This window comes from Cololabis saira, chromosome 1, assembly GCF_033807715.1.
Source record: "Cololabis saira isolate AMF1-May2022 chromosome 1, fColSai1.1, whole genome shotgun sequence".
NCBI lineage: Eukaryota > Metazoa > Chordata > Actinopteri > Beloniformes > Belonidae > Cololabis > Cololabis saira.
In genome coordinates, this window is record NC_084587.1 from 42,544,780 (window position 1) to 42,688,958 (window position 144,179).

Sequence of the window (144,179 nt, forward strand, 5' to 3'; positions counted from 1 at the left end):
GGAGGCTGGACAGACCGGGCAGACCCAAACGGATTGTGAGGGTCTGTTGGGAACGTCCTCTGTCAGGGACATCTTCAACTCCCACCTCAGGATTTCTAGGCGCAGCCAGGGGCCGGAGGGGTTCCGGTTTGGGAACCTCAGGATTTCATCTCTGCTTTTTGCAGATGATGTTGTCCTGTTGGCTTCATCGGACCGGGACCTTCAGCATGTGCTGGGGCGGTTTGCGGCCGAGTGCGACGCGGCAGGGATGAGAATCAGCACCTCCAAGACCGAGGCCATGGTTCTCCACCGGGAAAGGGTGGCGTGCCTTCTCCGGCCCCGCCCCTCCGCCTTTACTTTATTATAATTATAATATAATAATAATTTCATTATCATGATTACTGTTCAGATTAAAAAACAATTAAAGTTGCAAGCAGCGATGAACGGGCCCTCGCACCCTTGTGCACCTTCAGGCGTGCTGCAGTGGAGGCGCTTGTATGACTTGCATGTAGATTCTTCAGGCCTGGACATTTAGCGGATGACACCAGCCACGACTCTCTATATCAAACCATTCAAAACTTATGGCAGAAAGTAGGAACTATCACATATCGACCAATCAGATGAAGGGGCGAAGCTAATTTGCACCAATTATGTTCAAGGACTCAAAACCATGTCCGATGACACCACCCACGAGTCTTTATGTCAAACCATTCAAAAGTTATTGCAGAAAATAGAAACTATCAAATATGGACCAATCAGATTAAGTGGGAGCGTGCTTTTTGGTGCCTATTGTCGTCACGGTAACGCTTTTGACTGAGAAAAGTAATGCGCATCGTCGCAGGACCGAGACGCACATTTTGATGTATAACAAACCTGGGTGCAAATTACGGTTCGGACCGCATAAATGGCATAAATTGTGCCAAATTTACATTATTAATTCAAAATGGCTGACTTCCTGTTCGGTTTCGGCCATGGCGCCAAGAGAGACTTTTTTTCTTTTCTGCGACATGATACAGGTGTGTACCAATTTTCGTGCATGTACGTCAAACTGTATTGTGGGGCTTCAGGCACAAAGTTTTCTAGGGGGCGCTGTTGAGCCATTAGGCCACGCCCATTAATGCAAACCATTAAATATCAAATTTTTCGCCAGGCCTGGCTTGTGTGCAAACTTTCGTCAGAAGAAAAAAAAATCTTACAGATACAATAGGGCCTTCCCACTGTCAGTGCTCGGACCCTAATGAAATAAAATGATGAAAAAAGAGGTAAAATAATAAATAGCACAAGTTGTTAAAAAAAGGGCAGTAGAGTACAGCAGGTGAGTATTTAATTTAGGAGTACGCTTCAGTAAACAGTAATGTTTTTAGGCCTGATTTAAAGGAGCTGACAGTTTGTGGTACTGAAGAAACATATGTTAAATAGGCTCAACCTTTCACGCATTCGTAGGTTTTTGTTTTTGTTTTTTTTGTTTTTTTATTTTTTTATTTTGGATCCCCATTAGCGGACGCAAAACGCCAACTAGTCTTCCTGGGGTCCATGAAAATTGAAATACATTCATATAAAAGCACAATTATACATATATATACTTCCTTTAGTACTTTACATTTTAAATGTATGAATACATAAGTAATTACAATTACATCACTCCATTACCCCCCCCAAATCCCAGCTACAATTACACCAGCTACATCACTGTAGTGGTAATCATCACAACCTGCAGCTACATTGAGCTGTATTGCACACAAAAGGGGCAGGTCAGCCTGCATATGAGAAGTTTCAGATTGGATCTGCCCTCACAACACCTGCCCCTTTTGTGTGCAAACCTGAAGCGTGCAATCGTATGGCCATCTCCTGCATCAGGGTCCATGACAGAATGGACTAGCCAGCATGGACCCAGCAGGAGAGACGTTTGCCTTTTGGCATACGAACTATCAATGAACTTACAGTGGCGGGTTGGCAGGAGGATGAAGAGGAAGAGATGTCATCTTTCTGGGTAATATGCCTGGCTTTCGGTGGGCCCGAGAGCGTTCAAGCCTGGTATGGGCAGAAATGGAGACAATTTTGGCTGTAGTGACACAACCCCTGTTCCCCCTGGGTGGTTCCGGACACACCTCCACCATGTCCCCCACCCCACGCTACCCCCCAGCTCGTCTCCGTTTTCCCTTCCTGCGCCAGAGCCGTTGCCGGGGCCCGTGCCTGGGCCCCTGCCCAGGACTGCCCACGCCCAAACAGGCGCCCAGGATTCTGCATTCACCAAGGACTCTGCCCATGTCACAGTAGAAACCCAGGCCTCTGCTACAGCCAGGACCTTTGCCCAGGCCCGAGCTGAGAGCTCTCCCCAAGCCCAAGGCCAGGACTTGGTCCCAAGGCCGACCCCCTGAACGCTCTCTCCTGTCTGCCCGGCCCAGAGCCCAGGCCCCCTGAACTCTGTCTGTGTTTTGGTCTGGGCCCGCCTCCGGTCCTCATTCGCCCACACTTTTCTGTTTTGTTTTTTTTGGAACATCTGGAAGCTGTTCGTTAAGGGGGGGTTTGAGGTAAAAAACTGCTCCTCTGATCATCATGATTTTTTTTTGTGATTAATTTTCCTCGATACTGAATGATTATAGATTCACTTGGATTGATGGAAACAATATGTTCATGTTCACTGTAAACTTGTTTTTATCTGAACTATTTTGAACATTTTTGTCAGAAATATTATGTTATAGTTGAACTTCAATGTTTTTTAGTCTTTTTTGCTGCTTTTTAGGGATGTCCCGAACAGGTTTTTTTGGACTTGATCCAATTCCGAGTCATCTGATTTTGAGTATCTGTCGACATCAAGTCCCGATCCGATACTTTCATAACACATTAAAATAATAAACAAATGCAAAATAAACAGATCCAGGTTGTCCCCTATTTTTATTTTATTCACCATATTTAAATGATCATTTAGCACTTAAACAGAGAAGTTCTCTTCGAGGTAGTGCAACTATTGTGCAACTATTAACTAGTAGAAATAGTGCAAATTTAAACATGAATTTGAATGAAATAAAAACAGCAGCTCAACCAGTTTTCAATCACCGTTGTAACTTAACTTTTATTTATTTGCCTCCGCTGTAACACTGCTGTGCGCATATTACCTCAAACAACTTTATCGAACTCGCTTTACGTGATACAGTCCACAGTCCGCACCCCCATCTCACCCACAGCATTCTGAATATTAACAGCGTTGTTCAATTGTCTAGTTATGTGGACCCATTGCTTGTTGATACACCGGTTATTTAGCATTTTTTCCATAATCTGTTTGATGCACTGATCAAAATAATGAGAATAATCTATATTTACGATCCCTGATTGGGATGCAACGTTTGATTTCGAACAAGTCTGAAACAAATTGATCGGACCCGATTTCCGATCACGTGATTGGATCGGTACACCCCTACTGCTTTTATTTGTATTTTTTTTAAAGCAGCACAAAGGAACTCAGCAGGTCCCCCTACAGGTGTCGAGGTGAAGTTGCTTTTACAACACTGACTTGTTTTGTTTCTTGTTCAGGAATTATCTTGTTTTTTCTCTTTCATTGTTACTTTCTTGAGTCTCTTAGTTGTCTTTGTCACTCTGTGAGGTAGTTTTGCTGTTGGTTTTTGAAATAAAGCTGTAAAGCGTTGATTGGGATGGAAGTCTAAAGGTGATTTGGGTAATTTTTGTCAACAGGAGGGAGAAGAGACTACATGACACTTCCTAAAACCTAATAAAACATGGAAAATAAGCTTTTTTGTGCTGCTTTAAAGGAACTTTTGATGAATGTGACACCATGTGATCTAATAAGTGTAACAGCTGTCTGCACATCAATGAGAGGATGCCACCAACAAAACAACCTGTAAAACAAGACGCATTTGAATAACATGGTCAGAAATGTGCTTGTTTTAATTTATCTTCAGTAATAAAGTTTTTATAACTGGTAACCAAAACAGAACCCTTCATCCTCTCAGATCTGCAAGTGGATCATGCAGCTGGAATCCACTTTTAAGCCAAAATGTGAAACAGTTCATTTTGTTAAAATATGCTCCGTTCATTTACTTGCAATTGACCCATTAGTAAGACATGCCCCTCAAACACAGACGGGCCAATGGCTGTTGAATATCAGTTCCACAGGGACCAGAACTCAGACATCTGTGCATTTCAGTTCCACAGAAAACCACTGGAAGATCCTGAACTGTTTTTGTCGAGTTTAAGCCAAATAAATGTATAATTGCTTTGTCTGGGGAACTTGTAAAACTGATTCCAATACTGACAATGGACTTCATTTTATTCTGTGTCCTAAGTCCAAACTAAATAGATTTCAGTTTTAATTCAGGAATACTTAATATTAATCCCCTAAGGGAAATCAATTATTGTAGGAGTATTCATGATTTCAGTCTTGTCCAAGATTCATGGTAGAGGTTTACTGCTGGGCAGGAAAGATCTCCTGTAGTGTGAAGAGGATACCCAGGGTTGTCCCTGAGCTTCTTCATTGTATGAAGTATCCTCCTTCACACAATCATCTACTGAAGGTCCAGAACAGTACCCGTAACAGAACCAGCCTTCTTTATCAGTTAGTTCAGTTTCTTTAAGTCTCTGGTTCTGATGCTGTTCCCCAACAGATGACTCCAGGTGTGATTCAACTCTCCACAACAGACTTAAAGAAGATATTCAACATCAGGACCTAAGCTTCCTCAAGAAGTAAAGTCTGCTCTGTCCTTTCTTATAATAGCCTCAGTTTTGTACCTCAGCCGAGTGTGTTGTCCAGGTGAACACAGAGGTATTTATGCCCCTCCACCACCTCCAATTCTTCTCCCGTGATGGAAAAACTATCCAACTTAACCCTGGCTATCCTAAAATCCACAATCATCTCCTTTGTCCTGTTCACATTCAAGATGAGAGGATTGTTCCCATAACATGCCACAAAACTGACCCCCAGTTGGGTCTAATGTCTATTACTGATTCACCCCACAACTGCAGAGTAATCTGAGTATTTCTGTAGATGACAGGACTTGTACTGGAAGTCTGACGCACAGTGGTGGACAGTAACGGAGTAAATTTACTTGAGTACTGTACTTAAGTACATATCCAGAAGATTTGTACTTTACTTGAGTATTAGATTTCTTTGGTAGTTATTACTCTTACTTGAATACATTTTCAAGACAACTATTTTTGGTTTTACTCGAGTAAATTTCTAGGAAGGCTGAAAAGTACTCGTTACTTTCAGGTCTGCTCTTTTTTCTTCTTTTCTTTCTTCCTTCTTCTGACCTATCACAGTGCACGCTCTCCACTGGGATGTACGTAAAGCGGAAATACGTCAAGCCTCCTCAAAACGATACCGCCAAAGTAGCCTGCGTTTGTCAAGACAGAGCCGCAACAAGTCAAGACAGAGCCGCAACAATGGCTACGCCTGCGTCAGGAGAAGAAAGACAATCCGCTGAGTCGTCTGAGTCTGATAATGAACCGGACTCGGAGCAGGGACTTTCACAAAATCCTTGGCCGTATCTTAACTCAATGTTTGAGTTCGACCGAGTAAAAAACGAGGGCACAGTTTTTTGTAAAGCAGTGGTCTTTGAGGGGGATCCAGACTTAGTTGGATGGTGCAGGTTCATTTGGTTTCAGTTCATGATTGTTAATAAACTCTGCATCATCTGCTCTTATGATCCCATTCATTTGATTTGTTTTTGGTGTTTCTGCAGGTTTTATATAACATTGTGGTTCTAAAAGCAGCACATCAGTGCAGCTGGTTTCAAAGAGTTAATTCTCAGAAACAAGAGTTAAAAGATCCTTCAATTAATTTAGAAAAAATATAGTAATTTACTGATGTGGAAATTTACTCTTACTCTTACTTTTACTTAAAGTAAATTTAAAAGCATTTACTTTTGGATACTTAAGTACCTTTAAAAGCAAGTACTTTTCTGCTCTTACTCGAGTAATATTTTGACTGAGCTACTTTTACTTGTAACGGAGTAAATTTTGACCAGTAGTATTTGTACTCTTACTCAAGTCCTGGGGTAGAGTACTCTGTCCACCTCTGCTGACGCGTACAGCGTGAAGAAGAGTGGTGAGAGTACAGTTCCCTGTGGTGCCCCAGTGCTGATGACCAGACACAACCATTTAGTCTCACAAACTGCTGTTAGTCTGTTAGTCAGATTATCAGTAATCTACACAATTGTGGAGGTTTCCTCCTGTATCTTCTTGAGTTTGTTACGTAGTAATGCAAGCTGGGTGGTGTTTAATATACCAGAGAAATCAAAGAACGTGATCCTCACAGTACTGCTGGTTTGTCCAGAATGAAGCAGGTGTATGATGTTGTTTTCAACTCCAACCCTACAATGATAAGCAAACTGCAGTGGTTCCTGGAAGGTGCTTGTTTGCTCATTCAGGTGGACCAATACAAGTCTCTCCAGGACTTTCATGATATGAGATGTTAGGGTTACAGGGGCCTCATTTAAAATGGACTGCGTAGGATTCATACTAAAAGTGCACGTACGCTCAAAAGCCGAAAATGCCAGGCGCAAAAAAAAATCCGGATCAATAAAACCATGTGCACGCAGATTTGCACGCAACGTTCCTTTATGAATCACAGACCTGCGCAGCTGAATCCGCCTCTAATCCCGCCCTCTACACGCCCATAAATGCATATGGGATGAGCCTACTGAGCATGCGTAGTGGCTTCCTCCAGCCTGTTTGGCGTCAGAATGAATTAGAAGCATGGATCTATTAGATTAGAAGTAGCAGCCACCGTCACACTGACTTTCACGGAGACAGAGATGTTGTAGATGATGAGGAGGACAGGAAAACCACATTATTTGGTGGTCACAGTAAAAGTTAGAATAAGTATATAAATAGTATACAATAAAATAAAGCGAGTGAGTGGCAGCACGCCGTTGCTGCGCTAAACGCCGTGAGTTCCCCAGCGCAACAGGGGGACACACGTCCCCCCGTCTTTTCAAAATCTTGTTTTTTTCCCCCTTACTTTTTACACGGTAGGCTCAGCCTTAAATTGCAAATTATCAAGACACTGTATGAAAGCGATACGAGAACGGCCCCGCAGCCCCGCTTCACCCCCCCGCTCCCCCTCCTCCTCCCCCCGTCTCCCCTCAGAGCTGCTCAGGGCGGGTTTATGGTTCTGCGTCACCAACGCAGACCCTACGGCGTAGGTGCGCGTCGTCGCGTACCTTACGCCGTAGGCTCTGCGTCGTTTTAACGCGGGACCCTAATTTAGGCACCATACACCTGCACGTAAAGGTTTCACGCGCGCGTAAAACTCATATGAAAAAAAATCTGAGTCCCTTTAGGGGCTCCGTGGGGCTCCCTAAAAGCAGCCCCTCATTTGTTCTGTCCTAAAGTGGGTGAAGAAGAGGCTGCAGCAGCAGCTCCAGCAGCAGCAGAGTCCTGACTGACTGAGCTTCACACAGAGGAACACGATCAGCGCTATTTTATTTTATTATTTTATTATTTTAAGTCTGATATATGTTGTGAAGTGTGATGACATTATTGTTGTAGTATGACATGAATCTGGCTTCATTTCACCACCTCAATCCCTGCGTCGCCAGTTCCCCGTGTCTTAAGTAAATTCTTACGGGAGGGTCCGAGTTGCCGTAAAGATAAGCAGATTTTTCGGTTAGTTTTTTCTTTTTAGATCCGAGGATTTGCGTAGAAGGTGGCTTCCGCAACTTTCAGGCGCTTTTTCTGCGCAAGCAAGCTTTATAGATGAGGCCCCAGGTCATTAGGGGAAGATGGATGAGATCTTGATGGTGCTGGAATAGGGCAGGCTGTCTTCCAAAGCACTGGAACCTTCTCCTGGCTCAGGCTGAGGTTTAAGAGGTGCTGCAGAATCCCATATAGCTGGTCCAAACAGGCTTTCAAGACTCTGGGGGTGATGCCATCTGGACCTGAGGCTTTGTTTCCGTTCAGTTTCTTCAGGTGACTCTTCATCTGACTGCTGGAGACAGGCATATGGGAGAGGGAGGTGAAGGGGTCCCAGCATCTCCTAATTCTGGGATGCTGACGATGTATCATATCTTCAGATCCAATGTTAGACAGATAAGAGCAGGTCCAAAGATCTCAGAAACCAAATTAACTTAACTGAAGGAAGTGAATGTAATCTTACCCTGCGCTGCTTCAACCGTGTTGATCCTGGATGTTGTCATCTGTAACCATGACAACACTAGGATGAGGTTTCTGTAAACAGAATTGTTACCAAATTATAATGTAGCTGTCATAATCACAACAGTATTACCAGCAGTGTGTAGAAGATGTTAAGGATCTCAGAAGAGTCTTTGTCCCATCTTTGTAACCTGAGCAAGATTGTATGTGAACCAGGTAAAGTAATCTGTGACCTAAATCCCAAGGTACTTGATGTTATTCACTGTTTCCACTTGATCACCTCCCATTAAGAGAGGAGAATAGGAGCGCAGCTGTTTCCTGCCGTAGTCTTCCACAGTGGTCTTTAACCCTGCTCCACGGGGCAAACTGTCCTTCATGTTTTAGATGTTTCCCTGCTTCAACACACCCTGATAGAAATGCTGATTTCATTAACAAACTTGGCAACTTAGCAAAATTCTGCCAATAGGCCTTCCTAACTGCACCCCCAAAATGTTCAACAGTTGCAATCCCTCCACTGGCTGACTAAAATATAGATAAGGGTACTATTAGTTCAGCTCCATCAAATTGGCTGCGTTTTTCTTACTTTTATACATTTCGAATATAGGTGATTATTTATATTATTATCTAATTATCATTTATTTAGCACCATTGTCATAATATTTCATGAGTTTTATTTAGATTTATTTGGATTTTCATATCCATGTGTGAAGTTTTCAGACACTTTTTGACATTCATTTAGTTTCGAAATCTGTCTGTATCTAAATTTCTGATGTTAAATAAATTTTAATGAAAAAATTAAAATACAAATGTATAAAACTAGTGAGCAGATGAAACACAGTTGAAGGACAACTATCTCACTCTGGTGGTGAGTCTGCATCACTGCAGCCAACCACCGCTGCACTGTTGGTCTCCCGCATCATCAAAACCCTCCGTCCTCCTGTAACTGAGTTTTTTTTTTTTTTTTAATGTGTTTATTCATTTTCTTCATAAACAACATACAAAAGACAGGATCAGACAAAATAGCAATACCATACAACAAACAAGTGGAAGCTGCACAAGGGGAAGAAAAAATAAATACAAGTAATTAATACTGTTTTTTACACAAATGCTCTCATCAGTATAGCAGAAACATTTACATTAATATAGTCAAGAAATGGTTTCCATGTTCTTTGGAAGGCATTAGATTTGGAGTACAGAAGACAAGCGAGAAGGTCCAGAGGTGTGTATTCCATTATTGTCCTGTGCCATCCCGACACTGAGGGGCCTTATACGTGATCCAAAATGGCACAAAATGTCAGGAGATTGTATAGTCTTTTCTGATATATATCAGTAACACGATCCTGTGTTTGTTTTTAAACGTGAGATCTCATACAAACATATACACACACACACACACACACACACACACACACACACACACACACACACACACACACACACACACACACACACACACACACCAAGGACGGATTATCATGACCACGGGCCCTGGACACAAACTCGCTATGGGCCCCTACCTACAATAATATCCTACGTGCACGGTACATGCCCTCCCCAATCCCTCTTGGTGTTTGGTCACACAATGGCGCAGAGAATCCACAATCACACCGTGTGATTGTGGATGGCGGAGCACGCACGCACGCACGCACGCACACACACACACACACACACACACACACACACACACACACACACACACACACACACACACACACCGGCCTGACAGCTGTCAATCACACGGCGCTGAAAACTCAGATAGCCTCAGTTCCATCTTTGATACAGTTTAAATACAAAAAAAAAAACATTACACAATCTATTTAGATAGATATAGACACAGCGGTCTATAACATAATTTCTGAGCTCTATAACAGAGAATAGACTTGGCGGTCTAGTTGACAACAACACAAAGCTCATTCAAATAGGCAGGTGGTCAAGAATACCACAACATTCTGGTAAAGAAATTATTTATGAAGGTTCCACTGACTCACCAATGGTAGTTGAATCTTCCATAAAACTTTGTACATGCTTAGTCCTCTTTTAAAGTTTAGCGCTCATCTCCTTCATGGCCGCAAATTTGCCGAGTCGGCAAATTGTCTCTAACTGTTAAGGCTGATTTATGGTTCCGCGTTAAACCAACGCAGCGCCTACGGCGTAGGATACGCGGCAATGCGCGGAGGCTCTGCGTCGATTTAACGCGGAACCATAAGTCAAAAAAAGCTTTCCAGCCAATCAACGTTGGCTCATGGCCCTGATGCGTTCAGGACAGTTGTAAAGTAAGAATTAGTCTATACTGACCGCACAATGCACATTTTATCGTAATTATAGCCTACAATTTATGATTATATATGAACGTATCACACAAAACGGGGCCCTATCATTGGGCCCTATGAGCTTGTAAATTTATTTTAATTTACACATAAAGAAAAAACAAAATGTTTGAAAGCCGAGGGCCCCCATTGGCTCCAGGGCCCTGGGCACACGCCCACTTTGCCCATGCGGTAATCCGTCTATGCACACACACACACACACACACACACACACACACACACACACACGCACAATGGCTGAGCACTGAGGATCAGGTGAGGAAACGGTATCAGGTATCATCCACACCAGGAGGTCTCATAACCCCAACCACAAGGGTTTCCTCCACAGAGACCATCCCGGCCCAGACGGATAGAGGAGTCCAAACTCAGCGGTAAAGCCGCGGTGCAGAGCTCCACCACCATCCAGGCCAGAACTTCCCCCAGGACGACCCCCTACAGGCCAGAGTCACTCCCAGCATGGAGGCTCCCCATGAGGAAACTCTGGAGATAAAAGCTACAAGAAAGCAGGATAAGATAGGCTATGAGGTTAAAATACACACTAAAAGAGTATAAAAGTATAATGTAAAATCCTAAAAGTAGGTCGAGAAAGCAAGACCTGCTAAAACAAACACAAGAACAACTTAAAACCATAAGACCATAAGACCTGGGTTAAAAAAACAAGACCAGCTAGTTAAAACAAGGGGATACAAGTAAGACTAAAAGGAATCAGCTAAAAGCCAATTTAAAAAGGTGAGTCTTGAGCTTTTAAAAGCATCACCAGTCTCTGCGGCCCTGAGGTTTTCCGGCAGGCTGTTCCACAGACGTAGGCCGTAATAGTGAAATGATGCCTCACCCTGGGTTATGGTTCTAACTTTGAGAATGATTAAAAGGCCGGTGCTGGAGAACCTCAGGGTCCGCCAGGGTTTATAGGAGAAAAGCAGATCTGACAGATAAGAAGGACCAAGACAGTTAAGAGATTTAAAAACTAATAAGAGAATCTTAAAATCGATCCTGAAGCACACGGGGAGCCAATGCAGTGATTCTAAAACGGGTGTGATGTGAGCCTGCCTTCTGGTCTTCATCAGCACACGTGCAGCTGAGTTTTGCAGTAATTGGAGACTAGAAATTCTCTTTTTATGAAGACCAGAAAGCAGGGCACACAGTTGAAGGACAACTATCTCACTCTGGCGGTGAGTCTGCGTCACTGCAGCCAACCACCGCTGCGCTGTTGGTCTGAAGCTTCAAGGCCGAAAAGGTTTTTTTATTTTTTTTATTTTTTTATTATAGTATTACAAATGAAAAATATGAATAGTTATTACGTTATGTAAAATTAGGTACCAACAGATAACCACACCTGCACATGTAAATCTGTCCCTTTTTGCAGTGACAATGTTTATATTCTCCTTATTTATTCTTTCTTCAATCTTTTTGTGTATATTATTCTATCACTAAAATCTACCATGCTAGATAAAATAAAGTATCTATCTATCTATCTATCTACAGAGTAAATTATATGTTCTATGATTTAAATGTAAATAAAAAGTGCAATTTGTTTCTTCTTTCTTGTCAATCAACAATCATAAACATAAACAGGTTGATTCTCAGCATTTACATGTTGTCTTGATCATCAATGCTTTTTGTAAATGAACAAAGTTTCTTTTTTTTTATTTCTTCTGAAACATAATTTTAATGAGTGGTCAGTGTTGTGAGTGTATATTTCCCTCTAGTGGCTACAGCACGCAACTGCATTAGTTCGGGGGTCCCGAGGACCCTGGACCCCCCTGTCCTGCATGTTTTAGATGTTGCCCTGCATCATCACACCTGATTCTAATGAATGCTCGTCATCAGCTTGTCATCCAGGTCTGGACAAGTGTGTTAATGACAGTCCTTTGTATCACGGTGTGCTGAAGCAGGGTAGCATCTAAAACATGCAGGACAGGGGGTCCTGAGGACCAGGGTTGAAGACCCCTGATTTAAGGTGTCCAGAGATGGTGTCGATTCTAATCGTGTATGTGTTTTGTATTTTCCTGATTTCCTTTCAATACTGACTCTTCAGTGAGCGTGATACCGGTACAACAGCGCCTCTGTGTGCTGGCTCGGAGCAACTACAGCAGTAGACGGAGTTTAAAAACAAATTCAGAGCTTTCAGACGAGGAAAACGCGGATTTGACCGCAACAGCGAGTTGTTTTTCTGTCTCCAGTAACTCTTCCAGCTACAGTTTGATGAATGACTCACATCCTCTTCCGCCAACTTTTATGCTTCAACACGGAAACCGAAACCAGTTTGATACAGACTCTGATCGCAGAAAGCAACTAAGAAGAGATTGTTACACAAAGAGGTTAGTCTACTTTAATCTGTCATGATTAACGTAAAAGGGCGGAAATTAAATCGTTTCAACGCAAAAGTATCTGTCAAAACGCTCACAGCTGAAGTTATGAACCAAGAGACTGAAAAACTGTTAGATAAAACGCATCAATGTTTCCCCGTTCCCAGCTCTCGGTGGGCGAGGGGCAAGGCCAAATTATATTTTATAATATTTGAAGCCAGTGTTTAAATATATTATTATAGCCAGTATTTAAATATATTTTATAATATATATTTTCACTGCCCTTTGTCCTAAACACATTCTGACTATTTATGTTGCTAGAAAACATCCTGAACTAATAGTAAATGTGCAAATTGTATTGATAGATCATTTTAGCCTGCTGGAGGGGAGGAAATGTAAAAACTGTCTGACATTGCCTCACTCTCCCCTACAAGTTTAGATTGTAATCTGTGGTTTGAGCTGTCTTCAATAGTGTGGCCTCGCCGAGCGAAGTCCGAGTAAACTGGTAAAATCAGACTCCCCCGAAAAGAGAAATCCGACCATAAACTGGTTAGATTCATGTTAAATGTGTGGGTTCCTATTTTCTTCAAAACGCCCACGTCATGTGACCAAATTACACCTCAACTCAGCCGGTAGTTCTGTTACATGATCCAACGAATGTGCAGCCTTTCAGTACATTCGAGCCTTTTCTTTGATCTTGATATGAACTTTTTTGTTGAATACGTTTTTCTTCAATAGTTTCTACATCATTTCAACTTGTTATTCCATGAGCCAAATTATGTTTAAAAAACGAGAGAGAAAGAGAAAGAGAGAGAGAGAGAGACCTTTTTGAAACTGTTCTCTATTTCTGATAACATTTTAACAGGATTCTTTTTATTTAAGCCAGTTTTCATGTTCTTACTATTTTTTTAACTCCCAATAAAATATATACATAAAATATACAATATATACATAAATAAACAATGTATAATACAACAGTTAATTTCCTTTCAGGGATTAATGAAGTATTTTGAATTGAAGTGAATAGAAAACAACATAGTATAGAACCACAAGTTAAAAGATACAAAAAATGAAGTGAAACAAACGCATGTAAATGGCTCCGTTATTTTTTAATTGAGCTTTTAAAATCAAAGTGAATTGTAAAATTTCCCGAGCAAATTTCTGGAAATGTTGATATGTTGTACTGCCCATTTGTCCTCTCTTGCTGCTTGTGTTTGGGGTTGTTAAGGTTCTGTGTGAGCTGGTTCTGCTTGTGTTTGGGGTTGTTAAGGTTCTGTGTGAGCTGGTTCTGCTTGTGTTTGGGGTTGTTAAGGTTCTGTGTGAGCTGGTTATGGTTGTGTTCAGGGTGGTTAATAATGGCCATTAAACCACAAACCCTGCTCTGCAGTGTTGTTCATTAATAACCCTGAACCACCATTTACCACTCTGAACACAACCAGAACCACCTCTGACAGAAGCAGAACTGTTGGTAACACACACTTTAATTTTACATTAAAGGAGACCTATTATGGCATTTAGGGCCCGATTTACTAAGATCCTAAATAAAGAGTACTAAATTGCGTGTGCACTGAAAAAGTTTGCGTGTGCTGTTTGCGTGTGGTTTGCGGGTGATCAACTAAGATTGCGTGCGCAATTGATAACAGGTGCAAACCTCAGTATTTAAATGAGGTGTTGCGTGTCTTAAGGTTTGCGAGCGCAAACTCTGCGCCATGGAGAGTGGATGGAATGCACAGTCACAAGTCACAAGCGCAAAATGAAATTTGACGAGTTGGAGTTAGAGATATTAGTGGAAGAGGCAAATAAACACATTCATGAACTACAGCAAAGAAATTTAAACATTACCAAAAGAAACGCAATATCGGAGAAAACCTGCGATAGAATAAATGCAGTTGGTAAGACAAAAAACGGAAAAACGTCTGGTTTTTCATATTTCAATTTTAGGCACAGATCAAAAATACGAAATAGAAAAACGGGCCACAGGACCGAATTTGATTTTAATATTGAATTGGTCGGGTTTGCGTGACCCGGCGGTGCTCGGCATGATCTGGAGAAAAAGACATCAGACACAGAGCTGGAGAGCGCTTTGATTCATCTATTTATGAGTTAAGTTTTTATTCAGATGTCCACAGTATATTGCAAATATTATATATTATATAGCAAACACTGACAGTAAATGTGTGACAGACGGGACCATCATATGGCCGAAAGAAGAGAAGTGTTCAGAACAGCGCACAGAGCGCACACTAAAGGCTGATTTATGGTTCCGCGTCACTCCAACGCAGAACCGACGGCGTAGGGTACGCGGCGACGCACACTGTACCGCGACCCTACGCCATCGGCTACGCCGTCGATTTAACGCGGAACCATAATTCAGGCGAAGCTGCAGTCTCTGCGCTGATCCTGACACAGCGGGTCGGAGCGGATTTGGTCATGATGTTTAACCTGTGTTTTGTGATTAATAAGCACGGGTTTTAATTAAATGTAATTTACGAAGGATGATTTCACGTTCAATAAGATAAATAATCAATAAAATACAAAGTTTGGCACAAAGGCTTGGCCTGCTTGTGGGCGAGTGGAGGGGGGCACAATAAGAGAAGGTGGCAAGATATAAGGCGAAGAACTAAAGAAAAAGTGGCCTTTAATAAAACTTGTGCAACCATTTTTAAAATAGCATGCAGCAGAATAAAGACTCTCTCTCTGCGTATTCTTTGATTTTGGATGTCGCCTCCTTGCCACAATAACGGCAGCAGCAGATTAGCACCTTCCTTTCGAACGTATTAAATACAGACGCAATCACAATACGCGCAATTACTTTCAGGCTTGGTAAATCTCATTGCGCGTGGTAAATGGAGAAATTTGCATCTTCCCCTCCCAGTATTTAGCGCGTTCTGGTGGGTACGCCCCATATTGATTATTCATCAGGGCAAAAGTACTAAATGAATAGCGTGTGTTATTTTGCGCACGCTATTCTTTGCACGCTGTTAGTAGATCAGCTTGCACCTTGGTTTGCGGGTGCTGTCAAGTTTGCACACGTTTTTACACACGCTAACCTTTAGTAAATCAGGCCCTTAGTGGATATTTTAAAAAGGCCTTGAATGTCTTAGGGATTCTGAGGGGGCGGGGCTATGATAATGAGGCTCTGCGCTGATTGGCTGCCTGAATGATGTGTAGGAGGGGAGGACAAAGCCTCTGGGCTGAAGAGCAGCGGCTGCGTAAACTATTAAAGCATGTGTGATGCGATCGAACTTCAGTGACAAAATAAATGCCATTGCTTTATTTTCTATTGGATTGTCCTAACTGGCCGCGAGTTTAACGGTTTCAGTGTGGACAGAGAGCGTCCGATGTCACGCAGCTCGACGTGATAGTCGGACACTCGCATGACACGGTGTAAACGGATCTTAAGCCTGAATTACGGTTCTGCGTTAAATCGACACGTACCCTACGCCGTAGGCTCTGCGTTGGTGTAACGCGGAACCATAAATCAGCCTTTAGTTACCTGAAGAGGGAACGGATCATCTCGTCTTCACACAGGAAGATTTAATTGAATTCTAAACAGGTACAACACAGTTATTTACTCCGATTCCTCATCATTTCATTTCTTATGTTACAAGACAAATGAATCATGTTAACTGTAAAGAAATCACAACACTGAAGGTTCACAAATGGCAACTTTATTGTTAAAAAAAATAAGATAACATAAGTTGTATATAAATAACATGTATGCACTATTGCTGGCTCAATGAAGGGTCGTGCGTCTTCTGAAGGTGTTGTTGAACAGATTCAGGTGCTAGGAAGATCTGAAACCATAAACAAAAGAAAAATGTATTACGGTACTAATAGAGCTCCGTAACACGGAGTAACACCAGAGCTAGGCTAAATACTTAGCCCATGCAAAGATCATACTTAGACAAATATAAAATAACATAAAAAATTAACGTCACTTACCGCTGACTCGTGTGCAGTTGCCGGGTCCGTACTGTTGGTACTGATCCTTTTATGAGGGTAAGTGTCGATGCAAAACCTAATTTCTACTGTCCCTCGCTGTGGAAACAGCCAGCGATACACTCCGGATCCAAACAATGGTGGAAGCTCCGGCCGGCGGAGTTAGTTGGGGGTGTGGTTTCACGCAGGTGGAGGAGACCGAGGCGTGGTTTGCATTTTGGTGATGTAACGAAAATGCACAAATCTGAACGGCTCGTAAAAGTCACATGACACTGGAAGGATCCTCCGGGCGGGGTGAACAGACACTTCAGAATTTGGTTGCTTTCCTCCTTCTCTGAGTTGTCAGGGTGAGGGGAGACCACTTTAAAGCAAGAAAAAACAGGTTTTTCATAATAGGTCCCCTTTAAGTGAAATTATCTATATTTGATATGGCCCCCTCTGGCCAGCCGAGGCGCCAGATGTGTTGGGGAGGATCTGGCCGGAATAACGTGATCCTTCCACACGCTACGTCCTGGTCTGGTGAAAAGAAGCGGCCTGCTCACTCCTCAGGATAAGAAGGAGACCTGAGCTCAGTGCAGGCCCTCCCGGGGTTGGTAGAGGGAACAATGCCCAGGACTGTCACTTAGGTAGGAGCACTGGTTGATAAAATCAGGATAAAAATATTTATGAAAAAAAAAAAACAGACTTTTTCACCGCTTTATGGCATCTATCATCGCCACAATAACACTTTTGACTGAGAAAAGTAATGCCCATCGAGGCACAATGATGTACGTGTGCCATGCGTTGCTGCACGTTGCGGTTCGAGTAGCATTAACGAACAAAAAAGTGTGCAGAATAATCAGAAGAACAAAAGGGAACCCAATCTTTATGCCATACACCCGCTGGGTCATTTTGCATTGTAATTTTTAAAAAAAATGTTGGGGGGGAGGGGGGTTTCTTCTTTCTTTTTGGCTTGTGAAAGGGCCATTTTTCTGAATCGCACTATGGGCTTACCACTACTGGCATGCCCAAAATTATAAACTTCAACGCCAGTTGATGTATTGGAAAGACGTTTGATTGTACATACTATATTAGAGATTTTTATTGTTTTGAAAGCAACTAAATTAATTTTTTGATGATAAGTGGAAATGTTTCAGTGATAAATAGAACTATGTTGCTTGTTGGGTGTTAATTTATGTTTTGACAAAACGTTTAAGAAGGAAAGAAGCAATATAATTAGAAAATCTTGTTTTGTGTTGTGTTTTAGGTACTACTTGTAAAAAAGATGATTTGGTTGCCACATTAGTAGTTGCTGCAGGTAACATTTCTTAATTGGTTTCTCTTTTTGTAGGTTTTGACGTTCACCTCCCACGGACACTGCTGAGACAACCAAACTTGATAAGGACAGAGCTACAGATAGAAGTGCGGAGTATGGTGATGGATTTGGAGACATGGCAGACAATATAGTCATGGAGAATATCAAACAAAAGCTTAAAGCACATCTGTTGGAGAAGTCAGCATGGATATACGAAGGTTTATCCCAGAGTCGGAGTGAGCTCAGGAATGTCTACACAAAACTGCTCATCACACAACAGGCTGAGCAGCATGGTTGCCTGTCACATGAGAGTCTACATCACTTTCTGCACCATGACAAGGAGTCACCAGATTTAACACCAGACTATCAGGAGATAACCAGCCTGGATATCTTCAAACCAGGACAAAACATCTCTCTACAAGAACCTCTTAAAACAAAGACCATCAAGAGAGTGGTGACAAAAGGGATCGCTGGCATTGGGAAGACATTTGCCATCCAAAACTTCTCTCTAAATTGGGCAGAAGGAAAATCCAACCAGCACATTGAGTTAATGTTTGTGCTCCCTTTCAGAGAGCTAAACATGATCAAAGAGGGTACGTACAGTCTTCTGCAGCTGCTTCTCCACTTCTACCCTGAACTGAACCATTTGAAAGATGCAGGACAACTCAACAGCGTGCAAGTGCTATTCATCTTTGACGGTTTGGATGAAAGCAGATTTCCACTGGACTTCGATCGATGCAGGAAAATGAACGACGTACACCAGAAATCAAAAGTGGAGGTGTTGCTGATCAACCTAATCAAAGGGAATCTGCTCCCCAATGCTCTGCTCTGGGTAACTTCTCGACCTGCTGCAGTCAGTCAGATTCCTTCTTCATACATTGACCGGATGACAGAAGTGCAAGGGTTCACCGACCAGGAGAAAGAAAACTACTTCAGAAAGAGATTCAGCAATGCTGCTCAGGCCCAAGAAGTCCTGACTTGTCTCAGTGGGATGATCGGCTTCTATTTCATGGGCCACATCCCAGTCTTCTGTTGGATAGTGGCCGAGGTATTCAGGACAGGATGGAGTGACCAAAGATGCCGAAGGATCACAACAATGACAGAGCTGTACATCCATTACTTGTTTACTCAAATGCAAAGAACAACACATAAATATCTGACCCAAAGCTCAGAAACAAAGGCAGAAAAGAATCCATCTAAGACCCAGAATGCAGCCATGCTTCTGAATTTGTCCAAGTTAGCCTTCGAACAGCTGCAGAAAGGAAACATCATCTTCTACGAAGAGGACCTCAGAGAGTGTGGGATTGATGTTGGTGAAGCCTCTTTATTTTGTGGATTTTGCTCAGAAATCTTGAAGGAAGAATGTGGTCTGTACCAGAAGAAGATGTTCAGCTTCGTGCATTTAAGTTTCCAAGAATTTCTGGCAGCTCTCTACGTGTTTCACTGCTGTGAGAAAAGAACGAAAAAGAACATCAGCGCTCTCAAATCTTTCCTTGGGATTGACTCCACAGATATGAGTTTGATGGACCTGCAGAAGAAGGTTGTTGACAAAGCCTTGGAGAGTGAGAAGGGTCAACTAGACCTGTTCCTCCGTTTCTTTCTTGGACTTTCAGTGAGATCAAATCAAGTGATGCTGGAAGAAGTTTTCCCACAGACAAAGAGCAAGTCAGATACAACTGAAGAGATGAGGGAGTACCTGAGAAAGTTTCATGCTGGAAACCTCCCAGCAGAGAGGTGCATGAATCTTTTATTATGCAAGTTTGAGCTCAAACAAGACAGGTTTCAGGATGACATCAGGATGTACCTGAATTCAGGGGTGATCCTTTCCCCCATTGACTGTTCAGTTGTGGCCACCCTGCTGCAGGTTTCTGGGGAAGTGGTCCAAGAACTCGATCTCTCAAAATGCTTCACACCATTTCCGGGGAGGGAGAAACTGATGCTCCAGATTAAACACTGCAAGAAGGCTGTGTAAGTACAAGAACATTTCTGGTTTGAAACAAAGGATTAATTCAGGCATAATCTGGCAGGAAGTAGATGTTTTTAATCTGTAATTCACCCTGCATGTAAAATTATTAGATACATCATGTTCCTCAAGTACAATTTGTTGAGCAAACTACATTGTTTTAAAGAGGCAGACGCTTTGGGTTACAGCTAAACACAATATTGGAAACAAATTCTTGTATAGTCTGATTAGCATACAACGGTTTCTTAGTTTAAGTGCTAGATTTTCCTTGAAGAAATACAACTTTTAGATGGAGCAAAAATGTTGTTCAAGCAGTGTTTCCCAACCTGGCTCACATAGGTGGAAACCACTCAGGGTTAGGGCCACCTTTGTCTGCTCTCATTAATATCAAAATTACTTTAATTCATTATGTCACTCACCACCTGTCAAACCTCGTTTAAATATGCTTTTCTTTTGTTTATACAGACTCGACAGTGAACACACCACTGATGATAAGATACTCCAGATTCTGCTGTCCATCCTGCAGTCAGCAGAGTCTTTCTTGCGAGAGCTGAGTCTGGTGGGTTTAACTGGTGACAGTTGTCCTGATCATATTCTCTTCACCGTGCTGGGAGGTCCTACCTGTAAACTGGAGACACTGAGGTCTGTTTCTAAGAGTTTTACCTTTGAAATTGCACAATTTGAAAGTTACTTACAAACATTGAACCCACTGAATCCAAATAAATATGGATCATTGCATGCTTGGTTCTGCCTCTTTTTGGTATGTTTTTGTACAGATTGTCGGGGTTGTCTCTAGATTTCAGGAAATGTCACGCGTTGGCCTCCGTTCTGCAGGCAAAGCAATCAAACCTGACAGCACTGGACTTGAGTAGCTGCATTTACAATTATGGAAAGGATTACAGCGGCTATTCAGAAGAGCTCAAAGAGAATAAGAAGTATGAGGATATCAACGACGAGTTGACACTGCTCACCGTGATTCCCACGGGCTTAATAGGTCCTCTCAGCAAAATAAAGGAATTCAGGTAACTGTATTAAGCAGTAGCACTGGCTTCAGCTCTTGCTGTGTTTTTATGTAACTTGTAGTCATTTTCTCCTGATTGCAGCATGACTGGTTGTCTCCTGAGGAGCAAATGCTGTCAGGTGTTCGCCTCAGTTCTCAGTTCAAACACACATTTGAGAATGCTCGACCTCAGTCGCAACCAACTGCAGGATGTAGGAGTGCAGTTGCTGTCTGTTGGACTGGGGAGTTCAAAATGTCAGCTTGAGACGCTCAGGTACCAATATACTTCCTGGCAGCTCAAGGTTGTATCAGTACAGTCACTGTAAAATGTGTTTGTTTAAGTAACAGTGGATTTGTGTGCAGGCTGTCTTGTTGTGGGGTCACAGAGGAAGGCTGTGCTTCTCTGGCCTCAGCTCTGAAGTCCAACCCCTTCCACCTGAGAGAACTGGACCTCAGCTACAACCATCCAGGAGAGTCTGGAGTGAAGCTGCTCTTCGAGAGACTGGAAGACCCAAACTGTAGGTTGGAAAAACTCTGGTTAGTACTGCATCAAACTTTCATGTTGAAGTTTTTATTTACCAACACAGGAATCACAATTGGACCATTTCTTAGGCAAAATATACCAACGAGATTTAACTGCTTTCTAAAGTTATAATGTTTAAAGTTATTTTTTCTTCTCAAATTTGAATATATCGTCAAAGTCAGTAAACAGCTCCAGAGCTGTGTGTTCAAACTGAACAACTGTGTGCACAGATGGAAGAAATCCACACAGCACCTCTCCAGTCTCTTAAACAAATGATATATGTGAATTGATATGTTTGTAAGGCAATGTTTCCCAATCCTGGTCCTCAGGACAATGTTTACCATTTGCTTGTATTAATGCTTCATGGGGGTGTGAGATACCACACGATCAGCCCAATGTGGACTTGGAGTTAAATAAAGGAGATGCAATTTTCAGCTCAGGAGGATATAGTTGGTTCTTTATTTTTCCAGTTCTCAATAATGCATTTTAAAGGAGGAAAGGAGACCCTTTCTCCTTGCACAACAGGACTCCCCGTGATCAGCGAGCATCCCTATTTTATGGGCCCACCCAAACTGAATCATACCCCAAGACAGTGACAAGACATATTACTGAAACACATCCTAAAGTTCTTGTGGGGGAGAAGTGGACATGTTCACTCTCTTACAGGGGGTGATAACAGCTGCTGGTTAGAACAAAACAATGTCCTTCCAAGAAATAACCAGACCAATATGTCTCTTTAAAAGTGAAATTGTTAGAATGAAAGTGGTTTTTGAAAATACAAAAATTAAAGAAATAAACTAAATTTTACATTTCTCATTTGTCCAATGCTAACTAGCTGCGGTCACAACGTGCATATAATGATCACAACGTGCATAAATTTAAAAGACTACGTCTATCAGGAATCTCTAGGCTATCCTCATATATATGTGTATGATACTGTATGTGGATCTTGGGTGGCAGTGTTGTGCAACTCAGGTAGCTTGGCTGTCCAGTTATCGAAGGCTAATGATAATTCTATTAAAGAATTATTAATAATTAATAAAGTGGACTATTTATCATATTGTATTATCAAAATGATAATAATTCTCGTCGGGGCACCACCCCGGGGCCTTAATCCGGGGACGGATGATAACTAAACAGCAGAAAATCAGTCTCATATGATTTGAATTATCCTGCATAACAGCAAATCCTACTATCACTTACAGGATAACAGGAGTATTACAGGAGTGATATCCGAACACTAGGCTCTGCTTAAGCAATCAGTTTGTGACCAAATCTTGCATGAAATAACAACAACCACTCATTAAAAATCAATCAGGATTTATTTACATACAGGTGTCAAAAGATGATAACGCAACACCCCAAATAAACCTGATGGCAGAACTTATTATAAAACAATTAACTAACTAGAAAAACAACAATCAATAAAAATGAAATGACAGTTAAATGCATGGAATGGAAAAAGAAATCAAAGCAGTAATAAAAATGATATCACGAACATGTACGGTTTAAAACATGGCTGCGGTGTTTAAAGAAGCCGGGCTCCTGTGGTATTTTAAAGATGGCGGAACTGTAACCACGCCACGTGCAATTAGAACGGGTGGTGATCCCGGTGTTTAAACCGTGATCAACTGGCGAAACGGCGCTTTAAAACATGAATGACTAGCAGAAAGTAGTGACTACAAATTAATGACAACAGTCATGATAATGATGCTGATGTAATCTCAGCTCTGAACACATATTTAGCTCTGTAACACTCCCAGTTAAATTCATACACCCAGGTCTCAAAACCTCACGCCTCCTCGGGTCTCCGAGTGCCGATCAGGGGTTCCTGCCGGGTCTTTGGTCGGAGTCCGATCCAAGAGTCCTCCCGCCTCTCCCGCTCCTCCTCCTGACCCTGGAATCACGAGAGGACGGGGGCTACAGCGTGAAGCAGCCGGCGCTCCCCCCCCAGTCCGGAGGCTATCACGTCGTCTCGGGTGCGCGCGGGGCCGGTCCACTTCTTCAGAGTGCGGGTGCCCGTCGGGCTGAGTGAGCGTGTGGCCCCGGACGGGGCGGCGGGATGCGTCTCTGCGCGGGGCAGGCTGGCCACAGGTCCTTTCAGAGAACCTCAGACGGAGAGAGAAGTTAGGAAAGAGGAAACGGGGTCTCACCCTGGGCCGGGGCCGAGCTTCGAAGCGGCTTCCCCCCCCTTTCCAGCTCCCAGGGACCGGGGACACGTGAAGCAGGAGTCGGAGCTCCGGATGAAAAGTTGAGACCGAGTTAATGGGAGCGGCTCCGCGGCTTCAACGGGCTGCAGGTCCAACGGAGCGGCCCGATCCGATGGGGGGGCCTTACACCTCCCCCCAGCCGGGGGGAGAAAGGAAGATGGGACCTTGGCCCGGAGCCAAACGTCCTGCTGCTCAGGAAGAGAGGTTGATCGGAAAAGAGAGAGGAAAAGGAGAGAGAGGGATTCAGCGCCGCTGTCTGCGCCGCGGGTCCTCGCTGATCCTCCGGCCAGACCACGCTGCAGACCTCTCCTCTTATCCCCCCCTTTGGGGGGGGGGAGGCCGTGGTCCCTTTGGCCCGGAGCCAGAAAGACGTGTTGACCCGCCAGTTGAATGAAGGAAAAAAAAAAATGGAGGAGCAGCGCGGCGTTTTGATCCTACGCGCGCTGCGGTGACGTCATCGGTGCCTCATTGCGATTGGATGCGCGCCGCTTGTAAGCGCCACCCCCCCCACGCAAGGCATGCTGGGGGTTGTAGTTCATGGCCAGGCGGCCATTTTTGGAGGCACATTACAGCCGATTTTCAGCTGAGCAGTTTCAAAGTTGAATATACACATTCACAAAGTGTTCATACATTTTATAAGTTCAGAGTTCACATGAGCATATGGGCGCGCACAACATCCCCCCTCTGGCTGTGAGCGAGGGAATGAAAGGGTCCGTTGTCGCAGCTCAAACGGTCAGTCCATGTGGTCATGAAACTCTGCTTGAGGGCGTGAGGCTGGCCTGGTTAGTCCACTAGGCGAGCAATGTACAAAAATACGAAAAGAAAAACATATTCAAAGCAATGACATCATTAATTTACCTAACACAGTGATGTCACTCTTAAAGTGCGGTAGATGAAAGATAAAAGGAGGGGTTAGTTAGGTTTCAGTATGTACACTGTACCTAAAAACAAAAGCTAACAATTTAACCACTCTTCGATTAATTGCTAGGCGACAAAAACACACAAATTAACTTATGTCGGCTGTGGAAGCCTGGAAATTGTGTGTAGGCGTGAATTTTCTTTAACGCCCCAAGGTATCCTACCCCCCTTTCCAGGTGTGGAGCGGACTTCCACTTCTGGGTCAGAAAAAATGCGAGGGGGCCGCTGCATAAAAGGTAATGCAGCTGTTCAGTGTTCTTTGGCTAAAAAGGTAAAACGTGGGACCCCCCCCTGTGCTCTGAGGTACGGCGTCTGCGCCTTGGCTGTTCTTCTCTGGTTTACTTTAAGAAAACGCTGAGCTACTTCTTCAGCGTCAGTAACAGTGAAACTGGGAAGGGCCGCAGCTCCTTTCGGGTAATTAATTTATTGGCTTACTCACGGTGGCGTCTGACCAGGGGGCTCAGGGGGATGAGATGACCGGGCTCGCCACTTTTTGGGTCCAGCCTAAGAACAGACTTGCCTGTCGGTCCATCTCCATCAGCCTGTCCACCTCTGCTGGTTCTCCGTCCACTGCGATGAGCTCTCTGCCATTAATAAAACCACACCACAGTTCACGATCCAGACCCCAGCGCTTCGCTTGGGATTCTGGCAAGAGATTACACTTATTAACGAAGTCAGCTCACGTTATCACCCAGATTAGAATAAATTAAACCGATAACAAACCCTGAGAGACTGGGGTATTGGTTATAACCTTAGAAGCAAGAACCAACTGAAAGGAATTAATAAAGTGAATTAAAAAGGAGGAATCTTTAAATAACAACTTTAAATTAAAGATTCAACTTAATAAAACACAGTAGAGATTAATCTGAGAAGATTAATAACTCACATGGGGTAATCAGCAAAAGTTCAATTAATAGAATTAAAGAACTTGAAGTCAACCATTACCTTCAGTTAAGTATGGTTGCAAAAGGGGATTAATCAGAGATTAATAAAATAGTGATCCACCAATAAAAGTTCAGATTAATAAAATCAGGAATTTACAGCGAGCCAACCATTAGTTTCCATGGAACCTGGTTGCAAGAGGAAATTACTCAAACAGATTAACAAAAATTGAGTGGTAGAAAAAGTTCAGGTTAATACAATTAACAGAACTTAAAGCAAACCCAACCATTACCTTCAGTGAAGCAGTAGCATCAGTTTCAGTGAAGTAAGGTTGCAGAGGAAATCAATCACAAGATTAATAATCGTGTGATGAAAAATAAAAGTTCAAATTAATAAAATTAAAGAACTTAAAGCAATCACCATTAGTGAAGCGAGGTTGCCATTAGAACGGGGAGGTTTTAAAATAACCGTAGGAATCAGATAATGAGAGGGGAAGAAAAATAAAAATATTTTCTTTCCCGATCAAAATTAATGTTCTGTTATTTCATACAAACTTGGTCACAAATATTGCTTCTTTGAGAACCTCACGCAGGGGCTCCATTATGTTGTGCAACTCAGGTAGCTTGGCTGTCCAGTTATCGAAGGCTAATGATAATTCTATTAAAGAATTATTAATAATTAATAAAGTGGACTATTTATCAAATTGTATTATCAAAATGATAATAATTCTCGTCGGGGCACCACCCCGGGGCCTTAATCCGGGGACGGATGATAACTAAACAGCAGAAAATCAGTCTCATATGATTTGAATTATCCTGCATAACAGCAAATCCTACTATCACTTACAGGATAACAGTTGAAGGAGTGATATCCGAACACTAGGCTCTGCTTAAGCAATCAGTTTGTGACCAAATTAGCATGAAATAACAACAACCACTCATTAAAAATCAATCAGGATTTATTTACATACAGGTGTCAAAAGATGATAACGCAACACCCCAAATAAACCTGATGGCAGAACTTATTATAAAACAATTAACTAACTAGAAAAACAACAATCAATAAAAATGAAATGACAGTTAAATGCATGGAATGGAAAAAGAAATCAAAGCAGTAATAAAAATGATATCACGAACATGTACGGTTTAAAACATGGCTGCGGTGTTTAAAGAAGCCGGGCTCCTGTGGTATTTTAAAGATGGCGGAACTGTAACCACGCCACGTGCAATTAGAACGGGTGGTGATCCCGGTGTTTAAACCGTGATCAACTGGCGAAACGGCGCTTTAAAACATGAATGACTAGCAGAAAGTAGTGACTACAAATTAATGACAACAGTCATGATAATGATGCTGATGTAATCTCAGCTCTGAACACAGATTTAGCTCTGTAACACTCCCAGTTAAACTCATACACCCAGGTCTCAAAACCTCACGCCTCCTCGGGTCTCCGGGTGCCGATCAGGGGTTCCTGCCGGGTCTTTGGTCGGAGTCCGATCCAAGAGTCCTCCCGCCTCTCCCGCTCCCCCTCCTGACTCTGGATTCACGAGAGGACGACGGGGCTACAGCGTGAAGCAGCCGGCGCTCCCCCCCCCGGTCCGGAGGCTATCACGTCGTCTCGGGTGCGCGCGGGGCCGGTCCACTTCTTCAGAGTGCGGGTGCCCGTCGGGCTGAGCGCGTGGCTGCGGGACGGGGCGGTGGGATGTGTCTCGGTTCTGCGCAGGGCAGGCTGGCCACAGGTCCTTTCAGGTGAACTCAAGAGCAGAGAGAGAGAAGTTAGGAAAGAGGAACGGGTCTCACCCTGGGCCGGGGCCGAGCTTTGAAGCGGCTTCCCCCCCCTTTCCAGCTCCCAGGGACCGGGGACACGTGAAGCAGGAGTCGGAGCTCCGGATGAAAAGTTGAGACCGAGTTAATGGGAGCGGCTCCGCGGCTTCAACGGTCTGCAGGTCCAACGGAGCGGCCCGATCCGATGGGGGGGCTTACACCTCCCCCCAGCCGGGGGGAGAAAGGAAGATGGGACCTTGGCCCGGAGCCAAAAGTCCCGCTGTTCAGGAAGAGAGGTTGATCGGAAGAGAGAGAGAAAAAGGAGAGAGAGGGATTCTGCGTCGCGGGTCCTCGCTGATCCTCCGGCCAGACCACGCTGCAGACCTCTCCTCTTATCCCCCCCTTTGGGGGGGGGGAAGGCCGTGGTCCCTTTGGCCCGGAGCCAGAAAGACGTGTTGACCCGCCAGTTGAATGAAGGAAAAAGAGAGAAGTAAAAAGGGGAGAGAGGGATGCAGCGCCGTGGATCCTCGCTGATCCTCCGGCCGGACCACGCTGCAGACCTCTCCTCTTATCCCCCCCTTTGGGGGGGGGAAAGGTCGTGGTCCCTTTGGCCCGGAGCCAAAAAGACGTGCTGACCCGCCAGCTGAATGAAGGAAAAAGAGACAGAATAGAGGAGCAGCGCTGCGTTTTGATCCTACGCGCGATGTGGTGACATCGGTGCCTCATTGCGATTGGATGCGCGCCGCTTGTAGGCGCCACCCCCCCCACGCAAGGCATGCTGGGGGTTGTAGTTCATGGCCAGGCAGCCATTTTTGGAGGCACATTACAGCCGATTTTCAGCTGAGCAGTTTCAAAGTTGAATATACACATTCACAAAGTGTTCATACATTTTATAAGTTCAGAGTTCACATGAGCATATGGGCGAGCACAACAGCAGCAAACACTTCAGGGTGTCGGTCAGGACACTTGTTATGGTCCAGGTGAGTTGAATGATCACAGAGTCCAGGAATAAAGTTTCATCTCTTTATGAGGTCTGTGCTTTCATTACAACTCGTGCATTTGTGTGTGTGGTTACTGAAACATAAACATAACAATACTGGTTAATTAGAAAATAAGTAAATATTAAACATAAACATACCCTGAGCTGGAAATATCTCTAACATCATAACTAAAAGTACAGCTCTAGATGAGTTATTAAATTAAAGCCAGCATTAATCAGCTATCTCTGAATTAGCATTAAAATATGCAGTATATGTAAAATAAACGATATTACTGATAAAATAACATTCAGTAAGTCATTAGTAAACATAACTAAGGGTAAACAACATAACTTACAGCTCTATGGACGCACACACTGCAGAGAACATTCAGCCGACGTTTGCTCTGAGCTGATCACCATGTGCTCTGAGCTGAACGACATTGTGGTGCGTTCAAGGACCTGAAAACTGTGGGAATTTCCATGTGCAGCATAAGCTTTAGTACAATATGTAAAAAACAAAACTGGCCTATAGGCTTCTGGCCTGTTGTTGCTCTTACCTGTATTTGTATGGGTATTTATATATAAAAATAAAAACAATTGGGGTGGAGTGACTGGGCCTAGAAGCTATTTCATCTTAAAAGTAGACTCTTATGAGATCTCCTCTTATTCACATTCATATTTTTTTTTTGCTTTTTACGCTTGCAGCTCCCTCATGCATGAAAACATTGACACTGTTATCCAGCAGGTTGAAGAAAAATAGGTATGGTATAGTACAGGGGTTCTTAACCTTTCTGACCTCGAGGCCCAATTTTTTCAGTACAGAGCGGCCCAGGGCCCAAGTAAAAACCTTGTCAAATAAAATGATCATCACGGACTTTTATGAAACATATCAATGTTAACATGCACATGTCAAGCTTGATTTATACGAGGACAAATCAATCAGTTCAGGCTTATTAATAAAAAAAGATCAATAATTCGATTTTACTTAAATAAAAAAGGAAGGACTAAGAATAAAAAATATATATACATATAAATCAATCAATGGATGGCAGTAGAGCGGGTCGTCCAATGATCGGAAGGTCAGCAGTTCGAATCCCGCTACGTCCCAGTTGCTGTCGTAGTGTCCTTGGGCAAGACACCTTACCCACCTTGCCCCGTGTGAATGTGTTTGAATGTTTGGTGGTGGTCTGAAGGGCCGACTGACACTTCTGTCAGTCTGCAGGTCAGCTGTGGCTACAAACGTAGCTACCACCACCGGTGAGAATGTGTAGGAATGAATAATGGTCTCTGTAAAAAGCGCTCTGGGTGTCTTGAAGGGTGTTATATAAAACAAAGCCATTATTATTAATAAAAAGTAAAATAAATACATTCAAAATAATGTTTTTAAATTAAATAAACTGTAAATAAAATTGAAATAAAGTGCAAATGAAACTATATTTCATAGCAGATCCAGAAGAATCTTTATTTTCTTTCATATACATATTAAAAAAAAATACAATTTCCTTTTTATCTGCAGCTCTTAATGGGACACTTGGGCCTCTGAGACACAATCAGGTCCAGTCTGGGTGGAATGGGGGAAAGGCTCACTCTCAGAGTAGCATGCAGCGTTGCTCTGAGTCTGTTTCGGGCTTTGGGCTTAGTTGTGGCCACGATGGAGAATATAAAAATAAAGGATCACGCCGCGCTCGCTCTCCCCGTTGCTGGGCGCAGACCAAGTAATCAATCCCTGATACTGGCAGATCCAAGCCGACTCTGAGCGCAGACCAAGTAAACGATCCCTTATCTTGGCGGATTTAAACCTATTTTGTGCAAAACAAAGGATTTTCTCCGTAAATACAGGCCTTAATAGTACACGTGCAGCTAGATGAGTGTCCGAGGTAAATGGAACCTGCCGCGGCATTATTCTCCTCTTTTATAGAGCTCCCCCGCTTCTTCCTCATGGTTCCCTCCTCCACCGGTTGGCAGTCAGTAACAACTGACTAACGCATTAGCGCCACCACATGGTCGGGATGCAGTCCCGCGGCCCCCGCGGCCCAAACCTACAAAACAGAATTTTTTTCGCGGCCCACTAGGGGGCGCTCGCGGCCCAAGTGTGGGCCGCGGCCCTATGGTTAAGAATCACTGGTATAGTATGTTATACTACTGTGTTGGACTGAACCGTAACATATTTATGTGGTTGTTACGTTTGTAATGCGTCCAACACTGACTAGTTCGGGTTCCAGGTATCCATCCCTAGCTGTAAAAGAAGGACTCTTAGGGCTCAATGTTTTATATGGATGTGGGTATTTTGATGACTGTTCTGACGGTGTGCTCCTCCATCTCAGTGTGGACCATAATGAAGAACACTGGGCCACCCCAAAGCTTCTGGAAAAGTGTAAGTGGAACCTTTCAACAGAACTTTAACTGAATTAACTGAACTCAGTGTAACTTTGGTATTTTCATTCGTAGATGCTTGTGATCTTAAGTTTGATTTCAACACTGTGAACGAACACCTCCTCCTGTCTGAGTGCAACAGAAAGGTGAGCTCCACCCAACAGAAGCAGCCGTACCCTGATTGTCCAGAGAGGTTTGACGAGTTCCCTCAGGTGCTTTGTAGAGACGGGCTGACTGGCCGCTGCTACTGGGAGGTGGAGTGGACCGGAGATGTCACTGTTGCTGTAACTTACAAGAAGATGAAGAGAAAGGGGTTGGAATCGGATATCCAGAGCTGTGATGATACTTGGTGCTTCACAAACATTTCAACATATGGATTTTGGTTCTGGCACGGACGACCGCGTGTTTTCATCCCGATCCCGTACATTGACATCCATGCTTTCCTAACCAAACCCAAGAGATTGGGTGTGTTCCTTGACTGGCCAGCTGGCATTCTGTCTGTCTATTGGCTGTCAGGTGACACACAAACTTTGCTTCATACTTTCCACTCCACCTTCACCGAGCCGGTGTACCCAGCATTCATAATTTATGGGGAATCTGATCTGACCCTGCTCACCGTCACCATGGAAACAGATGCTGTGAGTATTTCTGACCATTCTGCATCACCTGTGCTGCAGTCAGGTGTCGCTGGGAAACTCATTTTACTTGTCCTTTCCTGGCAGCAGCAGGCTCGTTCCAGCTTCACACCTGAAGTCAGCAGAGAAGGAGTTGGTGTTTTGTACAGGTAGGATACGCAAGCAGCCGCTCTCCAGGAAACACTGTCAAACATCGCTGAATTTTGAAGTTTAAAACAGAGCAGTTATCTAAAATGTGTGACAGAAGCAGGAACATTTGTGTACATGTTTTCTCCTGCAAAGTCTGGGACTTGGACTGCTTTTCCAGCGTGAGAATGCTCAGTCTTCCTAATTCCTTTAACCACATCTGTTGCTAGGACTGAATTCGGTGAAGCCGGGAGATATCAGAAGTTACTCACAGTCCATAAATGAAAACAAAGACTCTCCCTTTAAACGATTCTGTGTTTAGCTTCAGGTTCCCGGGCTCGGGTTTGTTCCAGTGCTCTCTGACCGGTCTGGTGTTCAAGGTTACCCACGAAGGTCAAGTGACATACAGGAGTCTGATCTGGGACGAAACGCTCCTCCAACCGGCGCGCAAGCTACCCGGAGGACCACTGTTCAGCATAGAGTGTCCTCAGGACTGCATTGGAGAGCTGCACCTCCCACACTGTGAACCTGAACCCGGTATGAAGCCCACTTTGAGGGAGCTCAACCAACAGGAAGCAGTATTTAAGGACTCTCACATTGAAATCTGTATCCGTGTTTTACAGCTTTGGTATCTCAGTGTCTCTCTGTCGTCCACATCACTGACGATGGCATGCACATCGTTCAGCCACTGGACATCACAGACACCCACGTGGTTGTGGACGTCCTGCATCTCTCCAGCTTTGGCATCGTGTGGGATCTCATCAATCGGTTCACAAACTTCATGTCGCAGCCGATCCTTGGCCAAACCCTGCTGTTTCTCAGATGCATTTCCTCCCAGCGCTACATCCTCAGTGTGATTCTGCTACCGGGCAACGTGCCTCTGCAAGATGTAAAACTTTATCACCTCTGAGTCTGGACGTAGTCCATCTGTGTATGTAGTTGACATGTAACCCCTGAGAGAGATTGCTGTGTTTAGAGGTCCTCTCATGGATCGCTTTGATCCTTATTCTTAACAGTTGACTGATAAAAGTACACCATCGTTCAAGTTTCAGTGTTCACATACAGCATGATTGAATAGATGTCTACTCAGGCCTCTAACAGGTATTAAATTAAGAGAAATACCATCTCTGATGAGCAGCAGGAAGTCCTTTGCAGTTTCACGGGACAGATAAACGAAAAATAAATAATTTTGCTCCAGTTTTTGCTAGAGGACGTATATGAAATCATCTGACGTAGGGCGTTAATGTCTTCTTCATAAAAATCTGTGTTTGATGTTGAAACCTAAAGCAACTATATAACTAATGGTGTTCTGGTTTGACTGAAGGTGAAAGATCAGCATTCAAACTCCGAGTTCATCCAGGCTCCATCATTCTGTCACCTCCACAAAGACCAAACATACAGCCTCCAAACTGAGCCGGCTACCTTCAACATACAGCCCAAAGTCAGTACGAGACTCTGCTTCCGCTGTCAGAGAAATGAGCATCAACACATTCACCAGTCACATCCGTGTGTTTCAATTTCAGATGACGCCGTTTTTTGGAAACTATGGACCAAATTACCACGCAACATTTGAGATAATGATGCAGAAGAATACGGAGAAGCTGACCGTGATCGTACAGGATCATGAGAGAACCGTCTGGGAGTACACAATCTACCTGCCAGGTAGGAACATAGTCGACGTAGAACTCTGGTGATGTTTTATTTTAGGAATACCCCATCTTCTCTGTCTTGCACTTCCTCCCAGCTCAGTCTGTTGTTCTGTGAAAACGACAGAAACTGGATATATTTTAAAAATGAAATGCATATTTTAATTATTCTCATGCTTTTTATCTCAGGTAACATTCATCCCAATCCAGGCCTGGTTATTGTTAAATACTCTGTTCATAATGTATCGTTTAATGATTTCTCTGATCGTATGTCTATGGGCTTCCTACACATTAACATCCGTAACCTGTTATCAAAACTGGACTTAATTAAATCTTGGGTTCACACCACCCGTTTCAAATGCTATCAGTCCACTGAATAGGAATTTATCATGTGTAATCAGAGCCTTGAATGGTGTGAGTAGATGGGATACTGTCTACCCGGTAGATTTGTGTCATTATTCTTTGGGTTGATAATGGCTTTCCCAGCTACTGCTATTGAAAACGAAACTTAGGCTCAGTAGTAGTTTTGTCACCATTCTACGCTCAACTACACATTTCAGACCTAACCTTAACCTAACCCTCACCCTAAACCTAACCTTAAAGGAGCCGTCTGTAAGAAATGTCCAAAACTGGTACTGCAGTCACTTTCAAAATATTGTTGAGCGGCGTGTACCCTCCCCCTCCTCCCCCCGACCAGAGGTTGCCAGGTAGGCTGCAGAATGCAGCAGGAACGTAGGCTGCCATGGCTGCGATAATTAGAGCCGAGCTGGCAACCCGGATGCCGAAACAATACTGACTTGGTGATTGGGAGATAGGTGGAGGGTGGAGCTTCAGAAACAATACTGACTTGGTGATTGGGAGATAGGTGGAGGGTGGAGCTTCAGAAACAATACTGACTTGGTGATTGGGAGATAGGTGGAGGGTGGAGCTTCAGAAACAATACTGACTTGGTGATTGGGAGATAGGTGGAGGGTGGAGCTTCAGAAACAATACTGACTTGGTGATTGGGAGATAGGTGGAGGGTGGAGCTTCAGAAACAATACTGACTTGGTGATTGGGAGATAGGTGGAGGGTGGAGCTTCAGAAACAATACTGACTTGGTGATTGGGAGATAGGTGGAGGGTGGAGCTTCAGAAACAATACTGACTTGGTGATTGGGAGATAGGTGGAGGGTGGAGCTTCAGAAACAATACTGACTTGGTGATTGGGAGATGGGTGGAGGGTGGAGCTTCAGAAACAATACTGACTTGGTGATTGGGAGATAGGTGGAGGGTGGAGCTTCAGAAACAATACTGACTTGGTGATTGGGAGATAGGTGGAGGGTGGAGCTTCAGGCCAAAACAAAAAATGACAACATAAACATCAGTTGAGGGCTGCAACTCCTCTTTTTAAACTGGAATATCCTGGCTTGAGTGCTGTTGTCAGTGACATAAGTATTTGAAATGAACATGATTTTTAAATGTCTGTTGACATATCGGGGTCATTTTATGATTCGTTTTATTATTGCTCTTACATACAGCTCCTTTAACCTAAACTCTGAACCCGAATTCTAACCAGTGACAAAAACGGAAGCTTTTCTCCATGATATTGCTGCAGTGAAGTGGGACAGAATTATCTCCTTCACTACTATGGAGACAGCCTGGTCTTACTGCAAGTCAACCTTTAGCCAGATTATCAATAAATATGCCCCAGTCAGAAAATCCAGAATCAAGGACTGATTCAGTCCCTGGTTTTGTCTTGATTTGGCTACACTAATCACCAGAAAAACAGCTTGTGGAAAAAAGACGGTTCTTCCCAAACTCCTACTGATTGGCTATCCTTTCGGCAATGTAGAAAAAAAATGCACTAAGCCTGTCAGAAAAAAACAAAATCCCTAATTTCCTAGACAAATTTGCATCCTGTGGTTCTGATGCTAAGAGGTTTTGGAAAATACTTCTGATAAACTCAATCCTATTCATCGATATCATGTGACGTCACACAGTACTCGCAGCGCCATCTTGAGGACCGACTTCCAACATGCCGTCTATCTGTTGTGCCGTGGGATGCGACAACAATAAGTCTAAAAAAACGGGATTGAACTTTTATAATGTCCCCAAAAACACTGAGCGTCGAGAGAAATGGTTTGATGCTATCAGGAGGAACCACTGGACTCCTACAGAGCACTCCAGACTTTGCAGTGAGCACTTTGTTTCGGGTAAATAACCAGGCTCGCCACCCATCCCTTGAAATACAGAATTGTTACGGGAATTAAAAGTTGCGTTCCGTATTGAACCAACAAGGAACGCAGTTTATTCTGTATTTCACAATTGTCCCATGCACGTCTGTCACACACAGGAACAACGAACTAACAGTAATAAACAAAATAAAGGAGAGGATATATTAAAGACAGCAACATGTGTTGGTTCGCTCTGTTATTTATTAATGTCATGTCATTTCATTCGTTTCAGTAAATTCAACTAAGGTGAAAACAAATATATTAGATATATTATTTCCCACTGCATGCAAAGTGATATATTCCAAGCCTTTATTTATTATATTTTTGATGATTATGGCTCACAGTTTATGAAAAGCCCAAATAAAAAATCTCAAAAAATTAGAATATTTTATAAAATCATTAAACAATTCAATCATCAAAATGATAACAGATAAAGACTTAATATATCTTGCTTTGCATGTAATGAGACTATGTAATATATTAGTTTCACCTTGTAAGTCTAATTATTGAAATAAATTAACTTTTACACCATATTCTAAATTTTCTAATTTCACAGCCTGATGTGAAGTAGGGGTAAGCTTCGGTATTTTTAAAAGCTTTGAGAGCTTCGCCGGTGTATGGAGAAGGATTGTGGACCAGGTAGATATATATGTCCGCAAACGACAAATCTGGCAGGTTTTTGGCAGACTGGAGTGGAGTCAGTAATTGATTAGATATTATATACGGATCGAAACCTAAAGTGTCAATTTTCTGTAGATACCGTTGCTGTTCTTCGGGAGTTAAATGAGTTATTAGGTGAGACGTCATATTGGCTGCGCGACGTGAAGGTCCCCGGCGTTTTATAATAGATCCATGGTCCCCGGTCGGTCCTCAAGATGGCGCTGACAACAAAAAATGTTACGTGACTGAAACCCATGAATTGTCAAGGTTGACATTCCCCCCTGCCTTCAGTTTCTGTCTTGCCCCGCCTGTGTCCCATCTGCCCTGATTGTGTCTGCACCTGTGTCTCGTCATGTCTCGTTATCCCCTCAGTATATTTTGTCTTGTCATTCCTTGGTTCCCTGTCGGTCCGTACTGTTCTCTCCTCCATGTCTCCTCGTAGTTTTTGTCCTGATCCTGGTTTTTGTCAATCCTGCTCTGCAGCACTTTGCTTTTGCCTTTTTGGATTAAAACCCTTGTTTTTGAGAACTCCTGCCTCCAGCCTCCCTCTGTCTCCTGCACTTGGGTCCTTAACAAACCAAACCATGACACCTATGTTTCTAAAGGTTGCTGCTCCTCTCATTGCTGTCCCCATCTCAAGGCTGTTCAATATATCTCTGGAGCTGTCTGATTTCCCTCAAGACTGGAAGTCATCCCACTCTTTAAGGGTGGCTCTGGCTCTGATCCCAATTGCTACAGTCCTATTTCCATCTTGCCGTGTTTGGCAAAGATCTTAGAGAAATTGATGCATAAACAGCTAAGCCACTTCATGGCCTCAAATAACATCCTGTCCGATGTGCAGTGTGTATGATATTGTCACCTCATTAGACTACAACAAGTTCTGCATCGTTGCTTTCATTGATCTCACTAAAGCGTTTGATTCTGTCAACCACTCCATACTCCTGGAGAGGCTCCATAGCATTGTCCTGTAACTGCACTCTTGTGAATGGTTTGACAGCTACTTAAAAAACAAGTCCAGCAAGTAAAAAACTGAAAACATTCTATCTGACGCTCTCACCATCACTAAAGGAGTGCCCCAAGGATCTGTACTAGGCCAAATGCTATTCTCCATTTACGTCAATGATTTAGACAAGAACGCTGGCAAATCCAAAATTCTCCTATACGCCGATGATACCATCATGTTCTCTCAGGGCCCTTCTCTCCACTCCACGGTATCTAAACTACACTTCAGTCTCACCTCGATTGAGCAGTATTTTCATAGCCTTCATCTCCTTCTCATTACTAAGAAAACTAAATGTATCATTTTCGACCAGAAACATGTTCCCAGCATTGCTCCAAAAATCCTCTGTGCTGATGGGTTTGAACTTGAGTTTATGATCTGCTATAAATACCTCGGCCTCTGGTTGGACTCGTCACTCTCGTTCACTACCCATATAAAGCACCTGCAGTCAAAAGTCAAAGCTCGTCTGAGCTTCTTGTATCAGAACAAGGTTTCTTTCACCCATATTGCCAAACACATACTCGTCAAAATGACCATCCTGCCCATATTTGACTATGGCAACATCATCTACACAGGATGGCACCACAATCCACCCTCAGCAAACTGGACACTCCAACATTCAGCCAACCGTTTTACTACAGGTGCTCCATTCACATCCCACCACTGCAACCTGTATGAACTGGACATCCCTCCACACCAGACGTCTCCATCACTGGTTTCAATTCATCTACAAATACATACTTGACTTAACACCTTCTTATCTTTCTTCCCTTCTGCACATCTCTCACTCCGTTTTCAACCTACGATCTAGCAAATTTGCTGTCCCCAAAGTCCTTACCAGCTTCAGACGTAGTGCCTTTCGTTTTGCTGCAGCCGATGATTGGAACAATAAAATAATTTAATAATTGTGTGTTTATTGGTAAGCACCAACATAAACTTGCTTTTAAACCGGCTGGGCCACTTTTATTGAGTGGAAAGACCACGACTCACAGCTGCTGATGCAGAGCACATTATGATAAACCAAAAGCAGCATTCTTACTTCCTTAGAGATGTTTCCACAGCTTTTATGAAACAAAATAATAAAGCAGCACTGTTGAAGACTCACACACTGGTTCTTGAACCAAGAACCAGAAACTAGCTGTGATTCTTCTAGTTGTCTTCTGTCTCTGATTGTTGGATCTGCTCTCTGTCTGCAGTTTCCCCCTCACCTTCTCCTCAAGGACAGACCCGGCTTTGTTTGGGGAGCAACGAGGCGGCGGTTGAGAAGCTCCAGAACATCAGGGTGAAGTTCATTGAAAAGGTGTCCGATCCTGTTCTGGACAAACTGCTGGACGAACTTCAGCACTGCAGAGTGATGACTGATGCTGAGGCGGAGGCTTCCAGAGCCAGAAACAGAGCTGACAAAGCTCGAGATGTCATCGACCTGGTGAGAAAGAAGGGAGCAGTAGCTAGTTCCAAAATGATCAGCATCTTAACTGCAAATGACCCACACCTGTGCAAGGAGATCAGGTTGACTTAATGAGCATCTAAAAGATCTGATGTTTTTCATGTTAAACCAAATTTGTCTCTCTTTTATATTTTTAGCCGGGGGACTGCCAATGGAAACTAGCTCTGTAGCTAAAATTGGGTGCATTTGCATTTTTAATTCTAAATGTATATGAATGTACACTGTCCCTTCCCAAATAAACTGAATTGAATTGAATTGAATTAGTGCAACATTTTATTCATTCTTATTTTAATGTGTGTATGGAGTAATTCAGGTGAAATTGGAACATGTAACTGGTGCTGTCAAGTTTAAAATGTGTTGAAAAATGTGCCAAAAGTCACACAAGGTTGTGTCTGAAGCTGAAAGAAATATTGATTACAGGAGGAGTTTTTTATCTGCTGAGGGGTCATAATATTGACAGTCACATAAGCCTTTGTAAAAGAATAACTGATCAGTGAAGCCTGTTTTTCTTCGACTGCGCAGCGTCACATTGAAAATATGAAGACACAGGTCTGAGGAACCGGCTGGAACACGCCTACCTTATTTCAGTCACAGTTAACTATTTTTACTTGCTTTTCTCATTTTAACCTACAATCCAATATCCATGATGTAAAACAAGTGTGGGAAGAGCTGAAATGAGGATCCCGTCACACAACCCGCTGCTTACATAGTTACTGTATACTAGACCTTTCATGTTCAGTTGGAGAAGCTGAGCAGGATTGACTGCAGGTCAAACCCTTGAAAGGATCCTGAACTGGTCCAAAGTGGTCCTGCGCTCCTCAAGCTGATCCATGCTGGACGATCTGTGGAGCTGCTGGTGAACGTTTATGACAGTTCAATGTTCAATGTTGTTTCAGAGGAGACATTAACATTTTTGTGGCGACAGTTAGTTCCCACGAGATTCCTGATCCTTGCTGAGCAACGTCCTCGGCCCCTTCCAGACCAACCCACAGCCTTTAGGTGGTCTGTTTTTGCAGTTAATACCACAAAACACATCATATTGAACATATCAGTCACAACAATCCTTAAAACTGTTATTCATAGCTCAGAATTTTACCTATTGAATAACAGTAAACTATTGGCCATCAATCAGAGGACCACGCTCCAAATTCTACCTAAAGGCGGTGCTTTATTTATTTATTTTCCTGATGTGGTACAGGTACATTTGTTATGAATGAAATCTGGCTGGAAACCAAAACCCTTCTTTGATCAAAGCAGTGAACGTGTCTATTTCTGCGGTAAAAGTTTTACATTTTAACATGAACACGATGTAGATTTGCAGTTGGGTCCAGACTAGAGGTCAGTCAAGGAACTGCAACTTCTCTCAGTTTTTGTGTCTGCTTTAACTGGAATTTGGGGTGTTGACTTTGCACCAGCTTTATTCCAACCCAGTCTCACATCAAAATGTGAAATAGCAACAATTATCCACAGTAAAAAACGTATTAGTTTCACAATAAGGCCTCTCAAATTGTGACATGTTCACGTTTGTTTCCCCGATTATTTTCTATTGGCCTCCCAAAAAGTCACGTGACTGCCCGCAGCAGCCTTCCTTGTCTTTCTCAGTGGAAAATGCATTATCTTAAGATAGTTATGACATGTAAAAGCGTTTTAATCATATTTCTAGCAAGAAATATACATTGAAATTTCATAATATTCATTCAGTTGCTGTATATGATGGTTTGTTAGTTATTATGATCAATCTTTCAGGTCTTGGGATAAAATTGTTACAGTTTTAGGTTTTCTGTCGTTGCTATGCTGGTTGTTAAATGCGCAGCTATGGATGAAACCAAGTGGCTTGTATGCTATTTGAATTATTCTTTACATTATGTACTTATATGAGCTCTTAAGATATTTGTGTTATTTTGTGTAACTTTTGATGATATTATTACAATATAGAACAAAATAAAAGTGATTTTAGTGCCCATGGGATTACACATTTATTCTTCTTGAATTTCAGCACCCCCATGTTTTTGTGAGACAACCCGGAAATTATTGCTCGATTCAAAAAAGCATGTTTAAAAAAAATTATTATTATACCTTTTGTTTGATAAGACAATCAACAAATTAATTAATTTTATGGTGCTGGCAGCGTAAATGCAACCTATAAAGTAAAGGCCTGTGATATAAATATACTACACTTTTTTCTTTTTTATACATATACTACACCCATAACTACACTGACAGTCCCATTATCCAACGTCAATGTAATGATGATGTAATGAATTGAGCAGCTTGTTAGCGGACTCAAGGCAAAAAAGGAACCCTGTATTAAAATATTGTTATTTTTGCTGTTACTACAGACATGTCTATTAGTCAACAGTTGATTAATAATACATTGTATTAATAAGTATATTTATAATTATATATGTATGTATATACTATTACAAAATAAATTCACCTAGGTGTCATGCCACCAGAAAACCCAAACAACCTACGTAAAAGAAGCCAGAAGATTATTTATTCACCACTTTAAATACACAATATGCTGCTGAACACTTTACAGACTGTGTGTGTGTGTGTGTGTGTGTGTGTGTGTGTGTGTTCAATACATGGACATGAGGTAAAAGTAACACTATCATGCACAGCAAATACATAAAACAATGAAACAATGAAAACTGCTGATAAGTTATTAATTAAACACGTAAACAAAAATGTAACACTTTATTTAACACAACATAATGCTGAACACTTTACTGTGTGTGTGTGTGTGTGTGTGTGTGTGTGTGTGTGTGTGTGTGTGTGTGTGTGTGTGTTATTTTGTCTTAGTGTTCTCCTTTTCCACCCACTGCAGAGGACATGTCTTTCAACTGTAATAAAATATAAAAAAAAATGTTTTGGTAATATCAGTCATGAATTCAAAACAGCCAACATTTTAACAGCCAAATCGACAATGCACTGAATCCCTTTATTATAAATTATGTAAATAAATCAAATTATGAGTGTTTGTCATTTAGCCCACTCCTAGGTTAAAGGTTTAATTCCTTGCTAAATACTAGTGGGAGGATTTCAGGTGACCCACATGGCTTCTGTTGGAATGTTAGAAACCAAGGGCTTTATCAATGACTACAGCAATCACTCTGCTCTATTAGTTCATTGTTAAAATATAAATGGAAAAATATATATTTTTTTATTTGGTTTGAATTATAGCTTATATACATAATGACCATTGTTGAATGGACAGAAGTTAAGCATGTTACAACTGTTTATTATTATTATTATTATTATTATTATTATTATTACTAAACAACTATAGTAACTGACATCATTCTATGTCATTAAAGGTTATCAAATGGCTGTTTCACCATTAAAAAAATAAACTAGCAAGGCAGAGCTAATAATCTGATGGCTGAAAACCTCTTCAACTTCCTCAAAAAAGCTTCAACAAAGTTACATTTTCATGTAGGCTAAATTCTTAATTGCATCAACATGTGTGTTCATTCCTTCCCTTCGCTGATGTTCAATCCTACAAGACCTGCCTGGACCTGCAAAGTGCGGTGAATCTTCGGCAACGCCCCACTATGCAATGCCAAGCCTCGGAAAAAAAGGAAGAAAAAAAAAAGGAAGAACTACAATTCTGGTGCTGATTTTTAGCTACCCGGGTGTGGCTGTAGGCCAGGGGTGGCCAACCAGTCAGAGGCTTAGAGCCACAATTGGTTACTGTGTTACTGCAAAAAGCCACATCGTTCGCATGCACACATCAACTGCCCCATCCCTCACTCCCTGCTCTCTCTGAGACATAAAAATACCATTATAAAACGGAAAGGTGAATCTGATTGGTTGTTAACATTGGTATAATGAGCATATTATTTTTCATTCCAATGTATACAGTATAGTGTTTAATATCGTAATTATATATTTTTTACTTTTTTTTACCCTTTCCCTGCATGTGTGTGTTGAGTGTACTGCTGCTGCAAAAACTGAATTTCCCCATTGCATTGCATGCTGAGCAACACCACTGCTATTGCAGAGGCCTGGGCTCGGCTCGACCACAAGTTTGACCTGATGTACGCCAAGCAGGCCTTTGTTCACTGGTACGTGGGTGAGGGGATGGAGGAGTGGGAGTTCTCTGGGAGGACATGGCAGCCCTGGAGAAGGATTATGAGGAGGTTGGAACTGATAGCTTGTGTGAGGAGGAGGATGAGGAATATTGAGTATGCATTCCCTGTATAGGTGACTTTTTGTTTTGTTGAATTTCATAATAAAGTGTTTGTTGGCTTAAATACTGCTTGTTTTTTACTCTACTATATTTGTGGGAATTCACAAGCCTTTGAACATAAAATTAATTTTTCTTTGAGCTATAACCAAAACTCTCCACTCCTAAATGCTCAACAGCAGGTGTTGCACTTTAACCACAACTCACCTGTCTTGCATTTATACAGAGGTTTCCTTCTCACGGGGAAGAAATACAAGAGCTCTTACATTTTACAGTAACTTTTTTTTAGATCCTGTACACTTAAATACAAGTTCTCTACATGTACTTAGAACCATATCCATTTGTATGACTATATGAATTGGGAATATCTGCTTAAATGTGGTACTATGGTTAACAAATGTGAGTCCTATAGCATTAAGGGGGAAAAAAAGCAAATGATTTAAACAGTAATTCTAACATAGTGTTTATAACTAGTTACTGCCAGCAGCCCAGAGGTCGCAGGCCCCCCATCTCCCCCAATGCTGCACCACTGACCCAACCAGAAGCCCGGGGCAGGTTCTGGAGACACGGACCACGACGAAGCTGCACCGCACCCCCAAAGCCCATTGCGCCCCCATCTACTGCAACAACGCTGCCAAGAGCAACTGACCCCACGAATTCCCACCCCATGCAGCCCGCCAGCAGCACTACCACTCCTGTCACCCATCTGCTGCCAATCCGACAAAGGAAGGGGCATGACTTTTTATTCATCTTTACAGATCTTCTCAAAAAAACAGAGCCAGTGGGTTTGACAAATGGTGGCTGAACCAATTTACCTGGCTCAGGAATACTGAGGAAGGTATGGTCTGTTATTTATGCCAAAAGCACTGTGACCCCATGCAGCAGGCACTCTCACTATGTCTATCAAAATAAATACAAAAATACATCCATCCATCCATCCATCGCCCGCCGCTTATCCGTTACCGGGTCGCGGGGGCAGCAGCCTCAACAGGGATGCCCAGACTTCCCTCACCCCAGACACTTCCTCCAGCTCCTCCGAGGGGAGTCCGAGGCGTTCCCAGGCCAGCCGAGAGACATAGTCTCTCTCCAGCGTGTCCTGGGTCTTCCCCGGGGACTCCTCCCGGTGGGACATGCCTGGAACACCTCCGTAGGGAGGCGTCCAGGAGGCATCCGGTACAGATGCCCAAGCCACCTCAGCTGACTACAAAAATACTTAAAGCATTAATTGTTTTGTTTACGGTGAAGACACCTGAACTGAAGGAGAGGCACTTGGATATCTGTTGTAAGGTGACCATGGGCCTTGGACTCCAAGGAGCATGAGGAGCTTCTACAGATGGAAAATTAGGAGGCTGAAATATTCTCTGTCTGGTTGCGAGATTTGTCAGTAAATGTCTGAAACCCTACAAAAACTCAAAATCTTACCAAGACATGGCCGCCGGAGCATAACAGTCCTCCCTGTCTCCTCCCTCAAATAGACCAATTTGAATATGATGAGGATAAAAATTCATGCAAAGCCGCTCTCCTCATTGCAGTCAGTATTGTCTATAATAAATGTTTCAGCTGACCACTTGTACTCATATTCTGCATATCAAATAGATTGTTGTATGTTATAATTACTCTCAGGACTGATTCAACATTAACAGTATGAGCTTATTATTGATCCTTAAAGCAACACAAACTGATACTTCCCCACTGCAGAAATAAAAACAAATTGTGCCAGCGTCAGGCAGGCCAAGCGAGCTGCAGCTCGGGCCGTCCTGGAGGCAAAAACTCGGGTCTGGGAGGAGTTCGGGGAGGCCATGAAAGAAGACTTTCGGGCGGCCTCGAGGAAATTCTGGCGGACCGTTCGGCGCCTCAGAAGGGGGAAGCAGTACTCTGCTGGCACCGTTTACGGTGTGTGTGGGGAGCTGTTGACCTCGACTGGGGACATCGTCGGACGGTGGAAGGAATACTTCGAGGTTCTCCTCAACCCGACTGACATGTCTTCCACTGAGGAAGCAGAGAGTGGGGACTCTGGGGCGTGCTCATCCATCACCCAAGCTGAGGTCACTGAAGTGGTTCATAAGCTCCTCAGTGGCAGGGCACCGGGGGTGGATGAGATTCGCCCTGAGTACCTCAAGTCTCTGGATGTCGTAGGGCTGTCTTGGTTGACACGCCTCTGCAACATTGCCTGTAGGAAGGGGATAGTGCCGCTGGAGTGGCAAACCGGGGTGGTGGTTCCTCTTTTTAAAAAGGGGGACCGGAGAGTGTGCTCCAAGTATAGGGGGATCCCACTTCTCAGCCTCCCCGGGAAAGTCTACGCCAGGGTACTGGAGAGGAGATTACGGCCGATAGTTGAACCTCGGATTCAGGAGAAACAATGTGGTTTTCGTCCCGGTCATGGAACAGTGGACCAGCTCTACACCCTCCGCAGGGTCGTCGAGGGTTCATGGGAATTTGCCCAACCAGTCTACATGTGCTTTGTGGATCTGGAGAAGGCATTTGACCGTGTCCCTCGTGCCATTCTGTAGGGGGTGCTCGGTGAGTATGGAGTCCGGGGCCCTCTATTAAGGGCTGTCCGGTCTTTATATGATCGGAGCAGGAGTCTGGTTCGCATTGCCGGCAGTAAGTCAGACTTGTTCCCGGTGCATGTTGGACTCCGGCAGGGCTGACCTTTGTCACCGGTCCTGTTCATAATTTTATGGACAGGATTTCTAGGCGCAGCCAGGGGCCGGAGGGGATCCGGTTTGGGAACCACAGGATTTCGTCTCTGCTTTTTGCGGATGACGTTGTCCTGTTGGCTTCATCGGACCGGGACCTTCAGCATATGCTGGGGCGGTTTGAAGCCGAGTGCGATGCGGGAGGGATGAGAATCAGCACCTCCAAGACCGAGGCCATGGTTCTCCACCGGGAAAGGGTGGCGTGCCTTCTCCGGGTGGGTGGAGAAGTCCTGCCTCAGGTGGAGGAGTTCAAGTATCTCGGGGTCTTGTTCACGAGTGAGGGAACGATGGAGCGTGAGATTGACAGATGGATCGGTGCAGCGTCCGCAGTTATGCGGTCGATGTACCGGACCGTCGTGGTGAAGAAGGAGCTGAGTCGAAAGGCGAAGCTCTCGATTTACCGGTCAATCTACGCACCTACCCTCACCTATGGTCATGAACTTTGGGTAGTGACCGAAAGGACAAGATCGCGGATACAAGCGGCCATGATGAGTTTCCTCCGCAGGGTGGCTGTACGCTCCCTTAGAGATAGGGTGAGGAGTTTGGTCACCCGGGAGGAGCTCGGAGTCGAGCCGCTGCTCCTTCACATTGAGAGGAGTCAGCTGAGGTGGCTTGGGCATCTGTACCGGATGCCTCCTGGACACCTCCCTAGGGAGGTGTTCCAGGCATATCCCTCCTCCCTAGGGAGGTGTTCCAGGCATGTCCCTCCTCCCTAGGGAGGTGTTCCAGGCATGTCCCTCCTCCCTAGGGAGGTGTTCCAGGCATGTCCCACCGGGGGGAGACCCCGGGGAAGACCCAGGACACGCTGGAGAGACTATGTCTCTCGGCTGGCCTGGGAACGCCTCGGACTCCCCTCGGAGGAGCTGGAGGAAGAGCTGGAGGAAGTGTCTGGGGTGAAGGAAGTCTGGGCATCTCTGCTGAGGCTGCTGCCCCCGCGACCCGGTAACGGATAAGCGGCGGACGATGGATGGATGGATGTGCCAGGGTAAAAAATAAATAGTCACAGCAAATGTGAGTGTTGAAGCGGCAGGAGGAGAGACCAGCCTCCATCACCGGGAGGAGAGACTGGTAAAGGTCCCAGCCTCCATCATCAGTGAAAAACTTTCTGGAGTCCTGCAGCATCTGCAGCCGACTCAATATAAAAAAGTAGCCTAAACATTCACTAACAACTTTATTAATATGTTGCTGAGTCACATCAGCTTGTACTGACATGTTAGTTTTATTTCAAAAAGACAACTTTAGAGAACCGGTTAATTCATGTTTGTCTGTTTAGACACGGAACATGAACATTACAAAATACAAAGTAACCTGACCTGACAGAGAAGGAAGGAAATAGTACGGACCAGCAGGAAGCAAGGGAAAGAAAAGACAAGATACACACAGAATGGTTGACGAGACACAGGTTTAGACGATCAGGTCAGATGGGAACAAGGGAAGTCAAGACGTAACTGAAACACAAAGACACAGGTTTCAAAATAAAACAGGCACTAAATACCAAAACAGTGACAGATCTGGCTTTCATCTCGACTAGTCATCCCATACGGTCATTCCTATCCATTTATAGGAAATGAAGCTGTATTCTCTTATCCCTTTATTTCATTTTAAAAATACGTTAAAATAAGTTTTAGTCACTAACTGTACTTGTAGATAGTAATTGTCTTGACAGGTCGCCAGGGTTGTGCCACAAATGGGGTGCTGGTTCAGTTATTAAAGAGTTATTAATAATTGTCTTACGATAATTATTAATAATTAATACAAAATATTACTTATCAAAATGAATTATCAAAATGAATAAATCAAAACGGGGCACCACCTGACTTATCAGGAAAATAATAACTTAACAGCAAAATCAGTCTCAAGGTAACTGTTATTACCTACGTGCCAGTCTGTTGCAAGGGGTGGCGTTAGAATAACAGTGAAGGAAGGAGTCTGAGCACAGACCTTTGCAACCAGCCTCTGTGACAAATATGTATAAAATAAACACAAACAACTTCTCTCATTCAAATTAATCAGAATGTATTTACACAAGTGTTAAAAGATAATGAAACAACACTTGGGATAAATTTGGACGGCTAAACTACACATTAACAACAACTAACTAAAAATTAACACAAACTTCAGATTATATACGTGTGAGTGTGTGTGTGTCACGATGGCTGTTAATACACCTAGTGAGGCAAAAGAGAGTCTCGCGTGATTCAAAATGGTGGACGAGATTTCGTCTCATCCAGTGAAAAACAAACTTGGAGGATTCATGGCCAAGATAAGAGTGTGTGTGTGTGTGTGTGTGTGGGGGGGGGGGGGGGTTAGTAGGAGAGGATGAGAGGAGAAAAGTAAAACCCAAGACACTAGAATAACTTCTCACTACCAGAAGACCTAGTTCTTCTGATGTTTCCCACACAGAGACGCACCAATGTGAAACTAACTTCACATGTGTGCTCTGGTCATTCAACTGGGAAATGAGGAAGGACTTTGTTTTCTGTTGTGGAAGAGCATGTCATCAAGATCCAGCAACGTGGATGCAACAGTAGACAAACGATAAAACAAACAAACACACTTAAACTAATAAACACAGTTGTGACGGGATCAGCGGCCCAGCTCACAACGCAAAACTAAACTAGTTAAATGTGTTAACTATGTTTCTCTGTCCAGGCACAAAACAGCCTCTTACGTGGATCTTTGTAGTTGAAGAAAACGGTGGCCGGTCAGTGTTCCTTGGTGAACAGCTGGATGGTTACGCTCCGTAGGTGATCCTGATAAAGAGCGTCTCTCTCTCTCCTGCTCTCCTCATCTCAGTGTGGATGAGGGGAATGCAGCATGGGCACAGCAGCTGGGCCTCCTTCAGCTCCAGATCGGTCCAAAGGCGTTCACATCGAGGCATGCAAGGGTCCCTCGTTCGGCTCATCTGGGGCTCGGAACATTCGTGGGTCACTTGTTGCAGCGCTGCAGACTCTGGTTGCCATTCCATGGCAACGAGACGCTTCTTCAGGCACGATAATGGAAGGGAAGGCCGGCCCATAGCTAAAAAAAATGCTAAAAAAGGAGCTGTGGCCTTTTCATAGCTCACAGAGAACTCCATCGGACTGTGGACATGTCCGAGGTAGAAGAGATCATAGGAACAAGAGAGGAGGAAAAGAGAAAAAGAGAAAGAGAAAGAGGGAGGGGGGAGCCTGCCCTTTATAGCTGGGTCCAGGCTGCCATAAATCAGCAAGTGGCCCGTCCTGCGTTTTGAGGTCTATGCCCAATGAGAGGGCTATTCCTTATCACTGAAGGACCGTAAATTCAAATCCTTCTCGGGCTTTGAATCATTATGGAGGTTCCTTTGTTTCAACCATGCGGTCGGCTGTAAGAAAATCAAGGCTGGTCTCAGAGTGAGGCCTCAGAGCTGGGCCTTAAAGTTAAAATTAAGGCATCCCATGTTCACATAGGACTGTGGCCAAACAGTGTATTTGCATAATGTATCAGTATTGAATCAGTATCGCCGATACCAGCCCAACTTTTACTCGATATCAGATTGTAAAGGAAATCGGTGGTATCGAACATCACTACCAAATTTAGCGTCGCACTTACACCACATTTTCACGCAGCTGGAGAAATCATTTCCAGGACACTCCTTCATCGTTAAAATGTTTCCTTCTAGTTAAAACGCCAGGAGGTTGCAGATAGAAAGATCAACAATGGAGCGCAGTGGTGCGATTTCTCCTCCAGAGGGAGACACTACACACAACTCACCCACCTTTTCTTTTGGTAATTTTCTCTGGTCAAGGAGTTTTAAGTTGTTGATGATCATCAAGGACTGTAAAACTCTGTAAATATCCCAGACTTTTATATCAGGTTGTGTTGGAGCAGGGAAACATCTAATACAGTGTTTCCCAACAACCATGGCCCTGGCAGCACACCCTCCTGCATGATTTAGATCAGGGATGGGCAACGTCGGTCCTTGAGGGCTGCAGTTCTGCATGATGTAGTTGTTCCCTTGCTCCAGCACACCTGGTTCAAACACCTGCGGCTGTATGCAAACATCTGTTGTGAGGTTCAGCTGCATGTCCCTACTGATTAAATATTTAATCAATGGAAATGCTGCAGCTGGTAAAACAAGAAGAGGAAGCTAACTGAATAAATAACCAGGGAGCATAGTTGGTGCTGCAGGTTTTAGACGTTTCCCTGCTCTAACACACCCCGTCTGATAGACATTCTGTAATGAACATGCTTGTACAGACATGACATGCTAATGATTAACATTTCAAGTGTTCAACTAGAGAATTGTGCATTTGATGATGGAAGCAGTTTGTTTCAGCGCTGTTTCCCCCCCAGTTTCTCTCCAAATACAAATAAATGTCATCTTAAAGGAAACAGAGCAACTCTGTCCCCAAACAACAGCCTACATTAAATCTTAGTTGCAGTCTTATCCTCACTGGACTGACATTTTAAAATCCTTGTATTTGTTTTTAACGGTCTCGCCCCACCCCCTCCCCTTCCTGGTCCCTCCGATCAGCGTACCAGCTGACCTGGACGTACCGAGGACTAGGCGGAGGCTCGGGGGGGGGATAGGGCGTTTGCTGTAGTATACAACAGCCCCCAAACTGTGGAATGCTTTACCAGTAAACATCCGGCAGTCTTCGTCCTCGGCCATTTATCATCTCCTAAGACTTTAACCCAGTATGAGATGTTGACTTTAACTTGTATTAATTTCTTTTAATGTATTTTATCTTAAACATACTTATTTATTTCATTCTTAATTTCTATCTTTGTGTTTTTTATTTTATGTTTTTCAATTTGTGTCTTTTAGTGATGTAAAGTGTATTTTATGTTCAGCACTTTGGTCATTGCTTGCTGTTTTAAAATGCTCTAGAGCAACTGGAGTCTGGTGGGGGCCTCCTGCTGGTGGGGGGACCCCCCCTCCTGCTCGCTTCCCTGGCGCCCCGGTCTGACCTCACCCCTCATTGCAATACATAAATTATTATTTCTAACTCTAATAATTATTCATGGCATTATCATGATATATTATTTCACAGTGTATTATTATATTAAGTTATGAAATCTCATGGGATGTTTAACTATAGTATTATTATATTGTTATATATTATAGTATGGTGATATCATTTGGTCATAATATTTTATAAAAATTATGTTATATTAGGATATTACTATATTATTATGCTATATGTATATTATATCGTGCTACACCACACTATATGATAATTATTTATTTGTTTAACTTATTTACTCTCGAATTAATATTCTCAATTTATGTATCTACTTTCATCATCTCATTTTAAAAAAAAAAAGAAATAAAGCTGGCTTGCGTGCCAGCTTGTTTATGGTTTTATTTACCGTAAACGTCCTGCAGCTGAAGAGCGGTGTGGCCGGTTCAGCAGCTGTTAAGGAAGCTGACAACACAAGCTGCTTTATGTGTAACACAAAGGGGAAGCAGCTGCTACAAAGAATTTTCTTTTCTTTTCTTCTTTTTGAGTGTTAGTTTGTAAAGAGCAGATGTTGAAAAACCAGTAAGATATGGACACCAAAACACAAACCTTTCAGAGCTGGGACTTTTCCAAAAAGCAGGTTTCATCCATGATTTGGTGTCAGATGTAAACCTGGCAGGATGGTCACTGCCACACGAGGATTTCCATTTCAGCCTTCTGAAGATTAAAATTGTAACAATAACAATCCAACCTGAACATGCTTCTGCTTTAGAGGACAGTCTTCCAACTTCAAATTACGTTTTCATATTTGTATGTGGTAATTGCATATAAGAGCATCCTCATGGCAATGACGTTCGATCCTGGAGCCCACAGCTCCGGGCTGAGGTGGTGCAGGTTCAGAACGCCTCAAGTTCCCAGTTTATCTCAGTTTGTAAAACCGCTTTCTTCAATGAAGAAAAGGAGAGTCTGAAAGACGACTGTACGAAGACTTCAGCGGGATCTCACACGAAGACTGAACAGGGCTTTTTTAACTAATTGCTTTTGTTTCTGATAAAACTGCCTCTGGACGCCACTGGAGAGAAATGAGAACATAAACAAATCAAACTTCTCTAGGTACAGCAAAGAGTGAGTCATACAAACGACCTCCTTCAAGGTCTGTCTGGTTTTGACTCTTTTATACCTCAAATCAAATCAAACTTTATTTGTATATTTCATGCATAAAAATGCAACACAAAGAGCTTTACATAAAACAATATAAAACTTATTAACGCCCTGCCCCCCCACCCCCTCCCCCCACACACACAGGCAGACACAAGCACACCACAATTCACCCAAGTTACACACACACAGACACACACACAGACACACACATACACACACATCTATATAAATATGGGTGCGAACATGGCTGAGCACAGAGGATCCAGGTGAGGAAATGGTATCAGGTATCATCCACGCCAGGAGGTCTCATAACCCGCAACCACAAGGGTTTCCTCCACAGAGACCATCCCGGCCCGGACGGATAGAGGAGTCCACACCACAGCGGTGAAGCCGTGGTGCAGAGCTCCACCACCATCCAGGCCAGAACCACCCCCAGGACGACCCCCTGCAGGCCAGAGTCACTCCCAGCATGGAGGCTCCCCATGAGGAAACACTGGAGATAAAAGCTACAAGAAAGCATGATAAGATAGGCTATGAGGTTAAAATACACGCTAAAAGAGTTTAAGTATAACATAAAATCGTAAAAGGAGGTCTAAAAAGCAAGATATTAGAAACTGAGAGAATAAAACAATAGAATGTATAAAATAGACCATAAATAACGACTAAAACGTTTAAATATAACATTGAGATAAAACAGAATAACAGGGTAGGATAGGGACAGGAGTGAGCATAGAGAATTATAAAAAGTTAAATGAGTCAGTTAAAAGCCTGATTAAAAAGACGGCCCTGAGGTTCTCCGGGAGGCTGTTCCACAATCAGGGGCCATAATAACTGAATGTCGCCTTCCTGTGTGTTCTGGTTCTAAACTCAGTTGTTTTGTCATGTACACACAAATCGGGACAAATCGGGACTCTTGGTTCCAAGCTGTGATGCAGTGTCTCCGATAATGTGCAGCTCAGCAATGACAAGGGTGTTAAACATTATTTTACTCAGTGCAACGTGGTTCACTGAGTCTGAATATAAGTGAAGACTGAGCTCATGAAAACCAGTAAGGACAGTAGCAACAGTGATCCTTCCAGCAGACCCCCGCAGACACACCTTACAAGGGCATCAAACCCACTCTCGGACTGCTGCTGCACGGCCCCCAAAGACTGAGATGAAGGACAAACATCTTCATCAGCTGGGAGGACAAACGGTAGTTAAATGTGCTGGGACTTCATGAAGTTGAGGAAAGTTCCTCATAAAGCAGTCTTCAGAAACATGAAACAACACAAGAATAACAGTGAAATAGTTGTTTGCAATATGTAATAATGAAATGTTTACATGACAGACAGCGTCCACAGTAACGTTTCGTTGGACTGAGTCATTTATGGTGTGAACCTGCCGCTTGCACTCAACCGTCGTCAGCAGATTACGTGAGATTCATGTGATGTACTTCCAGTTTATCGTAGACCGTAATGTTGCAATGATCAACGGCCTCCACATCCTGAAAAACAACAAGAAGTCAGCTGGTGATGACGCGTTGGCAAGTGAAGCAGGAATAACACAAACAGGTGACCGGCTTAGACACACAGAATTGTGTTGTCAAGAATGAGGAAAAAAACGTGGAAATACACAAAAAGAAAATCAATAAACAATTAAAGCTGCAAGCAGCGATGAACGGGACCTCGCGCGTGCAATTTCCACCAATTGAGGTCAAGGACTCAAAACCAAGTCTGATGACACCACCCACGACTCTCTATGTCAAACCATTCAAAAGTTATGGCAGAATTACATATCAGCCAATCAGCTACTAGTATCACTTCCTGTTTAGCTTTGAAGTTTGACGTGACGCCACGGCCATACCATTTCATGAAAACTCACGATTTTGATAACTTTTCATCATTAACGTCTTTTGTGTCTCCTGAGCAAATTTTATGTTGAACGGACGATCCTGCTAGGAGGAGTTTGTTAAAGTATGACGCGTGAAAATGGCAGAAATTGCGCCAAAATGAGTCAATTAATTCAAAATGGCCGACTTCCTGTTCGGTTTCGGCCATGGCGCCAAGAGACTTTTCTTTAAGTTGCGACATGATACAGGTGTGTACCGATTTTCGTGCATGTACGTCAAACCGTATTGTGGGGCTCGAGGCACAAAGTTTTCTAGGGGGCGCTGTTGAGCCGTTAGGCCACGCCCCTTTTTGACACTATTAGAATACGTAATTTTTCAATAGCGCAATAGTCTCTTGGCCAACACCAGGAAAGCCCCAGAAAAAAAGCAAACAGGGCGGTTGACTTTGTGGGAGGATACAGTAGATGAGCAAACAGTCCTATAACTGTTGGATCAAACAGGATCCTTGTTACCACGGGTGCACACAAGCCGGTACTCCAGGGCCCATCTACTGCATGTTTGAGATGTTTCTCTGCTTCAACACACCTGATAGACGTGACCGTGTCACTAACAGAGTGATGTGGACCTGGATGACATGCTGATGAGGGCCAGTCATTGGGATCAGGTGTGTTGCAGTAGGGAAACATCAAACTGCTCTGGAGGACCAGCCTTGTTGACCCCCGATCTAAAGGCTTCTGTGCAACCCTGCCTGTCATCTCAGAGGCAGCTGAACGCTGACTAACCTGACTGCGACTGTTGCTGTGTTGTATGACGCTGTACTCGAGCGCCGAGTCCTCGCACTCTGAACCTGCAAAGATAGATGGCGGAGACGTTTACTGTGACATTTCTGGTAATAAAACGTTGTACAACATACTTCTGGTGAGCTTCTAGGATGCAACTAATGAAAAAATGTAGACATGATAAAGCATCACTGAAAATACAAGTAATTTTGGTGAATCCTTTTGATATTTCAGCCGGGGAAGCACCGAGCTTCTGCTGAAGTGAATATAAACATGTACAGTATTTAAGAGATTCATTCTCACATCTAAAATATATTAACTCAGTAATAACAGCAATATTTGGGTCATGAAATAGGGTCGGGCTTCAAATACGTACAAAGAGAAATGGTTTACATGTGCTTCTTATGTAAAATGTAAGTTTAATGAATTCCACCAACTAAGAAACACAACATTTATCTACAGTGCAGCGTGGTGGTCTGGGGGTTGGCACTGCAAGGGTTTCCACCAGCAGGAGTTCAGCACACTTTTACTGGTCCTGGGTCATCAGCCTCACAGCAACAACTGAACCGAGTCCCTATCTTTGGGTACGTCAGTGTTTTGGGTGAGGGGTAGGCGACCCTGGACCTCGGGACCCCCAGTCCTGCATGTTTTAGCTGTTTCCCTGCTTCAGCACACCCTGACACAAGTGATCCGGAGGTCTGTGTCACCAACAGACCTGTGAAGAGCTGGAGGTCTATCAGATGACGGCCGTTAGTTAGAATCAGGCTGTTAAAGTAGGGAACCGCCTAAAACATGTGAGACACCAGACCTGGAAGACCAGAATAGAGGGTAAAACATGCAGGATAGTAGCTCTCGAGAGGACCTAGGTTGGAGACCCCTGATGTGAACAGGGTGATGTGAAGCGATTTAGTCAGCAGATACACTTGATAACCTGCATTGCTTTTTTTTCTCCTGTGTTTCTCTAGGAAGCAGCTTGTGGCACAATGTGATGCAGGACATCCCCCTAGTTACAGCGGATCACTTCGCAGATGCTTTTATCCAAAGCTAATCAGTGTTTTGCTTCCTGCTTGTCCTGGACAGGCTCCAGTACGTGCAGAATTCAGCTGCCAGGGTTCTCACCCACACCAAGCCCTGGCAGCATATCACCCCCACCCTCATCCACCTCCACTGGCTACCTGTTAAGTTCCGCATTCGGTACAAACTCCTCCTACTCACCTACAAATCCCTTCACACTCTGGCCCCCCAGTACCTGTCTGACCTCCTTCATCACCACACTCCCTCCCGGAACCTGCGGTCTTCAGACGCTGGTCTGCTCTCCATCCCCCGGACCAGACTGAAGACCTTTGGGGACAGAGCCTTCAGTGTTGCTGCCCCCACCCTCTGGAACTCTCTCCCTGCTGTAATCCGTGACTCCCCTTCTCTGGACAGTTTCAAAGCACAACTCAAAACCCACCTTTTCACCCTGGCTTTTACCCATTAGTGCCCCCCCCCCCCCCCTGTCGTTTTGTCCCGATGGTGTTTTGTTTTGTTTGTTCTTCCTTGGTTTGCCTATGATCTGTAAAGCGACCTTGGGTTCCTTGAAAGGCGCTATATAAATGCAAGTTATTATTATTATTATTATTATTATCAAAAAAGAAAGAAAGAGAATTGTTTGACACAGTTACAACTGGGTGGTGAGGATGAAAGTGACTCATGGTCTATGTTTGGATGTATTTAAAAAAAAAAAGCCTTTGGTTGGCTGCTGAGAGGCCAAATATGGATATAATTCACTGATGTATTCAACTGATAAAAAACAACACCAACCCTAAAAACAGACTAAAAGAGAATAAGGTTTTTGTGAAAATACTGCTGTGCAACATACCGCTTTACCGACCATCCTGACTGGAGCAGCATAGTTACCACTGACTGAAGTGTTTAATAAGATGATGTGGTCTGGCAGGCACCACAGACACCAAAATTTCATGTTCATTATCATGTGCCCTTTCTCAAGCAAACAAGTCTAAAGATGGCATGTTTTTGTATCTGGGTATATTGTGGAGTAGGGATCCGGAAAGTACCTGACATTTAATAAGCAGTGACGTTCATTGCAGCCAGTTTCCCCCTCAGCTCTGATAACACTGTTTGCTACTATAATATATGGAAAGTCCCTTCTGAATAAAGCGTAGCGTGAGAATGGAGCTACTTAAATACCCTGACAACCCACTCAGTCAAGGAAGTCGTGTGGGTGACTGGACTAAACTAAATAATCAGGGCTGGACACCCTTAGCAACAGTAAAGCAAGGCCTCACATCAGTCTGGAGCGGCTGTGTCTTCGGTTCCTGAATATTGCTTTTTTCTCCTGGGTTCCTCTAGGCATCAGCTGCTAGCAATTCCCACTTGTCCCCCCTGAGGGAGTCATCCTGCTTCCACCTCCAGCAACGTCAACTCCAACCGGACCCCAACCGAACCTCAACCGACCTCTCAACACTTTTCAGGTTCCCATCATGACCCACTGCAGTTCTGAAGCCTCCTTGTTGCCTGGGGGGGGGGGGGGGGGGGGGGTTTCCACTCATAAGAGTATAGTTCAGATAAAGGAACCCCCCCTCATCAGCAATTCTGATGAATTTTCATCCGACCGTATTTCAATCGGAGCCTTTACCTCATCCTCACCCCACGCCTGACTGCAACCCACGATGCCCTCCACTTCCTGCGTTTTGGTTCACTTAAAGCAAACCTCTGTTTAAAGCCGGGTCGGAGTTCGCTTCTTTGATCTGCATCAAAGTTTCCTTGCGTCCAGAGTTGGCTAAAGTTGTTTTAACATTTATTCTTGTGAGTCCCTCCTCAAACACAGCATCCCGGTCTGTTTTAAGGCATCACAAAGGAAATGTTTTCTATCTTTAGCTCGTTGGGTCCTACAATCAGAGTGAATTTTACTTTTATAACGTTGTTAAATACTACTCTTGTTTCGCTCTTTTATTTAGTCTTCGTTCTTTAGTGTGTCTTATTCATTCATCCTCATTTTGTGTGTAGGCTATATCTTTGTCATTTCATTTTCTTTTCTTTTTTTTTTTTTTTTTTCCCTTGTCTGCACACATATTAATGATTGATACCATGACGGTAGAAACCAAAAGCATATATAAGTGCATTATTACTATAATTAATATATATACATATATATACGCATACATATACGTACACATACATACATATACACATACAAACCCAGTGTTTTTTTTTTTTGGGGGGGGGGGGGTGACGACATCCACTGCCAATCCAGGAAGCAGGAACACACGGAAACACACGTCAAGCACTGGAAATCTGCAACAAAAAACCACAAACAAAACACGAAACCGGCACGGAGCCAACCAAAACAACAACAGCAATCAACCTAAATCTTGAGATCTGATCGCAGTCTGAGCTAAGCTACCGTTACCGCTACCTAACCCCAAAAACTAGAGAGCCAGCATGCAGGTGAACAAGCCAGTGTGTATGTCTATGTGTGTGTGTGTGTGTGTATGTATATGATCATGCGTGTGTGTGTGTGTGTGTGTGTGTGTGTGTGTGTGTGTGTGTGTGTGTATATGTTTGTGTGGCTGTGTATGTTTGTGTATATGCATGTGACTAAGTGGCTGTGTGTGTGTGTGTGTGTGTGTGTGTGTGTGTGTGTGTGTGTGTGTGTGTGTGTGTGTGTGTGTGTGTGTGTGTGTAGTAAACCAAACAAAGCTCTACCTGAAGTGTATCTATAGTGGGGGAGGGGGGGGAGCAACCCCGCCACCCGCAAGATCAGAGGCCGACACGGAAGAGCCCGGAACCCAGGCCACCGGCAACCCCACAGAGGGGAGAAGCAGGAGGGAGGCAACCCACCGCCTGCGAGGCCCCCCCCCCCCCTCCGGCGGCGGCCGAGGGGGTCCCGGGCGGGGCCCCCACGGCGCGGGAAGAAGCAGCCAGGGATCCCGCGGCGGCGGACCGCGACCCAGGCAATCCCCGGCCACCCGGTCCGGGCCGCACACGCGGCCAGGAGGCCCTCACCCTTCAGGCCAACGACCCCCACCCGGCAGGGGGCCAGCCTGCCCGGAGAGACAGAGCCGCCCCGGCCGCCGACGCGGGCAGGCGCACCCGCCCCCCACGAAAGTGGCCCTCCAAGACCAGAGGGGCGCCCCGCCGCAGAGGCAGCGGGGGGGACCGGAGACGGGCCCGGAGAGAGGGAACCCCCCAACAGGGCGACACCCGTGCAGGCCCGACAACGGAGGGCCCCAGACCCAGGCATCCCATTCATTCATCCATTCAACTATCCGAGATCTATACTAATAATAATATGATATACTATACATAATAATATAAACATAATACTAATAATACTAATAATACTAATAATAATAATAATAATAATAATAACCATCTTTGTATAATATAATATTGATAAATTATTAAGTTTTGATGTCCTGCCAATGGAGGCCCAAATCCTCCATGGCAGGACCCTTCCATACCGCATTCTCACCGACACAGACACACAATCACGCACCGTTTCCCCCTCCCCGGGGGGGTCCAGCACCGCCAGAAGGCACCCCAGGCCACAGGGCGAGCCCCGCCGGGCCCGGGTATCCCGACCCACCTATCCCAGGCCGGTGGGGGAACGTGGGTGATGTGGGACCCCCTCCCGCCCCTGGTGTTGAGTGCATGTGATTAATGCCATAAAAACCCTCCCGAACTACGTGTCCCTGTCAAATGTATTTATTAAGTGTTGAATGTGCAGTGTCTATTTTGCTGTTAAAACCGTGAGGCGGGGAGTGCCGGGCCACGCGGGACAATGCCCCCCACGACCCGGACCCCCCGCCCTTCGCCTATGTGGGTATGAATCGTGTAGGGGGGGAAGGAGGGGGAGCGGAGGCCGAACCCAGGAGGCAGGACCAGCAAAGCCGGCCCTGAAAAGACACCCGCGCCCCCCCACCGGCCATCCAGTAGACGGGGGCCGGCCCTCCGAGCCGGGCCAGGGCCCCAACGTACCTCCACGGGCGCCCCCGGCACCGCCGGAGCCCCCAGACGGAGGGGGAAACGGTCCAACATCCTCCCATTCATACTGACAACATAAGACATAGACACCTGGGAATGGTGCCGCCCCGCCGCCGCGCCCGCCCGTGCACCCCCCGGTCAGGGGAGGCCCGATCCCTGGGCCCGGCCCCACCCCCCCCGAGGCCACCCCGGCGGACACCCCAAGGGTCACGGAGTCTCCACATCCGCAGGGGCACTCGGCCCCCGCCCAGCGACGGAGGACCAAGGCAGCAATGCCCCCCCAGCGCAGACAGCCACCCCCCACCCAGGCAGGGCCGGGCCCTCCGAGTGGGACCCCCACGTCCACAGCCACAGCCCCCCGCCCGAGCCCCCCAAGCCACCCCCCCCCCACTGCCATGAGGTAACCCCCCCCACAGGCCCCCAAGGCCCCCACCGGCCAGGGACAGGGCCCCACGGCCCCCCCCACTGCCCCCCAGGGGCCACCAGAGGCCGGCGCCCCAGACCCCCCAAGCCGACCCCCAACCCCAAGGTCATTTCATTTTCAAGACACATGTTGCTGATATGATCAGGAAGAGTCCAAAGTTGTTTTAGCTGCTTTTGCTGATCGCAGGGACAGGAGAGAGACCACAGGAGCATCCTGAAAGTAAGCACTATTCCTTCAAATGAAATTGACACAAATTTAAAACCTGAAACCACCCTCAAACAACAACTAAAGATAAAGCACCCAAACAGAAACTGGGCAGCTTTGTGTCACTTATCCATGACGGAGAAAACGAAACATCTTCACGGATACGTAAGGCCAACTCAGGTCAAGACTCAGCAGTTTCACCTGAATCTAGAGAACACATCTAGGTGGTTGGAAAAAGGAGTGTAAGATGTATATTAAATATGAAAATCTAAAATAAAACAGAAGACTGTCCAACATTTCAGTTCATGTACTTTCCTGCCATCAATCATGTAACCATTGAAATCATCCACGTGTTTGTTAGACCCCATCCCGACTCGACTAGTCAAAAATGTTTTTTTCTCTTGATGGTACGGCAATACTGGACCAGATCAACTAAAACTAAACCTAAACTTAGGTTATGTACCACAAGTTTTTAAAGTTGCAGTAATTACACCTTTACTTAAAAAACGTTCTCTTGACCCAGACACCTTAGCTAATTATAGACCAATTTCCAACCTTCCATTTGTATCTAAAATTCTGGAAAAGGTCGTTGCAGCCAGTTACAGTATGTGACCATTTGTAAAAAAAAAAAGATCTGTTTGAAGTCTTTCAGTCAGGGTTCAGAATGCATCATGGCACAGAGACAGCACTGGTTCGAGTCACGAATGACCTCCTTATGGCCTCAGATAAGGGATTAGTGTCCATACAGGTTCTACTGGACCTCAGTGCTGCTTTTGACACTGTTGATCATGGCATTTTACTGCACAGGCTGGAGCATGTTGAGATTAAAGGGACAGCTCTACATTGGTTTAAATCATATCTATCTGACAGGTTCCAGTTTGTTCATGTACATGCGGTTTCTTCAGAACAGTCAAGGGTCTGTTATGGTGTTCCGCAGGGTTCAGTGCTAGGGCCAATCTTGTTCAGTTTAACATGCAGCCATTGGGAAGTATAATCCAAAATTACAGCATACATCACTATGTTGATGATACGCAGCGCTATTTGTCTATGACGCCAGATGAAACAGAACCTCCTACATCTGTTTATATAGTCGTCCCTATAGTGCACCAGTTAGCCATTGTGTCTGTGTCTCTCTTTTCTCTGTTCTTCATTCTCTCTGTCTGTTTTCTCTTTTCCTGCTCTGCCCAGTCTGGACTCCGGCAGGAGGGTCCCCCTTTATGATCCTGGTCCTGCTAAAGGTTTCTTCCCTCCTAAAGGGGAGTTTTTCCTTGCCGCTGTTTGGCTTAAGGTCTTTCTCTTTCACTTGGGAGGTGTTACCTGCAATTGTTTATGTTATGTTTATGTAATAATTGCTTGGAAGTCATGGTGTGGGTCTCTGGAAAGATCCTAGAGACAATTTCTGTTGTAATAGACGTTATATAAATACAATTTAATTGAATTGATATACCTCCTTGTGTGTGTCTGGGTGTCTTCTTCTTTTGTTGAAAATATTTCATCACCAAACACAAAACCGATGAAACGATGATGAAACACACGATGACTGCTATTATAATCCAATCTGTCAAATGAAGCAAAGAACATCAGCAATAAACCATCAAAACAACAGTTTATAAGATACAGTATTACAATGATAATGATAATAATCACTGAAACTTGAGAACTTACAGCGTCTTGAATGGTCTCCTGTGTCGTCTGTCCAGCAGGACGTGGAGACATGGACCTGAAGAGACTTTTCTTCTGCAGGGCTGGCAGACACACATCTAAAAGAGGACTTGGCATCCTGCTTGTGGACAATGAGAGTCAGAGAGGAAGCAGAGCTGCTCTGGTTCACCATCTGATCATCTTTGTACCACGACAGAGTCGTCTCTTTGTCCACCGAACACAGCAGCGAGCAGCTGTCAGAGGTCACGTTCAGCCTGATCACTGCAGGAGTTTCTGCAGAGTCTGGACCACACATTCATGGACGTTAAAACATGGTACCGTTTAACTCTTCATCCCAGTGAAAGTCAACACATATACATGGATAAAAACCACCAACACATCATCAGAAAACACCACTCACCGTACACTGTTAGAGTATAACGTAAAACAAAAACAGGTGGTCTTTTAGACTCAATGGTGTAAATTCCTGAGTTGTTTCTCTGCAAGTCTGTGACTGTAAAGAGTCCAGTGGTGTTGTTCCAGTCAAGGTTGTTCCTGTAAATTTCCTCTTCTATTTCAAAGCCACTTTTATACACCTGTGCAATGATCATTGAGCCAAATAAAAGAAATCCTTTCTCCAGTACAGAACCAGGTAGAGTGATGTTTCCTCCCACAACACCTGTCAGGTTGTTCTTCACGTCCTCAGCAGCAGATACAACCATCACTGTAAAACATCCAGAGACACAACAGTCACCTCCAGGTGTGATCAGAGATCAATAACAGCTTCTACTAACTCATATAAAACATTTACATTTCACATTAGTTTCATCAAACCTGTTTTGTCAGTTATGACGTGAATCATCATGACAGCAGGACAATGCAACTATAGACAGCGGCGAGTAAACAAACCAGGAGCCAGTATGTGAACTGACTTGGCAGCACAAAAGCTAATCAGGAAATGATCAAATCCTAATGAGTCCACATCAACCGTCCAGGAGTTGTTTATCAGCTTCGGCCTCATTGAAGTTATCAAAAAGCAGCGTTGCAGCTTTCACTTTGTGCTGGTGCTCCACACAACTTGAATCCATAACTAGACCAGCTCTAATCTAATTCACAAACCTAAATCTATGATACAGCCGGATCAATAGAAGCTCAGAAACCCAAACTTTTGTTTCTATTGTCACTCAGATCTGAAAAACAGTCCCAGCTACCTCAGTAACATCAAAGAGACAGTCACAAAGTATTTTAATATGAACATGTCAACAAGAGATCCGTCCTGCGTGTACAGTAATATTGTCATATTCCTGAGCACATCACATGAGGATGTCACAGTCTGCTCATCTCCTGTCTCTGCTCCACTCTACCTGGTAGCCAAGCCTCCTCATCAGGCCAGCTCTCCACACCTGTGACAGCCCTGGCTGCATTTAAGCTCCTGTCTCTGCCTCAGTGCCAGATTGTTCTCATGTCATGCCTGACTTTCCAGTTGTTTTACCCGGACTGATCACCTGTTGCTGACCCCGACCTGCCTGCCTCATCTCTGCCCTGGATATTACTGTACCTCAGCCTTCCATCTTCGACCACGAGTTTTAAGGTATACATGGCTTTAAAAACTTCAATATCAATCGGACTAAGGCAATAATTCATGCACGTATTCATGCATGTACGTACTGAGTGACCATTAAGAAGCGTGACAACCCCAGTGCCAAAGAAAACATAGTTCAAACAGCAGGTAGATTGGTGAGCCTTGTGTGACCCATGTCTGGGATGTAATATCCACGCCCTCGCATGTGCAGCCAATGAAGCAATAATTTCCACGCAGCAACCCCTGCATTGGTGCAGGAAAGCCAGCAGGGAAACAGAGAGGCGTAATACATGAGTCTAGCCACCTCTTGGTTCAGGGGCTAGCATGTTTTAGATCAGTGTTTCCAAACCCTGGCCCCCCAGCTTCAACACACCTGATTCTAATTAACACCTGATTCTTCATTAGCTTGTCATCAAGGTCTGGACAAGTCTGTGAATGACGCAGCTACTTGTGTCATGGTGTGCTGAAAGCAGGGAAACAACTAAAACAGTGGTCATATACCCTGATCCTCAAGATCTACTGTCCTCCATGTTTTAGAGACGTCTGCTTACATTAACTCACCTGATTCAAAGGAATGGTCTTCATCAGCACGTTTTCAAGGTCTGGACAAGTCTGTCCAGTCTGCATCTTTCTGTGTCTATCCTCTTTCTTCACATTCAGAAATCTCCTTTTTGGTCTTCCTTTCCGTCGGTCCGTCCGTCGGTCCGTCTGTCTGTACTATCCCTCCTCCTTATTTCTTTAAACCATCTCAGTCTTGCGTTTCATTTGATCTGAAAGTTGTCTGACTTATTTAAATGCTGTTTTATTTACTACTTTGTGACCTACTATATTACTGTAGCTTGATTGTATTCCTCTGTTGTAAGTTGCTTTGAATAAAAGCGTCCGCTAAATGTAATTTAAACACTTACATTCCTCATATCCGTTTCCCTGAATCCTTGCTGTTTCCCTTTCATTTACACATGTTCTGTCTTGCAATGATTGAGCAGCTCTCCTGTAATCTCACGACTTCTTCTTTCTTTTCAAGCTGGGTAGAAAGATAGACTGCTGCAACTTTTATAAAATATGCTGAAGCTCAACATTTACCAAGCAAACTCGCTTTGCTTTATTTGCTTCGTTGCTAAGTCTGAGCTACATAAAAGACGTAGACAAAACGGAAGCTCAGCACACCGCAAGTTACAGCAAGTAACAACAAGTATCGATGCCTGCAATGAACTAAGACCAGTACATAGGCTATAATGACGTTGCTACATACGAACACGAGTCTAGAAGCCAAATCATGCATTTCATGGATCACATCACACTACTAATAATGAATGAATAATAAAGTAAAACAGCAGTGAAGTCCTTGTGGATCTCTGAAGTTTGGAGGCTCATGTTTGTTTGTTTTGGTCAGTTTTCCTGAGGACTGAATGTGCAACTCAACCTGACAGTTAAAACAGTTTGCAGTTTGACTGCACACAGAAATGAAAGTAAAGATATGCCAGACTGATTTGCATTCAGTATTTGCATTTGGAAGCTGTTTTCCATCTCCAAAAACATAAAAGCATAACCTGATATCCTGTTTCTGCAGCCTGGTGCCAGACGGAGCCTATAAACTCATAAGAGCAGGATGATGTTGACCCTGAACAAGCACATTAATCGTCTTATGACTGCAAGTATCCGACACAGTCAACAGCTGTGTAGAACTGCTGTGGAAGGGACGGCTTTCTATGAACAATAAGGACAAAAGTAATAAGTAACTGGTAGGGCTGTTCGATTAATCGATTTTAAATCGTAATCGCGATTATGTAATTAGAACGATGTTAAAACGTGAAACTCGTAAAATCGATTTTTCACTTTTTTTTTTTTTTTTTTTTTTTTTTTTTTTTTTTACCTGGTCTGCACACATATTAATGATTGATACCATATTAATGATTGATGGAAATACCTCTCAATACCTGCGACAAGTGCCCCATCGGAGAGGCTCTTTAGTGTAGGAGGGGGCGTTGGAACATGCCACGGGGCATCCCTCAAGCCAGATGCCGTAGACCGGCTCGTGTTCCTTGCAAAACACTTGCAAATGTGAACAGCAAATGTAATGACTGACATTACACACCTCTACCTCCTTCATGGGTTGCATTATTATTTAGCATGCAAAGACCCAGTTTAGTTTAATTAGAAAATGTCTTGTTTTATTTAATTGGAAATATAACTTACTGTATGTTTGCAAGTGCTGATTTGCTGATTTTTTTTTTTTCAGAGATAAAACTTTATATTTTATTATATTTTTTAAAACTTTTTTTCAACTTATTTTACAGAGTTTTGCACTTTATTCATTCATTTTTGGTTTAATAAGAGCAAAGTTTGCACTTAAAGCCCAATGGGGCAAATGTTCAATAAAAAAACAGCATATTGAAATAATTTCTTTGCCTTTTGTCAAGCGAAAATCGGATTTTGAGAGAAAAAAATCGAGATTTTATTTTTGGGCAAAATCGAACAGCCCTAGTAACTGGTTTGTTGAGGATGTAAAAACTTCTACTTCAGAGGGTAATTTGTGTCCTCCTAATGTGCTCCATCAGCTCAGAGGATGTGACAGTACAGGTGGCCTGACAGCCAAGTGTTTACATGTAAACAGGTATTTTCAGTATAAACACGACCGCTTATCATGTCAACAGCAAACATACCATCATTGGATTTTTATGGAAATACCCCGAACAAGAAAAAACAGATTTTTCCATTTATGGCCACAAACCCAGATGAGGAAATTAGCACGTATTAGCTTGTTAAAGTCTAAATCATGACGTCTGCATCATCTTATCACAAATTTAGATCATCATAGCAACCGACCCTGATCTCACACTCACATTTAACCCTTTCTCTTCAGCTCTGCATGACTCTGTATCAATCGCTCAAAGCCAGCAACAGAGCCGTTGGTAAAAATTAAACTGCTTCAACTGTCAGACGTGCGTGCACATGTGCTGTATGAGGTGCAACCAATACTGAAGAAAACCACTCACAGGTCTCACATGACCGAAAGAAAAACATCCACCAGTTCAATATTTTAAGACAGATGTAACTTAGAAACTCTCCACTATTTTGAGTCTAGTTTGTTTCTAGCAGCTGCAGCGATCTGCTGGTTAGCCACAATTCCAGTCGGCCCGACACCCTGAACATGGTCGCTTTGACACACCAGGCAGCAGAGAGAGAGTTCACCTTCCCCGGCTGGAGGAACAGCATCAGCCTCTAGCAGCCTGTCGTCCTGCAGCTGCACCAACTCAGCTCTGCCGTGAAGAGAATCTACACCAGGGAAGCTGAAGCACCAGACAAGGTGTGAGGTCGCTCTCTGAAATCGTGTGCAGATCAACTTGACATTTCCAACCTGCAGCTTGCTATAATCCCCATCAGCCTCACAACATCCACCATTGTACCTGTGACTAAAAATTCAGCTGTCACCTGCCTGAGCAACTACCGCCCTGTAGCTTTTACTCCGCTGATAATAAAGTGCTTTCAAAGGATCGTCCTAAAGCACGTTAAGGACACCATCCCTGCTGGTCTGGGTCAGCATTGTTTGCCCCCATTCTGTCCTATGTTATTGACTTTTGTTTACACTCACACTTCTCAGGGAATGTTATCTCATTGCACTGTGTTTATGGCTGGAATTACTGTACAACAAACCCCTTGAATCTTAAATATTGCACCTTGAATCGTGATGTCTGTATGTTACTGACACCTTTAATTTCACTTTGGGTATCAATATAAGTTACCCAATAAAGTAAGATGGAAATAAAGCAAAAAAGGTGACTGACCTTTGTGAAATTATGGAAGAATTAATTTTTACAGTCTGCAACACAGATCCTGAAGCAAAAAAGGCGACTGCCCTTTGTAGAAAAGTAAAATGTTTGAAGTTTAGATCTTAATATTTCAATATTTGTACAGTTAAATTATTTGAAATTCAGTGTGCCTGTAGTGATTGTAGTCCTAAAGAGAGGTATGTAAGGTATTAGTTGAAATTATGGAAGAATTAGTTTATAGTCTCTGCAACTCAGAACCTGAAGTAAAGTGTTTCATCCTTTTCTTTAATAGTCAGAATGTGTAAATATTACGGTGGAATTATGGATGTCATCAAGGTAATGAAAGAAATATATGAAAAATATATATGTATTATCTCAAACTCAGTACTTCATGTCTTTCTGTTCTTGCGACGCATTCATTTGCTGTAAATACTGAAATAGGAGCGCACATGACATTTAGGAGCGTCTGATTTCTTTAAATATTTTTTATCCCCGATTTTTTCCCATTATATCACCCAGTGCTCCTACCTAAAGAGGAGCGGCTGATTTGACCACGTAAGAATGACGGCTGGCTTGACCGCAGTCTCGGACTGTACCATCCCTTGTTTTTATTATTCATTTAAAGTGAACAGTTTAAATGATATCATGTGGGAGGAAAACGACAGTAAAGATTCTTGTCTCAAACCATCAGCTGTCAAAGACAGAACCCTCTCCACATATTTGGTAGAACCTGAAATGTGCTTCTAATTTTAGGAAATAAAATCAAACCATTGAGTAGTTACCTAGCATTTTCGTGCACTTTTATTATTCTTTAAATTAAATTATCGGGGAATATTTAAACTCGACCTGGGATTTTAAACGCCACCTGTGGTTATTTATTATTTTGTCACAACATGACTGATACTTATGGGAAAAAATATTAACCACTTTTCTCTCAGTTACTAACAATTTGACATTTATACTGTAGTTTAGTGCAAGATGGAGTCATTATATAATGAAGAGGGAAACTAATGATTTGAATGAACACAATACAAACGGATGCAACAAGTAGCTGATCCGATCAGGACTCACCGAAATGGAAGAAAATTATTCTGATCTTTGTTTCCATCTCACAGTTCAACCAAAATAAACATCGTGAATCAAATCCTCGAATATGTAACTGAGTCGAAGTGAAGAACTGAAGAACTGAACATCATCACGGCGTTTGTGCTGTTGGAAGTAGAGAGGAGGTTCCTCTATGCTGCTCTGGACCCGCCTCTCCTCCGGGGTTTTTCATTTTATTTATTTTACTTTGTCATCCGAATCACTACGGTGGTTCTGGTTCTGGAGTTGCCACTAAGTTATGTTGCCAGGTTGAAGTTTTCTTCAACCTGCACCTTCTTCGGATCATGCAGTAATGTTTACATTTGGACATACATAAAGTGCTGCTTTTCTCCTGAAGAGGGATTGTAGCACCCTATAATGTAATAATTTCCTGAAAATGTAATAACGCCTGAAAATGTAATAGAATTTGCACTTAACTAAATCGAAAATGTAATAAAACCCAATAAATTGTACATGTTTGCTTATACATTTTCTCTCTTATATTTGCTTTTATATTTTATGTTTGTATTGTATTGCACCAATCACCACAACAAACTCCTTGTGTGTGTTTAACAAACTTGGCAATAAACCTTTTTCTGATTCTGGATTCTGATAATGTAATAACTTCACCAATAATGTAATAAGATATCCTGACGGATATTGTAATAACATTTTTTACCGATGTAATACCTGATTACATGGTACTCAAAGTCTGCAATTTAACCCAATAGTCATTCTGGTGTATCAAATCCAGTGTATATAAGATTCTTAGATACTTAAAACACAAAATGTAGAACTCTGGACTGAAAATGAACATATATAGATTACATTATTTGTCAAGTATTACATTATCAGTTTTGGGGAAAAAAAAGACCTACCTGAAAATGTAATAAATTCCCAATAACATAATGTATTACATTATCGGTAAAAATGTTATTACAATATCAGTCAGAATATTTTATTACATTGGTGAAGTTATTACATTATTGGATGAAGTGAAGTGAAGTTAATTTGTATTTAACAGCTGTAAGGCTCAGATGTTGATATCATTTTTATTTGAGTTAAAATGCATTTACACTATTATGTTATGTTATAATTTACATCAGTTAACTATTTACATATTTATAATACGCATTTATTATTTACATATTTATATGTTTAAATATTTGCAAGTGCATCTTTAAGACAGTTAAGATAGTCTGTTGAATCTGCATTCCCTCAAGTTTGCCTTAATTGAAGTGCTGGCTTCTGATTGGTTAGTTCAGTCACCTGAGAAGTCAACAGGAAGTAAAGAATGTCACGAAGTGTGGAATCGAGTAAAGTGCTGCTTGAGAAAGTTATCCGTCTCCACCCTGCTGTCTATTTGTTAAAAAGTGATCCAATCACCGCACAACAAATCCTCACTTTACAATTGTGCAGAACAATTAATGAAGATACCATCACGTTTTACTTTATTTTATTTGTAGAACCATATGTATCACATCTATTCATGATTAAAATAGGCTCTCTTTCAGAGCATGCAGGTTAAGAAGAGAAGAAGAGAGCTACATGAAGTGATACATGTTGCCTAGGTTACGGTCTAGTTTCAGCAACATTTTGCGCCTGAAGAATGAGGTCAGCTGACTGTATATATACTGAATGGCTGAAGTGGTTTGAGTCAGCCATCGTCAATAGAAGATGTTGACTAAAAACATTTGCAGAAATATATTGAAATTGTGCAATGGCAAATGCACGTCATAATCAAAGCTAAACCTATAGGGAAATATTAGAGTGAGACCTTTTTTTGACACAAGCAGTGTACATATGTTGTTATTAATTCAATAGAATGTATCATATAAAGTAGAAATATATAATTTTCATATATACAGTAAGTATATATATATAAATGAAATCACAGAATCTCTTCCTATAATTGAAAAATGTATTGGTGGTGTGGGTCTCCTCTCTGCCTGCAGCAGAAGTTGGGGGAGACGCCCGTCCAAGAGTGCTGCCGAATGGTGACGGGCTAATGCCAGCGCGTCGTTACTGTCCCTCTAGGACGGGAGTCTCCCAACAACTTCTGCCGCAGTCAGAGAGGAGACCCACCACTCTGCGTCCAGGCTTTCAGCAAGAGGAGAATATTTACAGAAGGGAACATATGTACACAGATGAAACTATATATGTATGTTACTAAATTACTGCAATATTGGAACAAATAACATATTATACAGATGGATTTGTGCGTTAATGTCAGTGAACTATAAACAGGAACAATAACATAATTTACAATAGAGGAGATAGGGAGATGACAAGTTAGGTGATACATTGCAGATTATGTGAACATTTAACGGTGCATAAATAATAGCAGTAGCACGCTAATATTCTAAACTAGTGCAATATTCATTGAAAAGTACTGTGCATAGAGATTGTTTAGTCTTCACTGCTGCAGACTTTGCTGTTCTGCAACAGAGCAGCTCCCACACCAGACTGTGTCACCATTGGTTAGGATGCTCTCAATCGTGCAGGGGTAAAAATTCACCAGGGTGGCTGAAGACAGGTGGTTTTTCTTTAGTTTCCTCAGGAAATAGAGGCAGTGGTGAGCTCTGTTTACCAAGATGGAGGTGTTGGGATCCAGGACAGGTCCTCTGAGATGTGGGTGTCCAGGAACTTGAAGCTGGAGACTTGCTCGACGGCGGTCCCATTAATGTGGATCAGGTGATGGTGCCTCTTCTCTCCCTTCTGAAGTCCACAATGAGCTCCTTGGTTTTGCTGGTGTTAAGGAGTGTCAGGTTATCTGGGAGTTTGCATAAAAGTCCCAAACTTGAAAAAGGCTTGGCCAACCGCAGGTTAGGATGGATTAACTCAGACGACAAATTTATTCTTTTCCTTTTACATCTGTTTACTTATATATATATATATATATATATATATATATATATATATATATATATATATATATATATATATATATATTATTACTTTCCATTATCCATACATGTAAAATACTTTAACAAAAAAAGGTGTAAGAAATAATACTACTATAAGCTTACATGCATCTTTTACATGTTGCTACACCTGCAAGCTAAGCAAACAAATCAGCAAAGCTAGCTTGGTTTAATGTTATGGTTAAAAAATTTTTACCAAGAAAAACTGTCTAGTAGTACATTAAAACATAACTGTCTTCCCACCAGTAGCTTTCCCTGGAAATGCCCAGTACTTTATTGGCTTTTTCCCACTAGTAGCTACTCAGCCCGGCTCGGCTCGCCTCCACTCGGTTTGGCGCTTTCCCACTAGGGGTCTACTCGTGCAGAGTAGATACTTTTCTGTAACTACTCTGCCGAGGTTCTAAGCGGCTGAGTCGGGCTGTGTCTGACATCATCACACTACAGGCCACTGATTGGTCGGGGGGTTGGAGTCAGACGTCTGAGTCAGGAGGCAGAAATCAGTGAAAGAGCGACTCGCGGCTTCTTGTTCATTTTATTCGACCAGCAATGGCAGCGCAAAAGTCTGTTTCGTGATCAAACTCTGAGGTGCAGATGTTCATTAACCTGGTGGCTGAAGAGAGAATTAAAAAGGGATCTAGACGGGCGATAAGGAACGACCAGATCTACCAGGAGCTCTGTCACTTCATAGCTGCTCGCGGCTCCAGCTGACTCTTCAGCAGCGCCGAGACAAACTAAAATAAGCTTTTCTCACTCTCATTTTTAATGCATGTGGCCTACAGATGAAACCTACTGTACGTCACAGTTGGTGTGTTCTGGTCCATTATTGTCTGGGTTGATCTGTTCTCATGCCAACTGATTCTAGGTGGTGGTTCGGGTTCTGGAGCTTGGAGTTGCTTTCCGTTTGTTTACTTCCTTCATGCTGCTCAGACAGAGCATTAAAGCATTCAAATGGTAAATGGCTTACACTTATATAGCGCTTTCCAGCTGTACTTCTACAGCCCCAAAGCGCTTTACACTGCAAACATTCACCCACGCACACATTCACACACCGGTTGTCGGCACAGCTGCCATATACAACGGCGCTGGCCTGACAACCGGGAGCAACTGGGGGATTCAGTGTCTTGCCCAAGGACACTTTGGTGGATACAGGTGGAACTAGGGTTCGAACCACTGACGTTCAGGTTCATGGGCAAACGCTCTACCAACTGAGCCACCTCCCCTTCAATTCCATAGAATGCATGTTCTCGTTAGTGTGGTATAGTAGTGAGCTGACTTGAACATCATGTTTCTTCCTTCAACTAGGATGAACAAAGGGGCTGCTGCTTGTAGTCTTAAAGGTTTGTGGTTACATTCACGTAAATACAGGAACTGACTCCGCTGTCTCTTCCTCGATAGCTTCTCGTGTCATATGTGGCTGACTTGTACTTCCTCTTTCTGTACATTTTTGTTTGGTTGCTATCTTGTCTGATTTGCTGCCATGACAAAGAATAAATAAAAATGAAGAGGAAGTTCCTCTTCTGTCCTTTATGTCCATTGTTATTCAAACCCACCGTCCCTGTGATCAGTCCTCAGTACTCACCCCATGAAATAAAAGGTACTCCATTTATTCTGCTTTTCAGACCGTTGTCCATGCTCCCACCCTTCTCCATCTCTTCTTTATTCAGCCTCTCCATAAATCTTGTTTCTTTTCGGCAGCAGGTGAGCTTTGATTTTTGAACTTCTCTGTGTGAAGCAGTAAAACATCCAGCAGTTCAATATGTTCTGATGTTTAGACCCAGCTTTAATGTGGAGCAACAAAACCCAAAAACCTACTGTACTCCTCAGCCCTGAAGTCCTGCAGAAGAGTTTAACCTCAGACAGTTAAAATTATAGATGTTTTCAAGCTGTTTGCTTTTAAATACATTTTAAATAGCTGTCCATTTTAGAAAAGAAATCTTGTGACGTATGTTGTGGAAAAACCCATTAAATGCTCTTTAATGCGTTCTTTCCAACTAGGTGGATAACTGGACTGAAACTGAGTGTCTAAAACCACTTTTCCACTAGCACCTACTCAGCCCGACTAGACTCGCCTCAGTTTGGCGCTTTTCCACTATATAGTACTAGGAGGTCTTATTGTGCCGAGTACAGTAGATACTTTTTCTGTATATATTCTGGGGCCGAGTCGGGCTGTATCTGACGTCATCACACTACAGGCCACCGATTGGTGAGGCGGTTGGCCAATCAGATGTCTGAGTCAGGATGTGGCATCGTTTCAAGAGCGACTCGTGGCTTCCTGTTCATTTTATTCGAAAAACAATTGCAGTACAAATGTCTGTTCCGTGGTCTAATTCTGAGGTGGAGACCTTCTTAAAACTGGTGGCCGAGGAAAATCTTAAGAGAGAGCTAGATGGGACGACGAGGAATGAAAAAATATGGAAAATATGGAAAATGTGGAACAGCCTCCCGGAGAACCTCAGGGCCGCAGAGACTGTTGATGTTTTTAAAAAGAGGCTCAAGACCCATCTCTTTAATCAGGCTTTTAACCTACTCATTTAACTCTTTTAAATTTCTTATGCTCACCTTTATTTTATTGGATCTTACTGCTCTGTTTTATATTTAGTTTATCCTTTTTTATCGTATTTTATTTTCATTGTTTTATCTCATTGTTTTATCTAAATATTTTAGTCGTTATTTATGGTCTATTTTATACATTTTACTGTCTTATTCTTTTAGTTTTCAATGTCTTGCTTTCTAGACATACTTTTAGGATTTTATGTTATGTTATACTTTTTAAACTCTATTAGTGTATTTTATCCTGCTTTCTTGTAGCTTTTATCTCCAGTGTTTCTTCATGGGGAGCCTCCATGCTGGGAGTGACTCTGGCCTGCAGGGGGTCGTCCTGGGGGTGGTTCTGGCCTGGATGGTTGTGGAGCTCTGCACCACGGCTTCACCGCTGTGGTGGTGACTCCTCTATCCGTCCGGGCCGGGATGGTCTCTGTGCCCCCCCCCCCCCCCCCCCCTTGTAGCTGCGGGGTATGAGACCTCCTGGCGTCGACGGCTCCCTGTTACCGTTTCTTCACCTGGATCCTCTGTGCCTAGCCATGTCTGCACCGTGTGTCTGTGTGTGTGTCTGTGTGTATAACCTGGGTGAATTGTGGTGTGCTTGTGTCTGTCTGTGTGTGTGCGGGGAGGGGGGGCAGGGCATTAATACGTTTTATGTTTATTTGTTTTATGTGAAGCACTTTGTATTGCAATTTTTGTACGAAAAGTGCTCTATAAATAAAGTTTGATTTGATGATTTGATTTGATGAAAAAATATATGAGGAGCTTTCTCAGTCCATGTCTGCTCAGGGCTACAAACGGTCTTTTCAGCAGTGCCGAGACGAACTGAAAAAGTTAAAAAGTGATTATCGTGGAGTGAAGGACCACAATAGCCGGATTGGGTCTTCCAGAAAATACTGGAAGTGGTTCAACCAGATGGACGCATGGAAGAATTGAGAATTTCAACCATATTGGTCTGTAACAACAGACTGCAGAGACCGTGACTTGGTTTTTATTTAATTTGGTTAGTATAAGGAATGTCAGTCATCTTGTCTGTTCTGATTCTTTTAATTCTCAGAGATATGATTTAATATGTTTAGAGCAGGTCACACGGCTTTTTATTAATTATTTTTTTATACTTGCTTTTGGTTAACTGTCTTTTTTGTTTTACCATTTGCATTTTGATTAGGAAAAAGTCACCGCGGGGTGATGATGAATTGCTCCGGGCCCATCGTGATGAGCCTGAACAGATATTTAGCAATGACGCCTGTGAGGCAAAGGAACACAAAGCTGCCTTACGGCACGAAGAAATGCAACAGAATGCACAATTGAATCAAGGTTTTCTTGGTGTTCTGGACCAGCTTGTCAAGTCATTAAGTGGCCGACATGTGTGATGCATGCGTCTTTTATAATTAAACTGTTATTTGTATTTTTCCGGTTATTGTAATTTATGACTCACAATTCTGTTATGGTTCTCCCAAATCGAAGTATTACTTCAGGGATATCAAACTTTCATTTTCCCGAATACTTGAGTCTCTTGGGCGCTCCATGGCAGGGCGTAGCTTGTGGCAGAGGGAGTAAGTTTCCTCGGACATCCTGAAGTTCTCCACCCACTGCTGGCGCGTTATATAACGTATATAAGCTATATAAGTTATATAACGTATATAAGCTATAACGTGCAGACATTAAAGTGTTACCTTGGACCCTGTATACCATGACTTAGCCGATTTAAAATGAGCTGCAGTTAGCTTACCCTGCTACGATGTCTAGCTCTTCTCCGGTTATCTTCCGCCTGGTAGGACTGTATGGCTTCCAGCACTGTCCTGTGCTTCTCAATGGTGTTTCGCTTGACGCCTTCTCTCCCTCCGTTGTTTTAATTTTATATTGAATACAAACCACAAACCAAGCAGCAGAAATATCATCTCATCCATGTTCTCTGTCTTTGGCGTCTTTTACTTCTTCCTTTGTGTTGCACAATCGAGTACGTCACAGCAGCTTCACTCCAACCCTCCTACTCCGGATCTGGGTACTGGATTGTAGTGGAAAAGAAACCGGGGAAAATGAGTCGAGTCAAGACGAGGCAAGGCGGGTCGAGTCGGGTTGAGTAGGTACTTGTGGAAAAGTGCCATAAATTACCAAAAATAAGACTTGATGGATTATTCAGATTTCAGTAGATTTAATAAAACAATTGCGTGCAAAAGGGTCAGAACATACATCAGGCATCTCGATGCAGAATAACAACGAAACAAAGGAAGCATAAGGATTTTAAGGCACAAAGGATGACTCATTCTTACGATTTAAGTAGACAAAGACATCTTTAAGGTCAGTGTTAATCTTTTTGGGGTAGACTGTCTGTACATTTAGCTTGGCCAAGGCTAAGTTTTGCGGCTCTCAGCAGTTTTGGTTTAATCAAGAGGCCAAAGCTAATTTTTCATCACAACGTAGAAGTTGCCGATGAAATGTTATAATTTCCACTGGAAAAGCGAAAGTTAAAAACCCTCCATTAAAAAACAAAGGAGGGTTTTTAAACCCAGATGTATTAAAACAAACATTTTTGTAAACATTCTGGCAATGAGAAGACTCAAAACTTTGTAAAACAGTCAAATATGAAAAAGAACACTGACAGCACGTATCTAAAAGCCTTCAGCTCTTTGTTACTGCAGCTTGTCTGGTTGAGAGCTGCTCGTTGCTGAAGGAAAATAAACCTACACAGCTTCCTGTTCTGCTGAACCGTAGAATGAGCTCAGGCAGATCTTTACTGTCTCTGTCCAGGCGTCTGGTCGACCACACTCAGGCTGACATGAAGCAGAGAAACAGCAGATATTACTGTACATGAGAACCCTGTGTCAATCTTAAAACGTGTCCTCATTTCTGCAGAAACCACAAAGCAGTTTCACACCCTGTGTCACACGCCACCAGAAAACTATGTCTATGTGAAACGTTAACTTGCTGGTGTGATATTTGTAATTATTTCCATACAGATTCAGTTCTTGCAGCTCTTCACTTTTTTCTTCAAACATGCCATAATGGGGTATGAGTGAGTTTTATTCTCCCTGTGAAGTTGGTCCACCTGTGTTGAGACTTCTTATAGTGACTTAAATGCAATTCAGATGACATTCATGACACTTTAACAAGAATACCAGTTAATTCCAGGGGGGTTCACAAACTTATTCTTGGTACTGTGTTCAGGTATGTTACTCAGTGATGTTACAGAGATATCAGCACTGGGTTATGAAGATAAGTGTCACACCCGCCCTCTGAAAACCGTGTGGAGATGGTCATACCTGTGGTCCATATGTGAGGGAGCCCGACCACCACAAGCAACAACACTTCCACCAGCTTGCTTCACAGTTGTTATTGAGGTGGTTCTTTGCTCTGAAGCGAACATGTGTACTGTCAACTGTGGCTTATCACTTTAAGACTTAAAGGCTGAATTATGCTTCTGCGTCAAAATGGCGCCGTGCCTACGGCGTGTGGTTTGGATCGACGCAGAGGACACGCCGTCACCTGCGCCGTCACTGACGTGCACCTCCCGAAAATTGTAACTACGCGTCGAGGAGACGCAGACAGAGAGGGCTGTGATTGGTTCGTTTGAAAGCGATGCATTTCCGGTTTCCGGTTTGAAGCAGTAGTGAACTTCCAGGGCTCTTTTCTTCGTTTATATGTGATTTTTTTTGTTTTTGTTTTTTGCACAATAGTTGTCCTTATTTCTTTGATTTACTGTGACCAGAAAAAGTCGGATAAACCATTCAGAAAAAGATCGCTAACTAGTGGCCGCGGGGGGTACTGCACCGCGACCAAATGGAGAGACGGAGAAGTCTGAAGGGTTCAATACGGCGTCACGGCTGCGGCGTGTGCTCTGCGTTGGTGTGACGCAGAAGCATATTTCAGCCTTTAGATGGTCCGGTTTGCAGCTTTTTTTCTCTGTATGTTCCCTGGTAAATTGTAGTTTTACACCAATGTTCCAGTGCTGCTGGGTGAAATGAAATTAGCAGTTGCTGCTGTCTTGGAAAATCTGAGTTTATTGCAGACCCGGCCTGGCTATAAAGAGGAGGCTCCCCCCTTTCTCGCTCTTTGTTCTCTCAAGCCCTCCCCACTCTCCCACGGAGTTCTCTCCTGAGCCTGTGAGCTGTGAAGCTCCTACTCTAGCTGGTTAGCTGGTTAAAGACCAGCCTTCTCCATTATCATGCCTGAAGAAGTGTCTGGTTGGCTATAAATGGCAAACCCAGTCTGCAGCGCTGCAACGAGTCCGAGCCCAGATGAGCTGAACGAGGGAGTCGTGCATGCCCTGAAGACGTGAAGGCCTTCCGACCGACCTTGAGGCGAACAAGGCCCAGCTGCGGTGTCCATACTGCATCCCCTCATCCACTTGGAGACAAGGGGAGCAGGAGAGAGAAAAACACTCTTCACCAGGATCACCTGCGGAGCGTAACCATCCAGTTGTTCACCAGGAAACGCTGGTCTGCCACAGACAAAACCACGTTTTCCATCACTTACAAAGATCCACGTAATAGGCGGTTTGTCTCTGGGCAGAGAAACTTAGTTCACACATTTAACTATTTAGCTTTATGTTGTGAGCCAGACCGCTGATCCCATCACAACTGTGTTTATTAGCTTAAGTGTGTTTGTTTATTTTATCGTTTGTCTATTACTACATCCATGTTGCTGTAAATTGTTGACGTGTTCTTCCACAACAGAAAACAAACCCTTTCCTTATTTCCCATTTGAATCTTGACGGAATCTCGTCCGCCATTGTGAATCATCGAGACTCAGTCACCACGTGACTTTGTCAGCCATCTTTCTTTTCGCCACACCACATGTATGAACAGCCATCGTGATACGCACGCACGCACGCACGCACGCACGCACGCACGCACGCACGCACGCACGCACGCACGCACGCACGCACGCCTCTATAGATATATTTTATACTTTACTACTTCTTAAGACTTTTGGATGGGAGCTTCTGTAAATAAAGGCAATTTCCACTCAGAAAAAGATTTCCCATAAATAAAGTATTTCTGATTCTGATTCAATGAGACTGTCAATTTCTGTCTACTTTTTATTTAAACGACTCTGCACAAACTTTGCCTCCTTTGAAGGATGCAAAGGGGGTAACTCAGTTCTTCTTATTCCTCGCTTTTTTATATGGCCTTAGTTAATTTGGCCACAAGCAGAATTATTGAACAGGTTGATAACCTGGTAAAATAAACACAACAGCAATGCAGGAAACTTGACAGGAAGTATTTAAGGTGCAGGACGGGACCTGACAATTATTTCCAGGAGCAGGTAAGAAAATTAATGGTGATGTCTTGGTTATTTCTTTTCAGGAGCAGTTGAATGAACATTTCTTCACGTCTCCCAGACTAAAATTTGCATGACGCAAACGTGTTTGGACCTACTTTGCCTGAGAGGATAGGGCAGGTCAATAGGTTTGCTGTAGGGAGGGAGTAGATTAAAAAAGGAGGGAAAGGAAACTGATGAGTACGAGGAGGACATCTGCTGGAAAAATAGTAAATAACAGCTAAAGCAAAACAGGAGTGGCGTCGAAACAGGTGAGTGAGGATGTTCTCTGTTGCTGTTCTCAGTGATGCAGAAGTGAGTCAGACTGATGACGGTGTGACGTGTTTGTGACGGGGGAAGGTAACACGGGTTCCAGGTTGTTCCTGATTCCGAGAGTCCAGTATGTGTGTGCTGCTGTTGTTTACATCACTGTGACCAAGAGACTCAGAGAGGCCGTGACGGTTTCAGTAGCAGATCTGAACTCATGTCAGTACCAACCTGCAACAGGTCTGCTGGTTGTCCATCACAGCGTTTCAGATGGTTCTGATTCTGCACCGTTTCTCTTCTCACAGACTGATCTTCCTGTGTTTTCTGTTTTCAGGTGTCACTTTCACGAAAGCACCATCAGATGTAGCTGAGCAGCATCCTCTTCATTTGTCTCCATCTTCATTGTTTGCCATGTACACGCAGGAATGTTTTGGTCATTCTACAGATAAATTCTGGTCAGGTGTAGTACAGTGGGCCCTGAGGTCCAGGGTTGTGGGGTTATAGATCATTAAATGAATGGTAGTTATTATTATGGTTAGTTTTATTATTATAAGATAAATTACAACGATTTCTCTGTCTCATGTTGTTATGCAGTCTGCAATGTCTGAATTTAGACCAGTGGTTTTCAACGCTGGTCCTCCAGGGCCCCAGACCACCTTGATGCAAACAACTGTGTCATCAACATAGTTGTACAGACCTTGACCGTTAATTTGAATCAGGTGTGTTAGAACAGAGACACATCTCAAACCTGCAGGACACCGGCCCTCAAGGACCGATTATGGACACGCTGATATAAACCATAAAATCATTGAATAAAATCGAGAAACTGATGCAGTTGCGTGCTGTAGCCACTACCGGGCAGTATAAACTCTTCACAACACTGGCCGCTCATTAAAATCATGTTTCAGAAGACATTTCAACGTTCATGTACAAAAAGCATTGATGATAAAAACATGTAAATGCTGAGAATCAAGCTGTTTATGCTTCTGATTGTCGGTTGGCAAGAAAGAAGAAACAAATTGCACTTTTTATTTAAATTTAAATCATAGAACATATAATTTACTCTGTTGGTTCTGTTTTTCTTTTCATGTCAGTAGACAGAATCAATTATTGTAAAACTGCTGTTCTCGTTCACAAATGTAGTTACAAATATTACTACAATTTTAATAACGTGAATAAACAAACCAGTCTCACATCAAAATGTGAAATAGCAACAATTATCCACAGTACAAAACGTATTAGTTTCACAATAAGGCCTCTCAAATTGTGACATGTTCACGTTTGTTTCCCCGATTATTTTCTATTGGCCTGCCAAAAAGTCATGTGACTGCCCGCAGCAGCCTTGTAAAAATAAAAACATGGCGGCCATTCTTGTCTTTTCTAAAATTTCATATTAATATTCGTTCAGTTGCTGTATATGATGGTATGTTAGTTATTACGATGAATGATCCAAAATTGTTACAGTTTTACGTTTTCTGTCGTTGCTATGCTGGTGTTAAATGCGCAGCTATGGATGAAACCAAGTGGCTTGTATGCTATTTGAATTATTCTTTACATTATGTACTTATGAGCTCTTAAGATATTTGTGTTATTTTGTGTAACTTTTGATGATATTATTAAAATATAGAACAAAATAAAAGTGATTTTAGTGCACAGGGGATTACACGTTTATTCTTCTTTGAATTTCAGCACCCCCATGTTTTTGTGAGACAACCCGGAAATTATTGCTCGATTCAAAAAAGCATGTTTAAAAAAAAATTATTATTATACCTTTTGTTTGACAAGACAATCAACAAATTAATTAATTGTATGGTCCTTGCAGCGTAAATGCAACCTATAAAGTAAAGGCCTGTGATATAAATATACTACACTTTTTTATAAATATACTACACCCATAACTACACTTACAGTCCCATTATCCAACGTCAATGTAATGATGACGTAATGAATTGAGCAGCTTGTTAGCGGACTCAAGGCAAAAAGGAACCCTTTATTAAAAATACATAAAACAACAATGAAAACTGCTGATAAGTTATTAATTGTAAACACTTAAACAAAAATCTAACACTTTATTTAACACAATATAATGCTGAACACTTCACAGAGTGTGAGTGTATGTTTACAGAGTTTTTTATGTGCTGAGGGGTCATAATATTGACAGTCACATAAGCCTCTGTAGACTGTAAAAGAATAACTGATCAGTGAAGCCTGTTTTTCTCCGACTGCGCAGGGTCACATTGAAAATATGAAGATACAGGTCCTTGACAGCACCAGTTACATGTTCCAATTTCACCTGAATTACTCCATACACACATTAAAATAAAAATGAATAAAATGTTGCACTAATTTGGTTTAACATGAAAAACATCAGATCTTCTTCTTCTTCTTTGGGTTAAGCAGACTAGACGCATCAACGGCGTATTGCTGCAACATCAGGGGCCTGTACTACGAAGCAAGTTCAACATATCCAGGATATCTTTTCCTTATCCAGATTCACTAAGCGGGACAATTGCAATCACGCTAAGCGGTCACACGACGGCGGTTATCAACTCGGTATATCAACCCAGGTTTCTCCAATCTGGATATGAGCGCGTGCACATAAAAGGGGCAGTGTTTTCAGCGCATGACCAATCGCAAGCATGGAGAAGTCCGCTGTCAGAGCCGCCTATTTCAGTAGCGAAGAGCAAACAATAATTTTACGGAAATATGATGAGTATAGGCATATAATACAGGCAAAAAGCAACACAGTTGCAGCTGCAAAATGCAGGAAAGACAGCTGGCAAAAGATCGCTGACTGTATAAATGCGTAAATTCATAGGGATATAAACATATATTTGAATATTCTGGGAATCTTAATCTTAAACTGTAAACCATGATCAGCAATATTAAAATAATAAAAGGCTTGCAATATTTCAGTTGATTTGTAATGAATCCAGAATGTATGACATTTTTTTTGTTTTTGTGTTTGCATTACAGAAAATCACAATATTCTAATTTTCTGAGACAGTCCTGTATATATTGGTTCTATAACTATTGTTGTTGACCGATAACTTGTGCTGATGCTGTACCAAAGAATTGGGTTTTTTTATTTATTTAATTTTATTTTTTATTTTTTCAGGAGGGGGGTATTTAGTTTTTTAAAGTGACTTCTCAGAATGTTCGAGGGACGAAATTGAAAATCCCTTTTTTGCTATCCCCTTACAAATGCATCTTCTTTTTCATTTCTTCTTGATTTATTTATTTAATTGGTATTAGTTTTGGATTGACTGTACATCGGATTTTGGGTGATGATTTGTTTTATTTATTCATTGATTGATTTATTTTTTATTTTCTCCTCCACCTCTTTTTTTCCTTTTTTTTTGGATCGTTCATACAGGTAGGCTACTCATCAGGGAAAGCAAAGGGGTTTTGGTGGTCCCTGAATACGCGTTCTCTTCGGAGGGATCCTCTCACGATCCGCGCACCAAGCTCCACTTCACCAAGCTTCTCTTCGAAAGGGCATGTCATTTTCCAAGAGAGCTGATTGGTCAGTGGGCGGTGCTTTTACACCCGGCGATCTGTATCTCGAACATAACCTGCTCCGGAGCAGGTTAGCGGTTCAGCATAAGTTACCATGGCGATGTGCCCCGCTAAGAAGTGAACTACCGTCGTAGTCCTGAAAACCCAGGGTTAAACCTGAAGTTACCTCGCTAACCCCAAATCCCGCTTCGTAGTACAGGCCCCAGTTCTTGTAGATGCTCATTAGGTCAACCTGAACTCCTTGCACAGGTGTGGGTCATTTGCAGTTAAGAAGCTGATCATTTTGGAACTAGCTTCTGCTCCCTTCTTTCTCACCAGGTCGATGACATCTCGAGCTTTGTCAGCTCTGTTTCTGGCCCTGGAAGCCTCCGCCTCAGCATCAGTCATCACTCTGCAGTGCTGAAGTTCGTCCAGCAGTTTGTCCAGAACAGGATTGGACACCTTTTCAATGAACTTCACCCTGATGTTCTGGAGCTTCTCAACCGCCGGCACGTTGCTCCCCAAACAAAGTAGGGTCTGTCCTTGGGGAGAGGGTGAGGGGGAAACTGCAGACAGAGAGCAGATCCAACAATCAGAGACAGAAGACAACTAGAAGAATCACAGCTAGTTTCTGGTTCTTGGTTCAAGAACCAGTGTGTGAGTCTTCAACAGTGCTGCTTTATTATTTTGTTTCATAAAAGCTGTGGAAACATCTCTACGGAAGTAAGAATGCTGCTTTTGGTTTATCATAATGTGCTCTGCATCACCAGCTGTGAGTCGTGGTCTTTCCACTCAATAAAAGTGGCCCAGCCGGTTTAAAAGCAAGTTTATGTTGGTGCTCACCAATAAACACACAATTATTAAATTGGGCAGGATGGTAATTTTGACGAGTATGTGTTTGGCAATATGGGTGAAAGAAGCCTCGTTCTGATACAAGAAGCTCAGACGAGCTTTGAATTTTGACTGCAGGTGCTTTATATGGGTAGTGAACGAGAGTGACGAGTCCAACCAGAGGCCGAGGTATTTATAGCAGATCATAAACTCAAGTTCAAACCCATCATTACAGAACATTTTTGGAGCAATGCTGGGAACATGTTTCCGGTCAAAAATGATACATTTAGTTTTCTTAGTAATGAGAACGAGATGAAGGCTATGAAAATACTGTTCTATCGAGGTGAGATTGAAGTGTAGTTTAGATACCGTGGAGAGGAGAGAAGGGCCCTCAGAGAACATGATGGTATCATCGGCGTATAGGAGAATTTTGGATTTGCCAGCGTTCTTATCAACGTCATTGATGTAAATGGAGAATATCATTTGGCCTAATACAGATCCTTGGGGCACTCCTTTAGTGATGGTGAGAGCGTCAGATAGAATGTTTTCAGTTTTTTACTTGCTTTTTTAAGTTGCTGTCAAACCATTCACAAGAGTGCAGTGATAGGCCAATGCTGAGTTTATGTAATAATTGCTCGGGGGTCATGTTCTGGGTCTCTGGAAAGCACCTAGAGACAACTTTCGTTGTATTAGACGCTATATAAATAAAATTGAATTGAATTGAATTGCTATGGAGCCTCTGCAGGATTATGGAGTGGTTGACAAAATTAAATGCTTTAGTGAGATCAATGAAAGCAGCGATGCAGAACTTCTTGTAGTCTAATGAGGTGACAATATCATACACACTGCACATCGGACAGGATGTTATTTGAGGCCATGAAGTGGCTTAGCTGTTTATGCATCCATTTCTCTGGATGGAAATAGGACTGTAGCAATTGGGATCAGAGCCAGAGCCACCCTTAAAGAGTGGGATGACGTGCAGATTTCCAGTCTTGAGGGAAATCAGACAGCTCCAGAAATATTGAACAGCCTTGAGATAGGGACAGCAATGAGAGGAGCAGCAACCTTTAGAAACATAGGATTGAGTTTATCAGAGCCAGCTGACTTGTTGGAATCCAGGTTGGTGAGCTCCTTTAAAACTTCAGAAATCAAGATGGGTCTGAAGGGAAAACATGTCAGATATAGAGTTCATTGGTGGATGTCATGGACCAGCAGTAAAGGGCTTACCAGTAGAGACATGAGGCAAGCCAACAAAGTATTGGTTGAAAAAACGAGGCCATGTGAGACTTATCGGTGACAACAGAGTCACCGAAAGTCATCATAGCGGGGAATTGGGGAATAGTGAGCTTGATCTCCATGGATTTGACAGTTATCCAAAACTTCTTAGCATCAGAACCACAGGTTGCAAATTTGTCTAGGACCGTGATTCCCAACCCCCGGTCCCCGGACCGGTACCGGTCCGTAGAGCCGTTACTACCGGGCCGTGGAATGGCTTGTGTTCCGATCATAATTAGGGCTGCAACGATTCGCCGACGTTGTCGACAAAAAAGCGATAATCAAAATTGTCAATTGTCACCAGACGTTTTTTTTCCAATGGAGTGAGGCATCTCACTTCACTTTAACTCATACAATCTCTGCGACAGCCTCGCTGCAGGACAGCTCAGCGCAGCCTTTTTTTTTTTTTTTATGTCTTGCGCTCCAGCGCTGCTGCGGGTAACAAAACTTCAAATGTTCGGGAGCATTTTAGCCTGGATACGGCGAATAAAAGAAGACTTGCAAGTAGGGTTGCCACCAGTGGCGAAACAACTCAGCACCGGGCCCCGATGCAAGATCATTAAACCGGGCCCTGCCCATCACAATGTAAAACAGACACGCTGTGATTGACGCAATCTCACAGCAGATGCATCACCATTCAAATGACAACGGGCACTACTGACAGCTTTAACTCTTAACACAACCACAGCGCAGATAGATATGTTTAAAAAAAATCCCATATATATAGCAGTAGCACATATAACCAACAGCATAACGCACACAGTGCGCCGGTGGGCGACAGAACCGGCAGTGCCAACAGCTGAGAATAAACCCACACAGCGCACAGACTGAAATTTGGTGGCACGGCGGCACACCACAAATGAAAACATCATAAATACGCATAAACACAAACAAACTAGTGATAGACTATCACTATAACAAATATTAATAATAATGGGTCATTACTTACAATTACAGTTTGACTTTCCGGGCCTTCCGCTGGGCAAAGTCATTAATTAATTCCTGACAACAGTTCAACTCTCGGGGTACGCGGCGACGCGCGCCGTACGGTGCGCGTCGCCGCGTATCCTACGCCGTAATCTGCGTTGGTGCAACGCGGAACCATAAATCAGCCAGTGTCCGTCACTCATCTCCGTGCAGCAGAACCTGCAGCAGCAAGACGCTGCTCTCTGATTATGGCTCACAGTTTATGAAAACCCCAAATAAAAAATAAATTAGAGAATATTTTATGAAATCAATAAACAATTCCATCATCAAAATTATAACAAATAAAGGTTCAATATATCTTGCTTTGCATGTAATAAGACTAGGTAATATATTAGTTTCACCTTTTAAGTTGAATTATTGAAATAGATTAACTTTTACACCAAATTCTAGTTGAATTATTGAAATAGATTAACTTTTACACCATATTCTAGTTGAATTATTGAAATAAGTTAACTTTTACACCATATTCTTCACCTGAAGCATTTTTTTGTCATATAATTTAATCCAAAACTTGTATAAATCGAAATGTGTTTCTTTGAGTGGCAGCCCTGTCATGGCTTGGCGGACAATAAGTTCTGGTACCCGACCGGACTGAACAGCGCCATGCACAGGTGCTGTATGCAGGTTAGGATCAGTCTGCTGCAGAGATGAGCTCAGCAAACCTCCATGAGCCGTTTCTTTACTGGTTGTTCGAGTAAAAGAAATGGTGATGAACAAGTGGAAAATCCTACCAAAAAGAAAAGCAAAAGCTTTAATCGCAAGAACGACATTATGTATATAAAATATGGATTTGTTGCAACGGGCGATTTGGAGGCGCCAAACCCACTATGTATTTTATGTGGAGAAACGCTCGGCAACGAAGCAATGAAGCCATCCAAGCTTCAAAGACACTTAAATACAAAACATCCTTCTCTCAAAGACAAACCAGTGGATTTTTTCGAAAGGAAAAAACGTGAGTTAGATTAGCAGAAGCAAGTTTTAAAGGCCACAACATCAGCTAACGTCGCTGCAACGAGGGCTTCATATCTCGTTGCTCACCGGATTGCAAAAGCTAAAAAGCCCTTTACAATTGGAGAGGAGCTAATACTGCCCGCTGCAAAAGACATCTGCCTCGAACTTTTGGGGGAAAAAGCAGCTGGCAAAGTGTCGCAGCGGTCTGGCAATTGAAATAGGCTGTTATTTTCGTAAAATGAGTCGCCACCTGTTGGTGGATAAATATATGCACCTGAAACCGTTGTAAAGTTAGTAAAACAATGATAGCCTGCATTTTAAAATGCATTGTTTTTTTCTAAAATGTTTATTAAAATTGACATAAATTGTCAACCGGTCCCTGAGCTTTTTGTTTATACTTCTGCTGGTCCTCGGCACAAAAAAGGTTGGGAACCCCTGGTCTAGGAAATGAATGATTTTGGCTTTTCTGACAGCCTTAGTACAATTTTTTTTCTAGATTGCCGAAAGGTGTTTGGGAAGAACCAGCTTTTTTCAATAAGGTGTTTTTTCTGGCGATTAGTGTAGCCAAATCAAGACAAAACCAGGGACTGAATCGGTCCTTGATTCTGGATTTTCTGACTGGGGCATGTTTATTGATAATCTGGCTAAAGGTTGACTTGCAGTAAGACCAGGCTGCCTCCATAGTAGTGAAGGAGATAATTCTGTCCCACTTCACTGAAGCAATATCATGGAGAAAAGCTTCCGAGTTGAACTTCTTCAGGAGGGTTTAGAAACAGTCCGAAGTGGGCGTTTCATTGTGGAGCCAGTGCGTATAAAGGTGATAGCACAGTGATCACTCAAGCCTTGACTAAAGACACCGGATTTGTAATTGGAGGGGGCGTTAGTGCCCTCAGTAACAAAATATCAATAACAAAAATCACTATGTCATCCAATGCAGTTCCTTTTAACAGCTACACATCATTTGAATATCATGCTTTTGTTTTTTTTTGCTTTTGTATGCAATTCTTTGCATAACGGTCTACAGACCCCCCCAGTATTCCACCTGTTTTATCAGCCAATTCTCTGAACTTTTATAAATTATTCACACCTCCTACAACAGGATCTTAATAACTGGTGATTTTAATCTGCACTTAGACGACATCTCAGACCCAGTATCCAGAGAATTTTTAAACCTTTTAAACTGTCTAGATTTTAAGCAACATGTCACACAGCCCACCCACAGCAGAGGGCGCACCCTGGACCTGGTCATAACCTACGGCCTGTCCCTGGGTGCGTGCTCTGTTGTGGACCTGGCTGTGTCTGACCATTTCTGTGTGTTTTTTAACATCACCAGTTTTAACCAGCGGGAGGCCCCGGTGAGAACGGTGAGGAAACGTTACCTAACTCCTGAAGTGGCTGCAAATTTTATCCAGATTTTACAGAACACTCCTGCAGAGATTTTACCAGCACCCTGTGATTTTATCGTTGACAATTTTAACAAAATACTCAAAACAACGCTGGACTCAGTGGCTCCGACTTTAACCAAAAGAATTAGCAGAAAACCTACACCCCCATGGAGAACTGAGGAAATAAAGAAACTAAAAAGAAACTGCAGGAGTGCCGAAAGAAGATGGAGGAAATCAAAATTAACAGTTCATCATGACATTTTTTGCCAACACCTTAAGTATTACAATAACAGTATTAAAAAAGCAAGAACCGCCCATTTCAAAAACCTAATTTTAAACAACAAAAACAATTCCAAATTCCTATTCTCCACAATAGATTTTTTAACAAATGGAAACCCTGACAGATCCCATAAAACAGCAACAGATCATTACTGTGAGGATTTTGCAGACCACTTCAGGGGTAAAATTGATGACATTAGATCCAGTCTTTTATCTCAACAGATTTTAACTCTTAACACACCTGGATCAGTGCTTTTATCTGAGGAAACACTGGAGAGTTTTGCCTTGGTTGATGCGGGGACAATTTGTAGAGTTTTCTCCAAGGTAAAGCCCACAACCTGCCTTTTAGACCCCATTCCCACACCATTTTTTAAAACACTCTATGGATTCTTTGAGGAACAGCTTTTGTATTTGGTCAACTGTTCTCTTCAGACGGGTGTCTTCCCCGCCGCCTTTAAAACGGCGGTGGTGAAGCCCCTTCTGAAGAAGAGTGGGTTGGACCCCAATGTTTTAAATAACTACCGGCCTGTATCCAACTTACCATTTTTAAGTAAAATTTTAGAAAAACTTGTTTTTAATCAAGTGAAGGAATTTTTAAACTCAACACACATTTTAGAGGCTCATCAGTCCGGTTTTAGGATGAACCACAGTACAGAGACAGCACTTTTAAAGATTTTAAATGACATCAGGTGCAATTAGGGTTGCAAAATTCCGGGAATTTTCAAAGTTGGAAACTTTCCATGGGAATTAACGGGAATATATGGGAATTAACGAGAATATATGGGAATTAACGGGAATTAACGGGAATAAATACGAAATTTACAGAATTGAAGGTTGGCCCTTAACAGGGAACTTAAATATAGTTGGGGGAAATATATTGAAGTATAGTCTTGGCTAAAACAACCAGATTTAATGCAAGTACACTCCTCAATCACATGCACACAGCACATTGCTTACTGCAGGGCTATTGAGGCCACGCCCCCTACATGCACTGTGCATTCCTCCATCACATGCACAGGTGATTTCTTGAAGCCTGGAGGCCACACATTTGAGCTCAAAGCACAAGACTATTGAAGCCACACATTTGAGCCCACGGACTATATAAAGTCAAGTAAGTTTGGATAATATTATGGGGTAAATATATTTGATCTATAATGGTATTAATGTTTAACTTGCAAATATTAAATAAAAATGTATTAACACAGTAGCTAGCTAGCTGGTAAGTTAGGTGCTAAATGAAAGCTATTTTTCATTTCATTGACCATTTAAGAGGCTAGCTTATTATGGTGGTAGCTACCTCAAATTTGATGCTGTTTTTTCTGACTCCAGCAAGACGGTTTTCTGTAACCATTGGACCATGGATATCTGCTTATGACAAAATAAATATTTACATTTATGTTTGGATATGATACAGTTTGTTTAAATTACCCCCAATTTCCAGTTAATTCCCATAAATTCCCATAAATTCCCATAAATTCCCAATAATTCCCATAAATTCCCATAATTCCCATGGAAAGTTTCCAATTTGGAATATTTCCAAAATTCCCCAGCTTAACTTCCCATGGAAAGTTTCCGGAAAGTTTCCACCCCTTTGCAACCCTAGGTGCAATTTAGATAACCAAAAACTCACAGTCTTGGTTCTGCTGGATCTAACCGCCGCCTTCGATACAGTAGACCATCACATTTTATTAAACAGACTGAAGCACCTGGTCGGCCTCTCTGGTACTGTTCTTAAATGGTTCACGTCCTACCTCACTGATCGTAGTTTCTTTGTAAGTATGGATACATGTTCCTCAGGAATCTATAAGATAAGGTGTGGGGTTCCCCAAGGGTCAATTTTAGGTCCAACTCTTTTTAATCTGTACATGCTGTCCCTTGGGGACGTCATCAGGAGACACGGCATCAGCTTCCATAGTTACGCTGACGATACGCAACTGTACATCGCTGTGTCTCCTGATGACACTGGGCCAATTGATGCCCTTTTTAACTGTATTTTAGACATCAAGTCATGGATGGCAGCAAACTTCCTACAGCTCAACCAGGGCAAAACTGAGGTTTTACTCATCGGTCCCGAAGGCCAGAGAGAGAAACTTTTACCAAAGTTACAGGATTTTAAACCCTCAAAATCAGTTAAAAATCTGGGTGTGATTTTTTACTCTGAGCTCACTTTTATTCCTCATATTAAAAACATAACAAAGATAGGTTTTTACCATCTTAAGAACATAGCCAGAGTCCGCCTGTTTTTCTCTCAGGCTAGTACGGAGGTGCTGATGCATGCTTTTATCTCATGTTGTTTAGATTATTGTAATGCCCTGCTCTCTGGTCTTCCCAAAAAGAACATGTACAATCTACAATTATTACAGAACTCAGCCGCACGCGTGCTGACAAGGACCAGAGGGCGGGAGCACATTACACCTGTTTTAAAATCGCTGCATTGGCTCCCCGTGCGCTTCAGGATCGATTTTAAGGTTCTTTTACTGGTTTTTAAGTGTCTTAATGGTCTTGGGCCTTCTTATTTGTCTGCACTACTTTTACCCTATCGACCCTCGCGGACCCTGAGGTCCTCCGGTGCTGGCCTTTTAACCATACCAAAAGTTAGAACCAGGACACACGGGGAGGCGGCATTCAGTTTTTATGGTCCCCGATTGTGGAACAGCCTCCCGGAGAACCTCAGGGCCGCAGAGACTGTTGATGTTTTTAAAAAGAGGCTCAAGACCCATCTCTTTAATCAGGCTTTTAACTGACTCATTTAACTCTTTTACATTTCTTATGCTCACCCTTATTTTTATTGGATCTTACTGCTCTGTTTTATACTTAGTTTATCCTTTTTTATCATATTTTATTTTTGTTTAATCTCATGTTTTATCTAAATATTTTAGTCGTTATTTATGGTCTATTTTATACATTTTACTGTCTTATTCTTTTAGTTTTTAATGTCTTGCTTTCTAGACATAATAGGATTTTATGTTATGTTATACTCTTTTAAACTCTTTTAGTGTATTTTATCCTGCTTTCTTGCAGCTTTTATCTCCAGTGTTTCCTCATGGGGAGCCTCCATGCTGGGAGTGACTCTGGCCTGCAGGGGGTCGTCCTGGGGGTGGTTCTGGCCTGGATGGTTGTGGAGCTCTGCACCACGGCTTCACCGCTGTGGTGTGGACTCCTCTATCCGTCCGGGCCGGGATGGTCTCTGAGGGCCCCCCCCCCTTGTAACTGCGGGCTATGAGACCATCCTGGCGTGGACGGCTCCCTGTTACCGTTTCCTCACCTGGATCCTCTGTGCCTAGCCATGTCTACACCATGTGTCTGTGTGTGTGTCTGTGTGTATAACCTAAGTCAATTGTAGTGTGCTTGTGTCTGCGGGGAGGGGGGAGGGGGGGGGGGCATTAATAAGTTTTATGTTTATTTGTTTTATGTTAAGCACTTTGGATTATGTGTATGAGAAGTGCTATATAAATAAAGTTTGATTTGATTTGATAGTGAGGATGACATCTAAGAGTGTAGCAGATGAAGGAGGTTTCAGATTATGTCTGGGGGGTTCAGATATAATTTGGAAGAGATTTAGGGCATGAAACTGTTGTGTGACTGTATTTCGGGGGTTAAGCATGTCCCAATTAAGAAGGAGAATGAAATCTGAGGAGATGTGCGGTGCCAGGAGTTCACTGAGTAGAGTAACAGAACAGAGTGGAGCAGAGGGAGGTCTATAGCAGAACGCAATGGAGAGAAAAAAAATATGAGACAGTTTGATATTTAACACCAGCAATTTGAGTAACTTAGGAAGAGTCTTGGCGGAATATATTATAACCTGGTATGAAAATATCCGAATTGGCAATACTTTTCTTAAACCATGAGTCAGAAATAGCAAGAATGTCAGGATTAGCAGTGTGAACCCAAGATTTAGTTAAGTCCAGTTTTGATAACAGGTTACGGATGTTAATGTGTAGGAAGCCCATAGACATACGATCAGAGAAATCATTAAACGACACATTATGAACAGAGTATTTAACAATAACCAGGCCTGGATTGGGATGAATGTTACCTGAGATAAAAAGCAATAGAATAATTAAAATATGCATTTCATTTTTAAAATATATCCAGTTTCTGTCGTTTTCACACAACAACAGACTGAGCTGGGAGGAAGTGCAAGACAGAGAAGATGGGGTATTCCTAAAATAAAACATCACCAGAGTCCTACGTCGACTATGTTCCTACCTGGCAGGTAGATTGTGTACTCCCAGACGGTTCTCTCATGACCCTGTACGATCACGGTCAGCTTCTCCGTACTCTTCTGCATCATTACCTCAAATGTTGCGTGGTAATTTGGTCCATAGTTTCCAAAAAACATCGTCCTCTGAAATCGAAACAGACGGATGTGACTGGTGAATGTGTTGATGCTCATTTCTCTGACAGTGGAAGCAGAGTCTCGTACTGACTTTGGGCTGTATGTTGAAGGTAGCCGGCTCAGTTTGGAGGCTGTATGTTTGGTCTTTGTGGAGGTGACAGAATGATGGAGCCTGGATGAACTCGGAGTTTGAATGCTGAGCTTTCACCTTCAGTCAAACCAGAACACCATTAGTTATATAGTTGCTTTAGGCTTCAAAATCAAACACAGATTTTTATGAAGAAGACAGTAACGCCCTACGTCAGATGGTTTCATATACGTCCTCTAGCAAAAACTGGAGCAAAATTATTCCAAAGGACTTCCTGCTGCTCATCAGAGATGGTATTTCTCTTAATTTAATACCTGTTAGAGGCCTGAGTAGACATCTCTTCAATCATGCTGTATGTGAAAACTGAAACTTGAACAATGGTGTACTTTTATCAGTCAACTGTTAAGAATAAGGATTAAAGCGATCCATGAGAGGACCTCTAAGCAGAGCAATCTCTCTCTGGGGTTACATGTCAACTACATACACAGATGGACTACGTCCAGACTCAGAGGTGATAAAGTTTTACATCTTGCAGAGGCACGTTGGCCGGTAGCAGAATCACACTGAGGATGTAGCGCTGGAAGGAAATGCATCTGAGAAACAGCAGGGTTTGGCCAAGGATTGGCTGTGACATGAAGTTTGTGAACCGATTGATGAGATCCCACACGATGCCAAAGCTGGAGAGATGCAGGACGTTCACAACCACGTGGGTGTCTGTGATGTCCAGTGGCTGAACGATGTGCATGCCATCGTCAGTGATGTGGACGACAGAGAGACACTGAGATACCAAAGCTGTAAAACACGGATACAGATTTCAATGTGAGAGTCCTTAAATACTGCTTCCTGTTGGTTGAGCTCCCTCAAAGTGGGCTTCATACCGGGTTCAGGTTCACAGTGTGGGAGGTGCAGCTCTCCAATGCAGTCCTGAGGACATTCTATGCTGAACAGTGGTCCTCCGGGTAGCTTGCGCGCCGGTTGGAGGAGCGTTTCGTCCCAGATCAGACTCCTGTATGTCACTTGACCTTCGTGGGTAACCTTGAACACCAGACCGGTCAGAGAGCACTGGAACAAACCCGAGCCCGGGAACCTGAAGCTAAACACAGAATGGTTTAAAGGGAGAGTCTTTGTTTTCATTTATCAACTGTGAGTAACTTTTGATATCTCCCGGCTTCACCAAATTCAGTCTTAGCAACAGACGTGGTTAAAGGAATTAGGAAGACTGAGCATTCCCACGCTGGAAAAGCAGTCCAAGTCCCAGACTTTGCAGGAGAAAACATGTACACAAATGTTCCTGCTTCTGTCACACATTTTAGATAACTGCTCTGTTTTAAACTTCAAAATTCAGCGATGTTTGACGGTGTTTCCTGGAGAGCAGCTGCTCACATCCTACCTGTACAAAACACCAACTCCTTCTCTGCTGACTTCAGGTGTGAAGCTGGAACGAGCCTGCTGCTGCCAGGAAAGGACAAGTAAAATGAGTTTCCCAGCGACACCTGACTGCAGCACAGGTGATGCAGAATGGTCAGAAATACTCACAGCATCTGTTTCCATGGTGACAGTGAGCAGGGTCAGAGATTCAGAATGCCCATAAATGATGAATGCTGGGTACACCGGCTCGGTGAAAGTGGAGTGGAAAGTATGAAGCAAAGTTTGTGTGTCACCTGACAGCCAATAGACAGCCAGAATGCCAGCTGACCAGTCAAGGAACACACCCAGTCTCTTGGGACTGGTTAGGAAAGCATGGATGTCAATGTACGGGATCGGGATTAAAACACGCTGTCGTCCGTGCCAGAACCGAAAACCATCTAAGTCACTGTTTGTGATGCACCAAGTATCATCACAGTGCTCGATAAACGATTTCCACCCCTTTCTCTTTATCTTCTTGTAAGTTACAGCAACAGTGGCTTGTCCGGTCCACTCCACCTCCCAGTAGCAGCGGCCAGTCAGCCCGTCTCTACACAGCACCTGAGGTAACTTGTCAAACCTCTCTGGACAATCAGGGTACGGCTGCTTCTGTTCGGTGAAGCTCACCTTTCTGTTGCACTCAGACAGGAGGAGGTGTTCGTTCACAGTGTTGAAATCAAACTTAAGATCACAGGCATCTACAAATGAAAATACCAAAGTTACACTGAGTTCAGTTAATTCAGTTAAAGTTCTGTTGAAAGGTTCCACTTACACTTTTTCAGAAGCTTTGGGGTGGCCCAGTGTTCTTCATTATGGTCCACACTGAGATGGAGGAGCACACCGTCAGAACAGTCATCAAAATACCCACATCCATATAAAACATTGAGCCCTAAGAGTCCTTCTTTCACAGCTAGGGATGGATACCTGGAACCAGATCTAGTCAGTGTTGGACGCATTACAAACGCAACACAACCACATAAATATGTTACGGTTCAGTCCAACACAGTAGTATAACATACTATACCATACATATTTTTCTTCAACCTGCTGGATAACAGTGTCAATGTTTTCATGCATGAGGGAGCTGCAAGCGTATAAAGCAAAAAAAAAAAAATATGAATGTGAATAAGAGGAGATCTCATAAGAGTCTACTTTTAAGATGAAATAGCTTCTAGGCCCAGTCACTCCACCCCAATTGTTTTTATTTTTATATATAAATACAGGTAACAGCAACAACAGGCCAGAAGCCTATAGGCCAGTTTTGTTTTTTTACATATATATGAGGATAGCCTAGAGATTCTTGATAGACGTAGTCTTTTAAATTTATGCACGTTGTGATCATTATATGCACGTTGTGACCGCAGCTAGTTAGCATTGGACAAATGAGAAATGTAAAATTTAGTTTATTTCTTTTATTTTTGTATTTGTATTTTCAAAAACCACTTTCATTCTAACAATTTCACTTTTAAAGGGACATATTGGTCTGGTTATTTCTTGGAAGGACATTGTTTTGTTCTAACCAGCAGCTGTTATCACCCCCTGTAAGAAAGTGAACATGTCCACTTCTCCCCCACAAGAACTTTAGGATGTGTTTCAGTAATATGTCTTGTCACTGTCTTGGGATATGATTCAGTTTGGGTGGGCCCATAAAAGAGGGATGCTCGCTGATCACGGGGAGTCCTGTAGTGCAAGGAGAAGGAGTCTCCTTTCCTACTTTAAAATGCATTATTGAAAACTGGAAAAATAAAGAACCAACTATATCCTCCTGAGCTAAAAATTGCATCTCCTTTATCTAACTCCAAGTCCACATTGGGCTGATCGCGTGGTATCTCACACCCCCATGAAGCATTAATACAAGCAAATAGTAAACATTGCCCCGAGGGGCGATTATCACCGTGGACAAACTGTACGTGAACGGTCAACTGTACCGCAACCCGGACACCACTCCCTGGCTCTTCTAAAACGGAGTAAGTAAAGTAAAGTAAAGTACACGGTATTTTTGTCACTGTTGGTGTTTAGATTAGATTTAGCTCCATATACACCTTCGGCTCATATTAAATCATTAGTGCCACGGCTGCGCCACGTGGCACTCCTCCTGCATTGAGCTTCGCAATGGAGGAGGAGTGCCTCGTGCGCAGCACGGGAATCGAGTGGTATGACTTTTATTAGCAATTGGCGTGCACGTTTTTGCGCAACGTACAAAAACGTGCGCTTTTGGCGCCATCCGGAACGCATTGGGAGAACTTTGGGGTCTCACCACTCGCACACCGTTGCTCGAAAAATTCTGAACCGATTTAGAAAGTTGTAGGCCCTGAATTTAACTACAGTCCTGTGGATTTTCAGAGCGATGGCACAAATAGTTTTTGCACGAAGTGCAAAAACATTTCCAAATTTCCAAACTAATGGGGAGATTTTCCCATGTAAGTGAATGGGGCAGAATGTCACCAAAATTCACCTTTTTTCTGAGACACGTATCTTTCTCATACTTGCACGTAGAAATGTCATTCAAACTTCAAAACGGAGGAAAACTTCTCTTCTCTATCCAAACCTGAAACTATTTTTCCTAAGATGTACACTTTTCAAGATATGAGCCCTCAAGCGAGGACTGGAAATCACTTTTTTGTCAAATTTACAGTGCGGCTTTCAGTTATTAGAGTGGCAGTTAGAGTGAAAAAAATAACTTGATTTTTTATTTGTAACTCGAGCTCACGGCCAAACCGTAAAGGTAGACGGATAATTTTTGGTCAGAATGTAGACATACGTGTTGGGATTCATAAAATGTGACTTTGACAGGCGGGGTATGCATAAAATTTAAACGGGGGGGCTAACAGCCACGCGAATTCCTGCATCTGTCTCCATTGGCTGTAATTTAAAAGGAGCTTGAGGCCGGATTGTGGCAAGATTTATGAAAAAAATCCGTATACATTTTAAGTTTTCTAGTAATAATGTCAGATGAAGCGTTCCAAACCCAAAAGAATGAGCCCTCTAGTGTATCTCTCCGTTGCCTTGAACAGGCTGTGTGCTGCAAAATGTGCTGCAATTCGGTCCCGATTTTCCCGCGCTGTCCTGCGGATGTGACGTCACATGACGCTGCATGCACGTTCTCCCCGTTCTCCCGTGCCGGCTTCACTGATGGCTGCAGTACCCCCAACGGCCGTCGTGGTGAAGGGTGGCGATAGAGTTTCATTTCTTAAAAGGAGCCTCAAGCTCCTTTAATGAAAAGTTTTCTTCAAAAAAGTCTCACTTTGTTTTCAAACTGCCGTTACTAACACATTTTAAGGAATATCTGAATAAAAATAAGATTGTAAGAATCTGCCGGGTTCTGTGTCTCTCACGATGTTAGAGCTACGGTTTGATCACGAATTGGAGTGATTTGAGAACTTGTGACAACCGAAAATCTAGGTTCTAGTAGGTTGTCTTTTTTTTTCTCTCTCGAGTAATGAACCTGACCCTGAAGCCACACACATACACATACACACACACACACACACACACACACACACACACACACACACACACACACACACACACACACACACACACACACACACACACACACACACACACACACACACGGTAGGTTATTATGGGATGGCAGGTGTTATTATGGGATGGAAGTGTTATTATGGGATGCTAGGTGTTTATTATGGGATGGAAGTGTTATGGGATGCTAGGTGTTATTTGTAGTGTTAGCGGTCCCGTTAGCCTGTCTGTTAGCGGTTCTGTTAGCAATCCCATTAGCGGTACCGTTAGCGGTTCTGTTAGCTGTCCCGTTAGCGGTTTTGTTAGCGGTTCTGTTAGCGATACTGTTAGCGGTCCCGTTAGCGGTTCTGTTAGTGGTCCCGTTAGCGATTCGTTAGCGGTTCTGTTAGCGTCCCGTTAACAGTCCCATTAGCGGTCCCGTTAGCGGTTCTGTTAGCGGTTCTGTTAGCGGCCCCATTAGCGGTTCTGTTAGCGGTCCCGTTAGCGGTCCTGTTAGCGGTTCCCTTAGTGGTCCCGTTAGCGGTTCCCTTAGCGGTTCCGTTAGCGGTTCTGTTAGTGCTCCCGTTAGCGGTTCTGTTATCGGTTCCGTTAGCGGTTCTGTTAGCGGTCCCGCTAGCGATCCCGTTAGCGGCCCTGTTAGCGGTTCAGTTAGCGGCCCCGTTAGCGTTTCTGTTAGCCTATTACCTATTTTCTGCAATAACTTTTGAATGCTTTGATATAGGAAATGTCATCAAAATCGCAATCATCCGGCAGTAGTCCCGTGGCACTTCAAAATTTCCTGAAATTTTCTAGTTAATAATTACTACACTGCTTGTCTCAACAACACACAGCACACACTGGTGATCGTTTCTTTTCTTTTTATCGTTAGAATTATTTCCCACCTCCCCACCTCACCCCCTTTTCCAATTTCTATTTTAAATGTTTCTTTTCTACTTTCTCCCTATGTCCCATCCTGCTGCACTTTCTGTTTGGTAAACTGGTATGAATACCCATGCCACACACATAGAATAACATGGCACGCATATATGCGACAATATATCAGTAGTAATTTACACGAGCTCATACAACATAGCCATCTACATATAATATTACCTCAAACGATTGGATCATGGACAAATTAAAGTTTCTCACCTGGAATGTACGCGGAGTCAGTACAAGAGAGCAGTGACGTGCGGTGAGTTTCATGGTTGGTGAGGGACTGACTCCTTTAGGGTCAGATTTACAACTATATAAACCCAAAAATATAGCTTATTCAATTGGCTACTGGTTATTTCATGTCTCATCAGCATTCTTCACACAAACACACAGCACACACACACACGAGGTACGTATATACGTAAAGATAAGAAAAAAAACAATTACAGCAGCGAAAGAAAGTGGATAGAGGACATTTGCTCTGCACCTTCTGTGTGTTGGCTGTCGCAATTCTACAATTCATACAACACAAATGAGAGTTTGTACAGTGTACACTGTTTGTACACCATAGAGTGGTGTACAAAAACACAGATTTTAATTTTGACCTTTAGTGAAATATTCAGTTGTTTTTAAAAAGCTTTTAATTCTGATTTTCTTTCAACTGTTTCTCAAACAAGAAGCCCTAAAGCCAATATGTCAAAACACCAAATATGTTTAGTCAACAAAAGGATTTGATTTATAACAACTTAAAAATACATATGCAACAAATGATGGTGCCACCAACGCGAGCAACACCCGCAACAAAATGCACCAGAACGCAAGATCAATTTTCTCCACCCCAACGTAGTGGGTATCATATGAAACTACAAAAGCTAAACTTTTTTTTATAAGATTGAAATGAAAACTACGGAAGAATATTAGGGCCAGGCAGGAGAAAAATTAAAATAATATTTTAGAGGAGGAAGATTTTTTTTTCATTATACACTTCGAGAAAAAAAGTCAAAATGTCGAGATTAATGTTGAAGTACAATTTCGAGAAAAAATTCGAAATGTTGAGAAAAAAGTCGAAATGTCGAGAAAAAAGTCGAAATGTTAAGATCAATGTTGAAGTACAATTTCGAGAAAAAAGTCGAAATGAAGAGAAAAAAGTCAAAATTTCATGAATAAAGTTGAAATTTCGACTTTATTAGGGCCCGAGCACTGAAAGTGCGAGGACCCTATTGTATCTGTGATGTTTATTAGGGCCCGAGCACTTGCAGTGTGAAGGCCCTATTGTATTTGCAGGAATTTTTAGGGCCCGAGCACTTGCAGTGCGAAGGCCCTATTGTATCTGTAGGAATTATTCTTCTTCTTAATGTTCTGACAAAAGGAAGGCCTTTTTGCCCCCCTAAACGTGCCCAAAAAGTCACCAAATTTTGCACCCAAGTCAGGCCTGGCGAAAAATTTGATATTTAATGGTTTGTATTAAAGGGCGTGGTAAAATGGCTCAACAGAGCCCCCTTGAAAACTTGTGCCTCAAGCCCCACGATACGGTTTGACGTACATGCACGAAAATCGGTACACACCTGTATCATGGGGCAACTTAAAGAAAAGTCTCTTGGCGTCATGCCCGAAACCGAACAGGATGTCGGCCATTTTGAATGAATCGTGTCAATTTGGCGAAATTTATGCCATTCCTTCGGCAGTTAATTCAGCCTGAACCGTAACGTGCCCCCAAGTGTGTTATACATCAAAATGTGCGTCTCCATCCTCTGACACCACGCATTACTTTTCTCTTTCAAAAGCGTTACCGTGGCGACGCTAGACGCCAAAAAGCGCACCCACCCTTCATCTGATTGGTTCAGACAGAAAAAACTTTGCGCCTCAAGCCCCACAATACGCTTTGACGTACATGAACGAAAATCGGTACACACCTGCATCATGTCGCAACTTAAAGAAAAGTCTCTTGGCGCCATGGCCGAAACTGAACAGGAGGTCGGCCATTTTGAACATTCTGAATTAATTGTGTAATTTTGGCGCAATTTATGCCATTCCTTCGGCAATTAATACGGCCCGGACCGTAACGTGCACCCAGGTGTGTTATACCTCAAAATGTGCGTCTCCATCTTGCGACTACGCGCATTACTTTTCTCTTTCAAAAGTGTTACCGTGGCGACGCTAGACGCCAAAAAGCGCGCCTCCCCCTTCATCTGATTGGTCCATATTTGACAGTTCTCCAAAATTCACCAAATTTTGCATGCAAGCCAGGCCTGGCGATAAATTTGATTTTTCATGGTTTGCATTAATGGGCGTGGCTCAACAGCGCCCACTAGAATACTTTTCTCTGCCATAACTTTTGAAAGGTTTGACATAAAGAGTCGTGGGTGGTGTCATGGGACTCGGTATTGAGTCCTTGACCATAATTGGTGAAAATTAGCCCCGCCCCTTCTTCTGATTGGTTGTTCCTATTTCCTGCTATAACATTTGAATGTTTTGACATAGAGAGTCGTGGGTGGTGTCATGGGATTCTGTAATGAGTCCTTGAGCTTCTTTGGCCTTAATTAGCCCCGCCCCTTCTTCTGATTGGTTGTCCCGATTTTCTGCTATAACTTTTGAATGGTTTGACATAGAGAGTCGTGGGTGGTGTCATCAGATTCTGTATGGAGTCCTTGACCTTCATTGGCCTGAATTAGCCCCGCCCCTTCTTCTGATTGGTTGTCCCTTTTTTCTGCTATAACTTTTGAATGGTTTGACATAGGAAGTCGTGGGTGGTGTCATTTTTGATATGCTTATGGGGGGCGGTGGCCATGAGTGCGAGGGCCCGTTCATCGCTGCTTGCAGCTTTAATTCTTGAAATTGTATTTCAACATTAGTCTCAACATTTCGACTTTTTTCTCGACATTTCGACTTTTTTCTCGAAGTGCACAATAAAAAAAATCTTCCCCTCACAAATATTTTTTCTCCTGCATGGCCCTAATAATCTTCCGTAGAAAAAGTGTTTGTGGTCTTACCTTTATTTGTAGATTAAGTCCATGCGCCTATCATTCGTCACAAAAACCTCAGTTACTTTGTTGTAAAAGTCCTCCTTATTTTCCTTTAGTTTTAAAAGTCTCTCTGCCTTAATGGAGATGATCGCCAGGGAGGAAAGCCGCCCTCCGTTTGAAAAGAGCAGGTTACCTTCTGTCCCGCAGTTTGAAACAAACCTTTTAGCTCTAGCGTTGGTCTTCCGTTGTTAATCACTTTGACTGAAAATCCAGTTGTGAGAAATTTTTAAGTTTAAATATTTAATCTTCTTTCATTTTGGCAGTCCAAAGAAGAAAGCATCAAAATAAACGTCTCGCAGCTGTGCACTTGACTCGTGAAGAACAGCAGCCCCGAGCAAGCGTTGACTCACGTACACCCCCTTCAGGGCGGCAGAGTATTGTCTGCCTCACCCTGTGCCTTTTTCACTGCGGTTTGATGTCCCGTCAGGGAAACTAAATATGTCACTTACAAACATTAAACTTTAATGGTTAAAGACATTAGCAAGACTGTGGAAAATCCGGGTATATAAATGTATCTGCAAACATTATATTGGCGACATGCAGAGATACGGCAACCAGCATGCGCCAATCGCACGTATCAACCCAGTTTGTGATATATTGTGCAATCAGAGGTGAGGCTCGGCTCGTTGCTGCCGCACCTCACGTTTCAGCTCTGTATTTGAACAGGAAATATGCACATTCAGCGATTTTGACTATAGAAATGTTCAAAATTAATCATACATAAAGATCAGTGGACAAATATTAATATTTATTTGATGTTATCATTATTATTCTTTTTACTTGTCATGATGACAGGTGAGGCTCTGGCTCACCTGCCTCCCCTGACCGCACGTCCTTGCTAGAGAGAATAGACTAAAACTCTTTAATCAGATAAAAACCCTGCAGGCAGACATTGTCTTATTACAGGCGACTCATTTAGTTAAAGCTTCAGTAGATACACTTGCCATGGCACAGTTTCCGCATGTGTTTTCGGCCTGTTACAACTCCAGACAAAGAGGGGTAGTGATTCTTATTAATAAGAGGGTAAATTTGACTGTAAAAGACACGCACATAGATCCAGAGGGTAGATATATAATATTAGCTCTGCACATTCAAAATATGAATCTATGTTTTTCTAATGTATATGGTCCAAATGTTGATGACTCCTCGTTTTTTCACTCTTTTTTCAATTCACTTTCTGCTCACCTAGACAACACAGTCATCATCGGAGGAGACCTTAACCTGGTGTTGGATTCTGGAGTGGACAGGCTCGGTAACGCAGGCGGTCACAGGAGTCGGCAGGAAGCAAGTATTATTAAGCAATATATGAATGATCTGGGTCTTTGCGATACATGGCGTTCTCTCCACCCAACTCTCAGGGATTATACTTTTTTCTCAGCTGTTCATCACTCATATTCCAGGTTAGATTATTTTTTAGTTAGTAGCTCTCTGATGAGAGATATCTCAGTCATCATCGGAGGAGACCTTAACCTGGTGTTGGATTCTGGAGTGGACAGGCTCGGTAACGCAGGCAGTCACAGGAGTCGGCAGGAAGCAAGTATTATTAAGCAATATATGAATGATCTGGGTCTTTGCGATACATGGCGTTCTCTCCACCCAACTCTCAGGGATTATACTTTTTTCTCAGCTGTTCATCACTCATATTCCAGGTTAGATTATTTTTTAGTTAGTAGCTCTCTGATGAGAGATATCTCAGAATCCCAAATCCACCCAATTATTATTAGCGATCACGCACCAGTTACTTTCACTCTGGGGAAGAGGGGGGAGTGTATCATCCTCTAAAAATTGGAGATTTAATACATCATTGCTTAAGGACCCCAACTTTATTAATTTTTTCAAAAAAAGAATGGGACATATTTTTGCAAAATAATCTTCAGTCAGAAACATCAGCGAGTGTTCTATGGGAAGCAGGAAAAGCAGTAATGCGAGGTAAAATAATTTCCTTTTCTTCAAATAAGAAAAAGAAAGATAACTGAAGAACAAAGGAATTAGAATGCGAAATTAAAACGTTAGAGGAGGCCTTCCGGACCTCTGCAGATGAACATATCCTTAATAGAATAAGGAAAACTAAAATAGAATTAAATAAAATAATTGACGCAAAAACGCAGTTTCTAGTACAAAGGCTTCGCCTGGAAAACTTTGCACACGCTAACAGATCAGGGAAATATTTAGCCAATCAATTTAAACAAAGAAAAAACAACCATAACATCTATCAAGGACCAATCAGGGAAAGTTACACATGATCCCTGTTTAATAAATTCAGTTTTTAGAGACTTTTACTGTAAACTATATTCATCACAAATTGAACCATCCGACCAATACATCGATCAGTTTCTTGGAAAAATTAACCTGCCGAAGTTACATCAGGAGCAGGTTACGAATTAAGATTCACCGCTCTCAATAGGAGAACTCCATGAAGCTCTTCAGCATATGCCTAATAATAAAGCTCCGGGCCCAGATGGCTTTCCAGCCGAATTATATGAGGAATTCTGGAGCATATTAGCACCTTTTTATAAAATGATCCTAAATGTTAGGGAGAATAAAAGCCTACCCTTAAATATGAATTCTGCTAATATTAGTCTCTTATTAAAACCGGATAAGGATCCTTTGCTCCCATCGAGCTATCGTCCAATATCATTGATAAATGTAGATCTTAAAATAATCAGCAAAGCTCTTACCAAACATCTGAAAAGAATCACCCCTTCTATTATACATCCGGATCAAACAGGTTTCATTAAAAGGTAGACATTCTTCTACTAACACTCGTAGATTACTCAATATTATAGATCATTCGAGTATCAATACTCGAATGGGGGGGGGGACAGTGGGTTTCCTCCCGCCCTCTTCTCGCCCTCTGTGGGGTGGCCGGTGGCCTGGGTTCCGGGTTCTTCCTTGTCGGCCTCTGGTCTCGCAGGTGGCGGGGTTGCCTCCCCCCCCTCCCCCACTATAGATACACTTCAGGTTGAGCTTTGACAGGACTATTACACACACACACACACACACACACACACACACACACACACACACACACACACACACACACACACACACACACACACACACACACACACACACACACACACACACACACACACACACACACACATACATACATGTATGCATACATACACACACACACACAAAGCCACACATATACATACACACACATAGCCACACATATACATACACACACATAGCCACACATATACATACACACACACACATAGCCACACATATACATACACATAGCCACACAGATATATGCACAGCCACATATACATATACACACACACACACACACACACACACACACACACACACACACACACACACACACACACACACACACACACACACACTGGCTTGTTCACCTGCATGCTTGCTCTGTAGTTTTTGGGGTTAGTTAATCGCGGTAGCTTAGCTCAGATTGTGATTGGATCTCGAGATTTGGGACAGTTGCTGCTTGTGTTTTGGCTGGTTCCGTGTCGGTTTCGTGTTTCGTTTGTGGCTTTTGTTGCACATTTCCAGTGCTCGACGTGTGCCTCCATGTGTTCATATATATATATATATATATATATATATATATATATATATATATATATATATAATGTGTATATATATTAAACATAGTAACAATGCACATATATATGCCTTAGGTTTTTACCAGCATGGTATTAACCATTAATATGTGTGCAGACAAGGTTAAAAAAAAACAAAAAAAAATTGCCCCGAGGACCAGGATTGGGAAACATTGCCTTAGATACATATCAATTCACAGATATCATTTGTTTAAGAGACTGGAGAGGTGCTGTGTGGGTTTCTTCCATCTTTGCACAAAGTTGCTCAGTTTGAACACACAGCTCTGGAGCTGTTTACTGAGTTTGACGATATATTAAAATTTGAGGAGGAAAAATAACTAAAAATATTATAACTTTAGAAAGCAGTTAAATCTCGTTGGTATATTTTGCCTGAGAAATGGTCCAATTGTGATTCCGTTGTTGGTAAATAAAAACTTCAACATGAAAGTTTGATGCAGTACTAACCAGAGTTTTTCCAGCCTACAGTTTGGGTCTTCCAGTCTCTCGAAGAGCAGCTTCCCTCCAGACTCTCCTGGATGGTTGTAGCTGAGGTCCAGTTCTCTCAGGTGGAAGGGGTTGGACTTCAGAGCTGAGGCCAGAGAAGCACAGCCTTCCTCTGTGACCCCACAACAAGACAGCCTGCACACAAATCCACTGTTACTTAAACAAACACATTTTACAGTGACTGCACTGATACAGCCTTGAGCTGCCAGGAAGTATATTGGTACCTGAGCGTCTCAAGCTGACATTTTGAACTCCCCAGTCCAACAGACAGCAACTGCACTCCTACATCCTGCAATTGGTTGCGACTGAGGTTGAGCATTCTCAAATGTGTGTTTGAACTGAGAACTGAGGCGAACACCTGACAGCATTTGCTCCTCAGGAAACAACCAGTCATGCTGCAATCAGGAGAAAATGACTACAAGTTACATAAAAACACAGCAAGAGCTGAAGCCAGTGCTACTGCTTAATACAGTTACCTGAATTCCTTTATGTTGCTGAGAGGACCTATTAAGCCCGTGGGAATCACGGTGAGCAGTGTCAACTCGTCGTTGATATCCTCATACTTCTTATTCTCTTTGAGCTCTTCTGAATAGCCGCTGTAATCCTTTCCATAATTGTAAATGCAGCTACTCAAGTCCAGTGCTGTCAGGTTTGATTGCTTTGCCTGCAGAACGGAGGCCAACGCGTGACATTTCCTGAAATCTAGAGACAACCCCGACAATCTGTACAAAAACATACCAAAAAGAGGCAGAACCAAGCATGCAATGATTCATATTTATTTTGATTCAGTGGGTTCAATGTTTGTAAGTAACTTTCAAATTGTGCAATTTCAAAGGTAAAAATCTTCAGACCTCAGTGTCTCCAGTTTACAGGTAGGACTTCCCAGCACGGTGAAGAGAAGATGATCAGGACATCTGTCAGCACCAGTGAAACCCACCAGACTCAGCTCTCGCAAGAAAGACTCTGCTGACTGCAGGATGGACAGCAGAATCTGGAGTATCTTATCATCAGTGGTGTGTTCACTGTCGAGTCTGTATAAACAAAAGAAAAGCATATTTAAACGAGGTTGACAGGTGGTGAGTGACATAATGAATTAAAGTAATTTTGATATTAATGAGAGCAGACAAAGGTGGCCCTAACCCTGAGTGGTTTTCACCTATGTGAGCCAGGTTGGGAAACACTGCTTGAACAACATTTTTGCTCCATCTAAAAGTTGTATTTCTTTAATGAAAATCTAGCACTTATACTAAGAAACTGTTGTATGCTAACCAGACTATACAAGAATTTGTTTCCAATATTGTGTTTAGTTGTAACTCAAAGCGTCTGCCTCTTTAAAACAATGTAGTTTGTTCAACAAATTATACTTGAGGAACATGATGAATCTAATAATTTTACATGCAGGGTGAATTACAGATTAAAAACATCTACTTCCTGCCAGATTATGCCTGAATTAATCCTTTGTTTCAAACCAGAAATGTGCTTGTACTTACACAGCTTTCTTGCAGTGTTTAATCTGGAGAATCAGTTTCTCGCTCCCCGGAAATGGTGTGAAGCATTTTGTGAGATCGAGTTCTTGGACCACTTCCCCAGAAGCCTGCAGCAGGGTGGCCACAACTGAACAGTCAATGGGGGAAAGGCTCACCCCTGAATTCAGGTACATCCTGATGTCATCCTGAAACCTGTCTTGTTTGAGCTCAAACTTGCATAATAAAAGATTCATGCACCTCTCTGCTGGGAGGTTTCCAGCATGAAACTTTCTCAGGTACTCCCTCATCTCTTCAGTTGTATCTGACTTGCTCTTTGTCTGTGGGAAAACTTCTTCCAGCATCACTTGATTTGATCTCACTGAAAGTCCAAGAAAGAAACAGAGGAACAGGTCTAGTTGACCCTTCTCACTCTCCAAGGCTTTGTCAACAACCTTCTTCTGCAGGTCCATCAAACTCATATCTGTGGAGTCAATCCCAAGGAAAGACTTGAGAGCGCTGATGTTCTTTTTCGTTCTTTTCTCACAGCAGTGAAACACGTAGAGAGCTGCCAGAAATTCTTGGAAACTTAAATGCACGAAGCTGAACATCTTCTTCTGGTACAGACCACATTCTTCCTTCAGGATTTCTGAGCAAAATCCACAAAATAAAGAGGCTTCACCAACATCAATCCCACACTCTCTGAGGTCCTCTTCGTAGAAGATGATGTTTCCTTTCTGCAGCTGTTTGAAGGCTAACTTGGACAAATTCAGAAGCATGGCTGCATTCTGGGTCTTAGATGGATTCTTTTCTGCCTTTGTTTCTGAGCTTTGGGTCAGATATTTCTGTGCTGTTCTTTGCATTTGAGTAAACAAATAATGGATGTACAGCTCTGTCATTGTTGTGATCCTTTGGCATCTTTGGTCACTCCATCCTGTCCTGAATACCTCGGCCACTATCCAACAGAAGACTGGGATGTGGCCCATGAAATAGAAGCCGATCATCCCACTGAGACAAGTCAGGACTTCTTGGGCCTGAGCAGCATTGCTGAATCTCTTTCTGAAGTAGTTTTCTTTTTCCTGGTCGGTGAACCCTTGCACTTCTGTCATCCGGTCAATGTATGAAGAAGGAATCTGACTGACTGCAGCAGGTCGAGAAGTTACCCAGAGCAGAGCATTGGGGAGCAGACTCCCTTTGATTAGGTTGATCAGCAACACCTCCACTTTTGATTTCTGGTGTACGTCGTTCATTTTCCTGCATCGATCGAAGTCCAGTGGAAATCTGCTTTCATCCAAACCATCAAAGATGAATAGCACTTGCACGCTGTTGAGTTGTCCTGCATCTTTCAAATGGTTCAGTTCAGGGTAGAAGTGGAGAAGCAGCTGCAGAAGACTGTACTTACCCTCTTTGATCATGTTTAGCTCTCTGAAAGGGAGCACAAACATTAACTCAATGTGCTGGTTGGATTTTCCTTCTGCCCAATTTAGGGAGAAGTTTTGGATGGCAAATGTCTTCCCAATGCCAGCGATCCCTTTTGTCACCACTCTCTTGATGGTCTTTGTTTTAAGAGGTTCTTGTAGAGAGATGTTTTGTCCTGGTTTGAAGATATCCAGGCTGGTTATCTCCTGATAGTCTGATGTTAAATATGGTGACTCCTTGTCAGGGTGCAGAAAGTGATGTAGACTCTCATGTGACAGGCAACCATGCTGCTCAGCCTGTTGTGTGATGAGCAGTTTTGTGTAGACATTCCTGAGCTCACTCCGACTCTGGGATAAACCTTCGTATATCCATGCTGACTTCTCCAACAGATGTGCTTTAAGCTTTTGTTTGATATTCTCCATGACTTTATTATCTGTCATGTCTCCAAATCCATCACCATACTCGCACTTCTATCTGTAGCTCTGTCCTTATCAAGTTTGGTTGTCTCAGCAGTGTCCGTGGGAGGTGACCGTCAAAACCTACAAAAAGAGAAACCAATTAAGAAATGTTACCTGCAGCAACTACTAATGTGGCAACCAAATCATCTTTTTTACAAGTAGTACCTAAAACACAACACAAAACAAGATTTTCTAATTATATTGCATAAATTAACACCCAACAAGCAACATAGTTCTATTTATAACTGAAACATCTCCACTTATCATCAAAACATTAATTTAGTTGCTTTCAAAACAATAAAAATCTCTAATAGTATGTACAATCAAACGTCTTTCCAATACATCAAGTGGCGTTGAAGTTTATAATTTTGGGCATGCCAGTAGTGGTAAGCCCATATTGTGATTCAGAAAAATGGCCCTTTCACAAGCCAAAAAGAAAGAACCCCAGACCAGGACGTAGGGTGTGGAAGGATCCCGTTATTCCGGCCAGATCCTCCCCAACACATCTGGTGCTCCGGCTGGCCAGAGGGGGCCATAACAAATATAGTTAATTTCACTTAATGTAAAATTAAAGTGTGTGTTGCCAAGTTCTGCTTCTGTCAGAGGTGGTTCTGGTTGTGTTCAGAGTGGTAATGGTGGTTCAGGGTTATTAATGAACAACACTGCAGAGCAGGGGTTGTGGTTTATTGGCCATTATTAACCACCCCGAACACAAGCAGAACCAGCTCACACAGAACCTTAACAACCCCAAACACAAGCAGAACCAGCTCACACAGAACCTTAACAACCCCAAACACAAGCAGCAAGAGAGCACAAATGGGCAGTAAGACATATCAACATTTTCAGAAATTTGCTCGGGAAATTTTACAATTCACTTTGATTTTAAAACCTCAATAAAAAAATAACGGAGCCATTTACATGCGTTTGTTTCACTTCATTTTTTGTATCTTTAAATTTATAGTTCTGTACTATGTTGTTTTCTATTCACTTCAATTCAAAATACTTAATTAATCCCTGAAAGGAAATTAACTGTTGTATTATACATTGTATACTTTATGTATAGGCTATATTGTATATTTTATGTATATATTTTATTGGGAGTTACAAAAAATAGTAAGAACATGAAAACTGGCTTAAATAAAAAAAATCCTGTTAAAATGTTATCAGAAATAGAGAACAGTTTCAAAAAGGAGGTCTCTCTCTCTCTCTCTCTCTCTCTCTCTCTCTCTCTCTCTCTCTCTCTCTCTCTCTCTCTCTCTGTTGTTCGCTCTATCTTTCTCTTCCTCTCTCGTTTTTTAAACATAATTTGGCTCATGGAATAACAAGTTGAAATGATGTAGAAACTAGTGAAAGAAAACGTATTCAACAAAAAAGTTCATATCAGATCAAAGAAACGGCTCGAATGTAATAAAGGCTGCACATTCGTTGGATCATGTAACAGAACAACCGGCTGAGTTGAGGTGTAATTTGGTCACATGACGTGGACGTTTTGAAGAAAATAGGAACCCACACATTCAACATGAATCTAACCAGTTTATGGTCGGATTTCTCTGTTCGGGGGAATCTGATTTTACCAGTTTACTCGGACTTCGCTCGGCGAGGCTACACTAAAGACAGCTCTTCCGCAAACCACAGATTACAATATCTAAACTTGTATAGCCTACTTTATCTGCGAAGAGCTGGGGGTCCGTGCGGAATCATGACAGATTAAAGTAGACTAACCTCTTTTGTGTAACAATCTCTTCTTAGTTGCTTTCTGCGATCAGAGTCTGTATCAAACTGGTTTCGGTTTCCGTGTTGAAGCATAAAAGTTGGCGGAAGAGGATGTGAGTCATTCATCAAACTGTAGCTGGAAGAGTTACTGGAGACAGAAAAACAACTCGCTGTTGCGGTCAAATCCGCATTTTCCTCGTCTGAAAGCTCTGAATTTGTTTTTAAACTCCGTCTACTGCTGTAGTTGCTCCGAGCCAGCACACAGAGGCGCTGTTGTACCGGTATCACGCTCACTGAAGAGTCAGTATTGAAAGGAAATCAGGAAAATACAAAACACATACACGCAGAGGTGGAAAAAGTACAAAAATATTGTACTTAAGTAAAAGTACAAATTTTCTGCTTGAAAATTACTTAAGTAAAAGTAAAAAGTACCCATTAAGAACATTACTTAAGTAAAAGTATAAAAGTACCTCAACTTAAATATAATAAAGTACCAAAAGTACATGGTGTAAAATGTACTTAAGTACAAAAGTAAAAAGTACAAAGTACAAAATTCAAAGTACAAAATTATTTTCAAAAGGATTGCAAAGAAATTAAGAATCCAAGAATTTGCTTACAACTCTAAATAATGGTGATATTATTCTGACCCCTTTAGCGTTTGTTTCCATTACCCCATTTAATTTCTCCCTTTGATCATCACTGCTGCTGTAGCCCATTGGCCCCGCTGACAGGTTCACCCCCAGCCTGTAGTATGCAGTGACAACATTAAGCAACCCCAGCTGATAAAGGATGAGACTTTTGAACTTTTAAATGCCAAAACCACCTTAGAAGGGGTGGAATAAAAGAATGGTCCGCATGGACACGCGTCGGCTGCCGCTCAAGGCTGATTTATGGTTCCGCGTTACACCAACGCAGGGCCCGTACCCTACGGCGAGACTCTGCGTCGATTTAACGCAGAACCATAATTCAGGCTTCAGTCCTCCTCGGTACTCGACGCGACGGCGGTTCCTCCGGCCTTCCGGCCCGCATCTGCAGCGCAACTCTCCCGGGAGCTGCGGCTCCTTCTCGGTATATTCATGCGCCCCCCTTCCTTCCCGTCCGCCTTATGGTTCCGCGTTAAATCGACGCACACCTTACGCCGTAGGGTGTGCGTCGCCGCGTACCCTACGCCGTAGCTCTGCGCCGGTGTAACGCAGACCATAAATCAGCCCCCGCTGTGCTGTTCTTTAATTTGTAGCGAGTAATGACGTGTCCAATTTTAAATATAGCGGATTAAAAGTACGATTTTTTTCCTTGAAAATGTAACGAAGTTAAAGTAAAAGTACAGAAAAATGAAAGTATCAATAAAAGTACAAATTCTCAAAAATCTTACTTAAATACAATAACGAAGTACTTCGTTACTTTACACCACTGCATACACGGCAGCAGACAATATTGAAATGATGTGACATCCCAACACACTAAAACCTGCTCTCCTCCACTTTCTGTTGTGAAGACGTGCGTGTGCTCACCTGTGGTGCTCACACTCAAGGCCGGACTGGGAAACTTTTTCAGGCCAGGAGTCAGTCATGTAACCGGGCCACCTTGGCCTTGCCCACACGCGCACACTAGTATGTTTTGGGCTAATTTAAAACAAAATACACTCCAATATAAGAACAATAGCCACTAAAACACTCACCCTAATGTCACATGGACATTTTCATGCCAGGACTCAACTGTGGAGGTGTTGACCCACCAAAGAAGTCCACATATGGGACCTACTGTGATTTCTAAGGTTGGAATTAACTTTACTGCTGTATTTGTGATGGTACTACTTTAATAGAAGAGAATACAGGTTTATAATAAGTAGTGTCAAGGTTAAAGCTATACATAAATAGCCATGTCATGTAGAATATCAACTGCCTCAGTGGCACATCGTCATACTAATGAACCCCAACCTACAGTAAATCCAAGGTTTCATGTTTGTGCTGGTATACGTAACAGCAAGTCAGCAACAGACAGAAAAATTCAACAACACAATCGCTTAATAGAATAATGCTGTAGTGTCAAGAAAGCTATTATTACAAATGAAAGCTGTTTATGTCAAAAGGCCGTGTCTGGTGGTATTCATATGTCTGCAACCTTTGCATGTTGTTGCTCTACTGTAGAAATGCTTCTGTACCTTCTGTCAGTTGCTCCACACTGGCTTCTCTTGAATTAGCAGCAGGACTGGTGTCATCACCATCACCACCTTTGAATAGCAAACATATGCTTACAGTGTTCATGTTCATACACTATAGTTCAGGGGTAGGCAATTCCGGTCCTCGAGGGCCGGTGTCCTGCATGTCTTAGATCAGGGGTCCTCAATCCTGGTCCTCGAGGGCCGGTGTCCCTGCAGGTTTTAGATGTTTCCCTGCTTCATTGCACCGTGATACAAGTGACTGTGTCATCAACAGAATTGTGCAGCCCTGGATGAAAAGCTGATGACGATGATTAATTAGAATCAGGTGTGTTAAAGCAGGGAAACATCTAAAACATGCAGGACACCGGCCGTCGAGGACCAGGGTTGGTGATCCCTGTCTTAGATGTTACCCTGCTTCAGCACACCGTGATAAAAGTACCTGTGTCATCAACAGAATTTTGCAGCCCTGGATGACAAGCTGATGACGATGATTAATTAGAATCAGGTGTGTTAAAGCAGGGAAACATCTAAAACATGCAGGACACCGGCCCTCGAGGACCGGAATTGCCTACCCCTGCTATAGTTCATACAGGAAGATAATGTTGTTGTGTTGTCTCACTTGATTTGGCCTTGTATTCATATACATTCTGATGGAATGATTATATCCCATTTGTTGCACAAATAAATCATTTCAAAATCAGTAAATAATAATTATAATATAAAATGTCTTGTAAATCAATAATTTTAAAATCTTATAGGCTTATAGGCTACATATTTACATTGTGTAGCCTGAAAGTGTACTGCAACTTACTTGCAGATGCATCTTTGCTGGGGGGAGGGGGGCACTGTAGTTAAAACTAATTAAATCATTTATGTGGTAACTTGTTTTGAAGTGTTATGGATGAACACACACACACACACACACACACACACACACACACACACACACACACACACACACACACACACACACACACGTGCGCGCGCACACACACACACACACACACACACACACACACACACACACACACACACACACACACACACACACACACACACACACACACACACACACACACACACACACGCTGTCTGTTTGGTTGATACGGACAGTTGGGGCGGGTGTTAATAAAAAAAAATCCAATCACCTTGCCCTCCTCACATGCTACTGGCCTGAGTGGCCTCTGATTGGCCTGGCCTGACTGGTCTGGGCCTGCGCACACTATCAGTCCTGTCGTTGGACAGTACGCTGCCAGGATAAAAGTCACAACAACTGGGTTTAGAAAGTCGATTGCTTCCTTGAGGGTTCTTTGTTTAAAATGTGACTATTGACAAAAATTAAAATGTGGCAGATGTGGTCCAGTGGTTTTAGTATTTTGGACCTCAAAGGAGAATTTTGTGTGTTAAATATATCAGGCCCATAAGAGATACACGTGGACTAAATGGACCCACGGTAAGAGAGGAGTACAAAATTCAGTAACATATACCCCACAGTAGGAAAGGAAGCAGCTGGACACCGCCATGAATTGAAGTGCATCCCTCTCAGAGTTCACATGTACAAACGTAGGTCGGACCACCGTCATGCAGACAAATCCACTTGGACCATTCTGAACCCCACTTAAAGGCTTATATGGGGCCCACATACAGTATAAATTGCAATTGTGTGGCTCAGTACCAAGTCTCGAGATAGCTGGAAAATAACAGACATAATTACAATCGCCTTTGCCATTGGGCTTGTTTCGGAGCCGGAGGACCTGGGCATCGTGCACTCATTGAGAGGACCGTCAACGTCTGTGTAGACCAAAGTATTCTAGAGACAAATGTGAGGACACCTGTCTGTCAGCTAAAGCTTCAGTGAAACTGGATTGTATCACCTTTAAAATTTGACATCTGCTGATGAGAAGTTTGTTCAGAAACACAGCAAAGCCTCTGTTCAACTCTGCTTAGCAGAGGAAGTTAGATTTACTGTCAGCATTAACTCTTTTTCAGGTTTGTTGCAGCTTCTGACTTCAGGGATTTCAGTTGTGAGAGAAGCTCAAATCTTTTCACTGAAGAATTTGAAGAAGTTAAACAGTTCATGTGTTGAAGTCTGTGCAGTTGTTGTCCAGGGAACTGTGCATTGAATGGCTTTACATTTAAACTGAAGTCTTACTATTTTACCAAAGTGGCTTCACACCACAAAGCATTTATATATGTGGAAGTAAAAGTGAAGCAGACTGGTCTACACCATGGGAACACATGGAACCAAGCTCCAAAGATCACAGTTTCCTGTAGCCTACGTCGGTTGATAAAATCTGATTTTATTTTTTATTTTTTTACAATTAGACCGACATGCAGATCCAGTGCCCAGAATTAAATGAATGAACTGTGAAGAAGCTCACTCACGCATCAATGGTGGTGAAGATTTAGAAAAATGTCACTTCGGTTTTAGCTCAGATGAACCATAGCAGTGTTCACATTTCTGGGTCTTTATGCATATACTGTATATGAAGGTACTTTGGTTGGCATATAGTCTCATGCCAGTCAGTCAGCTTTTCTTCCAGCTCCTTCAGCGGAACCCCACCGAAATATCTGTGAACTGCTATAAAGACGTTTCCAGCTGTGTGTTCTGTTTAACATGTTGACTCAACGGCGTTTAGCCGAGACTGGGTTAATACAAACATCTAGCTGCCTCATGAAAGCGCACCCCCCCAGAGTTGTCATGGCTGTGAAACCAGGCAATAAATATGTGTATTTCTGCTCTAAAGGTGTACATTTCAACCTAGAGGTCAGTGGGGATTGACTCGCTTTTGCAGCCTCCAGCGGCCAGTTGAGCAACTGCAACGAAATGAACTTGGTTCAGCATGAGACTCGACCCGAAAGACGGTTTGTGCCTGGATGCGGTCTCGAGTACTAGAAGTGGACATCTGAATGACAATGAAGGACCAAGGAGACATAAATACATTTAAGAAAATAAAATTACCTGTTGAGCATGGGGGTAAAACTATATGACTCATTAAAGATTATTAAAAAAACTTAAAATAAAAACAAAAGTATCACAACTTATGACTTTATCATGTTGTCTTAAAAATGTACTTAAAAATCAGATAACTATGCAAGATGAAATAAAAGACCAAAAGTTGGTGCAGCGTGTAGTGCAGCTGTCTCACAGCTAGGACGTCCTGATTTCAATTCTCACCGTTGTGGGTTTTTGGGTGCTGAGGGCATGTTTACTTCCCCCATGACTTCAGCACCCACACGGTTGACAAAAGGCCCTTTCTGTGTGGAGTTTGCATGTTCTCCTGGTGTTATGCCAATGTGAGCTACCCTCACAAAAACATGCAGCCGTCCTGGGCTACACACTGCTCCCTCTGGCCAGCCGGGTCGCCAGATGGGGTGGGGAGGATCTAGCTGAGAATAACGTGATCCTTCCACGTGCTACGTCCAGCCAGAGAAACCCCACCCTGTTGGGTGAAAATAAGCACTGGGGTGAAAAAATGGGGAAAAAAATGACTTGTTGTCAGCAAAAGAGCCAGAATTAGATGGATTCCTTGAAATCTGATAGGACCATTTATGGACACAAGTCTGAAGCCATAAGAAGCTTGTTGCTTTAACTAGTGCTGTTTCTGTGTCTGACTGCAACTCCTTAAAAAGATCATTGGATGGATGAGGGACACAAACCATGTTGGATATGTGGACCAACTAAAAGAAGACTTTTCTGCGGACAGTTTTATGGGCTGACCCGCTTCTTAAAACCTGTCCAATAAAAAGTTGGATTTACCTCTGTGTTTGTTTTCTTTGTGAGCCAGGATCTGAGTGATGTGTTACATGTTTGAAACCCTTGAATCTTCCAGCTCCAATTTGAGCTAAATGCAGTCGTGTTGACAAAACACCATGGGACAGAGCGGACATGAACTAACAGATTTTATGTTCCAGTTGAAGCACTTCTCGAGCCGGTCATCGATCTGAGGACAGTTTATGTGCTCCATCTGTCTCGATATCTTCACCGAACCAGTCAGCACACCATGCGGACACAACTTCTGCCAAAAATGTATCGGGGAGCACTGGGAAGATGACGTCAGGTGTCAGTGCCCCATCTGCAATAAGGTATTGATAGTCCCATGAGGTAATGATAGTCCCATTCCTGGGCTGCTTAATTTTTTTGTTTTAAATTTTTACTGGATCAAAGTATGTTGACGTTTATTGGCACTTTATCTGACGTTCTTGTGTCTTCCACCAGATCAGCACTGGGCTCTGTCCTCATACCTTTTCTATTTGTTCAAATATATGTCACAGTCAGTCTGAGCAACATCAGGTGATGCTGTGATGCAGAGCGAGGGATTCATGTCCCAGTGATGTAGGTCCGACTGACTTATGTAATTTAGTTTCTGTTTTAAACAGACCATCCCTCTTCCCTGTTATGAACGATGACCAAAGAGAAAGTCCGTATTGCCCAGCGACAGCCCCGAAACCTGAAGGATCTGGAGAAGATCTGTATGGAGGAGTGGGCCAAAATCCGTGCTGCAGTGTGTGCAAACCTGGTCAAGAACTACAGGAAACGTCTGATCTCTGTAATTGCAAACAAAGGTTTCTGTACCAAATATTAAGTTCTGTTTTTCTGATGTATCAAATACTTATGTTATGCAATAAAATGCATGACATAAAATTAATTACTTAAAAATCATACAATGTGATTTTCTGGATTTTTTTTTAGATTCCATCACTCACAGTTGAAGAGTACCTACGATAAAAATTACAGACTTCTACATGCTTTTCAAGTGGGAAAACCTGCAAAATCGGCAGTGTATCAAATACTTGTTCACCCCACTGTATATGTCTATTTGCCTGTTTATTTGAACTTGTAATAAATTTCCCTTGAATTATTAATTGTTTGTTTATCCGGTGTACTCGGACCACTCCAAATTAGTACCTACTTTCAGATGAGAGATTGATAAATAAACACATTTTCCTTTGTAAGCAAAGTTGGTGCCCCAATGAGTTATGCAATTATATAGGATCATGATACACTTAACCAGGGGTTTTCAACCCTGGTCCTCCGAAGCCACTGTCTTGCGTGTTTTAGATTTGTCCCTGCTTCAACACACGGCTGTCATTAAAAGCTCTGTATACTTTTAAGTGTAAACTGTTTTCAGGGGAGAAGGTGACTCTTCTACCTTTAAATTGTAGATTATATACATTCTTTTTGAAAAGTTTCCATTTGATACCTGCAAAGATGTGTGCTAGTAAGAAGACAGTTTACTGACACTACGTTAATGTTCAAAAAGTGTAAGGACCAACCTGCATCCTCTCTTCCTCCAAAGTGTGTTCTCCTGAGGCAAACTTGTCAAGCGTGAACTACTTGGTACTGAAGACTAAACTTGGTGAATGCCTTAGCGAGGCCCGCCTTGTGATTTATTCACTTCAATTGTAGATTATATAAAATCTTTTTGAAAAGTTCCCATCTGCTGAAAAATGAGCAACGTGTTAAAAGTGGGAATAAGCACCAAAAGCTCTCTGCTGTAAAACAGTTGAATTAAGAGGACAAACTTGTTTCTTCTCCTGTTGTGCCCTTTCACTTGAATTATCTGCCTCAACGCGATCATACAGACTTACATCCCAGGCGCTCATTGCTCCTCACAGGAATTTTGTTTGGCAGCGCCATCCCTACGTTCAAGGAACTCTCAGTCCAGACAGTTGTCACAGTGTTCCACGCTTGTGGAACCGCCTGCCAGCTGCTATCAGAAAAGGGCCTTCCCTTTCTATCTTCAAGAGGCTGCTGAAAGCATACTCTTTGGGCCTCATGTGCGGCGCACAAAAAACGTGCGTACGCCACTTTCTACGCTCACGGTCGGATATACAAAGAATGACTTGAACGTAGAAAGTTGCGGTCTTTCACGCACACACCAAGGCTGGCGTACGCACTTTTCTGAGGTTTTGTCCGTTGGCGACACTCACTGGGGATGCAGTGAAGTGCAGAATATGAGGAAATGTGACGTCAACAATAAATTCACGACCACGTGAAGGACACGACAGTCCCAAATCACCAAATAAGTGACACATGGGTGGAACTGCACCAATTTCATAATTAACCACATGGTCTGAACATATAAAGGTCGCCGCAGGACAACGTAACCTGTGCAAATCACAATGGCAGTACTGCTCGTGGTAGACGACTGCAATAATGGCAGGATCAGGAGGGAGCGCGTCTTCAGGGACCACACTGATTTACTGGCCCACGATGATGACTGGCTGTTCAGCCGTTTCAGATTTCCAAGAGCCATCCTCTTGGAACTCTGTGCTGAGTTGGGTCCGAGTTTGGAGAGGGGCACAAGGAAGAGCCATGCACTACCTGTCCCCCTGCAAGTGCTCACTACACTTGGTTTCCTGGCAAGCAGGTCCTACCAGCGCAAGTTGGCAGACCGGTCAGGAATAACCCAGTCTGCACTGAGCCGTATAATGCCAGCTGTATGGGACGGGATCATCCGCATGTCCACCAGGTACATCAGATTCCCGTATGGTGCAGCTGACCTTGCAAATATTAAAACGCAATTTGCAGCGATTGCCGGTTTCCCTAATGTAATCGTTGTGATTGACTGCACACACATTGCAATAAAGGCGCCATCGGTGGATGAATTTGCGTACGTCAATCTCAAAAATTTTCATTCCATCAACGTGCAGATCATATGGGACGCACCGATGCGCTTCACAAATGTTGTGGCAAGATGGCCTGGCTCGACCCACGAATCCTACATCCTCACCAACAGCCTGGTGGGCATGGGGCTCCAAGCTGGCTGGGTGCAGGATGGATGGTTCCTTGGTAAGTGATCGTTTACAATGTCGACAATAAAGCCATGTCACAGTTCATTAATGTGTCCATTGACAATAGCCCGTCAGGTGACAGCGGCTATCCATTGAAGGGGTGGTTGTTGACCCTCTTCACCAACCCCTGCTCGAAAGCTCGCCTACAACCACGCTCATACCATCACTAGAGCTGTTATAGAGCGAGCGATCGAGCAGCTGAAATGTCGGTGGTTCTGTCTGGACAGGAGCGGGGGGATGCTGCTCTACCGCTCCAACAAGGTGGTCTGCATCATCATTGCTTGTGCCACCTTGCACAATCTGGCCCACACCCACTTGCAGAGGTCGAGGAGCCAGCAAATGAGCCAGAGCCAGCACCCCCCCTTGTGCAACCCCATCCGACTGCCATTCGGGACAACGTGTCATTGACACACTATAGATGGGAAACTCAGTCAAGGTAGTCAAGGTTCATTTTTTAATATGTTTTAATATTTCGCTGATGTGCTCAAGTGTGTCAGCCATGCGTGTCATGATTCTATTGAGTTCATCATTTCCCCGACTGATCCTGTCCTGGGTTTCCAGAACCGCCTGTGTCAACATGAGGCCGGTCGGACGGACCTCAGGACTGGAGGCACCGGTGGCACGGGGTTCCTCGGATGGGAGGGAGGAAGCTGTGACCCCTGAGGTTCCCAGTTTGGTATCATCTGATTGAATAAAATTGTCACAATATCACTTCAGTCACTCGAGTCTATTATTTCAATGCAAGCATAAATAAGTTGCCTTCACTGTGGGCTATGGTACGCTTGAAGGAGTTAATTTACCTTTATGTGGATGCTCAAATGAGTCGGTGTGTCGCCCTCAGCGACAGGTAGGAAGCCTGTGAGGACCGTGTCACCCACAATTGCGCACACGTGCTCCTCAAACAGCGTGAGCTCCTCCGTGCCATCTCCACCACCCGTCAGGGCCGCACTTTGCCGGTGTGCATATGCTCTCCTCTTCACCTCCACCTCCATGTCCGACCACTTCTTTTTGATTTCTTGTATGCTGCGGTGTTCAGAGCCCACAGCGTTTACGGACGCAGCCACAAGCTCCCACTCGTCTTTTTTGCGCTTGCTGGTAATGCCAGAGGACAGAGAACCAAAAAGGATGGTTTTCCTGGCCTCCACCTCTGTCAACAGTGTCTCCAGCTCACACTCTGGAGTGTGAGCTGGGTATGGAAGATTTTGTGTTGTTGTTCTCCGTATTTTTTTCACAGATGCGTTCTCTTTGAAATGTTTTTTATTTCTCAGCCAAGCACCCCCTAAGCAGAGGGAAAATTGGGAATGGTGACATGGGAAAATCTGTGCACCATCTGAAACGATTTTTTATTTTAAAATTTCTATCAAATCTCACACACTTCTTGGGGCATTGTTACATACTGCCAGGTATATACGTGTACCCATATAGGAGGTTATCTGCTTTAGTACCATCTATCGCAATCTATATTAAAATACAAAACTAAAAATAACCTTTAGTAATGTTTCACCGACAGTTTCGAAACAATTATTGACACGTTTCATTAACATTTCATTTGTGGTAGTTGTTAGGATTCGTCACTCTCACTGCAGCGGCCCGGGTTCGATACCCATTCAAGGAATACATTTTTTATGTTTCTTTCAATTTTTTTTAACTTCAAAGAATACGTCAGTAAGTGGCTGTCAGTAACAGCTGTGCAGATAATAACCAATTTGAATCTTCTGATTGGTGTGTTGATACAGGGAGACATACCTTCACTATGCTATACATCTTCATAGATTTCACGATTGAAAATAGTTTTCTTACATGTCCTGATCCACAGTGATCTGCGTTCAAGTGAAGTCAAAGTGGCTTTCTTACAGACCTGGGGCCTCATTTATAAAGCTTGCGTGCACACAAAACAGGGCTTGAAAGATGCGCACGCCACCTTCTACGAGGTGTCCTACCTCGGCAGAAAATACTACCGTACGATCTCCGTTTCTTTTATCTCAGTTTCTTTTTTTTCAAAGGCTTTTTCATGCCAATAGACGATTTAACAGCAGGAAGTCAAAATGTGCTTCCACATAGATCTATGTGTATGATGCTTCGGCGGAAGAAAAAAACCCGTTAAATCACGCTTCCACATAGATATTGGCAGGTAGGATGATGTGACAGATGAAAATACCCCATCAGATCATGCTTCCACATAGACCACGCTTCCACATAGACATCAACATTTATCTTCGCCTCATATCCCGCCCTCGACACGCCCACATTATACCATAAATGGTCAATGCAAACTACTTGATGACTGTATTTGCATATAAATGAGCTCAAAACTAAGCCACGACCCACGACTCTTTATGTCAAACCATTCAAAAGTTATGGCAGAAAATAAGAACTATCAAATATCGACCAATCACAAGAGGGGACAGGGCTAATTCACACCAATTATGGTCAAGGGATTCAAAACCATGTCCGATGACACCACCCATGAGTCTTTATGTCAAACCATTCAAAAGTTATAACAGAAAATAGGGACAACCAATCAGAAGAAGGGGCGGGGCTAATTCAGGCCAATGAAGGTCAAGGACTCAATACCGAGTCCGATGACACCACCCACGAGTCTTTATGTCAAACCATTCAAAAGTTATGGCAGAGAAAAGTTTTCTAGAGGGCACTGTTGAGCCATTTTGCCACACCCATTAATGCAAACTATGAAATATCAAATATATTGCCAGGCCTGGCTTGCATGAAAAATTTGGTGACTTTTTGGGAACTATCAAATATGGAACAATCAAATAAAGGGGAGGCCCCCTTTTTGTCGTCTAGCGTCGCCATGGTAACACTTTTGAAAGAGAAAAGTAATGCGCGTTGTCGCAGGATGGAGACGCACATTTTGATGTATAACACACCTGGGTGCACGTTACGGTTCGGGCCGTATTAACTGCCAAAGGAATGGCATAAATTGCGCCAAAATTACGCGATTAATTCAAAATGTTCAAAATGGCCAACTTCCTGTTCGGTTTCGGCCATGGCGCCAAGAGACTTTTCTTTAAAGGAGACCTATTATGGCATTTAATGTATATTTTAAACAGGCCTTGAATGTCTTAAAAACAATCTAAAGCTTGTTTTTTCTACATAAATCAGAAATCCAGCCTGTGGGCCCTGTCACTAGTTTTACCGCTTCTAACCCCTTTTTCTGTGCTCCATTCTAAGGGAAGGGGGGGGGGGGGGGTATGATAATGAGGCTCTGTGCTGATTGGCTCCCTGAATGACGTGTAGCAGGGGAGGAGAATAAACCTCGCTCACAACACTGAATTTTCACAAATGGCAATTTTATTGTTAAAAAAATAAAATATGAGTTGTATATAAATAACATTTATGCACTATTTCAGCCGGATCTGCCCGGCGGATGCTGAACGCTGGCCCCGGAGCCACGCCGGGCGCCCGGCATCGCCCGTTACCGGTGATCAAACCGACAGATTTCGCTGAAAATGTCGGAGGGTGAAGCTGGTCCAGCCTGGGACGTACCCCAGAAATCCCTGCTCCCAAAGCTGGGAAAGCTGCTCCCTGGACAATTTAGTCGGACGGACCGTGCTTTGGGAACCAGGAAGTCGGGCTGGAGCAGCGCGCATCACCGCGACTTCAACCGGGGAATCTGACCGGTTCCGACCGGCCGGGACCGCAGGAACCCGCCTGGACTGGTAGCAGGGACTCCCGGGGACCGACCAGCGGAATTTCAGCCGGATCTGCACGGCGGATGCTGCGCGACGGGCGCCGCAACCCCACGGCGGGCGCACAGATCGGCTCCGGAGCGCATCCGCGGCGCATCGCCCGTTACCGGGGATCAAACCGACAGATTTGGCTGAAAATCTCGGAGGATGAAGCTGGTCCGACCTGGGACGGACCTCCGAGGACCCAGCTCCCAAACCACCCGGGAACCTGGATGATTTAACCTGGCTCAATGAAAGGACCGGTCCAGCCTGCGTAGAGAGCTGGTTGTGGGCGTGGTTTCAGCAGCGGAGGCTGAACCTATGGAAATGAGCACCTATGGTGACGTCACCATAGGCGCAGATTCAGAATGGCTCAAAAAAAGGTCACGTGACACTGGAAGACTCAGTCAGGGGGGGGAGCAGACCCTGCAGAATTCCATGGTATTTTGTCTCCCCTGTGCTGGCAGGGTGAGGGGAGACCACTTTATATATGTTAAAACAAGAAAAAACATGTTTTTCATAATAGGTCCCCTTTCTTTAAGTTGCGACATGATACAGGTGTGTAGCGATTTTCGTGCATCTACTTCAAACCGTATTGTGGGGCTTGAGGCACAAAGTTTTTTCTGTCTGAACCAATCAGATGAAGAGTGGGCGCGCTTTTTGGCATCTAGCGTCGCCACGGTAACGCTTTTGACTGAGAAAAGTAATGCGTGGTGTCGCAGGATGGAGATGCACATTTTGATGTATAACACACCTGGGTGCATGTTACGGTTCGGGCCGTATTAACTGCCGAAGGAATGGCATGAATTCCGCCAAAATTACACGATTAATTCAAAATGGCCGACTTCCTGTTCGGTTTCGGCCATGGCGCCAAGAGACTTTTCTTTAAAAGGAGCCGTCTGTAAGAAATGGCCAAAACTGGTACTGCAGCCACTTTCAAAATATTGTTGAGCGGCGTGTACCCTCCCCCTCCTCCCCCCGACCAGAGGTTGCCAGATAGGCTGCAGAATGCAGCAGGAACGTAGGCTGCCATGGCTTAAACTTAAACTTAAACTTTATTTATTTATATAGCACCAACTCATGCAGTGTAAGTACAGTTTAAAACATCCCATACGACCCCACCCCCCACGCATACACACACCCTCACTCACACTCATACACATGTGCATACACTCACACGCCCACACACACACACACACACACAATAAGTGGACTGGTGACATGGCTTAGCACTAACGATCCAGGTGAGGAAAACACTACCTATGGGTGGCCGTCCACACCGAGAGGCTCCACCGGCCACGACCACAAGGAGCATCGCCACAGAGACCCCCCCAACCCGGACAGACCAGGACAGACCCCACACAGAAGGTGGAGTCCCTCCCCCAGCTACCCAGGCCTGAGGGACCCCCATGACGACACCCCCATGGGCGGAGCAGGCACACCTCCCAGTGTGGACGACCCCCCTGAGGAAACACTGGAGCTAAAAACTAAAAGATTAAGAGAAAGTAAAAAATGCCTAAAAAGTGTAAAATTTTAGAAAAATCTATACAAAACTTAAGATGAATAATAAATAACATAAAATACAAAGTCACTCAAATGGATTAAAGGTCAGATAAAAGCCAAGCTAAAAAGGTGTGTCTTGAGCCTCCTTTTAAAAGTATCAACGTTCTCTGCGGTCCTGAGGTTCTCTGGCAGGCTGTTCCATAAATAAGGGCCATAATGGCTGAATGCAGCCTCACCGTGGGTTTTGGTCGCGGTTCGGGGAATGGTTAAGAGGCCGGTGCCAGAGGACCTCAGGGTCCGTGAGGGTTGATACAGTAAAAGCAGATCAGATAAATAAGATGGCCCAAGACCGTTAAGACATTTAAAAACCAGTAAAAGAACCTTAAAATCAATCCTGAAGCGGACGGGGAGCCAATGCAGCGATTTTAAAACAGGTGTAATGTGCTCCCGCCCTCTGGTCCTCGTCAGCACGCGAGCGGCTGAATTCTGTAATAGTTGTAGGTTCTTAATACTCTTTTTAGGAAGACCAGAGAGCAGGGCATTACAATAATCTAAACGACATGAGATAAAAGCATGCATCAGCACCTCCGTGCTGGCCTGAGAGAGAAACGGGCGGACTCTGGCTATATTCTTAAGATGGTAAAAACCTATCTTCGTAATATTCTTTATGTGTGGAATAAAAGTGAGCTCAGAGTCAAAAATAACACCCAGGTTCTTTACACATTTCGAAGGTTTAAAATCTTGTAGTTTTGGTAAAAGTTTCTCTCTCTGGCCTTCAGGACCAATAACTAAAACTTCTGTTTTGTCCTGGTTGAGCTGTAGGAAATTATCTGCCATCCATGACTTAATATCTAAAATACAGTTAAAAAGGGCATCAAGTGGCCCTGTGTCATCAGGAGACACAGCGATGTACAGCTGTGTGTCGTCAGCGTAGCTGTGGAAGCTGATGCCGTGTCTCCTGATGACGTCCCCCAAGGGAAGCATGTAAAGGTTAAAAAGAAGCGGACCTAAAATTGACCCTTGGGGGACCCCACACTTAATTGTATGCATTCTGGAGGAACATGTATCCAAACTTACAAAGAAAGATCGATCTGTGATAATAATGGCTGCGATAATTAGAGCCGAGCTGGCAACCCGGATGCCGAAACAATACTGACTTTTGCCGCGTTCCATTTACCTCGGAAATCGGAACTGGGAACTGGGAATGGCAGCCATCTTGGAATGGTAACTCGGGGGTGGTGAAGGTTCTCCCACTTTCCCAGTAGGAAATCCCACTTCGAGGGGCGTTCCAGTTGAAAATTCCGACTCGGAACTGGGAAATTCCCACTTCCGAGGACAAATGGAACGCGGCATTTGTGATTGGGAGATAGGTGGAGGGTGGAGCTTCAGGACAAAACAAAAAATGACAACATAAACATCAGTTGAGGGCTGCAACTCCTCTTTTTAAACTGGAATATCCTGGCTTGAGTGCTGTTGTTAGTGACATAAGTATTTGAAATGAACATGATTTTTAAATGTCTGTTGACATATCGGGGTCATTTTATGATTCGTTTTATTTTTGCTCTTACATCCAGCTCCTTTAAGTTGCGACATGAAACCGGTCTGTACCGATTTTGGTGCATGTATGTCAAACAGTATTGTGGTGCTTGAGGCACAAAGTTTTCTAGGGGGCGCTGTTGAGTCATTTTGCCACGCCCATAAATGCAAAAAAAAGGCCCTCCTTTCGTCAGAAGAATAAAAATTAAAATTCCTATAGATACAATAGGGCCTTCGCCCTGTAAGTGCTCGGACCCTAATAAAAATAAATAAATAAGCAATTTGAAGGTGGAGGCCAAGAGGTACGGAGTCCCAAAAGGGACACAGATTTTTTAAATATATATAATGAGTTTTACGTGCGCGCGTGAAATCTCTAAGGCTGATTTATGGTTCCCCGTTACACCAACACAGAGCCTACACCGTAAGGTGCGCATCTGGTGCAGCACTAGCAGCACCAGAGCGATCCAAGCGCATGACGCACCTGGAAGTGGCCGACTGACTGACGCTGTTCATCAAACACAGAGGGACACGATCAGCGCTATTATATTATAAGTCTGATATGTGATGACAATAAAAGTATGACATGAATCTGGCTTCATTTCACCACCTCACCGCCTGCGTCGCCAGTTCTCATATCTTCAAAATGTTTGTGCGCTAGGATCAAAGTTGGCGTAAAGATACGCACATTTTCCCGTTAGTTTTTTTTTTTTAAATCTCAACCTTTGCCCTGTTTTGTGCGCACGCAAGCATTAGAAATGAGGACCCTGAGCTGGACCACAGTGGCACAAGGGCGCCGGCAAGTGGATATTTTTGCAAAATTGCAAGTGAAGAACACAAGGAATTTCAAATAATTTCAAAACAATGGCGTTTGATGGTACTCTATTCAAGTTCTTGGATTGTTTGTGTTTTGTTTTTTAAAGAAAGAAAACTGTCTAAAACGTTTTTTTTTTGTTGTTCAGAAAAGAACGCAAATTATAAAAAACTTTTGAAGAAGCGACTAAATGTATTTGGTTTCAGTTCGCTCTACTTGTGTGACATCATTCCTCTCAAGGCGAGTGAGTTTTATCCGTTCTTCATTTCTTCATGTATCAGTCTTTAACTTTTTTTAATTTTTGGGGGGGGGGGGGGGGTGGATGCAAAAGTTTGTTTGGTCGCTCCTAGTTTGTGAAACTACAGTGCCTTTTAAGATGATCCATGATTGTATATGAATCTTCCAAACTTTGAGAAGAAAAAAGAAATATTGATCTCAAATTATTCAGAATGTAAAATAACCCAGACAGAGAACATACATGATGCTGTGGCTGCCAGAGCTAGTAGGGTGGAGCTCATCGCAGATCTCAGAGCTCTTCTTCCTGAGAAAAGCTTTGGGAGTCTTTGCTCCCAGAGCGTAATTCTTTTAATTGTATTTACTGTACGTCTGAGCTGAGTTTTAAACAGTTTTAAATATACTGCTCCTACAAAGCAGATTAAAATGTTTGACTGACAGGTAGGCAAGTATTCGATGCTGATGCTTTCTCTGAAGTTTATTTTTTACAGTTTCTTTGATTGAGCAACGTGAACCCGAACACTGCTGGCTATCTGTTTCTGTCTCTGAGCAACACTCAGCAGCAAAGTTGAAGCCTTGACTCAGCAGAGGGAGGCGCAGCTCCTGGTACCACAATGGTGGGAAGAGATGTGTATGCTTTTGGAGATTGATGCCATTCTGTACCCTGTTTTGGTTAAAATAAAGTTTGACAAATATCCCTGTTGTTTAAATCTGTTTTAGCTGAAAATCAGCGCTTGACTTTGCAACTGAAGCCTGATTAATGCCTGCATGACAGTTTTTTTAATTGGTATTTTCATCTTCAAAAATTCTGTCCACGTTGAAGTTGGAAAAGCTGAAATGATTGGAGTTGCTGAGAGCATCCTGCTGACGCGACATTGCACCGCACACACGCCGGGTAAAGCCTGAATTATGGCTCTGCGTTAAATCAACGCAGAGCCTACGTCGTAGGGTACGCGGCTACGCGGGAGTCTCTCCGTAGCCTACGCTGTAGCCTGACGTGCACCTCCCAAAAAAATGTAACTACGCATCGAGGCGACGCAGACCCAACGCAGACTGAGAGGGCTGTGATTGGTTTGCTTGGTAGCAACGCATTCCGGTTCCGGTTCGTGAAGCAGTAGTGAACTTTCAGCACTCTTTTCTTTGTGTATGTGTGTGGGTTGTTTTGGTTTTTTGCACAACGGTTGTCCTTATCTCTTTGATTCACTGTGACCGGTAAAGCCGGAAGCTAAACAAAGTAACAACCAGCGCTCTGGGGGGGTATTGCACGGTGGCAAAATGGAGTGACGGAGAAGGGTTCACCACGGCGTCACGGCAACGGCGTCGGCTCCGCGTTGGTTTAACGCAGAACCGTAAATCAGGCTAACTGCGCACACGCTGGGTAACCACACACAGCACACCCCGCCCTCGCCTCGCTAGGTGTCGTTTTCCACCTGGTTGCGCCTCCTCCTGTCTGCCGAGGTCCCCCGCACACGCTGCTCTGCTGACAGGACTGACAGCTGCTCTCATTACAGATATTTTCCCTCTAGGCACAAGTGAAGCGTCTTCAGCAGACAAAACATGACTTTGACATTTTACATACATTCTTGTCCCACCGGAGCGGCTCCGTGCGCGTGTTGGATTACAGCGATCACTGCGGGGTCGTGCTTGTGAACAGACCCACTCTGCATCATTACACCACACATGTACATGCCTCCTGGTACCACAGTGATGGGAAGAGGACAGCGTGGAGAAGGACAGAAAGTAGCAGGGTCGCGGTTGTTTGTTGATTATGTGATCGATGTCAGGGGCCCATGAAAAAGGAGCTCTGCCGTATATCTTTATATTACTTTATATTACATGATAATTGTATTTGTTGAACCAAAACTAAGCCCAAATTCTGAAGTAGGACAGTTGCTCTCCGGGACCAGGGTTGGAGATCTATGGTTTTTCGTATCCCCTGTAAACAGGACTGCTGCTGAAACCAATTGTTTTGCACTTGCAGATTTCCACCTACAGGGGGCAGCAACACTCTTCATCTGCTGCACCTTCATCTGCATGCTGCTGGAGCCCGACACACCTGCCTCCCTGTGGCCACTGTAAAGGGAGTTTTGGTGTACAGTGCTGAATTCATTAACCTTTCCACCACTCCCACTGAACGTACACCGTGGCTATTGGAAATAAAACACCTTAATCACAGAGGATCACATAGGTAAGGGACTGTTGTAGGAGGGGGGGCAGGATCCGATTTGTTGTATCTAAAGAAATGTCATTTCACATCAGCTGGTTAGTTATTCAGCGACGCAGGGCATGTTCATGGCTGTGATGACACAGTATGCCACCAGACAAGCGGCAAATTTTTTAGATCGAACTAATAATTGTCTCACTTGAGAGCGTCTGATGGGCTTTCTGCGCCTGTAAAGCAGTTTTCGGAAGCTGTTTGTGTCAGTGTGATCAACGTAGCCGGTCATCAAACAGAAACTCATCCGCAAGGAGAGCGACACGGTTCCTCTCTTTCACAGCTTCCTTCTGATGGAGATGACAACGGCACCTCCGTCAAACTCAGCGACGGCTTTTCTCTCTAAATAATCTCTGCTAAACTGTAACTTCTGTAAGAATTCACGGGAGCACAGCTGCCGGGGCACAATATGTATTATTTCTGTCACTGCTGCTCGACTGAATTTTTTTTAACAGTACAACGTACCAATACACTTGCACAGCCACCAAACCTTTGAATCACTCGAATGAGGAAGCAGGTGCCAGTCCAGACTTTAACTTCCTTCCTTTCTCCTCAGAAGATTGAACATACTGTGTTAAAATTGATGATGGAGACATTATACATCATTTGATTCAAGCATTAAATTGCAGCGCATGATGCTGGATTGCCAGAAGCCTTTTCACAGGTTTTGTTCCAGATCACGTCACTCTTTGCCCGAGGCTGTGGCATCATTATGTGACAGAGAAAAGAGGATGCACCGCGGCACAAATATTACATTACAGGATCCAAAAAGCTGACAGAATACAGTGAAACGGCGTCCGTGGGAATCTGTCCTGCAGGCGCTGTAATCTGCCAGAGAACGAGAGGGAGACAGGCTGAGATCAAGAGGAATTAAAACCGCTGCGAGAGGGCGTTCGCGTCTCCTGTGAGAGGAGGAGGATGCAGCAGACAGGCAGAGAGGTGGATGGAAAAAAAGGAAGTGACAAGAAAGAAGAGAGAAACTCTGAGTTTTTAACTTGAGATAGTTCCAGAGGCCGGTGTGAGCGCTAATGGGGAGCAGTCAAAGTGATGGGAAGGTTTTAATGAGCAACTCTGAGATGAAGGTGAAGCGGAGAATAGAAAGGGCAACCGGTCAACAGCCGAGCAGTCCGAGGTTGGTATTTGAAGGGCAGGAAACGTCCAAACAGGCAACCTGCTCTGATGGAAACCTCCACAATCAAACATCTGCGCCACAGCTGGCATAAATAAAACAGCATCCGTTTCATGATTTGGCGAAATTAGTTTATGTCACATTTATTTACTTTCTCCATCACGCTACGTTGGATAGTTTCAGATATTATTAGGTACGTGGGTGAAATTTCGGGAGGATTTGTTTGGCAGAGAAGCGCAGAATAAATGTTCTTTTTCATGATGTTCCTGATGTTCCCATAACCCTAACCCGAGCCATGCCAGAGCTGGAATCAGGACAACCAGCTCAAGTTAAACTGGTTGCTCACTCATCTGTCTTATCAGATGATAACTTTTAAATGAGCGCTTTACAACAAAGTTAAATGTAACTACTGTAAGACACTAAACAGGTGCCTGTCAAGGCTCCTCCATCAACTCCACCAACACTGCGACTATGCTCACTGATGAGTGTAAAAGGTCTGAAACCACCATCTGGACTCGCTTCCTTGCCACAGCTTCCCGTAAGTTTTAACACTGACTTTAAAATTTTACTACTCATCTTCAAAGAATTGAATGGCCGTTCCTGTAATTGTTCCTAAAAGAGGAGCATGAAGAACTGTATGTGGGGAACCTTCGGATGAGGGAAATGAAACCAGCAGATTCGTTCTCAGCTGATTGCTGACTGTTCAGCAATCAGCTGAGAACGAATCTGCTGGTCAGTTCCCACAGGTTTTAGACCAGGGCCCTTCACGTTGATGACAAGCTGACGATGATCCTTAATTACAATCAGGTGTTGATACGAGGAACTGTCTAAAACCAACAGGACACCGGCACTTGAGGACCGAGTTTCCCCATCCCCGGTGCTAGTGTTCCCCAGTGTCCAGTTTGAGACAATCCGGGCCTTTGTACCATCCTCCGTTGCGGTGTAGTCACACAAACACACACAGCTGTGTAACACCATTTTAATCTTCACCAACTGTACCGCAGAGAAAGCAGCCCCCACTAGTGCCGCCCTTATTTTATTGTGTTGGACCGGAAAACCTCTCAGCAGCAGCCGCATGATTGTGCACAGATGCCCTGGACTCCGGGTGTGGTTGAACAATTCAAACTAACTTTATGACTCCGGCATAAACTGCATCACTAACGGGCAGGTTGGTGAACTAAACTGTGCGGTCACAACAAACATTAACACACCGCTGTGCAATTACGACCGAAGCGACTCTAACGAGATGGCTATCGGCAACGAGCGTTTGATGAATGCCTGATGAATCCTGTGCCCTCAGGACCAGCGCGCTGCAGCAGACGAGAAAGAGTGGAAACTCGACGAGAGGTGCTGGATGCTACCACTAATCAGCCCCAGAGCTGCAGTATGTGCTCACACAAGTGTCTGAAGCCGGGAACATGTTTGCGTGTGGCGGAAGAATGCAGACTCCATATTAAGTGTTTTTCTGGGACTTGATCCACAGCAGTCGTCTACTACACCTGTTTTCCTTCAGTCGTCCGACCACACTCACGCCCTCCAATGTCTTCTAATCTGATCAGCATGGTGATGGATAATTTACAAGGCACAGATGAGGGACAAAATTACCTTTTCTGCGCTTGTGTGTCTGTCTGGCGCCACTATTAAATAATAAACTTCAGCACATCCCCGTTACAGATTTGGGCTCTGTGATGTCACAGACCCCAATCAGAGCGGCAGCACCGACTCCCCGTTGGGAAAAAACATACCTGTGAGTTTAACAATAACAATTTGACTGTTTTACTGTTTTACTGTTTGACGTGTGTATAAGTAAAAATTAAAAGGAAATTACTTGACACTGACTAGACGTGAATCAGATTTTCGCCCGCTTGCATAACACAGGGTCATGGGGCAGGGGTCAGACCCATACAATGAGGCAGAGTGCAGGACAATGACACCAGTACAATATCTTCTCCCCTCAGGGGTTGCCACAGCGAATCCTGAAGTAGACCTGCTCTGCATGTTTTAGATCAGGGGTGTTCAACCCTTGTCTTGGAGAGCACCTGTCCAGCATGTTTTAGATCAGGAGAGCATTTAAATGCCTCCCACGACGGATCCTGAATCCTGATTCTGGTTCATCCCCTCTCGATCGCCGGTGGCAGTCATGCAGGAACTTGTACAACCATAGTTACTTACAGTGGGGCAAAAAAGTATTTAGTCAGCTACCAATTGTGCAAGTTCTCCCTCTTAAAAAGATGAGAGAGGCCTGTAATTTTCATCATAGATACACTTCAACTATGAGAGTCAGAATGGGGGGAAATTATCCAGGAAATCGAATTGGTAAATTCCTGGGTAAAATAAGTATTTGGTCACCTACAAACAAGCAAGATTTCTGGCTTTCACAGACCTGTAACTTCTTCTTTAAGAGGCTCTTCTGTCCTCCACTCCCTACCTGTATTAATGGTACCTGTTTTAACTAGTTATCAATATAAAAGACACCTGTCCACAACCTCAAACAGTCACACTCCAGACTCCACTATGGCCAAGACCAACGAGCTGTCAAAGGACGTGAGAAAATTGTAGACCTGCACCAGGCTGGGAAGACTGAATCTGCAATAGGTAGCAGCTTGGTGTGAAGAAATCAACTGTGGGAGCAATTATTAGAAAATGGAAAACATACAAGACACTGATAATCTTCCTCGATCTGGGGCTCCACGCAAGATCTCACCCCGTGGGGTAAAAATGATCACAAGAACGGTGAGTAAAAATCCCACAACCACACGGGGGACCTAGTGAATGACCTGCAGAGAGCTGGGACCAACGTAACAAAGGAACCATCAGTAACACACTACGATCACCAGGGACTAAAATTTTGAAGGAGAAAGAAAGCTGAGTTGCATCCGAAGAACATCATACTGTGAAGCATGGGGGTGGAAACATCATGCTTTGGGAATGTTTTTCTCCAAAAGGACCAGGATGACTGATCTGTGTAAGGGAAAGAACGAATGGGGCCATGTATTGTGAGATTTTGAGTGAAAACCTCCTTCCATCAGCAGGGCATTGAAGATGAAACGTGGCTGGGTCTTTCAGCATGACAATGATCCCAAACACACCGCCTGGGCAACGAAGGAGTGGCTTCGTAAGAAACATTTCAAGGTCCTGGAGTGGCCTAGCCAGTCTCCAGATCTCAACCCCATAGAAAATCTTTGGAGGGAGTTGAAAGTCTGTGTTGCCCAGCGACAGCCCCAAAACATCACTGCTCTAGAGGAGATCTGCATGGAGGAATGGACCAAAATACCAGCAACAGTGTGTGAAAACCTTGTGAAGACTTACAGAAAACGTTTGACCACTGTCATTGCCAACAAAGGGTATATAACAAAGTATTGAGAAGAACTTTTTTTATTGACCAAATACTTATTTTCCACTATAATTTGCACATATATTATTTAAAAATCAGACAATGTGATTTTCTGGATTTTTTTTTTTCATTTGATATACCTGTTATGAAAATTACAGGTATGTCTCATCTTTTTACGTGGGAGAACTTGGTGGTGGTGGCTGACTAAATACTTTTTTTGCCCCACTATACGTAACCTCTGTTATAAACATTCTCCACGAGGTAATGACAACCCGTAAAATAATTTGTTAGGACATTAACTATACCAAATATAATATTTTAATATTTCACTCATACGTCTCCATCATTCTTGGTTCCTCCCCATCATCCTAGGTTCCTCCGCATCATCGCAGGTCCCTCCCCATCATCTTAGGTTCCTCCCCATCTTCCTAGGTTCCTCCCCATCATCCTTGTCTCCTCCCTTTCCCTGTCTCTCACTCAACTTTACACCAAGCCGCAACTGCTTCATTGCTGAAGAACTTAACCACAATGCTGCAAAACCAAATAAGGCAGTCATGACTTTTGCCTTTTTTGCATTGTAAAAATGGGTTCAGCATCTTTTCTCATAAACCATGTGGCCACATCAGATGATATTAAGTCTTCATAACTGACGTATACATATGTGTATATGCACAGATGTGAGTATATGTACATGTTGTTATGTCTGTCAAAATTCTCTGTTTCCCGTTAAGAAAGCTCTTCCGTCCGTTGCTTTTTTTCCCAGGTACTTACACATACTTACACCGTATCTTTGTGTCTGTCACATATTGCACATCTTTGCTTACTGTCACATCCACCAAAGATTCATCATACTGTCCTTTTATGATTTTAGTCCACTTGGAAAGAATCATGGTTTCATCTGTTAATATGTTAAAATGTTAGAACAGAGCATCAGAGGGCTGCTTTAAAGGTGTGATATGTTATATGATAACGTTTGTTGCTTTGTTGTCCAGTGTCTCCGGATGCTGACTGTCGTGACTGTCGGCTGCAGCTGTCGTCAGGATGAGCGTCTGAGCAGACTTTGATCCTCTCTGATCTAAATGTAGAACCACCGACTGAAATAACTTGCTGGGTTTCCAACGATCTGATGACTTATGTGATAACAAGGGCAAGAAGCATTAATATATATGCACACAGTTGTTTAAAATAAAAGATTTTCAAAACAAAACCTTTACTGAGCCAATGCTGAGGTGCCAAAAGATGCATTTCTTTGAATGACCACTAGGGGTCGAGTCAAAAAAACAAAAATGAGTCGATGTCCACTGACCTCCATGTTAAAATGTACAGCTTTACAACATGAATAACATACTTGTAGTCAGACATAAAGAAAATGCTTTGGTCTCCATAACAACTGCACATGTGGTGAATCTTTATGTGCCTCATTAGTTAAAATATATAATAAAATCCACATATTTATGAGAGGCAAGGTCTTTTGAGTGGCTACTGGGGCTCATAGCATCTGGCAGGCTACCCGGGGGACAACCACCTGTTCCCAACTGGCTGCCTTGACTTGGGACCTGGAGTGGTCTGGGCCGAGGCTGCTGTCTACACACAGCGGCTGCGGCAGGTTCTGGTGGAGGTTGTTGGGGGCTCCAGCAGTCCTCGTTCAGATGTTGTTTCAGTAGAGACATCTGAAACGAGGATGGAAGGAAACATTCAATCAGAATTAATTTATGAATAGCTAGTTTGTGGTAACTGTGGACCATTTAAGGATTAACTGAGCTCGACTGGAGTCAACTCCTGCCGATAAGACATCAACTGGAGCTCCAAAGGATGGGCTTTACAAAGGAAGACTGTGTTTGACAGGCCTGGGCTTTTTATAGACGTCTACAGAGATGTCCTGGCATGTCTTTACATGCAGGATGTACAAAGGTCTTGCTACCTTCAGGCCTTTCATGATGACATACAAAGTATCTGCATTGTCAGAGGAGGCTATGAAAATGGCACATAAGGGCATGTGCTTAACAGTTCAAAAATGTATTGCTTTTTAATGCCTCATTGGCTTCACGCCTCTCTGTGACCTCATTGTTCTGAAATTGCATTTGATGAAAAGGGAGAAATATCATTTGACATGAGATAGGCTAGCAGCATTTCACAGACAATTAGCTGCGTGGCCACCGAACTGGACTTTCTCACAGCGCAAGTCAAAGGCTCAGATCAAGCATGTTTGGCCCGAACAAATTAGATCCTCTTATAGCTACGCGACTGTGAAATTAATACTAAAAAGACCCCCTTGAAATATCTATTAAAGTGTCTACAATGATACAAAGTTCACTCAATGAAAGAGGTGTAGAGATTTCTGTCGCTCTGCCAGAGTTACCAGCAACTTCAAGGATCACAATCAACTTGCTTTCACAAGAAAAGCAACTCAAATTAAATTAAAATTCAACACTTCTAAACAAGGTCAAAGTTTTTCTGCCTGACTTTAACGCCGACATTAGTGGCCTTTTTAAGAGCAGCCCGGACCGACTGGTCTGTAGCATTGGTCAATGATGTTGTCATGGAAACTCAAAACTTGGGGACAGAGCACACAAGGAAGAAGGGAAGGATGGAGAAGATGGAGTATCTGACTCTGCCCCCTAAAATCAGCACCCATGAACACAGATGTAAATCCATCCCAGAAGTAAAGAAGCTGTTCTTCTTTACGTCTGTTGTGTTTTGACCGTTTAACACAAACGTTTTCCTACTTGGAATATCAGTTTCACTTTCATTTGAAGGGATATCTGACTACTTGTAGAATTCTCACAGCTATAAAAATAAAAAGATAAAAGATTGTTTGAGGAAATTGTGTGAATGTTTGAAAAGACGAAGATATTTTAAAGCTCTGAAAAAGTTGAGCTTTCCCTGGATTTGGTAAGAAAAGATACAAACGTGGACTTACATGACAAAATGTCAGTTCATTATTGTATCTGCAAGCTGGGCAAACTGTTTATTATGAACATCAACATAAAACCAATTACTGTGTTTGTTTAAATATTTAATACCACCGCCTGGATGCTGTCACTTCATCAGACAGGTGAAACAGTTTCAGACTCTTACAACCTCCATCTTTCCATCTGTCCAACTATCCAACCACACATCTGTCCGTCCATCTATCCAACCATACATCTGTCCGTCCATCTATCCAACCATCCATCTGTCCATCCATCCATCTTTCCAACCATACATCTGTCCATCCATCCATCCATCCATCCATCTGTCCATCCATCCATCCGTCCATCCATCCATCCATCCATCCATCCATCCATCCATCCATCCATCCATCCATCCATCCATCCATCCATCCATCCATCCATCCATCCAACCAACCAACCAACCAACCAACCGTCCGTCCGTCCGTCCGTCCGTCCGTCCTTGGTCGTCAGTATCCACAGTCCTCCATATTTTAGATGTTGCTCTTGTGTAGACCTTGATGACAAAGTGATAGTGATTTGTTTGAACAGGGACATGTCTTAAACATGCACGACAATGGGTCCTGCAAGGACCGGGATTGAAGAATGCTGGTCAAAGCAGTGACATCAAGACCTCCCTCTCAGCGGGTTCTTTCTCCACGTCTTCTTGGGGAGGAGACATTACCAGGCCAGTCAAGAGCTATAACCAATTCAGCATGTCCTGGGTCTCTGCCACCTCATAGGAAGACATCCTGCAGGCTTAACCAGATACCAACATCACCTGAAAGGCTCTTCTCAGCGCTGAGAAACAGAGACTCTGTCAGGGTTTGACACAGTTTTTGAGTTTCAGTTCTGTCCCTCCTGTTTCCCATCTGCCCTGATTGTCTGCACCTGTGTCTCATTATCCCTGGTGTATATCTAGTCTTGTCTTTCCCCTGCTCCCTGTTGGTCCGTACTGTTTGCTCCCTCCATGTCTCCTCGTCTAGTTTTGGATTCCTGTTTTTTGTTCAGCCTTTTTTGATCCTGCACAGCAGCGCTTTTGGTTTTGGTTCAATAAACCCAGTTTTTGGTGAAGTCCTGCTCTCCTGCATTTAGGTCCTCAACACGACCACACCATGACAGACTCTCTTCCAAGACCTTCCTGACTGGTGGCTCACCTTTAGGGGAGAGTCCAGAGGCCCATTTCAGCCAGCTGTTATTGTTAAACTTAAAGTATCCAGCTAGCCATAGAGTCTGAAAACCTTATGTGAGGATCCTGTTCGTGGACTTCAGCTCGGCGTTCAAAACCATCAACACCATCGCTCCTGAAATCCTACACCAGAAGCTCACCCAGCTCACAGTGCCTGCCTCCACCTGGCAGTGCATCACGAGCTTCCTGAGCGACAGGAGGCAGCAGGTGAGGCTGGGGAGCATCACATCCAGCCCCCGGACCATCAGCACTGGCGCCCCCCAGGGGTGCGTCCTCTCGCCACTGCTCTTCTCCCTCTACAGCAACGACTGCACCTCAGGGGAATCTTCTGTGAAACTCGATCGTGACGAAATGTGACGAACATATTAGGGGATTATATCTAGTCTCACAGCTTGAGTGGTATCAAACATGAACTGCTTCTTCATTCATTCACAAGTTGCTTGTGACAGATACAAAACTTCAATGATGTTACCGATGATGACGAAAGTCCAGTTCTACAGGTGACGTCCTGAAATGCTGTAGGTCTGTGGACAAACATTTAATTTATGTTTCATTTTGATTGAGTTCCCTGCAACATTCAACCAGCCACATATGGGCTTATAAAGTAACTTCAGATGTGAAGCAGAGTTTCCTCTGATATTGGGTTCCTGAGTCAAGTTAACAGATGGTCAAATGTGATGAATGCAAAGTGAAAGTCAAGTGGAACCAATGTCTCCCCCTTCTGGTGGTGAGGCTTATTTACAAGCATTTTTGTAACTGATACGTTTTTGTAATACCAAATATACACTCGCCGGCCACTTTATTAGGTACACCTTGCTAGTACTGTGCTGGACCCCCTTTTACCTTCAGAACTGCCTTAATCCTTTGTGGCATAGATTCAACAAGTTAGTGGAAACATTCCACTAGCCTGTGCGAATGGTTTCCTGTTCTTAGCTGACAGGAGTGGCAGCTGGTGTGCTCCTCTGTTGCTGTAGCCCATCCGGTTCAAAGTTCGATGTGATGTGCGTTCAGAGATGTTCTTCTACATACCTAGGTTGTAACGAGTGGTTATTTGAGTTCCTGTTGCTTTTCTATTAGCTCAAACCAGTCTGGCCATTCTGCCTCTACCTCTGGCATCAACAAGGCATTTGGAGTCGTTGGGGCCCCGCCCGCGTGTCCCCTCGGCTGCCACTGGAGAGGGGCGGACCTCGCTGGCGGTGGGTTTCCTCCCGCCCTCATCTCGCCCTCTGTGGGGTTGCTGGTGGCCTGGGTTCCGGGGTCTTCCTTGTCGGCCTCTGGTCTCTCGGGTGGCGGGGTTGCCTCCCCCTCTCCCCCACTATAGATACACTTCAGGTGGAGCTTTGATAGGATTATTACACACACACACACACACACACACACACACACACACACACACACACACACACACACACACACACACACACACACACACACACACACACACACACACACACACACACACACACACACACACACTCACGTACACACACACACACACACACACACACACACACACACACACACACACACATAGCCACACAGACATATACATACACGCACACACACACACACACACACACACATAGACATACACATTGGCTTGTTCACCTGCATGCTTGCTCTGTAGTTTTTGGGGTTAGTTAATCGCGGTAGCCTAGCTCAGACTGTGATTGGATCTCGAGATTTGGGTCGATTGCTGCTCGTGTTTTGGTCGGCTCCGTGTCGGTTTCGTGTTTCGTTTGTGGTTTTTGTTGCAGATTTCCAGTGTTCGACGTGTGCCTCCATGTGTTCTTGCTTCCTGGGTTAGCAGCGGATGTCACCCCCCCCCCCCCCCCCAAAAAAAAAAAAAAAAAAAGCACTGGGTTTGTTTGTGTATATACAGTATATGTATGTGTATGCGTATGTATGCGTATATGTATATATATTAAATATAGTAACAATACACACATATCTATATATATATATATATATATATATATATATATATATATATATATATATATATATATATATATATATATATATATATATATATATATATGCCTTAGGTTTTTACCAGCATGGTATCATCCATTAATATGTGTGCAGACAAGGTAAAAAAAAAAAAAAAGCAAAAAACAAGGCATTTGCACCCACTAAACTGGATGTAAACCCTAGACATGGTTGTGGGGGAGGGCTCTCCAACCCTGGTCCACGTGTTTTAGGTGCTATGCTGCTTCAGCATGGCATGATTTAGTTACATTAAAGAAATGCTTAGACCTTGATGAAAAGCTGGTGACCACCAGAAATTACAACAACATGCAGGACACCAGCCCTGGAGAACCAGGATTCCCTCCCCCGATTTAGATATGTGGCACTTAGCACACTACTAATAGACTGCTGATGTTTTTCCCTTTTTTGCACTTTCTGCATTTCGTGCGTTTTTTCAGTGAGTACAATAAAAAACCGAAGGAGTCACGTGATCTCAGAGAAACCGGGCTTCGCTTGTCTTTGGTCATTCAAACGATAAGAGCCCTGATGCAGGCTTTTTTGGGATACGCCCTCTTTCTTGGACACAGGCCTCAGGGCTTCAGTGTCAGATCTTTGGACGGATTTGATCAAAATGAATGTAACGGTAGCCGAATACTAGTTAGCATCATAGGTTAGCTAAGACAGCCAAGGTAAGTAAGCTAACTTTTGTTAACCGATGTAAGGTGGGTGCGTTCCAGCAGACCTCCAGACCTGCTTGAGTTGTGTTGGATCAGAGCCTGGAACCATGGTGCTGTGCAGGAAGGGGAAAAACAAAACAACTGAAAACCTGTGGGTGACATCACAGGGGGTTGTCCAGTTCCTATTATACAGTCTGTGGTTTGGATTCAGTATTAAACCTAAAAAAATAAATAAGTCACTTAATAAGTGAACCCAGAGGAAGGTTGTTAGACTCTTTGTCCTCTACTTCATATTATGCTGCCATTCACCTCTTACTAACTAACTCTAACTAACTAGGATTTTTGGAGCAAACATTATAATTTGGATTTAATTCATTTTCTATGCAGAAATAAAAATAAATCAACTATTTAATTTGAATACATAACAAATTAAGGTCTCCAGCCGTTTAAAAGAAGTAATTAAAAACTTGCCCAAAGCACTCCATTTAAATGATGTATACATTAATGTCTCATTAATTTCTCCTAAATTATAATCCAGTGTGCAATAATGTGTTTCTGAAGTTGACCGATGGTCTGTGAATGCTCAAAGCACAGCATTGATCAACCCATGTTGAACACATGCTGAACTCATATGCAGAACATTTGAAAATGCACACTCTTTCACTTCTGAGCCTATCACAGCATGAATTCATATAATCTGGTCCTCACCAGGGGCCTCATGTGCAAAGCGTGCGCCTCACAAAAAAATGTGCGTATGCCACTTTCTATGCTCACAGTCCGATGTTCAAAAAGTGACTTGAATGTGAAAAGTTGGGGTCCCTCATGTACACAACAAGGCTGGCGAATGCACATTTCTGAGGTTTTGTCCGTCGGCGACACTCACTGGTGATGCAGTGAAGTCCAGAATATGAGGAAAGGTGACATCACCAATAAATTCACAACCACACGTGAAGGACACAACCGTCCCCACATCACCAAATAAGTTACACACGAGTGGAATTGCAACAATGTCACAATTAACTAATGTCACTAATTAATTAATCGGTACACACCTGTATCATGTCGCAACTTAAAGGAGCATGAGGCTCCTTTTAAGAAATGAGACTCTCTAGCGCCACCCTTCACCACGACGGCCGTCGGGGGTACTGCAGCCAACAGCAAAGCCGGCACGGGAGAACTGGGAGAACGCGCATGCAGCGTCATGTGATGTCACATCCGCAGCCCAGCGCGGGAAATTTGGGCCCGAATTGCAGCACATTTTGCAGCACACAGCCTGTTCAAGGCAGCGGAGAGATACGCTAGAGGGCTCATTCTTTTTGGTTTGGAACGCTTCATCTGAGATTATTACTAGAAAACTTAAAACGTATACGAATTTTTTTCATAAATCCTGCCTCAATCCTGCCTCAAGCTCCTTTAAAGAAAAGTCTCTTGGCGCCATGGCCGAAACCGAACAGGAAGTCGGCCATTTTGGATTAATCGTGTAATTTTGGCAGTATTTATGCCATTCCTTCGGCAGTTAATACGGCCCGAACCGTAACGTGCACCCAGGTGTGTTATACATCCAAATGTGCGTCTCCATCCTGCGACGACACGCATTACTTTTCTCAATCAAAAGCGTTACCGTGGCGACGCTAGATGCCAAAAAGCGCGCCCCCCCCTTCATCTGATTGGTCCATACAGAAAAAACTTTGTGCCTCAAGCCCCACAATACGGTTTGACGTACATCCACGAAAATCGGTACACACCTGTTCCCCAAAAGTCACCAAATTTTGCACGCAAGCCAGCCCTGGCGATTAATTTGATATTTCATGGTTTGCATTAATGGACGTGGCCTAATGGCTCTGTAGCACCCTCTAGAAAACTTCGTGCCTCAAGCCCCACAATACGATTTGACGTACATGCACGAAAATTGGTATACACCTGTATCATGTCGCAACTTAAAGAAAAGTATCTTGGCGCCATGGCCGAAACCGAACAGGAAGTTGTCCATAATCCACGATTATGAATTAATCGTGTAATTTTGGCGCAATTTACGCCATTCCTTCGGCAGTTAATGCGGCCCGAACCGTAACGTGCACCCAGGTGTGTTATACATCAAAATGTGCGTCTCGATCCTGCGACGATGTGCATTACTTTTTTCATTCAAAAGCGTTACCGTGGCGACGATAGATGCCAAAAAGCGCACCCCCCCTTCATCTGATTGGTCCGTATTTGATAGTTCCTACTTTCTGCCATAACTTTTGAATGGTTTGATATAAAGAGTCGTGGGTGGTGTCATCGGACTCGGTTTTGAGTTCTTGAACATAATTGGTGCAAATTAGCCCCGCCCCTTCATCTGATTGGTCAATATTTGATAGTCCCTATTCTCTGCCATAACTTTTGAACGGGTTGTGATAAAGACATGTGGGTGGTGTCATCGGACTCGGTTTTGACTACTTCACCTTAATTGGTGCAAATTAGCCCTGCCCCTTCTTCTGATTGGTTGATATGTGATAGTACCTATTTTTTGCTATAACTTTTGAATGGTTTGACATAGATAGTCGTGGGTGGTGTCATCTAACTCGGTTTTGAGTACTTGACCTTCATTGGCATGAATTAGCCCCGCCCCTTCTTCTGATTGGTCGATATGTGATAGTTCCAATTTTCTGCAATAACTTTGAATGGTTTGACACAAAGACTCGTGGGTGGTGTCATCGGACTCAGTTTTGAGTCCTTGAACATAATTGGTGCAAATTAGCCCCGCCCCTTCATCTGATTGGTCGATGTCTGATAGTTCCTACTTTCTGCCATAACTATTGAATGGTTTGATATAGAGAGTCGTGGCTGGTGTCATCCGCCTAATGTCCAGGCCTGAAGACATCTACTTGCAAGTCATACAAGCGCTTCCACTGCAGCACACCTGAACGGGCCAAAGGGTGCATCTTTCATCGCTGCTTGCAGCTTTAATTTGATATATTGATTGTTTCCCTGGGACATAACCAGCATGACCATGGCTTTCTGGTGCTGCCAGACGTTTGTGGTGTTACTACAGCTGCAGGAGGGAGACCCTGGTCCGACTTTAGAGGGTGGAGGCTCCTTCATGTCAAAGAGCAGTCCAGCCAGTCTCTGCTTTTCCACGTATCGACGCCATCAAGACGAAGGTATTGTTGTCACTTAACATCACTTGGCTGCGCGTTCTGACTCAGGTCTGACTGCTGGACCGTCCCTGTTGTGGACTGATTCCCCCCCCCCCCACTACACCCTCTGATTCCCCCCCCCCACTACACCCTCTGTTAGTAACTCCCAAGGTGGGACAAGAAGGACACAAAACAACAATAAAACAGAACAAAGTGTCACGATAAAGCAGATAAAACACTGTGAAGTAACTGAGTGAAGGAGTTCCTGCGATAAAGAGGCCAGATGAGATCCGGACCAGCTGTTCATGGATTTGAGGGGAAGAGCAGGAAAAGGGGACTTCATGGATGGGGCCTGAAGAAATACAATATCCCAATATCCCATAAATGTGACTGAATCTGCTCAAATTAATATTTTTAGGTCAAATCACAGTCTGGCCAACAGTCTGACCAACAGTCTGACCAATAGTCAAACCAGCAGTCTGACCAGGCCTGGATCACTACAAGACCAAGCAGAATAGCAGACATCTCATCCCAGCCCTGTGCCGGGGCTTCCACCCTGGCTTATACTTCAAACCATCCCATATTATGTTTTAGAAGGAGTACCTTTTCAATGATGCACAGTGGATTCAAGTATGTGTGGTCCATCATAGTTCTGACAAAAGCATCATGTCAAAGTGTGTCCATATTTACATAAACAGCATGTCTGTTGTTTTTTCTTTTTTTT

The 144,179-nt window shown here is 43.3% G+C and overlaps 4 protein-coding genes and 1 long non-coding RNA gene across 8 annotated transcripts; 3 read left to right on the forward strand and 2 right to left on the reverse strand.

Annotated features, from left to right (window-relative positions):
- Positions 1 to 12,509: 12,509 nt before the first annotated feature.
- Positions 12,510 to 38,407, forward strand: LOC133446226 (NACHT, LRR and PYD domains-containing protein 12-like). 3 transcript variants are annotated; one of them, XM_061724205.1, is made up of 14 exons: positions 12,510 to 12,733; positions 17,994 to 19,925; positions 20,386 to 20,562; positions 20,697 to 20,942; positions 21,024 to 21,194; positions 21,284 to 21,457; positions 30,518 to 30,567; positions 30,642 to 31,204; positions 31,289 to 31,350; positions 31,650 to 31,864; positions 31,951 to 32,216; positions 32,652 to 32,768; positions 32,851 to 32,989; positions 38,045 to 38,407. In XM_061724205.1, the coding sequence occupies exons 2-14, from the start codon at positions 18,094 to 18,096 to the stop codon at positions 38,365 to 38,367; spliced, it is 4,335 nt and encodes a 1,444-aa protein (XP_061580189.1). In that variant the 5' UTR covers positions 12,510 to 12,733; positions 17,994 to 18,093; the 3' UTR covers positions 38,368 to 38,407. The 3 variants fall into 3 exon arrangements, with proteins under 3 accessions (XP_061580189.1, XP_061580197.1, XP_061580206.1); XM_061724213.1 differs by having other exon boundaries at positions 31,292 to 31,350; XM_061724222.1 differs by lacking the exon at positions 12,510 to 12,733 and having other exon boundaries at positions 19,557 to 19,691; positions 19,822 to 19,925.
- Positions 38,408 to 51,164: 12,757 nt separating this feature from the next.
- On the reverse strand, positions 51,165 to 67,715 carry LOC133446241 (T-lymphocyte surface antigen Ly-9-like). 2 transcript variants are annotated; one of them, XR_009782817.1, is made up of 7 exons: positions 67,564 to 67,715; positions 61,562 to 61,864; positions 61,165 to 61,443; positions 60,947 to 61,057; positions 53,886 to 53,950; positions 52,596 to 52,758; positions 51,165 to 51,183 (listed from the first exon to the last, which is right to left on the reverse strand). XR_009782817.1 is itself a non-coding variant. In XM_061724234.1 (6 exons), exons 1-6 carry the CDS (start codon positions 67,598 to 67,600, stop codon positions 52,684 to 52,686), a joined length of 870 nt encoding a protein of 289 aa, XP_061580218.1. In that variant the 5' UTR covers positions 67,601 to 67,715; the 3' UTR covers positions 51,411 to 52,683. The 2 variants fall into 2 exon arrangements, 1 of the variants encoding a protein (XP_061580218.1); XM_061724234.1 differs by lacking the exon at positions 51,165 to 51,183 and having other exon boundaries at positions 51,411 to 52,758.
- Positions 67,716 to 80,777: 13,062 nt separating this feature from the next.
- LOC133440771 (uncharacterized) lies at positions 80,778 to 110,374 on the reverse strand. Its single transcript, XM_061718127.1, has 15 exons — positions 110,172 to 110,374; positions 106,600 to 108,530; positions 105,961 to 106,140; positions 105,586 to 105,831; positions 105,334 to 105,504; positions 105,071 to 105,244; positions 94,379 to 94,428; positions 93,739 to 94,304; positions 93,593 to 93,654; positions 93,081 to 93,295; positions 92,729 to 92,994; positions 92,206 to 92,322; positions 91,985 to 92,123; positions 82,292 to 82,633; positions 80,778 to 80,937 (listed from the first exon to the last, which is right to left on the reverse strand). Exons 2-14 carry the CDS (start codon positions 108,429 to 108,431, stop codon positions 82,311 to 82,313), a joined length of 4,341 nt encoding a protein of 1,446 aa, XP_061574111.1. The 5' UTR covers positions 108,432 to 108,530; positions 110,172 to 110,374; the 3' UTR covers positions 80,778 to 80,937; positions 82,292 to 82,310.
- A 5,867-nt stretch (positions 110,375 to 116,241) lies between these two features.
- LOC133453237 (uncharacterized) lies at positions 116,242 to 117,125 on the forward strand. The gene is made up of 3 exons (XR_009783355.1): positions 116,242 to 116,409; positions 116,704 to 116,889; positions 117,017 to 117,125. It is a non-coding gene; the product is annotated as an uncharacterized LOC133453237 (long non-coding RNA).
- A 1,324-nt stretch (positions 117,126 to 118,449) lies between these two features.
- On the forward strand, positions 118,450 to 119,529 carry LOC133440865 (putative nuclease HARBI1). The gene is made up of 2 exons (XM_061718231.1): positions 118,450 to 119,097; positions 119,260 to 119,529. The coding sequence occupies exons 1-2, from the start codon at positions 118,450 to 118,452 to the stop codon at positions 119,527 to 119,529; spliced, it is 918 nt and encodes a 305-aa protein (XP_061574215.1).
- The last annotated feature ends 24,650 nt before the right edge of the window (positions 119,530 to 144,179 follow it).

Coding starts and splice junctions, on each gene's coding strand:
- LOC133446226 (XM_061724205.1), top strand. CDS start 18,094: ATGGCAGACAATATAGTCATGGAGAATATCAAACAAAAGCTTAAAGCA. Junction 31,351..31,649: donor GGAGTTGGTGTTTTGTACAG/GTAGGATACGCA, acceptor TTCTGTGTTTAG/CTTCAGGTTCCCGGGCTCGG. Junction 32,217..32,651: donor GCAACGTGCCTCTGCAAGAT/GTAAAACTTTAT, acceptor GTTTGACTGAAG/GTGAAAGATCAGCATTCAAA.
- LOC133446241 (XM_061724234.1), bottom strand. CDS start 67,600: ATGGAAACAAAGATCAGAATAATTTTCTTCCATTTCG. Junction 61,444..61,561: donor TTATACTCTAACAGTGTACG/GTGAGTGGTGTT, acceptor TGTGTGGTCCAG/ACTCTGCAGAAACTCCTGCA. Junction 53,951..60,946: donor ACCCAGACACACACAAGGAG/GTATATCAATTC, acceptor CTATCTTTGCAG/GTTCAGAGTGCGAGGACTCG.
- LOC133440771 (XM_061718127.1), bottom strand. CDS start 108,431: ATGACAGATAATAAAGTCATGGAGAATATCAAACAAAAGCTTAAAGCA. Junction 105,245..105,333: donor TGTCAGCTTGAGACGCTCAG/GTACCAATATAC, acceptor ATTTGTGTGCAG/GCTGTCTTGTTGTGGGGTCA. Junction 82,634..91,984: donor GTACACAATCTACCTGCCAG/GTAGGAACATAG, acceptor CTCTGTCTGCAG/TTTCCCCCTCACCCTCTCCC.
- LOC133440865 (XM_061718231.1), top strand. CDS start 118,450: ATGGCAGTACTGCTCGTGGTAGACGACTGCAATAATGGCAGGATCAGG. Junction 119,098..119,259: donor TGGGGCTCCAAGCTGGCTGG/GTGCAGGATGGA, acceptor CCTGCTCGAAAG/CTCGCCTACAACCACGCTCA.